The following is a 121,896-nucleotide window of genomic DNA, read 5'->3' as shown; positions in this document are numbered from 1 at the left end:
CTCCTTAGGCATAACACGGACCATGGACTGCGCCTCTGCCCCTGCCACAGCTCTGTGTGTGACACCGGGCCCTGCAGCAGCTGTCCCAGCATCCTGGCATGACCAGTCACCACCTTCAGCACCCAGAGTAAATCTGTGGAATGACCGACCTGCTAAGAAAATAGAGAGCCCATTCCTTTGAAGTTAATGAATTGTGAAAGCCTTTGAAAGCAGAGACTTGTTTATTTACTCACCACAGCTCATGTGGATGAAGCACCCAGTCACCCTGAGCACTGCTAATTTGAATGGAAGATCAAACGTGAGGCTCTGCCCAGTTGGAGGAGTGAGATCTGCCCTGGCATCTTCAATGCCCAATGCAGGGAGAGTCTCGTACAAACCCAGGGCAGTCCATGGGCTGTCAGGTGGGTTTTATGGGGAGAAGCCTCAAATGAGTCACCAGGCTGACAGAGAAATTCAATATCCTGGGTGCAAAGCTCTAGCACCCAGCCTGAGCATTTCACTTCCACACCAAAATTCAGCTGTGATCCCTCCTGCAGACAGCGTCACCCTCCCGTGCCAGGGCTGGCACTGCTGCCTGCGCTGCTGCCTCTTGCTCTCACCCCGAGTTTCAGCCTGAACTGGAGGTCTCTTGCCCAGCACCACATCACAGCCAAGACCTGCACATTCACATGGACGTCGTGCTTGTCACCTCCTCCCTTTCCCTCCCCATGAGAGCAGGGTACAGGGTACTCAGCCTCCTGTCTTTGTGTGGAAACAACCCAGTAACAGAGAAAAGCCCACGAAACAGTCACAGCAGAGCGTCCAGCATTCTGCCCACTGTCATGGGTCTTCTAAACAAATTCACAGCCTTCCACAGTCTATAAATATCAGCCTTTTCAGTGCCACCACTTGGGGATAAACTGTAATGCAATATTCTGTGTGGGTACTCGGACAAAAGGACAGCACCCCACCAGCACCAGCTTTCTGTCACTGCAGTTTTCTGAAGTATAATTGGATTATAATCATGTGTGAGCTCCTAGTCCCTGCTTCTCCTAGGCTGGGGAAGTTTCTTTCTGATCTGAACAAGAGGAATAGGAAGGAAAGAGCAGAGGGAGCGGAGCTGGCTTGAGGGGAGGGGGCAGCTGAGGGCTCTGGCAATGTGGAAAGGACTTTGGTGGATAATGGGGTTTACAATCCCAGTAATTAATCAAGTATATTACGAATGTGACAGTGAGAGGTTGCCAAAATGCCTGCTCACCTCCGTGGTGTGGAAGGACCAGCCAGGGACTGCATGGGGAAGAGGGAAACTGCCAGGCAAGGCTGGCCTTCACCAGCTGTCAGTCACCAGTTTTAGGGTGATGAAGGAAGGAAAGCTGAGAGCCCAGGGCAGCTCATCCACCAGCTCTCCCTGTCCCACAGCCACAGGTGATAGAGGCACGTAGAGGAGGGAGAGCCCTCGCCAAATTAGTGCAAAGGGCTGTGTCTGAGCTTGGACACTTATACCCGATGGCCACTTTAGCTGTGGCCAGCACCATCCCAGGGAGTGTATGCCCACTGCGTCCCTGTCCCCCAGACCGCTCCCTGCAGGTCCCTGGGCACCTGTGGGGTCTGCACCGCCTCCGCCCCACGCCTGGGACCCTCCCGGCCGCTCCCGGCGGGGCGATCTCCGAGCGCGGCCCGTTCCGGCGCGCCCCGGGGCCGCGGGAGCCGCGACGGGCGGGCGCAGCCGCCGGCGGGGCGCGGAGCCCCGCGGGGCCCGCGGAGCGCGGCTCACCCGCGGTTTCCCACCCAGCAGTGACACCTGGCGGGGCGAGCGCGGGCGGACCGGCCCCGGCCCCCGCATCCCGCTGAGCCCCTTCCCCGGACGGGGCGGCCGCGACCGGCGGCTCCGCGCCGCATCCCCGCGGGTGCGGGCGCGGCGGTGGGAGCGGCCCCGGTGCGGGGCGGCGGCGGGGGCAGGAGCCCGGAGGGGGCTGTCCGACGTGCCCCCGGGGAGGCGGGGGTCGGTGCGGCCGGAGCGGCGGCTCCGCGTCTCTGACTCTGCCCAATGAGAGCCCGCAGCACGGCGGGCTCCGGCAATATTTGGCCGCGGCCCCCGCGCTCCCATCCCCAGAGCGCCCTCGCCCTCCGCGCACGGACCTCCATGGCCCGGCCCGGCCCCGCCGCCCGCCCCGCGCCGCTCGGGGGGTGCGGGCCCCGCTGAGCGCCGCAGCCCCGCGGGGAGCCCCCCCGCCGCCCCCGCGGCAGCATGAGCCCGGGCGCGGGGGCCCAGCCGGGGCTCGCTCAGCAGCGCGGAGCCGGCGGACGCGCCGCGGGGCCGTGACGGGCAGCGCCCCGAGGGGAGCGCGGGCAGGACCCCCTTCCCCGGTCATTTCTCCGTCTGGACCCCGCCCCGGAGAGATATGCTCAGCCCAAACCGCCTGGAAGCGTCTCCTGGGATTGCCGTGGCCCCGGGGCGTGCGGAGTGCGGAGCCTTCCCTCGGACGGCGGGCGCGGCCCCCCGGCTTTGCCTTCCCCTCGTCCTCCTCCTGCTTGCCCTGACGCCCCGCGCCGACTCCTCGTGGTGGTGAGTGAGTCCCCGCGACGGCGCCGCCGCCCCGACGATCCCCGGGCCGCGGCGGGCGGGAGCTGCGCGGGGCGCGGCCGCGGGACCGGGATGGAGATGGAGACGGGGATGGAGACAGGGATGAGAACGGGAATGGCGCGGGAACGCGGACAGGGTGGGGACGGGGATGGGGTCGGGGACGGGGAAGCCCGTCTAGGGCACGGAGCCGGCGCCCAGCGCCCGACGTGAGGCCGTGGGAGCCGGCGGGACCGGCCGGGGCCGTGCGGGCTCCCCGCGGCTCCACCTGCGCGGCTCCGGCCGCTCCCGGGCTCCCAGAGCAGAGCGGCCGCCGGTGCGGAGCGGCGGACGCGGAACCGCCCGGGGCCGGTACCGGTACCGAGTCTTGCTCCGCGGCGCCGTCACCGCAGTGGTCGCGGGCACCCCGCTCCCCGAAAACGCCGCCGCTCCTTCCCTGGGGATGCGCCTTGCCGCGGGGGCAGCCGAACCCCACGCGATGTGACACCTGGACAGCCTTCTCTCCCCGCGGCACGCTTTGGGCAGGGGGAGCGGCAGCAGCTTGGACCCCCTGATCCACCCTGACCCTGCCGGAGCTCCCATCCCCGCGGGCTGCGGTGTTGCCTGCACACTTATTTACTTTGCTCCTGGGAAGCGAAGAAAGTTGATGTCCCCCTTCCTTTAGATAATATGAGGCTTTGTAAGAGACAGAAATGACGCCATAACAAAAACCTTCTGGAAATTAGTCTCCTCCTGCCCCGGTTCATGTAACAATGAAAATTCATCTATGCAGAATGACAGTAATTAGGAAAACAAGGATCGAGAAGTTTTCCAAGTGACCCTGTGCTGTTTCAGTAGTTCAGCAATGCTGGAGAAAAAAAATTCTTGGCTGCAGTAAAGTTCTCAGTGTCCCCCACCCAATAAAAGTCCTCCCTAATCTTGTGGAAAACAGTGTTTTCCATGCCAATCTCATCATCATTAACAGATCACGGTGGATGAGGCAAAACTTAATCAAATTCAACCCATCTGCCACTGAAAGAAAACGATAGTTTCTGGAAATTCTCAGCTACCGTGGAGCACTCTGTAAGGGGCCGGGAGCACTTAATAGTCACACAGATAGCACAGGTATTCCTGGTGTTTGAGAGCACGTCTTGGCGTGTGGCAGCCTGGCCGCGCTGGCATCCCTAGAAGAGCGATTCCAGGGTGAGAAGGGCTGGTAGGAAAGCTGTGGGACTAGGAAGGAGTGGGAGCTCAGGGGACAGGCTGTTCAGGCAACTGGTGGCAACCAAGCACAAAAGCAGCTTCTTCAAGAGACCAGAAAATGCTCTGGGGGACGAATGGAAAGTAGAAAGAGCAAGGCTGTTCACAGCCATGCCCAGAGGAACTTTGCCGAAGCCTGGTCAGCTGAAGGGAACGGGAATCACTGGGAGAGAAAATGAGTCACTGCTGGGGAACCTCAGGTTGATACAAGCACTGACCTGGCTTCCCGAGCCAGCTCTGCCCCAGCCCAGCAGGGCAGGTGAAGGCAGGATTGCTTCCGTGGGCAAGGTGAGGTTGCTAAAATGTGAAAAGCTGAGGAAGGAAGGAAGGGACAGTGAAGTAGTTGTATTATTTCCATTATCACAGAGGCTGGAGAAACAGAGGTTCGTTAGAGCTGAGGAGTGGGTGCATGGGATAACATGGCTGGGGAAAAAGGAGGAATGGGGCAGTCACAGCATCATCTGCCCAGAGGTTGGCAGTTCTGGTAACACACGTGGATGCTGCCTGAAGGGTGAAAATTCCTTCTTTAGGAGGAGTGTTAAACCACCTATTTCCCTCGCTGTGGTACCCCACCTCTCCCCCGCGGTCTGCCCTCATTCCAAGTGCGTGTCCCTTCCAGCAAGCGGGAGGAAAACCAGCCACGTTTAAAGCCTCAGTAGCTGTGGCTTGTTTGGGGGAAGCTGGATTTAGCTCCCACAGCAGTTTGTGTTCTCAGCTTGCAGGCCGAGCCCCGGCTGGCAGCTCGAGGGGAGAGGAGAGCAGGGCAGCCCCGGGGAGCTGGGCTGGGCTGGGCTGGGCAGCCCACGCAGCCCCACGGCCACGCTGCAGCCAGGCACCATGCCTTGGACATTTTACCAAGCACTATTGGTCCCAAGGACCTTAAATACATGACATTTAAAACAGAAACAATGAGAAATGGAATATATTAAACTCTTAAGATTCACACTTCCAATTGAACTTTCTCTTCTGGAAAGCGGAACATTCCTAAGAAAAGCTTAAGTTGAACTGAGTGCTGTTGTGCTGGATGTGTCAGTCCTGATAAAATAGCGTGTTTAGATGAAATTCTGTTTTACTGAAAATGCTTTCAACCAGCTGTGGTTTGGAAAAAAAGTTATTCAGTGATTTGCATAGGTTTCCAAGCACATCTTTCACACCACTGATATTACAGTAAATACATTTGGTGGTGCATCATCCTTCCTTATTTTAATTATTACTGCCAAATTCTTCTAGGGATTCACACACAATAAACTTGTGGAACTGGAGGAAATGCTTCTCATTTTCAGAGTCAACTTTTTAAGTAGTTTAATAGGAAAAATTGGGTGTCCTCTGTTCACAGTACATGGAAAGGAAATATCAACCAAATGTTTCTTCTAAACAACTGCAAATTATTAATTTTCAGTGACGTCAGGCATGGCCCAACCGCCTCCGAGAAACGCCAGGAATTGGTGAACTTTGGCATCCAAAGCCGTGGCCGTGGGTGGGTGTGTGTGCGTGTGCACGTGCCCAGGGCACAGGCAGAAGGGACAGGTTGGGGACAGTGTGGTTTTGGCCCGAGCGGGGTGGCCGGGCTGGAGACCGCTGTGACTCACAGTGACGGCGAGGTGGCTGCAGCTGTGGGGAGCAGCACCCTTGCATAAATGCTTCCAACCTCCAAAGTGTTACTTAGCAACAAAATACCAGCTGAGACACAGACAGAAATTAAGAAGGAATGCAACGGGAAAATCCCTAAATCCCGTTTACACTTGCGTGCGCTCGGGTAGGGCGAGCAGCATCGTCTGGGGGATGGCGGCTGGCAGGGCTGTGCCCCGCACGGCCAGAGGCTGTCAGGCCCCAAAAGCGGCCTCCGAAATTCCTTTGGAAAGATTTGGGAGATTAGGCAAATGTTGCTTATAAACATAAACTGTGCAATAAACAAACTTGTTGTAAATAACTAAGTAGAGTTTACTCGCTATTGAGAGCCTGGCGAGCTGTTCTGGTGTGGAAAGCCATTCTAAAATTAAAGGTTTAGTTAAAGTAAAATGTACACAAAGCCCTGCATCTCCCTCTGCATCCCACCCTCACACACACCCACTCTCCTGCAACCCACACAGACCCCCCCCAGCTCCCCAGCACACCAAATCCTTGTTAGCTAACTTGTTTATTGCTAACCACAGCCCTTGGAAACTACAAATATTTAATTTCATTTGGCATTGGAACAGATGGGAGGCATCAGGCTCACAAAGAGATAAAACAAATCTGTGGAAGGAAGAGGATTTCAAGTTTGGGTGTGGGTTGGAGAGCGTGTGGGAACCTGGCAACCACATGGGGCTACCCATGGTGCTGTCAGGATACCGGGGCTCCGAGAGAGCTGCTGCATCCCGGGGTGTGATGCACATGTGGGGATTTTGAGGGATGACCAGTCCAGAATGATGCTACCATCTTGGTCCAGCTGCCTTCCTCGGCCAGGGAAGGAAGAGTGTGTTTATGGGCATGGAAAACATACCACGGGCAAATGAGGAAGCAGGAGTGCCCAAGGCTCCCTCTGTGCCAGAGCAACCCCTGGGCATGGCTCTGGCCAAGGGTTTGGCAAGGACACCCCCACTGCAGATGGGGAAGGAGACATTCCCACCAGAATGGGCTGTTGGCTGTGCTCCCCCCCGTGTTCTTCTCCAGGATTTTCTGTGTATTTCCACTGAGACACCAGTGCTGTCCATGATCCATCCTTGTGCCTATCCAGCAGTGGATGGGCACAAGGAGCGATGGAGAAGTGGAGCCACACACACATGCGGATATAGGATAGAGGAGAGGGAGGCTCATTTGAGCAGGCATCATGCTAAGGTGTGTGGGAGGGGAAATAGCGTAAATAGGAATGTTTGAAATTAAGCCAAGGGAAAGACAGCTGCGTGGAGGAGCTCCCCAGCCCGCCGTGTAACCCTCTGGGGCGCGGGGCACCGCTCCTCCCCTCCGTGCCAGCCTCACCGGGCAGGCCCAGAGCAGCCCCCCGAGGGCTTTGCTTGTAGGGGGCTCGCAGGCTGTGGGGGGCTCCGAGGGCTGCGTGTCCGTGGCTGTGATCCCGGCCTGGGCCGTGGATCAGCCGCTGCCTCCGCCACCAGTGCCGCCGAGCAGCTCATCGCCCTTGCGCTCGTGGCACTGCTGCAGGCACGGGACAGATCCAGAGAATGACAGAATGGGTTGGAAGGGCCCCTAAGGCATCTGGTTCCAGCCCCTTTGCCATGGCCAGGGACAGGGACAAAGTTCCAGGAGTGGAACCTGCCACCTCCAAGGGGAGAGGACGTGCAGCAGTTGGGGCACGGAGATCTCCGGGTGCTCGCCCCGGCTGTCAGTTTGTTGTTGCAGAGCACTTTGCATGGCAATAAAAGCAGGAGGTCAGTGACCAGGAAGTCTTTATCCTGAGGCGCTCCACAGCTCTGGCTGTCCAGGCAGCCATGCTGTGAAAAATAAGTTTTAAAGTAATGTCAGAGTGATGGAGAATGAACCCCGTGGCCTTTGCAGCAGCCCTGGTGTTCTTGGTTAGGGTGGATGGAACAGATGGGTTCTCTCAGTCCCTTTGTGCCGTTATAATAATCCTAACTGTGCTGCTCAGTCCATTTTTCATTAGGGTCACTTTCACCTATGGGAAATCTTTCTCAGAAAGAAATGCAAAAGGAAAAGAAAATCCTTCTGCTCTTCCAAAGTCATTAGCTTTTACTATTACCAAAAATTATTTCAGCAGTGCCATGAGGAGATCTGTGCTGTGCCAGAGCCCATGGAAACACAGCTTCTTCTTGGAGCGGCTCACACCCAACACACAGGATATGCCATGGAAAAGAGAATTGTACATCCAGCTTTGTTACCAAAGTCTGTCTTACCTTCCCACCTTTTAGCAAAGGACTTTGAGATTTGGGGAGAAAAAAAATCGGTTCTTAGGGGTAGAGCATATTTTTGATGAGCAATTGTTTTGTATTCATGCACTAGCAACAACGTCCCTGAGGAGCAGCTTTCACCCAGTGCTGACCGAAGTTTTCAGACCTCAATTTTCAGGTGACTGTTATGCAAGATGCCAACAGCAAAGCCTCCCTCCTCTGCTCCATCTCCCTAGGACCAGAGTGTTTCAGTCCCCCTCACAGAAACTACATGCCAATGTCTGCACGGGCTGCAGGAAAACCACAGGCAGGGGTCTCTGGCCAGGATCTGGAGGTGGACAACTTTAAAAGAGGGATGCACAAGAAAGAGAAAGATGGTGCAGAAAATGAAAAACATGAGTGGCACTGGTAGTGGCTCAGCATTATGATATTAAAAATCATTGAAGTGAGACTAAGGCTCTCAACCTGCAGAGTAGTGGCTGTAAGTGAGGAAATTAGGACTATTAATCACTCAAAGGCGTTAACAATTCCAGCAGGCCAGGATGGCCCTGTTCCCAGTGAGGCTTAATAAAATACTCAGGGTTTGTAATACTAAAATAATATCTCAGATGTTTATAGCACCTTGCAAACCAAAGTGCTTGGCAGTTGGCTTTAAATTGTCTGCCACAGCAGGGAGAGCAGAGGAAGGAAGGTGCAGCATCCTTGGGAAGTATGCAAAGAACTCAAGGAGGTGAAATGCTGCCAGCCATGATGGAATTTGCTCTTTAGCAGGCAAAGAGGCAGGGATGTTGGATTTGATCCTATCTGCACAAGCTGTCTCAAATAGCTGCCTACGGTTTTCCAGCCTCCCTCCAAAATACAGATTTCATGGGGATTCAGTGGGATGGGAAGAGACCAGAAGCCAGGGTAGTTTGGCTCCCAAGCTGATCCTTCAGGACTGCCAAAACTGTTACGGATCAATGGGGAACTGAATCACTCTTCCCAGGGGATGGACTCCAACAGCCTCTGATGCCACCAAGAAGCCAGACCATTTTCTCTTCTCTGCCTCAGAGCTCAGCAGACCTCAGAAACAGAAATTGTCCAGAACCCCGGGAGCAGCTGGGGGTAAAGCTGTGGCAGTGGTTTTAGTTAAGCTTAGCTTCTATTAATCTAATTTAAAACTGTGCCTTCAATGGTATTGGTGCAACCCACAATGGGAATTTATGATGTTTCAAGCAGCTGTTTTAATTCAGAGCACTAAAATGTTGATTTGTCGGAGAATGGCAATTCCAAAGATTTCTCTTTTAAAATTAAGTCATGTTCAAATAGGTTTTCCAATGACTTATGAAATGGTGAAAAATCAAATAATAGCTAAAGCAGTGTCTAGCATAGATTTCATTGGAAACTGAATTAGGGCACTCACTTTGCAGGAACACCTTGGTGTTATGGAAGAGCAACGGGGCAGTTTCTGATTCCATGTAACTTTATGAATTCCCATTAAATTAATTTCTTTCTTCAAAACGTCATTTTCCAAGAGACAGTTCCCAGCTGATATCTCCCAGTGAGCACATGCAGGGAGGAGCTGTTCAGACTGAGCAGAGACACCACACGGGCACAGGAGCTGCGAGGAGCGGGGAGCCAGGAGCAGGACAGCTAGCACAGCCTGCACGCTGCCAAATAAATAGATGCGTCTGCCTCTGATTTGCGTGTTTATCTTAGAAGCAATTTAGGTTTCTCCTTGTTTACAAGAGCCGAAGTCAGCAGGCTCTCCACGAGAAGAACGGCCTGGAAGGCAGCGCCTGACGGTTGTCTCCTGCCGGGCTGTTGGGGCTCGCTCGCTCTGCCCAGCCTCGGGATGCAGCCCCGCAGCCCGCGGGGACAGGCGGCTCGGCCCCGCGGCCTCCAGGAGCACCTGCCCGCGGAGGACGAAGCCTTCATCCCCGGCTGCGAGACGCAGGGAGGAGCGGGTGTCCTGCAGCACGGCCCCTCACACCCGGGCTGGGGAAAACGGGAGCGCACCCGGCTCGGGCTGCACCTGATCGGCAGGAGTGACACTGCACCTGCAGGAGTGACACTGCACCTGCAGGAGTGACACTGCACACCTGCAGGAGTGACACTGCACCTACAGGAGGTGACACTGCACCTGCAGGAGTGACACTGCACACTGGCAGAGGTGGCACTGCACACCGGCAGAGGTGACACTGCACCTGCAGGAGTGACACTGCACCTGCAGGAGTGACACTGCACACCTGCAGGAGTGACACTGCACCTGCAGGAGTGACACTGCACACCGGCAGAGGTGACACTGCACCTGCAGGAGTGACACTGCACCTGCAGGAGAGACACTGCACACCGGCAGGAGTGACACTGCACACCGGCAGGAGTGACACTGCACCTGCAGGAGTGACACTGCACACCGGCAGAGGTGACACTGCACCTGCAGGAGGTGACACTGCACCTGCAGGAGAGACACTGCACACCGGCAGAGGTGACACTGCACCTGCAGGAGAGACACTGCACCTGCAGGAGGTGACACTGCCGCATCACGCAGCCCAGGCTGGCCAGAGGGATGGTGCCAGCCCCTCACCCAAGCTGGGCAAACAGCTCTGCGCCTGGCAAAGGGCGATGCCAGGGCTTCACACACCCTCAGGAGGCGGCAGCATACGGAATTCTGTCGGACAGAATTGTTATCCCCACATGCATTTAATTATCCACTCCCTTCTGCCCTCCTCCCAGCTCCTCCTCACTGCAGGCTATCCGACTCCTGCTTCTGCCTCTCTCCTCCCAGCCCTGAAGTCTAAGCCTGAGTAGCCTCCAGCATCAGGACAAGTTATCTCTCACAGATTTTTCTGAACTCAGGGCATGGGCTTTGTGGGTTTTTTTCAGCTAGAAAAATGCAGATTACCCCAGAGTACAGCACTGCAGAAGTGTGCCACTTCCAGCACAGCTTCATTTGTTTGAAAACAAAGTTCTGATAAGGCAGCTGGGGACTTCTCAGAACATCCATTGTCTTTCCCATTGCAGTGTTTTTAAAATGTCACATATTTTGAGAAATAAAATTGGAAGGGGTGCTTTCATCTATCCAAAACAAATGTTTGGGTTTTTTCCCTCCCAAAACTCTGCTTGGCAGAATTTTCTGATGTTCCTTGTCTTGCTCCATTTCAGAGTAACTGAACTCTACTGGAGCATTTCTCACCAAGTGGAAGCTCTCGTCTTTGCCGAGACAACCACAGCCTTTCCAGGACATGGGAGGAATTTTCCCTTTAGCTGTGTCTTAGATTTCAGTACATAAACTCTGATGGAATTTTGTAGGTGCTGCTGTAAATGTGCGGCCACAGGCAAAGTGAGATGCAGCCACTGACCCCGGCCCTTCTGGGATGCACATGGCGAGCTGCTGCTGCAGCAGTTGGTGCCCTTCGCACTGCTCTCCCTCCACTTTCTCCTGCTGATAATGTTTGCTCTGATCTGGGTATTTGGCAGGAGAATTAAGGAGAAGTAATTAGCTTCCAGTGTGAAAAAGGGAGTGCCTAGTGTTTATCTTGTCTGGAGGGTTTCCCTTGATCTCGGTCTCCCAGGGGATGGTGTCAGTGCTTTATCCATCACTCTCCAGTCGGGAGGCAGCTCCGCTGCCGGCTGCTGTGTCCCAGCCCGCTGCTGTGACTGGAGACCAGCGCCCCAGCCCCAGAAGCTCCCTGGTGAGGTGGCCCATCACAGAACATTTTACCTTTCCCAGCTTCCCCAGCATCACTTTTCTCCAGCAAAAAGGAGCTTTGGCTACTTCTGAACCTCCATCCTGCAACCCGCTGCCTCCAGCATCTCATCACTGCTCTTGCCAGCACAGGCAGGATAAGCCAGCCATCCCCACCCTTGCTGGGCAGAATGGATTCAGGGTTGGGGACCTGACCGTGCTTCCCAAAGGAATTCTGCAGTGCGAGTCGATGTCACCCTGCCATCGTCCAACTGGTGGGATGCTGCTCTGACCTGCCCCCATGGGAAGGAATGGGCTGCTCTCAGAGTCTGGCACGAGCAAGGCAGCAAAACACCAGCAGTCAGCAGTGCCTGGGGAGCTCCTGTTGGCTTTTCTTTCCTAAACAGCTTCTGCTGCTTCCCTGCTCCTCTGCTTCAGGATGAAAGGCTGGTGAGCATGCCTGAGACAATAACGCTCACTGCCCCTTGGGGTCTGGGCTTGCAAAGCCATGGGGAGCTGGGTTTATTATCCTCAGCTCCAGCCCGAGATGACCTTGTGCTTCTGCCAGCATTTAAACAAAATATTTTAAAAGAGGGAGCAGATCCCATTGCTTTCTGTGCTTGCAGGGCTTTCCTGAGCCTGGGAGCTCTCTCTGGGGTGGATAGAACTGAGAGAACATGTCCAGAGACAGACAATGAAATATTGTCCAAGCTTATTGTTTTTTATTATTATTGAAGGAAGGTTTTTGCTTCCAGTCTGGGGGTTATAAAAAGTCTGAATATCACCCAAACCTCATCCCTTCCAGCCAGAATCCCAGCTCCGTGCTCTGTGGCAAAAATCATCCTCAAGCACAAGCAGCCGGAGGGGTGAGCGGGTGGTGCAGGCGGGAGCTGACTGGGATGGAAAATTCCATGTTGCTGCCATTGTCCGGGATGGGGAGAGAGCGCGGGGCAGAGCTCAGGTCCCTCCCCCGTGGCTATGGAAAGCTGCCCATGGGTCAGCCAGGCCCTGCTGCTTGTGCCTTGTCTTTCTGCTCCGGGTTCCTGCTCTTTCCCCACTCTGCAGGGAGAGGAGCAGGATACAGGTGAGACACAGGCAAGATAGGAGCCACAGCATAGTTCTGCCAGTTATGGAGCTTCAGGGCACAAGAGTAAATGTTCAGGAGATGCAGAGAGAGAAATGGACAGCTAGGGGATAGCAGTGTGGCTGAGTGCAGCACCAACCGGTGAAGCTTGCTCCTCTTCCTCCCTCACCTGAGCATGCCACAGGTGTTTGTGCCACGGACATTCCTGATGAATGCAGGCAGGAGAAAGGGCAGAGCCTGCACGAGGCACGCTGGGCTCAGCTGGGCTCCATCCTGCTGTGCTCAGCAGGGCTGGGCGACAGCGCGGGGCTGGGATGTTGGGAAGAGGGTGCGAGGGAGGTTTTGCACATCAGCAAGTTTCTGTGCTGCTGCCCCAGGAGCTGACACAGGCCAGGCTTATGGAGACATCCCATGACCCACAGCACCCAGAGCTGACTGTCTTCTGGGGGAGATGGGCTCCACAGTCCCCCTGCTCCTTCCTGCAGTGATGCACACACTGAGAAGACCTCTGCTTGCTCCTGGCTCATGCATCTCGTGATTATTTCATTAAACAAAAAGACTGTGATGGCTCAGCTGTGCCCTGTCCCTGTGCCCTGCCTGTCTGAACCACAGCCCCAGGCAGGTCTTGACATGTGCCTCACAGCTCACCTGTGCCAAGAGGATGCTGCAAGGGGGCACATTTCTGTGTAGAGACACTTGGGACAGAGCCTGGAGCAGCTCTGACACAGCTAGAAAGGAAAGAGGGAAACTAGACTTCAATATAAGACCCACCAAGCAGAGTGAGGATCTGGAGTCACTTGGTTTGGTCAGCTGGAGAAGAGGAGACTGAGGTCAGACCTAATTGGGGTCTGCAGCTTCCTCCTGAGGGTAGTGGAGAGCAGCTCTGATCTCTGCTCTCGGGGACCAGGGACAGGAACCAAAGCAGTGCCTAGAGCTGTGTCAGGGAGGTTTAGGATATCAGGAAAAGGTTCTTCTCCCAGCAGGTCGTCAGGCACTGAACAGGATCCCCAGTGCCGTGGCCGTGGCCCCAAGGCTGCCAGAGTTCAAGAAGTGTTTAGCCAACACTCTCAGTCACAGGGTGGGATTTTGGAGGTGTCTTGTGCAGGGCCAGGAGTTGATCCTTGTGGGTCCCATCCTGCTCAGGATGGTCAGTGATTCTGTGACTCCCTGTGCAGGCAGGACAGTAACACGGTACCGTTCTCTCTCGCAGGTACATCGGGGCACTGGGCGCCAGGGTGATCTGTGATAACATCCCCGGGCTGGTGAACAAGCAGCGACAGCTCTGCCAGAGGTACCCTGACATCATGCAGTCGGTTGGGGAGGGAGCCAAGGAGTGGATCCGGGAGTGCCAGCACCAATTCCGGCACCACCGCTGGAACTGCAGCACCCTGGACCGTGACCACACTGTCTTCGGCCGGGTCATGCTGCGAAGTAGGTCCTGCCCTGTCCCCTTCCCACCACCATGGAACTTGTCTTCCTGGGGGTCTCTCCTCCCACTGGGCTGCCATGCCCGGTGGCTTGGATTACTCCCTGAGGAGAGCTTTGCCTTTCCTTGTAAATTAATCAAGTAGTAATGGGAGCAGAGCACTGCATTTGGAATAGCTGCACCAGATGAGATGGAGCAGGGGGAGCACTGGGGGAGAAGGGGGAAGGAGGAGACACCTCCGGAGAACAGGCTCTTATGTAAACAGTAATGGGATATATAAATATTTGGAGAGCGGGGTTGGCCAGGACTCAGCAATTCACGTGGGAACTGGCTGCATGGCAAGGGAGGCAAGGCACAGATGCGGCTCCCATCCTTGCTTCAGGCTCTGAGGTGGAGGACCATGGCCACGGGGCAGGTGCCAGCCCTGCACAAAGGACTGGGCATGGCCCTGCCTTGGAGCGACCCTCCCACTCCAGGTGAGGGACAGATACAGCACGAGCAGGGGTGCACCAAGAAATGTACCCAGGGAACAAAGAGGAAAGGCACAATGGGGACAGGGCTGGGGCGGTTCCAGAGCAGGAGCAGCACCACGGGCTCCAGCTGCTCTGGGAGGGCTCTGGGAGCAAACAGAGCCTGGGAGCTGGCACAACCGGCAGAGGCAGCAGCACTGCAGGACAGATGCTGCTGCATCTCATGACGTGCCGGGAGCATCCAGCCATGTGGCCTCTAAATCAAAAGCGGCTGGAAAAGTCTTTCCACTCGCAGCTCGTATGGAGGACACGTGAGTGCCACAGAAGGAGCCGGTGAGTGGGGGGCTTGTTTGAGCTGGCAGGGGGATTGGGCACCTGCCCGTGGGGTGGGCAAGCAGCAGAGCCACAAGCTGGATGCCCGACCCAAGTGGAGGGAAGGGGACTGGAACGCTGAATGCAGCATTCACCTCGCCACGCTGCAGCCCGCCTGCTCAGCCGCTCTGTTCCCAGCACAGCACCTTTTTTCCTGCTTGCATCCTCGCCTGGCAAAGGATGGGGAATGATGAAAGCTCCTCGCCACAGCCCTATCCTGCGAGGCCCAAAGAGAGCTCTGCTGCCTTTGAAGTTGCTTTCAAAGGCTCTTGAAATGAAGACTAACATGGTTTTGATTTGCAGCTTCTTTTACAACATTATAAAAACAGCTGCGAACTTGAAGCAGAGACACAAAATAGCAGGCAGCAAGCTGTGCTGTGCGGGAAGAGCCGAGCCCGGCCGGAGGGACGGGAGTGGCTCTGGCAGAAGGGTGCTGGCTGGTCTTGCCACCTGCGGGCACGTACCCTGATCACTGCAATTACTCTGAAGGGCTGCAGGGCAGCCAAGCTGGACGCTGTGGTCACCAGAGGTTCTAGGCTTGGCTTATCCACATAAGGGATGGTCTGGCTCCCCAGGCCCTGGCTCTTCATGGGCTGCAGGCACTTGGCAGAGCCTGGCACGCTCACTCCCCGTTCCTTTTTCTCTCCCCGTGGCAGGCAGCAGGGAGGCTGCTTTCGTCTACGCCATCTCCTCGGCCGGGGTGGTCTATGCCATCACGCGGGCCTGCAGCCAAGGGGACCTCAAGGTCTGCAGCTGTGACCCGCTCAAGAGGGGCCGCTCCAAGGACGAGCGCGGGGAGTTCGACTGGGGCGGCTGCAGCGACAACATCAACTACGGGATCCGCTTTGCCAAAGCCTTTGTGGATGCCAAGGAGAAGAAAGTGAAGGATGCCCGGGCGCTGATGAACCTGCACAACAACCGCTGCGGGAGGATGGTGAGTGCAGCCCCTGCAGCAGAGCCCCGAGCTCGCCCATCCCACTGGGACCTTCCAGAAGGGACTGGGCAGCCAGAACAGCTTGGAACACCCAGAGGAACGGGACCTTGGGCATCCTTGGAGGGCAGTTCCTGCTGTGGATAAGGCTGGATGCTGCCCCGCCTTCCCAGTCACCTTTGCCTCCCGTCTCCTTGCTGATATTGGCATCGGTGACCTCTGTACACAGCCCCTGTCTCCCATCAGGAGCCCCATCCCACACAGCCTGGGGCTGATAAGCTGCACCAGGAATGAGCAGGCACTGCTGCAGTATCTGATGCCCAGGGTGACCACTGGTCCTTACCCATCTCTCTTCCCACAGGCTGTGAAGCGCTTCCTGAAGCTGGAGTGCAAATGCCACGGGGTCAGCGGCTCCTGCACACTAAGGACTTGTTGGCTGGCTATGTCAGATTTTCGAAAAACAGGGGATTACCTAAGAAGGAAATACAATGGGGCCATCCAGGTGACGATGAATCAGGATGGCACTGGCTTCACAGTGGCCAACAAGAACTTCAGGAAGCCCACAAAAACAGATCTGGTGTATTTTGAGAACTCACCTGATTACTGCGTGATGGACAAGTCAGCAGGTAAAACCTGGAGCTCCAGTCATTACCCAAAAGCATCTATTGTCCCTTCCAGGGACAGGCCAGCAGCTCCCAGCTAGCCCAGCCTGTGAGCTCAGCTCCCCTATCAACCCCAGTCTTTGGAGAAGGGGTTACCCAGACCCAAGAGTCCCCACAGCACCCCACACCTGCACAGGCAGGACTGCGTTTGTCCCCAGGCTTTACACCAAGGCCCCAGACCCCTCAGGCCATCACAGAAGTGGAGTGTATCCTCAGAGCCCATCTTTTGCAGAGGAAAACTCCCTTGAGCAGGCAACAAAGAGCCTGTTCCATGCACAGGCTGCTCCTGGGATGAGAGGAGGGAAGAGCCATCAGGGCTGCTGGACTCCTGCAGTGATCAGTGGTTTCTCAGCCAGGAGCACTCCCAGTTTAGTTTGCAGCAGCCATAGGAGTTCAGCGGGGACCACACGGTCCTGCCATCCTCAGCCTAAGCAGAGAGGGAATTCTGAGCTTTGCCAGCTGCAGAACCTGGCTCGGTGGGCACACACTTTTCTAGGGAGTCCCCAAGGCACAGAGGGAGGGGCTGCAGAGAGCCCATCCCTGTCCCCTACTGCTCTTATGCTCTGGTAGCAGCACACACAAGCTCTAGCAGTGGGTATGGGAAGGGGACCATGCAGATCGTCATAGAAACTCAGAAGGTTTTAGGCTGGAAGAGATGTGAAAGATTATCTCATTCCAACCCTCCCTCATAAGGGACGTAAGAGACACCAAAGCTGCATCCCTGGCTGGGTTTGTGGCATCCCATGTCCACAAAGCACAGCAAGCGCAGGCTTTGAAGGGGTGCCTTTGGAGAGCCCGGTTGCAGCAGTGCTGTGACAGAACAAGGGTATTTCCCTGCTAAAGCAGTCGCACCGAGGTCCCCCCTGCAGATGGAGATGCCCAGTCTCACCGGTTACCCTGCGGGTGGGTGGGACACGAGGGAGGAGAACACCCTGACGCGCTCTGGCTTCCTTCCCCAGGCTCGCTGGGCACGGCTGGCCGGGTGTGCAACAAGGCGTCGCGCGGGACGGACGGCTGCGAGGTGATGTGCTGCGGGCGGGGGTACGACACCACGCGCGTCACCCGCGTCTCCAAGTGCGAGTGCAAGTTCCACTGGTGCTGCGCTGTGCGCTGCAAGGAGTGCGAGGACACTGTGGATGTGCACACGTGCAAAGCACCCAAACGGGCTGAGTGGTTGGACCAGACCTGACCAGGCAGGAGCACTGAGGGAAGAAGCCACTGCCACCCCTCCTTGCAATTTTTTTTAAACCCCTGTGCCCTGAGGGCCACGATGTTCTGGGAGCTGTAGTTCAACTGCATGGCTTTTATTTAATTAATTCTACAAAGCACTAAGGAAAGGACTACAGTTCCCAGGAGGTACTGTGGGCCCTTCAATGTGCTCAGCAAAACTAATCCCTGACCTAGCAGGAGGCTGCGATCCTTGCTTAAACTGTGAACCTACAAATGGTGTGACCAGTAGAGACTCAGAGGACTGACTGTCGGGATGTGATGGCTGAGGAATCCTGTACCTCCCCAGAGAATCTACGTTACGGTAAAGCTTCACCAGCGAAAACACTAGTTCAGAATAATCCACTCCTGCAAAAGCATTCTTGCTTTTTCTTTTTTGCAAGGCCAGAGGAAGGGTGTTGTGAATCTGTAAGACAGTTCCATGATACCTGTATTTACCTTGAGCAGACCTGACACATCACTAACACCACTGAGCAAGAGTCATCTCTGCACGAGGCTTGTCCCTGCGTCCCCAGCACCGGGAACAAGTGGAGCTGTAACTTGGAAATGAACCCTGAAGGACTGCACAGAGACAAAGGCCACCTCTAGATGCTGGTGGACATACAGAGCTTGAGAGAGCAAATGAAACCTGTGAACTTACTGGTAGGTTCTGAAGTCAACGATACAACAGCATCTCTGTACAACTCATGTGTATGTTGTGTATACTGCTTATTATTTTAAGTCAAAATTCATTATAAACCTGTACCAGAAAATTATGTCCTTTGTTTTTTGAATTCCTACACACTCAGTTGGGCACGTCCCCAGAGCAGGAACCAGCCCACAGCATTTCTTTTCCCTGCTGTCTGCAGCTCCTGCTGTCTCAAAGCTTCCTACGGAGTTGAGCATCCAAAGCCCCAGGGGAATCCTTTCTCAGCAGGATCACACTTCAGGACATGTGGATACCCCATCCCCAAAAGTGTTCAAGGCCAGGCTGGACAGGGCAGATTTACTGTGGCATTTGGACTAACATTCGCACAGCCTGTCACGGTCTGTATGCAAGCTTTCCCACCCCTTATTCCTGAAGCCGAGTCATGGAAGACTGCTCCAGCTAGCAGCAGGGGGGTCACTGCTCTGGAATCACAGCCAGTGAGTCAAGGCAGGAGAATGCAATAGTCACATACTGTGTCACTGTTTTATAACTGATGAAAACCCACAGCCAAATTAGCAAAGAAGTCAAGAGGTTGTTAAGAGAAGGGCCCAGCTGATGAGGCTGTGCTGTGATTGCACAACTCAATGCATGCAGAGTAAAAGGAAAATGTTGCTGGCCAGAAACAACCAAAGGGGAAAGATCCCAATGGAGGAACAGGCTCATCGTGGTGGAAGCACCCTTAGTGATGCCATAAGCAAGGGTGTGTTATCTCACTCTCCCTGATGACCAGACTCACTGAAGATCCCACCAAAGAGCACAAAACAGCAGTCGAGGCTGGAAATGAGAATTCCAAGCACATGAGCACCATCCCTGATCATGGTCTTGTCCCTCCAATAAGGGCTGGGGCTTGCAGAGCACACCCTGTCAAGGAGGCTCCAGACAGGGAGGAGGCAGCCAGGAGACAGAGCTGGAAACTGAAGCTGCCTTTACTCTTTATTCACCTTTACTGTAAGATGGGTGAATTCAGAGCACAGGGCACTGAACACAGAAGCTCACTGTGATTGCTATTGTCATCCTGACTGATCTGTTGATATTTTTCCCCAAAGCAGGTGACAACAGTTCATACATCACCTCTGCAGCCATCTTAATTAAATGCAGATTTAACAGCAAATCAGGGCAAGCTTGACACTGCTCAGAAGCTGGTAGAGTATGAATGCTGGAGGAGAGGTTTAGATGGGCTGTGAGGAAAAGATTCTTTCCCCAGAGGGTGATTGGGCACTGAACAGGCTCACCAGGGAATGGCCATGGGCTCTTGGCTGCTGGAGCTCCAGGAGCCCCTGGACAACACTCCTCAGGCATAGGGGGGATTGCAGGGGTGTCCTCTGCATGGCCAGGAGCTGGACTTGATCTTTGCAGGTGCCTTCAGCTCCCGACATTCTGTGATTCCATGAAGCCCAGCTGCCCTCTCCAGGAGCACAGCACAGGTCCCACCTGTGCTGCCCCTGACCTGCACAGCCAGGCCCGTTCGGACACCTCGGCACAGCCTCGCTGGCTCCCACACACACACCCCGAACGTCAGGGCTTGGGAGGTGCTGCTCCCCTCACTGTCTCCCCTCTGAGCAGGGGGAAGGGCAATATTAATTTATGTCTGGCCGAGCCCCATCCATACATTTCCTTTCCCTAAGGGAGTCTGCTCTCATATTTAACCTCTTCATTCTGCTGGCACTGGAGGTGGATGATGCAGTTTGTGGAGAGGTGCAGGCACTTCCCTCTCCCCCTCCTCCTGGAATCTTCTTCTCACTTGTGGTCCTTGGGATTCACCCAACGTTTCTCAGGAAAAAAAGAGAGAAAAATAAAAAAAAAGAGGACCTCCAGACAAGTATGCATTTAATAAGCAGTGAGACAAATAAGCTCCAGTTATCCCAGCAGAATTACAACACCAGAGAACAATTTTCTGCATTCCTCTGAAGGCCTGAAGGAACCCAATTGCCTGCTCTCAGGCTAAATAGGTACCAGACACCAAGTGCTCCATAAGCAAACAGAGCCCCCAAAGTGCAAAAATGAAATAAGTAAAAAGCTTCACATTACATATAAACCAGCCGTTTGCACCTTGTTATTAATGGTCTCAACTATGACCTTTACACCCTGCCTTGCTCAGAGTCATGGATCTATGAGGCTTGGCACCCTCACAACAATTCCAGGATGAGGAGCAGGGAATAAACTTGCCTAGCCAGTGCTGGAGAGATGCAGGAAGGGAACTGGCCTGTGACAAATCTGGATGTAGAACCACCCCAGGGCCACCTCCATATGAATTTGTCCCCATAACCTCAGACCAAGGTGTGTGACAGCATGAAAAGTCCTTTTGCCACATACATATGTGCATAAAAGCTACTAACAGGCATCTATTCCAAATTTCAAAAACTATGTATGGCAAGTATCTGTCAGAGATTACTTCCCAGAACTGTGATGTGATTTATAGCCCACATCAACTAGGCCTGCAATGAACAGACCTTTTACCCTAAAATATTTATTAGTCTGAACTGCCTCACCTCTGCTGTAAGAGTTTTATTATTCTAACAGTGCCAATAGCCAGTGGAAAGGTTTGCTCTAGCACCCACCGTACCATCATGGTACATTTATTCTGAAATGCTCCTACTTCAGTAGCTACATGAAATCAAATAGCCAATAGCATGTAAGCATCAACTTCCAAACACTTCAAGTCAGACAACATTAGGAAGGGTTTCAGTAATGTGTTAAATCACTTTTGTGTCCTCTCTCCAGATGCACATGCAATAAACTCCTGATTCACAAAGATCTTCAGACACTTCTCATTAAAGTCAGTGGTAAGACAGGAAAATTCACACAAGAACTCAGCTGCTTAATTGCTTCACAGACAGTAACTTTAACATGATAACACTTCCCCCTTTCCCACCCTTTCTGTCCTTTTTGGAAAATACTCCTGGAGAAGTCAGAGGTTGGCAGGAAGAAATGCAGCTACATTCTCTTCCTGGACATCCTGATCAAGAACTAACCTGTCATGACACAGTGAGACACTGAGCACCCAAAACTCCCCAACAAACCAAACTCACCCCAAACTCAAACTCTGCCTAAATGATCAAAGAGCCTATAATTACCCTGGTTTACAAATACGCAGATCCAGGTATAGAAATACATGGTGATCTTCAAGATTTTACTTTCACTGGCTACTCTGAATGAACTGAAAAGTTGAGGAGTCTGTTAATGCCACATAAAGCCTTGTGGAAAAGCTATTGCCATCCCAATGGCTGTAAAGTCACCACACTTCTTGTTTCAAAGAAGCTACATCAATATTCATCTTGTCCTGAGGCATAATTGTAATTTTTAATGTATATATACATAAAAATGTATATATATGTATTACTAAGGCATGGGTCAGGTGTAAGTCTCTGCTCCTAAGTGGCAAAGGAACGCTTCCCAAAAACATGGACAATCCTGCTGGAAAATCATAGAGAGCACTCTTTCCTCAAGAATTGCTGGCACTTCTAGAGACAGGAAGATTTTCATTACACAGCCTGCTGCCAGCTCTCCTTTCAGAACAAGCCCACCCCCTTTCTGTTACTGTTATGTCAAGGGAGGACAGTGAGAGAAAGCAGCTCTTGGGATGATACATGGGAGGCAGAGCTTCATTTATAACCCCACACAACTGCTGGAAAAGGTTCAACTTTAAAAAGCATTAGGCTGGTTACCTTATGGGCCCCTGCAGACCATGAAGTGAAATCACATGAACACAACAGGTCTATTAATCACCCCAGTGATTCCAGAGTGAGAAACAGCCCCAATGACCAACTGGGAAGAAAGTTGAGAAAATTACATTCTAGTAGTTAGGTAACTAAAAACACTGGTAATATCTTTCTGGAGGGCTTCCCTTTTGATTCCTTGATGAATTCAAATTCAATCAAACCTGGATTTAAGTCCAGTCAACAGAAATATACAGTGGAGGCAAACAATGGCATTTCTACCCAAGCAAGTATGTTTCCCTTCAGAGTTACAAATAAACTACACTTACATGAGATGCAGAGGTGACTTTCTGCTTCACAGAACTTGGTTTACAAGGTAAAGAAGGATTTGAAAATAAGCAAAAAAAAAATTAATTCTTGATCTTTGACTGATATAGACACTGTTTCAGAGAATACAGTAGGCTACAGCAAGCTTCTTCCATCCAGGATTCAGAATCTGGATAAATTTACACCACCATTGGAAGAAGCCATCAATGTCACAAACATTCACAAAGATAGTGGAGATCAAGCTTGTAAAATCTCCCCAGTTCTTATTGGTAAATATATGTGCTTATCTGCAAAAAGCAAGATGATGGGTTTTCACGTGCCCAGAATTAGCATTTATCCACAAGCCTGTGCTATTTTTATCACGTCCCCTTCTAAGAAGCCTGGGCTGACATAACTCTGCTTCCCCGGTGCCAAGCAGCAGACCTGCATGGGAAAAAGACTTTTGCTCTAATGGAGAGTGGAAATGGAAGTCACACCAATTATCCCAACCACGTGGCTGCCACAGCCATCTTTTCACCTCTGCAGTAAACAAACCCCAGGGCTGGTCTGTATGCAAAGCAAATCCTTTGAAGAGTTTTCCACATCTCAATTCCCTTCAAGTCTTCATAACAACAGTGAAACTACTTTAGACTAACCCTTGAAGGTTCAGGTATCCCAACAGAGTCCCCTGCAGATATCACAACACTTTGGGCAGTTTCAGAAGCCATCCTGTCTTTCAAAACACCTTGTTTTGAAGAATAAAAGATGCACAATTATATCAAAAGAAGTAATGTGAAATAGAGGAGTTTACCATCTCCTTGAGTAATGCAAACTCATAAGAAACAAACCTTTGTTTGCACATTGTAATCTATGTTTAACAGACACTTAAGAAGTCAACAAATTCAATGTGTTAAGTAGCAACCTTTTAATAAAGAAAGCAGAACCATACTTTGCTGTTAACAAATATTTTGAAAAAGGCTTATGAAATTAAATCTAAGCCAAGTATCTGATGCATCTGCAGCTGAGAAGGAAGCATCAGTACTCCAAACACCTGCTCAGTTTGTGTATTCTCCTTTTTTACAGAGGAAGTATGAGCTTCCAGTTGTCCAAGTGATTTAGAGAGCAATAAACTATTGCTCAACAAGACCTATTTTCTTAGATGATTACAGATTAAGGCCAAAGAAGAAATTCACATGTTAAGCACCATCAGCATGGAAGCTGGTCAAGGATATCAGTTTAAAGAGCCCAGATTTCTTCCTTGGTTCCCACCACTGAGGGTTAGCCAACAACCAAGTGAGGCTCGTAAGAATAAAATCAAACTATCATGGAAAATACACTAGCCAGTCACACTAGTCAGCTGATGCCAGGGGCTGGACAGCAGCAGGTCCTCAATGCGTTCAACAGTGAAGATGAAGGCTGAAAGAAGAGTCCCAAAGCACTGGAAGAAACAGAACACAACAATATATCAGCTCAGTTTCCAAACCAACTTCCTTCTGCAGACTCAAGGTATGAGCAAAAACTGCCCTGTGTTTTGCCCTCAGGGCAACAGAATTCCAACCCCTTCACTGCTGATGCCATGAAATAGGCTTGTTGTAAACAAGAGATGTTCATGAAGACAGCCAGAAGGAGCAGCTCCCGCCTCGTGCACTCACCCTGGCGCAGTCCATTCAGCTGGAGGCCAGAACACTGGGAGCACTCACTGGCCACAGCACCCGCAGCACCTGGGCAGAAGCACGAGGGTTAAGATGCCATTCCTCCATACTGCAACTCTTCCAGCTGCTCAGCACTGTGCCTGCAGGGCTGAACAGACTAGGGAGCAGAGGACAGTGGATTTTCAGACATCACAGAACTGTTTAGGTTGGAAGGGACCTTAAAGATCACCTGATTTTTTCAACATTCAGGCATAGATTATTTACAGGTCACCAACTCAAATGGAACAGCCCATCCACCAAGACCAGTCTGTGCTTCCAGACGGGATCCATATTCTAGATGCCATCTAAACAGTTCCAGAAGTAAGATTAGGCTAAAACAAATCGTGAAAACTCCCCTGCACCTTCTCAACCCATCCCCCAGATATTCCACTGGCACTCAGGTTATCCTTGTGCAAACCCTCACTTCATGAGTTAGCAACAACAGGACTCATTTACTTTGAAAGTTTTACTTTGGCCCTCCTGGCTTCTATCATAACCTCAAATATTACATTAAAAAGGCTTTTAAAACATAACATTCACAGCAGTGTAGATGCTTTTCCTTGCAGTGGGCTTCTTCCCTGCCTGTTAGCGTGTGGCACCTTCACATTAAGTGCATGAGTTAAGATGTAGATTAGCAAGGCAAGAAACCTTTGCCCTTGGCATCGACACTCAGCTCTGACAGGAAACTTCAGGCTTTTTTTTCCCTACCAAGTGTAGAACCACTCATTACACATTGGCAGGGAAGTGCACATCTCCAAACTATACACATTTTCTCTTAGATAAGCAAAAGACTCAAGTGTTTATAAATATGAAAAGTTCAGCAGCTGGCTAAAAAGTTAATTCTCCAGTCTCACTTAATGAGCTTTGGGGAAAGTGGTATGGGGATTTGTTCTTAAAGTAAAGCAGAGTGTCACACAAAGCAGGACTTGCCAGACATGGCTCTGCCTTGCCCTATTTTCTGTCCCTAGACAGCTGCCACAGACAAAATGGCAAGGAATCCTCCAACGGGGACCTAGGGAACAGCCAGAATGAAAAATGTTTTCTCCTAATCTCGCAATCATAAAAATTAGCCAATTTTTAATTTAAATCCCATGACTTCTTTCTTTGTTGTGAAAGTATCAAGCAATCCATTTAAACCACTTTGGAACAGGGACTGTCTTAGGATTTTGTCCAATTCCCTGAAAAATAAAGTTGTTTTCAGTAGGATACAGCACGATCACTGCTGCACTATTTTTTCAGTACTGTCTATTCCAGTAACATAAGGTTCTGATGTAAAAGATAGAATTGATCTGCTTGGAATTGTCCAGAGCAGTTGTGGGTGCCCCATGCTGGAAAGTGCCCAAGGCCAGGCTGGACAGGGCTTGGAGCATCCTGGGATAGTGGATGGTGTCCCTGCCCACAGGCAGGAGGAGGAACTGGAGGGGCTTTAAGGTCCCTTCCCACACAAACCATTCCATGACTCTATGAAGGGACATCCACTGTTTTCAGGAACTTTTGAGACCTGTTTACAGTGCCTGCTATCACTCTGTATCACTGGTGTTCTTTGCAGACTTCCTGGTGTCTTTGTATTGCAGAAGGACTGTGCAACTTCACTTTTGCAAGATGATACACATCCACAGAGTCCTCCATCTATGTAATTATTAAAAAATAAAAATTCATACTGAATGAAAAACCAATCAGACCCTTTTGTCTGCAATTTCAACAGAAGTTGTTTTATCTAGCAGCACTTTTCAGCTTGTTCAGACAGTTCAGATTATCGTCATTTGCGTACCTTTCTCCCTTCTGTCACTTACTACGAAGAACTGAAACAGCAGCTACTTCAGAAACAGAGCTGTCTGATGATCAACAACAGTGTGGTTCTCCAAGAGATCAGAAATCTGCATGGAACAAACAGTGAGGCCCCGGGAGCACCTGTGCTGGTCCTGCAGCTCCTGTGGATCCTCTGCCACTGCCTGCTCCACTGCACCAACTCAGTTATCACGGAATCCTAGAATAGTCTAGGTTGAAAGGGACCTTAAAGATCACCTAATTTCAACGCCTTGTCAAGGGCAGGGGCACCTTCCACTGTCTCAGGTTGCTCCAAGCCCCATCCAACCCGGCCTTGGACACTCCAGGGATTCGGCAGCCACAGCTTCCTTGGGCACCTTCACGGGCTCTGACTCTATCAGCTCTAACTCTAGGGCTCTAACTCTATCAGTGAACGCCCAGGGTTCTGCCAGCTCTGGCCCCCAGCACCTGCAGAGCCCCCGAGCCGTGCAAGACACCCGAAATCCCCGTGGCGCCGGCTCCCGGGCGGGGAGCGCGGGGGCAGCAGCGGCTCCCGCGGCCGGTGCCAGCGCTCCGGCCGCTGCTGATGCTGGATCACACTGTATACATTGGAACTAGTAAACGCTTCCTTGTGATTTTTGGCCACTTGGAATATTTTTAGCAATTTGCCAAGCTTTACCCTGTGATTTATTGTGGAGGAAACAAACTCAAGCACTAACAAATGAAAATATGTAAACTCAGACTTTTCAAGTCCATAGAAAGGTATTCAACTTCTTAAACCCCTTCTGAGGCATTTAGTTTGCAGTGGATTCAACTGCTGGAAAAAGAGTTTGATTAAGAAGTAACCGAAATGTAATCTACGGAGTCACTGCTTGGAGATTTACAGTGAAAAATTCCATATACATAATACTTTCCAATTGCCATTCCTAAAACTGTGTTCTAGGTTTCTTGGAAATTCAAGAGTTGGAAATACATTTTGCATTGCTTTTATCTACAACCAAAGCATTCTAGATACACCAGCTAGAACTTTATGATCTGAAATGACTACATTTAATAAGTTAAAGAACAGTAAGATGAAAAATACTTGAAGTAATGAAATACATAGGAAAAATAATTTTAAAAGTCTGAAGTACTGGAATTACTTGAAGATGTAATACTCAATATAACAAATAATAATTGCTTTATTAAGAGTATGCTTGAGCGGAAAGGCTGCTATCATTAAATAGAAGATAATCTTCCATTTCTGTTATGAAAATTCAAGTAGATACTACTACTACTGACCTCCAGAAGACAAGAGAGTATGTACAAAGTATTAGCAGCCATCCAAGCATTATCTGTAGTAAAACTATTGAAGCAAGCTATTAACTAAAACACAGATTCACAGAATGGTTTGGGTTGGAAGGAACCTTTAAAGTCATCTAGTTGCAACACCCCTGTTTGTGAGCAATAAAAACAGAAATGTTACTTTGATGTTGAGTATCATTGTTTCTTACAAGTTTTCTGAATCCCTCTGAAACTACAGGAATTGAATCATGAGCACCATCATCTAATAAGTAAAACGTGGAAGAATTTTTATCATTAGAGTATGATTGAGAATCAACATTAATACTAGCTAAAATAGCAGAATACTGGAAGTCAGTATTTCCTTCTCAGCTGTCAATCTCAAGAGAGTAATACAGAATTCCCTTCTTGCCGGATGATCTCAGTACACATTTCAACTTTTGCTGAAAATAAACTGCCACAGAGAGTGTCAAGAGCCCCTTTGTCTGTGCCTGCTACCACTGATTTGGTTGGGGGAATGCTGTGGCAATGCACACTCTTCTTGATCATCTATCTTTTCTGCTAAACTGACACTATCCACCTTTTCCTAAGGAAAATAAACAAAATAAACACACTGCCAAATGACTAAACCCTGGGAGGTTTTTTCCCCACACTGGGACGTGTCACTGGACATCCCCAACTGCAAAGCCAACTCAATCATACAAAGTCTTTTCTTTTTCTTGGTTCAAGAAACCCAGCAGAGAGAACTTCACCAAGCAATTCTTTGTTAGCATAACATTTGACCTTGTATCTCTTTGGAAATCATACAACTTTGCTAATGCAGCCCTTACAGAATTAATCAAACAAATAGTTAGCCCCTCGTTACCATGAACCCAGCCAATTATGAGCAGCACTGAAATCTGTCACTGGCATGTCCAGCTACATTCTCCAGCATAAAGTTCAACACCACTGTGTGGAAATGAGGCCCCACTCTCCAACCTGCATGACTTGGACACTAGACTGGGCTCACTAGTAAAGCCAACACTTCTAGGAACAAAATCTTCTTAAAAAAGAAAGGCTTTCCTCCTGGGTCTCCATTACCTGTTACATTAAACCAGCCAGGATACAAATGCCTTTTACCCTCCATTTTGACTAGCAAAGCCAGAATGTATGATTCCCTTAAGAGTTCAGAGCTCTCTATTTGCTACTCTGCTCTACTGCACAAGACCCACAGTTTACTAAAAGCCAAACTTACTGCTTGGAGTAGTTTGAGAAGCTGGAGCAGGAAACTGTCTATGCACTTTGTTTCTCAGCTTCCAGAATCCAGAAAAAGATGACAAGGTTACAGAGAGCAAATGCTAACAAATAAGAAAGGGAAAGAAACCCTAAAAAGAGCAGGGCAGAGAGGGAGCAAACAGGCACAGAAGGCACCCACAGGAACAACATATTTAAGACACATTTAAAGCATCACACATTATTACCAATGAATCCAACTTCTATCCTTGCAAATGTACTCAAATGACAGAACTCCATCTAGTAAATGAAACCAGATGAGATATACAACCACTGGCTGAGCTCCTGAAAGGTTAGGTGACAGCTAAACTCAGTTCTGAATCTGGTTTGAAGTCACCAGTTATTTTACCTGTTCTCATCCATTCCATTTACATCATGCTGTGGGTTTTCAGTGCTTGCAGAGACCTGTTTGCCTTTTACTCACTTTGCTTAAAGTCTCCACTCAACAAATTCATTCCCACTGCAGTCGTGTACTTCCACAAGGATAAAAATCCATACTCACCACAGTGCTTTGTGGAAAAATTTCTCTGGTGCTGAAATGCTGCTCTCTAACCGTGACAGAGCAAATGAAAGCCAAGGTATGCAATAGTGAGAGTTAATCCCTTGTCAAAGTAGACATTTTGCCCAAACTTCAACATGTGTTTGTCAGTATCGAGATTCTTATAAAAGCAGAAAAAATAATTTATGCTCCACAAGCACAAGATTAACTAGAGGCTACTTCATCCTGGACCTCAAAATTCCCCAAAACCCACAAGATACCTTAGCAAGCCCCATGACAGAGACAGTACTTACAGCTTTTGCAAAAATGACCATCAGCTCAGGGAACTGGTGAGTAAGGAGGGCCAGCATGGCTGAAAAGGAACACAGGCCTGCTGTGAAATGGATGAAAAAGGGAAGCTCCTTCTGGGGGTAAACGGAGACTTCATGAAATGCTGAAAGGAAAAAAATGAAGAATGTTGACATATGATAATCAAGGACTGCTTTCTGAATTATTTATGGCCTTGTAACTCATTTCTGGGCTTTCAGAAAGAAAGACTCCTGCAGCACATCTTAGGTTCCAGTACTTTAACTTCTTAAAAAATTTTCCACTACATCACATGCTTGTTTTAATTATTAAGAATCTTCGCATATTTTTTTTTCATTATTAGAATTCTCTTCCCAGTCTTCTTTTTCACTTTCATGGGCTTTATTTTTGAAGTATTTAATCAGGCTCAGTTTTTGGTACCTACTTTTCTAACAGGACAGAGGGAACACCTGTAAAGTTCCTAAGCTGCCAAAATCACCTGAACCAACTAAAACAGTTCAGGTGCTTTCAACTCTCTAGAGCTCCAATCCTGTTACCTGAAAGGAACAACACATCTCCACACCCCATAAGAAGCTGAGCAAGTACAAAACAACCAGCACGCTGCATACACATCTATTTCCTAGTACTTCTTGAAGACTTCTGGTTGTAGACTACAGTAAATCTGTTCAGAGCAGCTGACAGAGCAGACCTCAAAGCAAACAGTGCCAGGACGGGGTTATAAATTCTGTACATAGCAGCTCCTTGCAATTTCCAATCTCTGGTAACAAAATCCAAAGCAAGTGATTAGCCAGGCTAGGGGTGGCATGTGGAGCTTTCAGCACTCACAACACTACTGCTGGTCACTCACCGAGGACCTGCTGGGTGAATTTGCAATTACTTATTGGCTCTGGATACCTCCAGCTCTGATTTCTATCTAATGATTTGAGAGGATTTTTATATGAAGGAAAAAAACATTTCTATAGACATAAGTAATTATAATAGGACTGCCCTTCTTGACAAGCTGTTTTTAAAATCTAACAAAAACCTAAAATTATAAATGAGCCCTTTTTTGTAAAATGAGAAAATACAATTGTATTCTTTCTTAAACTGAAGTCTGTGGAGGAAAAGGACACTTTACCCTCCCAGATACTGCTTCTGAATGCTAGCACATTAAAGCACCATTAGAAGAGTAAACCCAGCAAAAGTGTCTTGTGCTCTTGCAACTCATTAATGGCAAAGTGCTCAGGTTTGTTTTGGTTTTAATGATATGATTTTGGAGCGCAATTACATAGAATATTTGGAGATCCATGTCTAACATCCATCAGAGATGTTAATGGTACCCAGAGATTCATCCTATACAGAAACTCACCTCATTTCTAAAACATGGAGCAATATAATTTAGGAAAGTGTTTAAAAATAGGAATTAATTCTTTTTGTAGTAGCTTTTCCTACACTGGGAAATTAAAAACAAATTCAAAATAGGTAAAGACAACTAAAACTAATTCTATATGTTCACAGACATTTGAGAAGCATTACTCATCAGACCAATCCAGGTTCTTTGAATCATTCATTTGGTCAATATTATTTTAAATAGATAATTTTTTAAAAAAAAATTAAGTGTCAAGATTTCTTGAAGCAGTACTGCAATAAAAGAGTTAAGATGATTTTATTTATAGGTAGTTCTATATTTAAAACAAAACAGGAATGCGTGAGTGATCCTGTTGAAATATCTGCATGTGTTGGTGTTTAATTATGCTGGGAAGTCTACAATTTAGGGTTAGTTGCTAACCAAGGAATTCCTTGTGCAATATCCTGCATAAGTGAGAAATGAGTAATTTAAAGCAGTCTGGGGGCAAATTTAAATTACACATTTTAAATATAACTTCAGGCTTTTAAATAGAAACATGTCTGTGCAGTTTTCCTTTCCACAGCTGTGGTCTCTGTAGGGCTGCTCGTGCTTTTGCAGTAGCCCTTTCCAGTCCCAGGGGAATTGAGTTTCTTCAAGATATAGCAGCTCAACCCCATAGGAATTCAATTAAGATGTATAATTAACAGCTCAATTCTAATCTAAATTACTGCTATTTTCCTAAATATCATGAGTACAGGCAGTAATGATACAGTCTATTTGTAGAAAAAAACATGTAGGCTCATCACTGCATAAAGTAACCTTGAAGCAAAGAGCAGCTGGATAAGACTTACTTTTCAATATCAAATGTTAGTATAAATCCATAGAAATACATGTAGAAAAAGTTCCAGGAGGCAGCCAGCAGATAAATACAGACCACTGAATTAATGACAGAAAGCAATACATGTTCTTTGAAGCTACAGATTAACCAAAGATTCTCTGTAAGATCACAGGTTTTACTGGATACCCAATGCAGGACTGGAACCATGGATTGATTCCTTGCTACAACAGCAGTCAAATCCATGAATTCTTTTAAAAGCAATTTTTAATAAATGGTCAACTTTGTTGTTCTCAAGGTTGGCCAGACTCAATCTGAATGTACCGTACACAGATTTCATCTCTGAAGGACTTGGGTTATTACTGCATCAAGCTGACATTTACCACACACACAAGTCAAGTGCTTCAGGATCTGCTGGGAGGGACATCAACAAATAGCTGAGTCCCCTCCACAGGAAGCTCAAACTAAAAAAATCACAGTAAGGTAAATACAGAATACCACAAACTGAATATGTCCTTAGCCTGTGTTTTATTATCATTACTGCTTAGAAACCACTTACTTGGCAACAGTTCTCTATCTGCTGTTTCTGTGCAGCTTGGGTAGGGATAGAAAAGATGTCCTTTCTCTAATGGGTATGGGATCATCCTAAATGCTGCAAAAAGGGTGAGTGACATTAGATCTGTAACTAATCAGGCAAGCAGCTTCTCACAAAGAGAACCAATCACGTTTGAGGGAGGTAAAGCCAGAGATACTAGTCTACTGTACAGAAAAAAATAAAAGGAGATACTTACTGCCTTCCCATGTGCAGTGCAGCAGATTTAGAGCCCCTTCTATCCTCTTCCAGTGCTGGAGGTGAAAAAAAGCATATGCTACTGCCTCACTGTCCCCTCGCTTCAGAATGTGCTCTGGAGGCAGCACTAGGCTTTTCATTTCTAGCAAATACTGAAAGGAAAAATGGAAAGTACACCTGGTTATACAGAATGTTCCAAAACCTTTGATTGTGAAACATAATTGATCATTTTAGGCGTAACTGAACATAGAAGGGGCCAGGGCCAGCTCCTACCACACAGCAGCCAGGCTGCACTAAGTGAGAAATGAAAAGCAGCAAAAAACACTCCTGTGTATATGACTCTTAAATTAGGCTTTCAAACACGCACCAAAAAAAAAAAAAAAATCAAGGAAAAACATACAGCTTCAGTAAGACAAATAAAAATACATTCTTGTGGAACAGACATCAAGTATAATGCTGCAGGTGCAACACCAATTAGGGACGAATTTAGGCTAATAAAAAATCCCAAAGCAACAGTATTTTTGCTCATTACTTCCATCGCTGAAAGTTTCAGTGTAGGTGGCTGAGGACTTGTTAGCTCTGAAGTATGAGCAGCAAACCTGAAAGTGTCAGGGTGCTAACCAAAAGAAGAATAATAAACCAAACCCAGGAAAATCTTTTCATGTGGTCTTACTGGGCTACCACAAAGTATCTTTGATTTCACATTTTTTTCAATTTCAGCCCTCTCCCTCCATCAGCAGAAAATCTGACACTCAGAGAGGTCAAAGAACACAAGGATGAATCATTTCCTATTTCTTTGCAACACAGAACATGCAATTTTTTTAACATACCATGTTTTCTCATGGTACATTAAAAAAGTCAGGTATTCATTTGAACTTAGCTTTTAAAAACAGATGACTACTTTTTACAAGAATGAAAGAATGAAATGACAGTTTCAGCTCTAGTATTTACCTGTGAGCTGTCCTCTCCTACCATATAGTGTCTCATTCAGTAACAGCCAAAGTTAATCCACATCTTTGATCAACGTAGCTGGTAATTCCTTGGAGTGTCCCCCAAAGTGTAAGAATGCAGCTAACTCACTGATTTATTTCAGCAGATGCCACAAACTATAAGATTATTTACTAATCCAGTTTGAGGACTTAACTTTTCCCATTCAGACTCTTCAAGGAATGTAGGAGGGGCTGTGCTCCAGCCAAATAAAGCACATTTGCTGCCTGGCTAGGTTCTTCTCTCAGTGCCTTGGGCCTGCACTCTGGAGGGTAATATTCTTGCTAATCCTCTCTAATCCTCTTCAATTTTTTTTTTTTTTTTTAACACAGTAAAGGATCACTCACACAGCACTGCTGTGGGAAAATGGTTTCAAATATCTGACCCCTGACCCCACTCCTCATGCTCTCCACAGTGCCCTCATTTCCATTATGCTAACTGGGAATATAAACCCAGCAGTGGTGATGAAGCTCCAATGCAAGTATTGCCACAACACACCAATGCTCACTCCAGGCTTTGGGTCTCTCTGAGCCCATGTTACCACATAAACAGGAAAATTCCAGTCTGGCAGGTTTTCACGTCCATGTTGATGCATAAAGCAGGGAAGGTGTCAGTACTGAAGGTCTCTCAGTATTGAACTGAAGGTTTTGAAGACTTCATACACAATAAAAATCTCTATGATATTCAGAAGTTGACTGCAAAAGATTGTTTCATAAAGTACCACAATGCAGTTACAGATTCCTAATTTGAAATGGCTTAAGAGGACCACTTTTCTAGCTGGTTCTGACTTTGCAAACAACCCCCAGCCTTGTAAAAGCAGAACAAAGATAAATAATTTATTTTCCTTCTGCAAAATGTTACAAACAAAGACAATAATTTTCATCCGATGTAAAAACAGGGATTTCCTGCTTTACACACTCATTTTTAGTCTAAGGGATAGAACAGAGTAGAAACTCAAAGATCAGATTTTCTTCCCTCTCTGTGATCCACTGGGCAAGTTGCTTCACTTCTCTGCCCTCATTCACTTGTTTGCTTTGACCATAAACATCTCAGAGTTCTGAACAGCCTGCACCACTAAAATTCTGCTCTGTCATCTAACCAATTGGTGCCTCAAGGCAATCTTGTAATGAAAAAACCCATGAAGAATGGATAGATGCACAATTAGAAGAGAAAATTAAGTTATTGAAAACTGGAATCAGTTTCTGCATTTGTCTGCAGAACTACAGACCATATTTGAACAACAGCCTGTTTGAAATGATCTCTTATTTCTTTAAAAGGGTATATGAGGCTCCAGAAGCAACTGGAGAATACCCAAAGCAAAAGAACTTTTAGATAATGATAATGCATTATAATCTTCTGCCCCTAAAGGCAGAGGCTAAAGAAAAATCTGTCTGAGACTGTCTGAAATGAACTTGCTACGCTCTTGATCAGTCATGCAAACAAGCAGCAATTTCTCCCAGCAATTAGCTTCCTCAGTGCACATTCTATTGGATTGGACAGGCAGACAGAACGGAGCGGCCGGATCATTCCAGCCTCCCCAGCAGCAGCCACTGGGGCTCCAGCATCATTTCCAGAGGATTAGACCCTGCCCTGAGCCAGGCTCCCGTTCAAGGTTCACACTGAGAGCATCACTAGCACAGTACAAAGCAAGGCAAGACTTCCTTTTCACCCAATGCTCTGTGGAATCTGTGTTTTGATGCCAGACATTAAATTGCAGCCTGTGGTGATACAGACTCTTCATCTGTTTACACGTGGATGAAGAAAATAAGTGACTGCAGATCTTTCAATAACCATGGAGCCATGGTTGAAAGCCCAGCAGAATAAGGGGGTTTGGAACACTAGTGTGATTACTATTTGGAGAACTTAATTTGGCTTTAGGGACTTGGAAGCAGGGTCCTGGAATGAGATATCTTTAAGGTCCCTTCCAACACAAACCATTCTGTGATTATTTTATGACTTTAAATATCTACATGTATATTTATTAATGTCCACCCTTATTGAGAGTAAAGGGCCTTCAGCAATACATTACTGGATTTTCCAATGAGTTAGGAAATTTGAAGTTTAAATTTCTGTGCAAAAAGTCCTATTTGAACATCAGTTATTATTTTAAAAAACTCTACCACAAAACATTTATGATATAAATACTAATGCTTTTAACAACTCCATAGCGGGAGTTATAACCAAATTCAAGAAGATGTGGGGCTAGAAAGGTTCCAATAACAAAATGATTTTTCAGAACACATTACAAGTGGTGCAATAGGAAATAAAATACTGTTACCTTAGGAACATGAGGGTTAAATTCCACAGCTCTGTGAATTGCTTCCACAGCATTAATTTCTGCTGTACTAAGTCCTCTCTTTGAGGCAGTTTCTGGGGAGAACCTGAAAGGAAAAACCCACCTTGAACAAAAGTAATAAATAATAAATGCCAACCAGATGTTTATTTGCACTGCAAGTTTAGAGTTCATTAAAAATTGGCTGATTTATCAAGAAAGATAAACAAACCTGTCTGGGAGAAAAATGTTCATGTTAAGTCAGGTATCTTCACTGTTACCCACACCCATATGACACATGAAAATTCATGCTGATCCTGACTTTCAGCTCCCTGTTACAGCATCACCTGCTGGGAGGTGGAGCTGGGCTCAGACCACGGTGAAATGCCAGCATCAACTACAAAAATGTCCTGCACCCACCCCAAAAAAACAAATCCCAGGCAAAACACTGAAAACAGAATTTACACAAAAGCACTTGGTCAATACACTGGCTTGTGAAAAATATCCTCCCCTGTACTAACGTTATGGATGCTTAAAAGTAGTTTTAAATCGTATTATACACACAAATATATATATATATATTTTTTTTTAATACATTCAACTTGCTCTTAGAAATGCAATTGCTACATAATTAGGAATAACCAGGACTGTAAAAAAGACTAAAAAAATTAAATTATCCTTTAATTGAAGCAAAGATTTCTCTACAGATTAGAAGTAATTTTAAAACATAAAGGATCTAGACCTTTTTCCTTCATATTTTACATGAGAACCCAAGATATTGCATTGTTTTCACACATGTCCTTGCTTACCTTTCTGAAACAGCTCTGGCTTTTAGCAGAGCTGCTGTGTAACATATTGCTGCTGATTTGGGAAGACTGATATCTGTGATAAAATAAAATAATTAAGCTGTAAGATTCTAAGGCAATACAAACATTTTAAGCCCACATCCTTTGAGTATGGGAGACAATTAATTTAACATCTGGAACATTTCAGCTGTGATTAGAAACTTTGAATTTCTTTTTTCTGACAGTCACCAGTCAGTCTCAGATTGAAAACTCAAGGTTTTATTTAGGTGATAGTCACCTTTTGTTTCTAAATGTACCAACACACCAAAACTGAATCCAAAGAGAAATGTGCATATAAATACACTTAAGAACAGAATGTATTTCCTGTATTAAGCACAAAGATTTAAAGTAAGCTACTGATCTTCACTTAATTTTGCAACTCAATATTAACACAGTTTTGTACAATACTGAGAGACTGATCAGAAGCTGACCACAAAAATTACATTACAGACAGGTAGATGAATTTTAACAAAAATGCAATTTCCGTTCTTCTGCAGTTCCGTGGGGAAAAATTGTATTAGTTGAAGCTTTGTAGCATAACTGAAGCCAAGTTTGAGCTGACAATTACAGATTGGAAGGTTAGCACTCCACAGTGCAAGTTTACGTTAAAAGCAGACGAAGTCTGGGGTCTAATTCCCAACTACCACGTTGTGTATAGTCAGATGGTTCTTGCTTTTTTTTGTAAATCCCGTCCTGGGCCTGTCCATCACTTGCTACAAGTCTGGCTGTTGTGTCAAGCCAAACACAGGGGTGCTGCAGGGAGTTTGAAGTTTGTACTCATTTTTCCAGATGCTCAGAAAAAAATCAGCAATGCTTTCCTAAGAAAGTGTCACAATTCCTGGTGTTAACAGAAAGAAGCACTTGGCAAAATGTAAATGGTTTTCATAAATTAAAAAGAATCCACCCAGAAGAGGATCAAGGAATGGGAGCAGGGTGCTAGGCTGGCCATGTAAAAGTGGCAGTGGATCTGGGCAAAAATATCATTCATACCTTTGATTCCCTGAGGCAATAAAGAATTGACATAAGAGAGAACTCCACAACTTCTGACAAAACTGTCATAAAATACTGCTATGTCCCTCCATTCCAAAGATGATTTAAGGCCCTACTTTGACAGCAACTTTTTGTATAGTCATGAATTGAGCACTATCCAGGTGGCAAAACTGAGAGTAATAAGTATATACTTTATTAACCTTTATTTAGAGTTACACAATATCCAAAACCTAGTAATTGAGACAGGCAGTGAAAGCAAGCGACACCATTTGATACACACCACTGATCTCTGGCAGCAGCATGCTTGCACACCACTAATCTCTGACAAACCACCTCAGTATTACAGAAGCACAAGACCAAGCCTGGAAGATGACAAAAAGGAAAACTACCTTTTCCAGCTTATTCACATCAGTTACTTACAGGGCTATGTGCTGGCTGAAAAAGGCTGATGAATTTAGGCATATCCAGGGATGTAGAAGAGATTAATTAAAATAATCCTTGAATTGAAGCAAGGATCTCTTTACAGATTAGCAGTAACTTAGAACACAGAAAGTAATTCATATGCAATTTAGTTTGCCCAAATTTGACCTCAGCAGTCAAAAGAACTTGACCTGCACTCCACAAGCACCTATTTGTTAGTGATGAAGGGAATCTGCTCACCTTGCTGAGGTCATGGGTAGACTCCTGCCTGTGGACATACATCCCTCACCCACCTCACTTACACTCTTATTCAAAAACACGCACATTTTCCACCAGGCATCACTTACCATCATACTTGGCTAAAACTGCCTGGACATCTGCATAAGCCTGTAACTCCAGAAGGGCCTCTAGGAGGTTTTCATGGATATTCAGCATACTGAGAAGTGGAAACTCTTTCATCAACTGCAAATCAGTAAAGAGAAATAAATTACATATAGAAATGCAGTTGAATCACTGATATACTTAATAGAAATCAGTAAAATAATCTAGGGCTTTTTAATGTTCTGTTGTCTCAGAGTGTTAGAAACTGGCAGGGAAGCAGCATGAAAAGAAATGCATCATTTCATAAAATCACAGAATGGTTTGGGTTGGAAGCAATCACAGCTCACCTCATTCCAACCCCCTGCCACAGCAGAAGGGCAGGGACATCTCCTACTAGACCAGGTTACACAAAGCCCCATTCAATCATGTGCAAATTCATGGGAAAAGAATTCAATTAGATTAATTATGATGCCTAAAACTGAACTTAAAACCATCACTTAGGAAAATGTGATTGCAAACAGTTGTTACCTCATTTTTTTTTTTACTTTTACTTACATCTCTCATCATTTTTACTGCTTCTCGTATTCTTCCAAGTTTCCTGGCACACATAGCTAGTCTCCTTTTCACATACACCAACACATTGGTGTCTCTTCCTGATTACAAAGACAAAAAAATATTAGTCTATCAGTCTCAATCCTTACCTCTCCTAATTATAATCTTATGTGATTCAAAGTCCTTACTCAGCTGTGCTTCATGCTGGGGGCTCTGGGAATGGCAGTTCTGAGATTTTCTGTAGATCATTTCTCCTGCTTTCAGAGCCTGTTTGAAATATTTCTCAGCATCCACAATAGTTGTTGCTTCTTCTTCAGCCAAGAGGACATATGCAGTAGCACAACTGAAATAAAGAGAAAACCTACTAGTTATCCTGAGAGATGAAGTTTAGTATTTTTATTAAGTGACAGAACTGTTAGAAATGGGCAAGATTCACTTATGTTTAAGATGTAAGCATTGACAGTATTAAAATTCCAAAATACTGACGAGTTCAAAGGGGGAGTGACAGGAAAAAAGAAATCTTTTCCATTTTGCAGAAAAAAATCACACATACATTTCCCATTTGGAGCAAAAGCAAAGGAAAATATGTTAAAGCAAGTTAAATTTTCTCCTTGAAACTGTAAAAATGGTCTGTAATTGTCTGGAAAGGTTTTTCTTTGTTTGGTTTGCTTTTTAAAAACCAAGGGGTTTTGAAACACTTTACACAAAAATAACAAGACAACATAGCAGAGCAGATCACAGCTATAGGTGAAATTCTTTGGTTTATGCTACAGAGTATTTTTAACTCCATTACAAGAGTGACATCTGTGAATTCCAAATACAGTTCTACCGTGATACCATCTCTGAAATACATGATCTTATAGTCTATTAAGACCATTCCATGCCTGAACATAATTTCTCATTTGTTATTGCCACTAACACAGCAATTTAAGAAAAAAAGCTGCACAAAAGATGTTTTTAGTAGAACAGTTCAATATTTCAGGGCAATCTACAGCCCCATGTGCAATTCCCAGTCCGTAGAATCCCCCTTAAACACTCAGAACTTTGCTGTAAGTGAATTACTAGATGAAGAAACTGATAGTGTGCTCAGTATCCTTCCACTTAATCCTTCACACTAGAAATACAGCAACTGAACTTACAAACTTACTCATTGTTCAACTCTAGAGCTTGATATGCTGCTTTAATCCGGGCTTGCGGGTTCCTCTCTCGCCATGCTTTCTGCATAACTGTAGAAAAACCAGGGGAAGGCTGGTGAGGGCCATGGACACCTGTGAAAGCCTGGGAACCAGAGGAGGCAACACTGGCTGCTTGGAGCCAGCTCTAATCAACATTCCCTTCCAGTCTGAAAATTCCTGTTTGCTGTACGATTGTTATAAGGAAGAACAAACAAGTGTTTTCATTTCAGCCTGTTGCTACCACAAGCATCAAAACCTTGCAACAGCTTTATTACACCCCAAATATAGTTTAAGAAAGCAACACCACCAGGAAGATTCCTCACTGCCCATTTCAGAACTCCTACACAGAGCACAGAAACAGCTTACATAACCAGGCAGGTGTACAATTTCTAAAATGCTACAGATTTTTGGAAACATTTCCCAAGAGTTGTTGAAAGCTTGGCAGGAGCAATTGTTAAACACAGATTCTTCCATAGACCTGCAAAGAACTTTCATTTAAGCTTTCAAACAGAACTTCAAAGAAAACAGTGATGGAGTAAGTGGTGTCTTGCACAGGTAGAGTTTTTTACTGAAATATTAAGTTGGCCAGAGCAGCTGTGGCTGCCCCTGGATGTGTCCAAGGCCAGGCTGGACACTGGGGCTCGGAGTACCCTGGGATAGCGGAAGGTGTCCCTATCCACGGGGTGGAGGTGGATGAGCTTTAAGGTCCCTTCCAACCCAAAACATTCTGGGATTCTGTTCCATGATTATTTTTAGACAACTGTCAGATCATAAGGGGTTAACAATTTCTTTTAAAATTTACAAAGCACATTTGAGTGGCATCACAAGGCAAAACCAATTCAAGATATACATTTATCAGCTTATTAGAAAGTGTTCTAGGGAACAAGTAAAAAGGGTGAAATCTATTCAAAAATACCCTTTGAACTACAACTTGAATTCAAAATTATTTCCATGCAGTGACTCTAAACCATTCCCCACCATGCTTCCATTTGGGAAAACTGGAAAACACAAACTGAAAACCAACTTCTAGGAAAACAACACATTCAGAGCTGCCATTTTCTATGCAGGATTATTAACTTTCACACTAAAAACCAGTTCTGAAGGAACTCCAAAACCTTACATTCGTGGAGTTCTATATCTGGCCTATCTCAAGGACGATAAGAAAACTGAAGAATCTATACATGTTTCTTTTGGAACAAAACCTCCTGCTGTCCAGTAAGAATAACGTGGAAAAATATTTGAGTTTTCTTTCGGAAACAAAATATTAGTCTTGGCTCAGCAAGCGAGACAATTCACTCCCTTTTTTGAAATAAAAACACATCTTTCATATCAAACATGTCACAGCCAGCTGACAAGGAACACCTCTGGAATGTGACAATTTGAGAATAATTCACACCCACACTGACAATAACCAGGTAAAGAACATTTTCTGCACTAAACATGTGGAACACAAGGAAAAAATATCTGGAGACTGCACTACTCATCACTAAGGTTTAAATGGGACCACGTTTTGGCTGTTGAGAATATAATCCAGGTTTGCAATATTGTGTTAATTATTTAAAATGTGTGAGAACTTAAAAAATATCAGGACTCTGACAACACTGAAGTTGTAAAGAATGCACAACATAAAACAACATCTTTCCACTAAATTTCACTAAACACTAAATTTCAGGGGGCTGGGAGCAGCCTGGTCTACTGGAAGGTGCCCTTGCCCATGGCAGGGGGTGGAACTGGATGGGCTTTAAGGTCCCTCCCAACCCAAACCACTCTCTGATCCTCTACATCTATTAAACCTCTTTAGTAGTTGAGAAAGGTGACATAAAATATTTGACATGGTAACTTGCACTACTTTCAAGTTCACTCAAAGCACATGCTTGGCCCTGTCCAACACTTCCACACCTTACACAGACACCAGTACCTGTGTCTGAAGGCCGAAGGGCATCCGTGTCACATGTGAAAAAGGTCTGATGATCCTGAGCAGACAAATTCATGTCATAGTAAGTCAGAGGCTCCTTCCCAGTCACCCACATGTACCTAAAACAACAGATTTCAGTAAGAGGCATTCCTAGTAATTAGTAGTGCTGATATCAAGGCGGTATCTGATGTGCCCAGTGCAAAAAATCTGCAATAAAAGACTAAAGCTGCTAATACGAAGTTTCAAGTACTACTGTTCAATAATCTGTGAAGTTCTAAACAATTTGGGAACTGGCTTCCTAGAAAGCAGTTTTCTCATGAATTAACACTAGGAGACTTACAATATAGTTTAATAAAAGAGAATTTAGATTGAGAATCACTGTCTCAACCTCTGAATAAAGCTTTTTTTCCCCTACTTTACTCTCAAAAAGCCCTGATGTTACAGTAATATTTTTGTTCTTAACATTGAAACTGCCAAAGCTTGGCTTGGTGCCTTTTAAACACAGGATTGGGATCAATCACCCCTATAATCTTGCAGGTCTCCAGCTGTCTCCTGACATTACCAGTGCAAGCTCTGTGAAGAAGTCAGATGCATGCCCCCGATTAAATTTAAAAATATGCAGTGAAAAGCAAGATAATTAATACCTGCTATACTCTGCCCCTCTGAAAAGATTGAGAGGATTTCGCCACACTTTGCACTCTGAGGAATAACAAAATAAAAGTATTTTTTAAATTAAAAGCATGGGAAATATTACCTTACACTAAAATGCAGTAATGCAAAAGCAGTTGTGTTTTCAAAAGCTGCTTTAATTTTATTATTATGCAATCATCATCTTCATAAACTTCTACTATTCCATAAATATTTTTGCTCCCCAACATTGCTGAGGTACAAAAGCACAGGGCAGGAAGATTAAGCAATGTATATACACTCATGCAATATTTATCTTGCACATATTTAGAACAGTAAATAACTAAAGTTACTGAAACGGTTTTAGCTAAACATGTAACATTTTCTAAATCATATCATTAACAATGAATGGTTTAGAACAAAAAAACCTTTTTATTTAGTTTATTTTTACCACTACTAACAAAACATTTTGTAAGATGTAGGCTTTGTCCATTTTTTACAAGCACTAATGCAGAGCCAAAGCCATTAAAAGGCACCTCAAAGCTTAAGGAAAGCTGCTGGGACACATCAGGAATCACCTGGCATGTTCTGCCTGCTGGTGTCATTCTCCCCCGCCGAGAAAGCTGCTGGGGCTGGGGGGCTGCTCTCTGCACCCCCAATGAGGGGCCTCAAGTGGCTCACAGAAACCTGCTCAATGAACGATGTGCCGTATTTGCGGAAATGCCACCACTCAAACACCTGTCACAGGAGAAAAAAGCACCAGAAAGTTCCTCAGGTGACACCCTCCCAGCAAACACAAGGGAGGAAGAGTGTTCACAGCGAGTGCATTCCCTTGCAAATGATCAGGGATGGAACTTATCTCCACACAGAGTAACACTAATAATCTAGTTTGGCTTGGCTTGTCATGCAGGATCACTCACAGAACGTGAAAGTGACTGGGAAAAAAACAGCAAAATTTTTGTCAAATGTTATGTTCCTCCCTCTCAAAGTCACTAAGGTAACTCAAGAACCCTGTCAGAAGTACCTGTATAGGGAAACTGTGAACAGAGTAAAAAAAACATTACGTAGTTTTTTCATTTCACAAAAATACTCTAAAAGAATAAAGGATAAAATGGTCCATTAAACTGAGATGTCCTGCTAACCACAAAGAGAGAGGCTAACAAAGACACAAAGCTAAGTTAACAGCAATGAAAGTCACTTAGCAGAAATTCTGGGCCAAAAATATTACCATCTCTTTTTGAAGTTATTTAAAATACTGGCTTATCACAAGCTCTCAAGGACTACACCACACTGTCAGCCCTGGACCAAGCTGGATCCTGTGCTCTCCCCTCTCTGGTGACCAGTGACAGACCCCAGGGGAGCCAGCCAGGGGAGCTAAACCATTCCAGCATTCCTTCTCAGACTCATACAGTCCCAACAAACAACACACACAGCAAAAGAGTTGCAACAATACATCAGAGAAGTTCCTTCCCAGAACAAAGGCACCCTCTAGAGTCTGATATCCATTCCCTTTACCCCTCATAAAGTCATCTGAGAGGTGCTAAAATGGTTTAAGAAAAAGAAAGAAGTTGACTACTTACAAATATCAGTCCAGATATAAAAGATGAAGTTACTGTAAGGGCAAAGTAGAATTTTGGAGTCAAAGTGCTTAAGAACACAGTCACTGTTAAGAGAAACAAAATGAAATACTTAGTAAGTAGAATTGAAAAAGATAAATAGCTTGTCTATTAAAGAATGCCAATTATCATGCAAATACATAGTACACTATAGCCCTAGTAGCTTTATAATGCTACACTGTTAGGGGAATCCTCACCACGTATTATCTTGTTTGTATCTACCTGCGACAGCCAATTTTTATATCCCACTAAAAAAACAATCACTGCACATTTCTAGACAAAGCGTATTATGGTTTCATCCATACAATGGCTGGTGAACCACAAGCCAATTTAATATATTATTTCACTTTAAGGCAGAATCATCTATTCTGATGTAAATTTGTATTCAGTGCTAACATACGTACTCCACAGAGCTCTCCCTCCTGCTATGGAGCGCACAGTGCAGAGAATGCAATTATCTAGTGGTGCTCTGCCCATGGCTTGGACTCGAACTGCACATCACCTGGCACCAGTGCAGGGACAGCAGCGGCCAGGGCAGGGCTGCAGGTGCAGCTGACAGAGCCCAGGCGGGAGCACGCAGCAGCACTGGGACAGCGTGTTGGCTACTTCCAGCTGCCCCAGCACTGCCCGGTCCCCGGCCGTGTCCCTAACCGCGGGGTTAGGTGACAAGCTCAGTGTGCCACCGAGTGAAGGGGGGATGCACAACCTGCCCACAGGCACGGCTGGGACAGACTCACAGAATCAGAATATGGATTACTCTGGAAAAGACCATACCGAGTCCAACCTGTGACCAATGCCCATGATACCAAGAAGACCAGAGCACCGAGTGCCAGGTCCAGCTGCTCCCTGGGTACCACGATGGGTGGGGACTCTACCGCCTCCCTGGGCAGCCTATTCCAAAGCCCGACCACCCCTTTCATGAAGAAATTCCCCGATATCCAACAAGAACGTCCCCTGGCACAGCCGGAGGTTTGCCCTGTCCTGTTCCCTGGAGCAGAGCCCGACCCCCCCGGCTGTCCCCTCCCTTCAGTTGTGCAGAGCCACAAGGTCGCCCTGAGCCGCCTTTGCTCCAGGCTGAGCCCCTTCCCAGCTCCCTCAGGAGTTCTCCAGCCCCTTCCCAGCTCCCTCAGCCGTTCCTGCTGCCCCAAACCCGTCTCTTTCTCTGGACAGACTCCAGCCCCGCGGCGTTCCTCCGGAAAGGGTCGCAGACGGGACACAGCCGTGTCCTGCCCCGGTGCCGCCGGATTCCCGGGACAGCCCGGACACAGCTCGGGACGGCCGGGCCGAGCCTGCCCCGGCCCCACGGGCAGGGTCCACCTCCCCCGCCGCGCCGCCCTCACCGGCCGCCAGCCCGTCCCGGAGGCGCAGCGGCACCCGCAGCACCGCGTACAGGAGCCCGAGCCCGGCGGCCGCGGCCAGCAGCCCGCGGGCCCAGGGCGTCGCAGCCCGCCGCCGCAGCTGCTCCCAGCGCCGGAACGCCGAGGCCGCCCCGGGGCACGGCGGCCCCCGGCCGCTGCCGCCGCTGCCGCCGCTGCCCTCCGCCATCACCGCCGGCCGGGCACGCCGGGACGGGGCGGGACACGCATCGGGGCGGGGCTCCGCCGGCGCGGGCAGCCCGCTCACCGGCCCCATCGCTGCCGCTCCAGGGACAAGCGCGGAGGTAGCGCTCGTCCTCCACACCGCACCGGGAGCCCCGGAGGCCCCGGGGCTCCGCCAGCGCCGTGTTCCCGGCAGCGAAAAGCCTGCCCGTTCCTGTTATGGTGGCAGCACGGCGTCTGCCCTCAGATAACATGTCGGCGGCCGCGCTTCCGGTTACGGCACCCGGCCGTCTCAGCCCACCGGGCACACCGGGACGAGCAGGGCGGGGCTCCTGTGGGCAGCCTGTTCGTCGAGTCCATCACCGCTGCTCCCACACGATGAGCGGGAGCCCAAGCGGCTCTGGAAGACGGCGGCCCTGCCAGCCGGTACGGCGAGAACCCACCCGTTTCTACGATGGCGGCCACGCGGCGTCTGCCCGCAGTTAAGATGGCGCCAGCAGCGCGTACCGCCTGCCTGCCGGCCGGCGTTCCCGGCATGCGCCGCGCGGGGCCGGGCACACAGCTGCCAAGATGGCGGACCTGGAGGAGCGGGTGTCGGACGAGGAGAAGGTAAAGGAAGGGCTGGCCGCCTCCGCTGCGGGCCTGCGCCGCTGTCCCCGGGGAGGCAGTGGGTACGGAGTGCGGGCAAGCTGGCCTGGTGCCGATGTGCCGGCCTGCGAGTGCCTCGGGGCGGGCGGGCTCCCGAGACCACCGGGCCGCCGCCACCCGGCTGAAGGACCGGCCGTTCCTTACCAGCGCAGCACTGTGCCTCCCGATGCCCTCCTTGCCTCCCGATGCCCTCCTTGCCTCCCGATGCCCTCCTTGCCTCCCGATGCCCTCCTTGCCTCCCGATGTCCTTCTTGCCTCGGTGCAGCCGATGCGGCTTGGCCACTCATTGTGCATGAAAATGGACTCAGTCTCAACCTAAAGCAGAGGAGGTTTAGGCTGGACATCAGGAGGAGCTTCTTAACAGAAAGGGCGATTAGCCATTGGAAGGGGCTGCCCAGGGAGGTGCTGGAATCCCCATCCCTGGTCAGGGTCAAGGAAGGACTGGATGTGACGCCTAGTGCCCTGGTTGTGTTGACAAGGTGGGAGTCAGTCACAGCTGGATCGCTTGGTGATCTTGAAGGTCTTTCCCAACTAAAATGATTTTGTGAAAATGTATTTTCTGCGCTGCTTTTCCCAAATCAGCAAAGGAACCAGTGTGTCTGTAAGGTGCTTTGCAACCTCTTCACTTCCTAAGCACCCTCTGAGCGTGTTGTTGCGTTTTCTGCCCACCCCAGCTGCTGCCAGGAACTTTGATGCAGATCCTGAGAATTATACTGGACGGAAAGGACTAAGGTGGAGCAAATAGAGCCGTAATTAGTTTAGGAAAGGGGGAAATGGGCAGTTTGTTCGTTTTGTGTTGGAATGTGGAAAAGTTGCATACTGCAGGTTCTCTTCTAGGTAGTATACTGTTGCTTACACATAGTAGTTTAAAAATGCACTGTTACTCTTCCTTACACATAGAAGTGTTACACTTAGTGTGTGCTTTGCCTCTTAATATTCTGGAGGAGTTGTTCAGGCTCGTGGATCTTCAAGGATCCTACAAGTCCAGCGTTTGCTTTCATTTTTCCCTCAAACTGTGTTTTCAGCTCCATTTCAGTGAAATTATTTGTGAAACAAGCAGGGTTTTAGAGGTGCAATTCACCTATTAGTCAGTATTTTAGGTGATGTTGTCTGAAGTAAGTATTCCAGAGCAGAATTGATATGGCCTTTAGAACATTCAATTTCAAGTAACTCCACGCCCCACACAGGCAGAGAAGGATAACCTTAAAGGAGGATCTGAAAGAGAAACATGCAGCAAAGACTTACTCTAGTATGTGACTATTCAGATGAGTCTAGAACTTTATATATGTTATTTTTTTAAGTTTGAGTTTACCAGTACTTTACAGTAAAGCAAAAAGCCCAAATATGTCAACTGAGCAACAAAATTAAATCCTTCTGTCCTCCAAGCTTCACTGTTTTATTCTCTTTGGGCGTGTTTTAGGTAAGAGATTAATTTCTCAGACAGGTTGGGAGAGCTGGGGGTGTCCAGTCCAGAGAAGAGAAAGCTCCAGGGAGACTTTAGATCCCCTTCCAGCCCCTAAAGGGACTCAGGAGAGCTGGGAGGGACTTGGGACAAGGCCTGCAGTGACAGGACGGGGGGCATGGCTTGCCACTGCCAGAGGGCAGGGCTGGATGGGATTTTGGGCAGGAATCGTTCCCTGGCAGGGTGGGCAGCCCTGGCACAGAGCAGCTGTGGCTGCCCCTGGATCCCTGGAAGTGCCCAAGGCCAGGTTGGACAGGGCTGGGAGCACCTGGGACAGTGGAAAGTGTCCCTGCCATGGTAGGGGGGCGCTGGGTGAGCTTTGAGGTCCCTTCCAACCCAACCAGTCTGGGATTCTGTGATTTTCTCTGAAATCTCCCGTTTTGCTCAAGTTTATTCTGCTGCTGTTTTGCTGGTTTAAGCTAACGGCCGAGCAGCCTCCCTTCCCCTCAGACGCTTTCCCCATTTTAGAAGCAGGAAGTCGATGCTGCAGAGCTGAAGTGACACCTGAAATGGCCCCGGGGGCCAGGAAATGGGGCAGGTTGCAGAAAGTCCTATTTTGGTGTTTCTGCAGAGGAGCATCCTGACACCGCCCTCCAAGCAACCAGCTCTGAAAACCAGCAACCATCCAAGTGCTTGACATTGCAAATTAATTGCTCCCCAGCCTGTTTCCTGCACCCCTGATTTCAATAGTTTGACTGAAATGTTTTGTATTTTATTGCTCTGTGAGAGGCAGGGCAAGGGATAATTATCCAAATGAACAGTTTCCACTTGCAGTTTTGTTCAGAACTGGCTTTGTAATAACATTTGATTGAAGTGCAGAGGCCTTTCTGTGTGGACTTAATTTTGTTCATCCTTCCAAGTGAGAGAACTTGTGGAAGATTGTAAAAATCTCTCACTAAACACTTGGTTTTTTTTTCTGTTTGGTTGTTTTTCCCATAAGGATTTCCTTATGAGAATCCATTGATCTAAACTTCAGCCTACTAGAACAGTGTCCCCTTTTGCAAGGGTTTCATGTTCCACAGCCACATCATCATTGCATAAATTTATACGGTATTAAATTTTATAGAATTTTAGAGGCTTTTCTGCCATATGTTGAAGCACCTTATAAAAGAGAATCTGTTCATCCGGGGAGTTAATTTGCAGGACATCCCAGCATTAGTAGTAGATACTTGAGAGAGCTTTAGCACAGTGATGTTCTGTGCTGTGCTCACAGTTGTATTTGCTCAGAAAAGCACATCATGTCCCTTCAGAAACCTTCCAGCCTTCTGGGGCAGACTCTGAGCAAAGTCCACTGAGGACATAGAGCTGCAGGGTCTCTCTGAACTACTGCCAGCTCCCTTCATCACCATCCAAATTTCTGACAGTGAAATTCAACAATATTGTGGCAGCAATCTGTCCTAATTACAGCTCTTTAAATAGGGAAAGTTTTCAAAGAGTTTAAGAGCTCCATTTTTAGAATTGCTATATACTTACCAACCTCAAACCAGAAGATTAAGAGAAAATGGTTTTATGTCCTGCGTCATATCAATTACACAAGATACTGTCTTTTTAATGTTTTCTTTGTATTGCTTAATTTCTTCAGGCACAAATAATGTATATCTATTTTTCAAAATCATTGCTAATTTGGAAGACAGTCTGTTTTTATCTGAAGCTCAATCCAGTTAAGGCAGAGTTGTTACTTGATCCTGTTGGAATAAGGCAATTACCTTTTGTTTAGAAAAGTGTTTATTTCTTTTTGTGGCTTGCTTTAAATAATTATGTGACAAACAATACAATTAAATTAATTAATTAAAACAGGGAAGACTCTTGAGAGAACTGAGTTATTTCCAGCTCTGGTGATAACTCAGGTGAAGCCGTTACATATGTATACACAGTTCTTTGTTTTGCTGCTCAAAATGAAAAGTAGAAAGTAATCAGAGTTGTAATGAGCAATTCTACAGTCAATTTCAATAAATTTCTTGTTAGACCAGAGAGGCTCATTGGTCAGCTTTGTTAGCTGGAAATGTCAGCTGTCAGAGGAAATGGGACGTTTTTGTTATTCTAAGGGAGAAGTTTAATTTTGTGACATTTCCTTTTTCATTTCTTCCAAGATCTCTCTATTCCATTTGGTCTTGTAAAAGCCATAAAAAATTTTATAATGAAAACCATAAACTCTTACCAATTCCAACAGAACCAATATCTGGACCACCTAAATTCTAACAGTGCAAGACATGTATATTGGATTTCGGAGCACATTGCAGTTTTATTACACTTTTAGAAGAGACGGGGCTGTTCTTTTCCAGATTCAGAGTTTCTGGACATTGAGAGTTGGCTTTTTCAGTTATTGATGCCTTCATCATGACAGTTCCATGTGCCTTCATAGAAACCCAGAATGGTTTGGGTTGAAAGGGACCTTGAAGATCAACCAGTTCCACCCCTTGCCATGGGCAAGGATGCTTTCCACTAGACCAGGTTGCTCCAAGCGCTGTCCAGCCTTGCTTTGAACAGTCTTACAAGACTATTTCTACCTTGACAATGCTTGCCTAGATTTCTCCCTAAAATCTGCCACCTTTTGTCACTTTAGAGTTGGTTTTGTTGATGAATGACTTCAATATGTATGAACTCAGTAAGTTATCTTTTGTCTTTAATTACTTTTCTGCTTCATTGTAGGTGCGTATAGCTGCAAAATTCATCACTCATGCACCCCCTGGAGAGTTCAATGAAGTATTCAATGGTAAGCAATTAAGGGAAAAATGATCTGTGGTGTTTTCTTCACATTTTATCTATTATAAAAATCTAAGGCTGTGTCACACCATACTTCTTTTAAGGGAAAGCATGCAGTCCTTCTGGACTACTTCTGCCTAATGAAATTATTTCATCTTTAATGTTTGCATTTGTACAGTTGAAAATACAGTGCATAAAGAGAAACATTTGATGAAAAAATCCAGTAACACACCTGAACCCTTTCTCCTCCAGATGTCCGGTTATTACTTAACAACGACAATCTTCTCAGGGAAGGAGCAGCACAGTAAGTACTAAGATGTCAAACACAAGTCAGATTTCCATCAGATACCCTTTTGTTTTCTTATAACCCATCATTCTGTGACAAAGAAAACCATTTGATGTATTCAGAGTCATCTTATGTAATGCCTTAGCCCAGCTAACACAATACATAATGAAAGGTGTGGATGATTTCTTTTTAAAGCCCTAAATTTGAATTTGTGCTGTGTAAAACTGACAGGAAGGCATTCGGCCAAAAAGTTTAACGCTGCAGCAGCAGAAATGTCTGATCATGTTGAATCATCTGATTTATAAAGTAAGTGAAGCCTGAAATACTGATTAATCCATAGCCTAAGTTTAGAAAAAGAACTGTCCTCAATAAAAAGTTTTCAAAATTTGTTGTTTACTTTCACATCTTCATCAGAAGGTGCTTAAAAATTACACATACAGGCTTTTGGATGATAAGATATATTTCAAGCTAGGTGACATGTCAGTCAGCAAGTTCGTTTACCTTGCTGCTGTCTAAATCGTAGGTGGGTGTTCCTGTTTTGCCTTGGCTTGCTCACATTTCCCCAGGCTATCTGCTGTTCTACTTTTGAACTCTATTTCCCTGGCCATCACTAAGCTAACCTGCTTTTAGACCTGGGGTTTATAGCTATCTATGGTAAAAGGTATTGGAAAATCTTTAACAGTGCTTGTGTGTATGTTTGCCCATGAAGCTGATGTTTGCTGTAATATAATCACACAGCGTACTTACCCTTGAGCCAGAATAAATGTGCATGTACAGCTAAAGTTCATGTTCCTTTGATCCTCAACAGTGCCTTTGCACAGTACAACATGGACCAGTTCACTCCGGTGAAGATAGAAGGGTACGACGATCAGGTGAGAGGAAACCTTGTACACTTGAGGTTTGTGTTACTGCACTGTGAAAAAGCAATAAAAATGTTTCAGCAGAATGCTGGCTCACAAGTCAACATCACCATCAGCTGACTCACTCATTCTCCTCACAAGGTACCACCCTCCTCCTTCCCCCACATATCACTATGACAAACTTTCTTCTGTAAGAACAAGACATAACCAAGGTATTTTCTTTTAAGTTCTGTGTTGTACTACTTAGTAAATCCAATTCATTGTTCCTTAAAGTTCCATGCTGAAGTCACTGGAATTTTACTTAAGAGTATGAGTGATTAAAGATTACTGTCTATTTAAAGCTCACTTACAAATCCTTATGTTGCTACTTGCCTACAGTTCCTACTGACAATTGATAATAGATTCTTAATAGTTGGTTTGGTTTATTTTCTGCAATTTTAATCCATTCCCAGCTACCCTAAAAAACTTTATCTTTGTTTATACTAAATAATTGATTTGGTGTAGTGATTATACCTAATATTATCCAGTCTATGCCAGCAAAACAAGTTATTTCAGGGGTTTTTAAATTTTTTTTTTAGAACAAACAGCAAGTTGTAGAGAAGCCAGAAAGCATCCTGACCATCTGCTCTGTTCTCTGAGCCAAGCTCTGACCCAGCTTTTCTAGTGTCCCAGATATGTTTATGGGAAATGGGAGGCATATATTAAGAGGGCTATTCATAGAAATAGCTTTGATGAGAAAGTTACAGTACAACCTGCAAAAAAAACCTAAAAACCCCACCCCAATAAAGTCAATATTTGGGAATCCAGAGAATTAAAGTGAAAAATTAAAAAAGAAGGGAATGTGCAATGCTGCTTTGGTGTCTGCTTTAGCTGGCGTATTTTAGAAGTAGTTACATCTATGTACCCTTCTTGCCCAGATGTAAAGCTATTACAAAACATGGAACATGGCAATAAGTGGTAGATTTTGGAGTAAAAGTCTCTCCTTTAGAACAGAGAAGGAAAACAGCTAAAATAACTTTAAAGGCAAAGCAACCTGCTTCTATTGTAAGGATACCCAATTTTAAGCCAAATATATACATTATTATACTTCAGCCTTTTCTGGGATAGAAGTCTAAGTGCAGTATTGCTGTGGAGAGCAGAGAGCTACCTTCAGCCTCACAACAACTACTAATTTAAATTATTACCGAAAAGTCTTGCTTTTCTTTGTGACCTTATAGCTCAATGAAAGAACCTATTGTAACACTGATATGCAAGTCAGGAAAAATGCAAAATAACATATCTATATCAGCCTAAATGTATCATAATTTTAACTTCTATTCCAGGTCTTAATCACAGAACATGGTGATCTGGGCAACGGCAGATTTTTAGACCCAAGGAACAAGCTTTCTTTTAAGTTTGATCACTTAAGGAAAGAAGCAAGTGATCCCCAGCCCGAGGACACAGAATCGGCATTAAAACAGTGGAGAGATGCCTGTGACAGTGCACTGAGAGCCTACGTCAAAGATCATTACCCCAATGGCTTCTGCACTGTTGAGTATCCGGCTTGTTGCCCTGAAAGTGTATAGCTCTGAGTCAGTCAGTCCCAGAGCAGCCTGCAGGGCAGAGCTGTTGGAGTTCTCCATCCTCACTAGCATTTTGGCTAACTTTGGAATGACGAGTTCCAAAGAGGGTGCAACTGTCTTGGTATGCACGCAGAGGTAAAGATGAATTAGACCTTTTCCATAGGCATGACTGCCAAGCACCTTCACACCCATCCATAATAAAATGCCTGCCAGGGGAGGTGTTGGACAATGTAACTTGTGGTGCATGTTCCCAGTGAGGTACCACCACAGCAGCCTGTACCCTGCTGCCAAGAATAAAGATTAAGAATGGCATTCCTTAGCTCTTGGGCCTTTTTAACTCTTTTTCTAAATACAGGTTTATGGTAAATCTATAGATGGACAGCAGACAATTATTGCCTGTATTGAGAGCCACCAGTTTCAGCCCAAAAACTTCTGGTAAGACTATTTCAACACAGTGTGTTTTCTTCCTTTGCCTGGTTCCTCAAACCAACCCATCCTCTAGCTCTGACACGGTCTGAAGGACAGGGAGTTTTGGGCTTCCCAAGTTCTTTTCCTTCTGTAGTCTGTTTTCCTTGCAGCCCCCTTGGCACTTAGCAAAACTCTTCCTGTGACCTCTCCAGAGGAAAGGCATTAGCAGAGCTAATATAGCTAGATACTCTTTTACATCTCTGGAGCTTTTTTGTACCAAATATAGTCAGCTAGGCTGCAGAAATTTAGCTCCATGCCATCTAAAGCACTAAATCCCATGTAGTATTGCTGATAAGACAACATCAGAAAAAACTTGGTTGTTAATTTTGTTCTTTTTGCTGTTAGAGCTTCTTGGAAATAGCTTTTTCATGCTTTGATTGCTTTTAGGAATGGGCGTTGGAGATCAGAATGGAAGTTTACCATCACACCACCAACAGCTCAAGTGGCTGCAGTGCTCAAAATCCAGGTGAGTTATTTATTTTTCCTGGCAGTAACAGGAGAAGCTGCATTGTGCTTCTCTTACACAAATGCATTTGGCTCAGAATGAGATGCTGAAATGCACTAGAGATGAACTTCTCAAGTCAGGATGTTATTAAACTAAACAATTCAAGAAAGTAATTCTTAAATCTAGTATTTCAGGAATAGTCTCAGATCTGGCCTGTAGTTTATTATATAGCATTACCCTATAGGCCTCCACTTTGCTTCACTTTATAGGACTAAAACCTCTACCTTGAGTCTTTTATAATTGCTCTTACCTCAGCTCTAGGTATTTACTAATTAACATAATCTTGAACAGTCTTGACAAAGAATGAAACCTTTTAGAAAATCCATCCTGCTATTAGTCTCTGTGTAAGCAGAGAACACTGGCACAATGATCTGTTGCACCATTTTAGTAGCATTTGGGGGTTCAGGAATTCTGGAGTGAGTGGTCATAATAAAACCTGCAATCTGTCTTTTTGTCCAGGTCCATTACTATGAAGATGGCAACGTCCAGCTGGTTAGTCACAAAGACATTCAGGACTCTGTACAGGTGTCAGTAAGTATGCTAAAAAATCTACATGATAAGCAACTGTTTGCATTCCTTTAACAGCTCATGAAGCATGCACTGCTATGACTGCATTCTCTTGATTTTAAAGTAATTTTAGAGTGAACAGTCAATATTGTGTTTAGAGTCAGGTAGGAATTCCAGATTCACAATTGCTTAAAATTCAGTCATATTAGAAAGTCTCTATTGGAAAGCTTCTCTTGGAAGCTAGGGTTAAAAAGGACAGAATATGCTTTTCTATTTTGCACAAGGGAAAGAAACAGTAAGTGTTGGGGAAAATGAAATAGGAAAGCCTTATAAATATGACTGCCTGGCAAAAGATTTAGAAAATACAGAGATTGAGATGGTAACAAGTTTTGAGATACCAAACCTTAGTTACCAAACAACTAGAAAACAATAGTACAGCCAGGATGAAGGCAATCCCCCCTTCTGCTTGAACAATGCCCTTACCTAGAGGTAGGTCCAAGGGTCAGATGAACTGTTGGATCTCACCCCAATGTGTGGCTCATCCCACACCTGTAACCCTCCCCTGAAGCATCAGGAGTCTGTGACCCCATTGGCCTAAGTCTTGTTCCAGCCCACCTTGAACCCCCTGACAAGGAGTCCCTGAGGAGCCAGACACTCTCTTGGAACTTCTGTTCTCTTGGAATTGCCCCTCTCCTGGAACATCCTCTCCCTCTTGGGATCCTCTCTTATCTCCCCCTACCCCTTGCCTCTCCCTTCCCCCACTCCCTAGGGTCTGCCACAGGTCACATCTGGTGACTCCAAGCAGGGCCTCTCACCCTTTCTAATAAACCAGATATTCTAAGAGCAGCCTTCAGAGATCTCTCGTCTCCGTCCACCCAAACCGTCCTGGAGTCCAGCATCCTCACAAGTAAGAGAGATCTGCCAGTATGGTAGGGGACGCAGCAGCTGCAAAGTGACTCATTTTACATGAAGGTCCAGTTCCTTTTTGCTCACTAGGGTGCAGCTCTGTTCCAGTTTGGAATACAAGCTCTGGCCAGTATGTAGTAAGTGAAGGGAACCCAGACAGCCTCAAGGCACAAGCTGCTGATATTACCTACTTTATCTATACTTACCCTATCATTTGAGAAGAAATCTGTTGTGTAGCTTATGTAAATTGCTCTTAAACATGCAACTTTTTTTTTTCCTTTGCAGAGTGATGTCCAAACTGCTAAGGATTTTATTAAGATCATAGAAAATGCAGAGAACGAGTATCAGGTAAGATCAGTGGTAGTTAAATAGAACAGAATCGTATCAGTCTCCATTTGCAGTTAATGGAAAAATGGAAAACTGACCTCTAATTCTGTTCCTGGCTGAATCTGGTATTGCCTGTAAGAATTACTTAGAAAAGGACAGCAGTATTTGTTTAAAAAAATAGAGTTATAAAGCTGTAAAGTTATAAAGCTGTGTTGTAATTTGCTATCAGTTTTGCTGTATGGTTTTTTTAAAGGGTTACAAATGATACCTGGAACATGCATGGGAGGGGAGTGGGTGTGTCAATCTAGTTTCCTCTGTGACAGTTAAAAATTCTGAGGAGGAAACTTGTGCAACAGCTTTTACATTGTCCCAGCCTCTGTGCAAGGAGACTGGAAAGAGGTAAGTCAGTGAAAGACCTAAGGAGGTGCTGCTACAATACAGGAGAGGTGAATAGAAAGCCTTTGACTTGTATACACACTAATGACTGCATTATTAATTTAGTTAATCGTGTGCATTACACCTTACAGAAGGGAGTTTGTGGCTTTAACACACCAAGTTGAGCTTTCTCATAGTGTTTTATGTGTGCCCTAACCAAATCTGCTTGCCCTTGCAGACAGCAATCAGTGAAAATTACCAGACTATGTCAGACACCACCTTCAAAGCCTTACGCCGGCAGCTGCCCGTCACCCGCACCAAGATTGACTGGAACAAAATCCTCAGCTACAAGATTGGCAAAGAAATGCAGAATGCTTAATGCAGAAAGAAGGAGGTGTATGAAAAATTCATGTGCAAAAAAACAAATATGGTCCTATGCCAAGTAGATGGTTTTTAAACCAGAGAAGATTTTTTAGGGCTTTCAAAGTTAACAGGTTTTCTAGCCTGAAAGGGAACCGTGGAACAAATAGTTGTCTTTGTGTTTTGTGTTTCCTGCCACATAAACTTCCTGTTGTAGCTGCATTTAATAGGTCATTTAAATTCAGCCATTCATGGCTCAGAAATATAGCTGTTTTCAGTCACTGGCTGGAAAACTTCCTAGCTGGAAAAGCCCTATTATTACCCCACGAGAGGGTGCAGAGCGTTTCCTTCACCGGTATCCAGCACTCCAGGTATCCAGTAAGTCTGTTAAACCTGCCAAGAGCTCATGGCGCTGCAAGACAAAGTAAGTGCAAGACAGTGAGTTCTCGTGTGTTCTTATTCCCAGCCTCCACAAAGCAGATGCCTGCAGGCTTAGATTTTGCTGTAGAAAATGAGTTTACAGGATCCTTTACAGAATTCCCTACTGACCCAGCTCTTCCAGGGACGTAACTTTTTTTTAATCTGAAGATTTGAGCCATGTTCTCTAAAAGTGAACATCTTTCTTCTCCCCTCCCTCGTGTATGTACGGTTACCAGACATCTGCATTTTTACAGAACTGCAAGATAAGTCACTGCTGATTCACAAGGGCTGGATGGTGACTAAAAATGCAAATGTCTACAAAATAATAGGTATGTTGTGCTTTAATGCTTTGTGGCAGGTTCATAGATTTGTATCACAGGTGTATGGATGGATAGTGTACAAAATAAATAAACTTGCACCAAAGTGAAATTAAAAATCTTTTCCATTTGTCTCAGTTGTGGACAGTTTCTTGTCATGCTTAGAGGGGATTTCGGAATGAATCTGTTCTGTGTGCTTGCTCTGCATTACTGTTTTCCCACTCTAACATCAAAATTAGCAGTCATAACAGTTTCTCTGGAGGGGAGGACGAAGAGATAGGCATACGCCTTTCTCAGATCTTGGAACATAGATTCACTACAAAGTGAACTCCCTTTGCTTTGTTTGCACTTGGTTATCACTGGGCGCCTTACAGATTCTGTTTTTTAAAGTGGCTCATGTTTTCTTGTTTTTAAATACACAAAGGAAAAACGGTTGGGAAGATTGGGACGGAGTTGTCTGTGAGTTACACTTTAGGTTTTGCACAGTAACACCACAAAATAAGTTTTTATCCTTTGTGAGTTTTATCTAATTAAAATATATTTGTATTTGCTGCTCAGACTGACAATTCACCCCTCAGGCATGCTCTGTATCAATAAGTCTAGTGCAAATACACCAGTCTTTGTTTAAAGCCATTTGTGTCTGTTCTTTCATGGTCTCACTCTTGTTAATTCCTGAAGTCTGGGAAGTGTTGGCATCGCCATCCCTGGAAGTGTTCAAAAATGTGAATGTGGCACTTGAGGACCTGGTTTAGTGGTGAACACGGTGGTGCTGGGTTGATGGTTGGTTTTCAATGATTTCAAAGTTTTTTTCCAACCTTAACAGTTCCGTTATTAAGGCAGGGATGGTATCACTCCAAACCCATGGGTGGTGCTCCCGTCCTAGTATACAGACACAGGACCTGGAGGGCTGAGCTTCCAAACTAAAATAGAAACTATCACAGAGCTTTAATGCAGCTCCTCACCCTGGAAAAAAGGCAGCAAGGAGGTTATTCCACTTACCCTCGGTGTCTTTCTTTAACACCTACTTCATACACTCCAGGTTGTATCCTACATGGGACAAAGCAGGGCTTTTTGGAGGGTTTGCACAGGGCAGACCCATGGACAGTTCAAGAGGCAGCACCCAGGAGAGATGAAAGGTTGTGTGAGCCTCAGGTGCTGTGGGCTGCGGCCCTGGACGCATCCAGGAAATCGCTGTAGTAATTCCAAGAATGTGAAGCCGAAGCAGGGCCCAAGATAAGACTCTGCACACAGCACAGCTTTTATCTGCCTCAAGGCTAGTCTGTCTGCTCCTTGGTTACACTGGAAGCACTCCACCGCCAGCGTTCCAGCCTTAGGAGCGTTTCTATCTCTTCGTCCTTCTCCAAATCTTCAGGTAATCATCCTTCAGACCGACTGGTTCCCCTCTCCCCCTCCAGCCCTCTGAGCCCCGCTGCCGGCCCCCGGTGCGCCCGGGCCAGGTGGGCGGGTCCCGGCTTCTTTTGCTTTCGTTCTCCCTGTGCGACCCAGCCCAGCCCAGCCCAGACCGGTCCAGTCCGGGTCAACCGGGCACTGCTGGATGCGGTACCGGCGCGGCGCGGCGCGGCGCGGCTCAACCATGCCGCGGTGCAGCGTGGCGGAGGGCAGCCTTTGGGGGAATCAGTTCGTGCAGTTCCTGCAGGACACGGGCCGGGAGCAGAGGAGCCTGCGGGAAACGCTGCGGACCATCTACAACCAGGAGTTCCGGGCCAGGTGAGAGCCCTCGGCCAGATCCGGGCGACATCACCTGGGACAGATCCCAGGCCAGCATCCCCAGTGCCTGGCCAGCATCACCGGGGTCTCCAAGCTCGTCTGTCTCACCAAACCCTGCCGGGATGATCCCCAGCTCCGTGGGCCCCCAGCAACTGCCTAGGGATGGCCTTGGACACCCCCTGCCCACCCCGACCTCACCTTGCTGGCACCAATCACACTGGCCCTTATGCAGTGTCACCACTGTGACATTGCACGATCATTGGCAAAGCCAGGGCTCAGTGCACTGGTAGGACTGGGAGGAGGAACCTGGGGAGTCAGTGCTGGGAGAACAGTGGCTGTGCCTTAGCAGAGCCACCACCTGTGCCAGCTCAACTGCATGGACAGGGACTGCATGGCTGTCAGGCCAGGCAGTGGGACAGCTGGGATGGCTGTGGCATAGCTGAGACAACAATGGCACAGCTCGGACTTGCTGGAGCAGCCAGCAGGGATGTGAGGTTTGCACAGGCCAGTGGGAAGCCCAAGTCCTTCTTCCTCTCCTGGAGCAGAGGGGACTTGCTGAGAACTCCCTCACTGCAGCCTCGGTGTCCTACTTCATCTTCTCACTTGCCTCACCTTGGGTTTCTGTGCCCATGGCAGCCAAGCCACACTCCCACAGAAACCCTGTCCCTTGTCTCCACAGGACTGATGCAAAGACACCCAGATTTTCCTGCATCTTGTACGCACTGAAGACAACCCAACAGATTCAGGTGCATGGAGAGGTGGTGAAATTCAAGGTGAGTTCATGCTGGGGCAGTGCCCACCAGGACTGGCTCCTCAGGAGCCCCCTGCAGAATCCTGGGGCCACGCTGGGTCTGGCTGCTCCTTGCAGGTGAAAAGGCGCCTGGTGGTGGCAGACCAGTACCGACGAACCAGAAGGAATGCACAGACATCCGTGTCCACGTCTGCCTCAGGACAGCAGCTCAGCTCCACTCCACAAATGCCCGAGAGCCATGGCAAGCAGTGGTATGACCAGCAGCACCCCACCGTGGCATGTCCCTTGGATCCCCCAGCCCAGCTGGGAAAGCCTGACCCTCCCTCCCCACAGGGCCAAGCGCATTCGTGAGAAGCACGGGGTGGAGATCACCTCAGACTGTGACCAGGGCAACGGGAATATCCGCTTCCCAGTGGTGCCGGGTGAGCCCCGGACAGTCACCATCCTGGTGCAGAACTGTGGAAGCGAGGTGGTGACCCTGCAGCGGTTCCAGCTACACAAGCAGTCACGGGAGCTGTCCTTCACCGATGAGCAGGGGGCAGTGCAGGGCCAGTCCCTGCTGTTACACCCAGGTAGGGCCCCTTCCCATCCCCTTCCCCGTGTCCTGCCCTGCAGAGAGGATGCAGGACCCAATCTCACCACTTCACCCCGCAGGTGGGATGTACCCCATCCAGGTGCGGTGCCTCACCACCTGCAACGGGCACTTCAGTGCTCTGGTGGTCTTCGAGTTCACCAAGGAACCAGGCGAGTCCTTCAGCATCTCACGCTATGTTGCTGCCATTGCTGAGAGCCAGCTGGCCAAGGACCTGGGGCCCTCAGCACCTTTCCAGCCTTACGAGGCCAGCCTCCAAAGCTTTGTCACAGTCATCACTGAGGATGGCATCCCCCCTGACAGGTATGTGATGAAGTCACATGCTGCCATCCCGAGCAGAGGGGCCCAGGCTGTTCTTCAGCCAGGACAAGGTTCGCTCCTTGACTGTCTGGCACCACAGGATCGTGCTTCAACCCTGTGCAGTGACAGTGACACTGGGGCTGGGGGCACTATGTAGTCCCTGAAGCACAACTGTACCCTCCACACAGCTCCCTGAAAAATGAACTGGAGACGGAAATCCCTCTGGGTACCTACAGGTACCCAAAGAGCCTCAAGGACATGATCCTGCTCGGACCCAACACCAGTGCCAGCTCCAGCTGGGCTGCCTTGTGGTGAGTGCCAAGGGCAGAGAGCAATGCTGAGGTGTTCCTTGAGTGCCAAGCTGCCCCTGAGACACAATGACATTGCTGCTGCCCTCAGCTCGCTGCTGGAAGCACCTCTGCAGGCTGAGAACTACCAGCAGAAATTCCAGCTGCTGCTGTACCTGGAGGAGATTCAGATGGAGGTGGACATCCGACGCTACGACATGCGGGATGTGACCATGGTGCAGGAGAGAGCTCTGCTGGTTCTCGATGTGCGTAGGGGGCTGAGGGATAGGAGGGGTGCTGGCACAACACTGGCACTCCCAGAGCGCCTGGCATCACACTGGTCCTTTGGCACAGGTGCCTGGCGTGGCCGAGAACCGCCCGTCCCTGCTGAGAGGGGACCACCTCTTTGCCCACCTGAGCAGCAAGCGGGACCACTCCCCACTCGTCCGGTATAAGGGCTACGTGCACAGCGTGGAACTGGAGAAGGTCAGGCTGGGTTTCTCCTCCAAGTGAGTGATGTCTGGTCCCAGCAGCCTTTCTCACAGATGCCAAAGGCCAGGAGTGGGTTGGAAAGGGCTAGGAGGGCATGAGAGAGTGCCCCGTGCCATGCTCACACCATTCCTTCCCAGGCTGCAGAAGAAGTTTGTGAAAAACCTGAAGTTCGATGTGACCTTCACCTTCAACCGGCTGCCACTGCAGGTGCAGCACCGGGCTGCAGTCCTGGCCGTGCGCCGTGGCTTGTTCAGCCTCCTCTTCCCCTCCACCTCCTGCCACAAGTCCCTCTTCTCGGGCCCCTTCCAGCCCCGGTGAGTGCCCAGTTCTGCAGGGAGGGAGGGCCTGGAGGTGGAGGCGGTGGGGCCCCGGCAGTGCAGCCTCTGCTCCCACAGGTGGTTTAACCGCAAGCTGGAGACCAACGAGGAGCAGTGCAGAGCTGTGACCCACATCGTGACGGGGGTGTCCCGGCCAGCCCCGTACCTCATCTTTGGACCCCCTGGCACTGGCAAGACGGTCACTATGGTGGAGGCCATCAAGCAGGTGAGTGGCCGGTGCCCAAATCCAGCCCTGAGCATTGCTGCCCGTTCTCATCCGTGAGGTTCAATGCCGTCATCTCCTCCTCCCACCCAGGTGTGGACATGCTTCAAGGATGCCCGTATCTTGGCCTGTGCCCCTTCCAACAGCGCTGCAGACCTGCTGTGCCAGTGCCTCATCAAGGACATTGCCCCTCGGAATGTCTACAGGCTCATTGCGAGCTCCAGGAGCTACAGGGAAGTGCCCACTGATATCATGGTAGGTCCCTGCCCCTCCACCCTGAAATCCTGACAGCACATCTGGGCTGGTGTCCCCAGGATGATGGGACCTCACCCAATGCCTGTGCTCCAGCCCTGCTGCAACTGGGACGATGAGCAGAGCAGCTACATGTACCCAAGCAAGGAGAGCCTGAGGCCCTACCGGATTATCATCACCACACTGGTCACAGCAGGAAGGTCAGAGGAGCTGTGATTGTCCCCAGCATCTGTGGCAGGTGGACCCAGGGCTGCCTTGCAGCCAAGCTGTGAAGGCAGTCCCTCTGGGATTCAGCAGGGAGGGGTTGGAGGAGGGCAGGCAGCAGAGGGGGGAAATACCTCCTCTGTGGGAGGATGAGGATGAAGGGTAGGAGAGGAAGGGTGGCCAGGTGGGGCAGGATGCTGAGAACAGCCTCATTCCATCTCTCCTCCAGGCTGGTGTCAGCCAACTTCCCCCCTGGGTTTTTCTCCCACGTCTTCATCGACGAGTGTGGCCATGCGGTAGAGCCGGAGAGCGTGGTCGCCATCGCGGGTGAGTGGTGCCCGGCTGCTGCCTCAAGGACCAGCATCTCTGCACGGCCTGGGGTCCCTCCCATTCCCCACTGAGCTCTCCCTGTTCCCAGGGCTCCTGGCGCCCATGGATGAGGAGACCAACCCCAACGGGGGGCAGCTGGTGCTGGCAGGAGACCCCAAGCAGCTTGGCCCTGTCCTGACCTCACCACTGGCCATCCAGTATGGGCTGGGTGAGTAGGGAGAGGAGCGGGAGTGCTGCAGGCAGCCCCACAGGGGCTCAGTGGCCTTGTGGGGAGCCACAGGATATCACTGGGCACAGGCACCTCGCTGCTGGAGAGGCTGATGCTGCACAACCCCTTGTACGAGAAGTCGAGTGGAGGATACAACCCACAGTTCATCACCAAACTGCTCTGGAACTACAGGTGGGTTCAGGGATAGTGCAGGAAGGGGCTGAGCCAGGCAGGGATTGGAGAGCATGGCGCTCCAGCATCTGTCCCCCAGAACCTCGTGGTGCTCCAGCTGGTGTGGGAGATGGGAATGCACCCACATGGCACCCACCCTGGGCACGGTCCTGCCTCTCCCAGGTCCCACGAGGCCATTCTCAGGATCCCCAACGAGCTCTTCTATGACAATGAGCTGAAGGTGTGCAAGAGCGATGGGCTTGACATCCGGAATGCGTATTGTACCTGGGAGGAGCTTCCCAAAAAAGTGAGGGGCGCAGGAGGGACTGACCCAAGGGGTTCCCTGAGGCACAGGCAGAGCATTGCCAAATGTTCTCCATCCCCAGGGCTTCCCCATCATCTTCCATGGGGTTTGTGGGGAAGATCAGAGAGAAGCCAAGAGTCCCTCATTCTTCAACACGGCCGAAATTGAGGTCCTGGTCCACTACCTCAAGAAGCTGCTGCAGAGCCAGGGCAAGGGAGGCTGCCCCACTGTGTCCCCCAAGGAGATCGGCATCATCTCTCCCTACAGGAAGCAGGTGAGGGACACAGCTCTGCAGGAAGAGCACAGGCACGGACCTGCCAAGGGACAGGGAGCACTGTGATGGATGGGCAGCCCCAGGGCTGGCACAAGGATGGCCCTGTGGTGGCTGAATTTTGCCACATGCCTCCACTCAGGTAGAGAAGATCTGGAAAGCCATCACCTCCCTGGATCCCAATCTGCAGAAGCTGCCGGACATCAGCCAGTTGAAAGTATGTCCTGGGCACGGAGGAGAGAGGAGCACAGGAGGAAGGAGCCCTGACAGCCCCAGCCCAGGGGTGTTTCTGGCCCCTGACCTGTTGTCCCTGCCCCAGGTGGGCTCTGTGGAAGAGTTCCAGGGCCAGGAGCGGCTTGTGATCCTCATCTCCACCGTGCGCAGCTGGAGCACATACCTCCAGTTCGACCAGACCTTCAGGCTGGGCTTCCTCAAGAACCCCAAGGTATCGCCTAGCCCTGAGCAGACCCTTCCTCCCTGGCATCCCCTTCTTCCCTCTGATTCTCACAGGCAGGTGGAGCTGCCCTGGGTGCTCAATGCCACACCAGAGCTGCCTGCACCCACATGGGGCTGCGAGATGATGAGAGGTGTTGCAGCCAGGTAAAGCCCTCTTGCTTGTCCTCTTCAGAGGCTTAACGTGGCCATCACCAGGGCCAAGGCTCTGTTGATCGTGGTGGGTAACCCGACCGTGCTCAGCAAGGACCAGCACTGGTGCAGGTGAGCTGCTGCTGGCCACAGGCAGTGCTCCTGCCCTTTCCTGCTGCCAGCCCCTGGTCCCTGGCCATGCCCACAGAGCAGCGAGGCCGGTGCCACCTCGTGCCCACGCTCCCCTCCCGCTGCACCTGCAGGTTCCTCAGGTACTGCAAGGAACAGGGCGGCTACACCGGGTACCCCTACGAGGACGAGGGCACGGCTGAGGACAGACTGGCCAACGAGCTCTAGACGCTGCAGCTCAGTGTTACGCAGGTGAGCAGAGCTGGGCACTGCCAGAGGGGCCCCGACAGCAGCAGGGTGCCAGGGTTACATGCCAGCACCCTGGGGCAGCAGCACGGCCAAGGTTACAGCTGGGCACTGGAAGGCTGCTCCTGCCCCAAATGCAACAGGTTTTTGCTTAGGGCTTGCATGTCTCCATCTCAAAGTCAGGAGCCAGCTCTGCCATGAGGTTTCTCTGCAGGAAATGCACCTGGGAAGGGAGGAGAAGCCCCACGAAGCTGCATCCCCCTCAGCCTGTCCCAAGCCTGCAGCAGCTCCTGCTTTTTCTGTCTCAGTCCCGGGGTGCTCCATGGATCCCTGTGGAGATGCTGCTGAACCCACTGGACCAGGCGGTGTTGCCAACTTTTGCTGCCAGCCACTAATCCCTCACCAGCATCAGACTGGCACAATCTCCATTTTCATTTTTTTTTTACATGGTTGTGGCAAAACAATTTTTTGTGATTGATCTCACCATTCAGTGAAAGGCTTAAGCCTGGAGACTCTGGCGTCCAAAGAGCTTCACTGGGTGCACAGGAGAGCTCACTGCTGCTGTGATGGGAAACTGGGCAATGCAGGTACCTGGTCTGGGACAGCCTGGCTCAGCTCTCCACCAGGCAGCTGCCTGGCCTGAGAGCTGGCATGGCTGTGCAGGCACTCTATTTCCCTTGAATAAATGTTTAAAGGAAAGCACTGTACTGTTGAGTCCTAGGTGGGCCTTGCTTACACAAACAGGGCTTTAGAGCAGCATCAGGCTCCCTGCAGCCCTGCCCTGACTTGCTCCAGAGGCAGGATGGCTCCAGCAGCGATGCCAGTGCCTATCAGCCAGGGACTGGGTACAGCTGGGAAGCTCCTGCCTGGCCCTTCCCACGTAAACTGCTCCCTGGCTATTTTGCAAGTACAGGGTAGTGAGCCCTGATCCTCCACCAGCAGCTAAAGCAGCAGGGGCTGGGGGTCAGGCAGGTCCTCACCCTGCAGCACAAGGCCCTGAGCCCAGGCAGGGGCCTGGAGCAGTGAGAGGCATAAAGGAGAGCCAGAAGAACACCACACAAGCAAAGTTACACTTACTAAAATACCAGCTTGCATTTATTCTCCCAATTATGCAGTTGGGTTCACTGCTGCCAAGTCTGTGGCCGAGGCAGACTGGAAGGCGGCGATACCAGCAGAGCCGGGCACGCGTCCCGGGAGGGGAGGTGCTGGCAGCAGCTGAGCCCAGCTCTGCTCAGACAGGGCTACAACTGCCCGGGCAAGTCTGTAACGCTGCTGTGTGCTGCCTCCACGGCCAAGGAGAGCAGGCAAAACACACCGAGGGCCTGGCACACCCCACAGGTGAGCTGTGACTGGCACCTCTGCTTCTGTGGCACCTGCCCAGAGCTGGGGAAAGAATGAGCACTGCAGCAATGCCCATGGGAAAGGCCAAACCAGGGAGCTCAGTACAAAACGGGGCGACGCGGGGGGCGACAGCAACACCGCGCCCATGGAGAGCAGCAGGTACCGAAGGCACTTGGCCCCTCGTGGCCCTGGAATGTGGCAGGGACACCCTGTGAGCGTGGGTGGCAGCTCTGGTGCAAAGGGTTCGGGGCAGGTAGTGGCACCAGAAGGGGCTGCTCGGGCTGCCTGCCAGCAGCCCCTCCCTGGGCAGGTGCAGCGGGGCTGCTCACAGCAGCGGGCAGCCTCTGCGCTTCTTGTTCTTGCGGACCTGCAGGCCAGCACGGGTGGCCATCTCGAACACCTCCCGCACCCCCTCCTTCGTCTTGGCCGAGCACTCAAGGTAGCCGAAGGCACCGATCCTGTTGGCCATGTCCCTCCCCTCCTCTGGCTTCACTGGCTCCTAGGAAGCAGTAAAAACAGGGTTTGGAAACATTGCCAGAACGCAACAGCAGCTGCCCTTGGGGCATCCAGCCCTTCCAGCCAGGATCTGGTACGGGCAGAAGTGGCTTGCTGCCAGGGGGACCCAGGGCTGTCCCCACCTGCTTCATCTTGGCCAGCTCCCGCCGCGTGTGCTCATCGTTCCGCAGGTCCTTCTTGTTCCCCACCAGGATGATGGGCACGTTGGGGCAGAAGTGCTTCACCTCTGGCGTCCACTTCTCAGGGATGTTCTCTACAACAAGCACACATGGAATCCTATGAGCTGAGGGGCTGCTACCCCACAGCTTCCTCACAGAATCCAGCCCCAAGCTTTCCCTGTTGGAGCAGGGAGAGCTCGCCCCCACTCCCACCACCTCCGCCCAGCCAGCAAGTTGCCAGCACTGCTCTGAAGTGCACACAAGGTCAGGGGACGAAGGGAAGGCTCTGGCATCCTCGAGGGGCAGCACGAGGGCTTCCCAGACGCCAGGGGGTTCAGTAGCAGCACCGAGCCCTGGGGGACCCCCCGTCCCTACCGAGGCTGTCCGGGCTGTCGATGGAAAAGCACATGAGGATTACATCTGTGTCCGGGTAGGAGAGGGGCCGCAGCCTGTCATAGTCCTCCTGTCCTGCCGTGTCCCACAGGGCCAGCTCAACCTGACAGGGGAGAAGGGCACGGTTTAAGCCAGGAGTGATAGACTTATCTTCCTCAGGTATAGCTCTGCTCTTCCTCAAACTCAAGCTCAGGGTGACCCAGAAATGCTGGAGCCACGGGCTCCTCCATGTGCTGCAGGTGCATCCGAGCACACAGAGCAATCCCAGCAACTGCACTGGCACTGCCAGCGTGGGACACGGAGCGAGGGGACGGGAATAGCCCTCACCTGCTTCCCATCCACCTCTATGTCAGCAATGTAGTTCTCGAACACAGTTGGCACGTAGACCTCGGGGAACTGGTCTTTGCTGAACACAATCAGCAGACACGTCTTTCCGCAGGCACCATCTCCCACAATCACCAGCTTCTTCCTGATGGCTGCCATTGCTGCAGGGACACCAGCACGTGAGCAGGACAGAGCAGCACGGGCAGTTCATGTTCCTGGCCCCCCAAATTCCTGTGCACAGCAGCCTGGGCGATCCCAGACACAAGCATCTGGCACATCCCACCGTGAGAAGCCACTGACAGAAGTTTGCCCAACCCTCTGCCAGAGCCCTCCAGCTCCCACACACCTCAGCTCATGGCCACCACAAGAACCAGCCTGGCCAGAGCCATTTACACCTAGCAGTGCTGCTGTGGCTGGGAGAACCATCCCAGCTGTGCTCAGTGCTCGTGGCTGCACCCAGGGACCTTGTGGGAGCTGAAAAACCACTCTGACTTCCCCAGACATCCAAACCTCCCTGGTTTTGCTGTGCTACCACCCAGGTCCCCAGGACTTTAGACAATCTCAGAGTTCCATGCACATGCTGGGTTTATTTTAAATGATAAATTCTTCAGGGCAGAAACTGTGCTTTGGATTTCACCCCAGCACGCTCACCAGACCCCAAATAATTTGATCAGCAGCTGGAACACACCAAGCCAAGCTCTTGGAGGTCTGGGCAGGCAGGACCTGTGTGCCTGGCACCCACCACCGGGCTGGCCCCATCCCAGCCTGTCTGAAAAAGGAGCTTTTGCCATTGCCAAAAAGGAACCAAGAGAGCCGTCGCTGGCACTGGCAGTGGGAGCAGCTGCCAGTCATCACTCAGCAAACAGGGCTGAAACCCCAGGACAAAGCAGGCGGCTTTTTGCCCCACGGGAAAAGGATGCAGTTCTGCAAGGAAAACTATGCCTTTGCATCCCTCACTTTCAAAAGGGGTTTACAGCTGAGCCTGGGAACCGGCCAGGACAATGCCACAAAATGCCTGGCACAGCATCTGAATGAGGCATGAGAAAATCAGCCACAGTGGGATCACATCCCTCCCCGACCTTGTGACCAAAATCTCTTTTCCATCCCCAGATCCCCAGTCCAAAGAGCCTGTCCTATTCTGTACGTGCCTTCAGCACATCACCAGCCCCCTGTCCCTGCAGAGATCCTGGGAATGACACACGTTGACATGTCAGGGTTTAATCCCTGAAAATTCACACTGCTCTGGGGAAAATTACAGGTGACCAAGAAACCTCTCCTGAAGGCAGGGATGTTCCATGCTCTCTCCCTCAGCCCTATCCCTCTCCAAACCCTCTGCCCAGGCAGCAGGGTGGGAAGGAGCCATTCATGCTGGGAGCCTGGGGAAGGGTCACAGGAAATAACCTCTGGGAAGGACACACACACCAGTGTTGATGCACTGGGCTGCAAGCCCTGGGAATGGATCATGCTGGGATCACTCCAGGATTACTGGGATCACCTTGGGAAGGCCAGAATAGCACAAGCCTGGCCTTTAACCAGGGCACTCATACTGAGCCTTAACAAAGGCCAGGAATCTGTCCCTGCCCAGTGATCCTACCCTTACCCTGTGCCAACAGAAAAGGGAGGAAAAGGGTAAAGCAGGAGTCTGGCTGCATCACAATTAGCTGCAAGTGAAGGATTAAGGAATGAGCCTGAATGGCTGACTCAAATTCCAAAGGCAGGCTGCAGACCTGCTTGTCTCATCCATGTGCCTGGCAGGTCACACAAACCCCGGGAACCACCCCAGCTTTACAAATCACACTGCCCAATGGTTTGGGCAAAAGAGGGAGAGTTTTCACCCATCTCCAGAACAGACCCTGCTGTAGCCATGGGTCTTTGTAGGCTCCAAGCATTTTGGCTCACAAGCTGAGGCAGGAAGGGTTCATGGCTGCTGAGTGCTCTGGAGCTGTTAATAAAAATAGAAAGCTGGCACTTGTAAGGTGAGAAGAGTGAGAATCAAGGGCTGCATCTGGGAGATGGAATGTTCCTCAGCTGGGATCCTTGCTGTCAGGCACACATCCCAGTGGAGCAGAATGTCTACAGGAAGGTGAGCACATTTGTGCAACACTGGAGTCAGAGAAAAAAAGAAAAAGGTGCTCCAAAGGGTCCCTGTTAGGAACCAGAGGCACTTTTTAGGTAGGCAAGTGCTGAGCATGGGGGGAAACAGCTCCTGTCCCTATTCCTCATGTCCTGCTGCTCCTGCCTGCCCAGCTGGACCAGGCCAACCCACAGTCCCACAGAATCATTAAGGCTGGAAAAGACCTCCAAGATGTACAAGTCCAAGCCCTGTTGCAAGCCATCCTTCTCGTCTGACAAAAGGCTCGTCCTCTCTCCAGCAGCATGTCCACAGCACAGAAAATGGAGCGCTCAGGGAGAAAAAAGCCTGTTTACTCAGACACAAAACTTCTCTGCCCACAGCAAAACATGATATGCTACTTTGTGACTCCCTATCTCCAAGAGGAAAGGCAGTTTGGGCTGTGCCAGTATCTAACCCACACCACAGGCGGATGACAACACCTGCAGCCTGAGGAGCAGGAGATGCCCAAGGACACAAACAGCCACTCACAGAGGGACACCAGGATCTGTCCGTGCCCAGGCTGCAGACACTGGACTGAAACCAAAACCAACCAGAGTGGCACTCTGCCCGAATGCTGCCCTGCAGGGGGACAGCAGCTGCCCCAGCGTGAGCACAGTCCCCACGCCCAGAGCTCCTTCCCACGGCCTCCAGTGCCCTCCCTGACCCAGGATGGCTCCGGCCCCAGCAGCTCCCGAGCCCGGCGTGATGCCGAGTGTGACTCAGAGGGCAGAGGCACTGTCCCCACCCAAAATCTCAGCACAATTCATTCCATTACTCAGGAGAGCCATCCAGAAATAGCCCATTACTAATCCAGTGCTGGTGTGCAAAGGCGAGCAGGGCAATGAGGCTGGAAGAGCTGTGAGCCAGAGGAGTCGGCTGGGTGCCCCAGTCCATGCCCTAGACCCAGCAGCTGGCATGGCACCAATACCAGATGCCAGCAGCTCTCTGTTCCAGGAGAAATGAGCTTCTTTGCCAGGGAATGCTCTTTTTGCTCAGCAGGATGGGGCCAGACCCCAGGATGAGGATTCTGATGCAAAGGTCTTTGCAATGTTGCCAGATTATGAGCAGATAAAAAGAGTGGAAAACATGAAGACAATTTGATTAAGACAAACAGGACAATCCCAAGTACAAATGCAGAAGAATTAAGTGGGAGTAGCCCTGAGAGGAAAGACTTGGGGGTGCTGGTGGATGAGAAGCTCAACATGACAGCATTCACTGGCAGCCCAGGAACACCCCTGTGTTGAACACCCCAGGGCTGATCCCCCAGCGTGGGCAGCAAGGGAGGGGGGAATTCTGCCCCTCTGCCCCACTCAGGTGAGACCCCACCTGCAGAGCTGCCTCCAGCCCGGGGGTCCCTGACACAGAGAGCTGCTGGCGCGAGTCCACGGCGTTGGAGCCCCTCTGCTCTGGTGCCAGCCTGGAGAGCTGGGGGTGCTCAGCCTGGAGAAGAGAAGGCTCTTGGGAGACCTCAGACTCCCTTCCAGAAGAAATTATTCCCTGAGAGGATGCTGAGGCCCTGGCACAGGCTGCCCAGAGAAGCTGTGGCTGCCCTATCTTTGGAAGTGCCCAAGGCCAGGTTGGATACGGCTTGGAGCAGCCTGGGACAGTGGAAGGTGTCCCTGCCATGGCTTTAAGGTCCTTTCCAACCCAAACCATTTTGGGATTCTATGATAATCTGAAGACAGCTTCACTACAACTGCCATCAGGCCAAATGATTAAAAGCACACAGTCATCCACAACAGACATGGAAGCTGAGACTTTAAAGTCTGTGAAGTGCCAACCACCCCAAAACACAGCCAGTGCTGCCCAGACCACGCTGGCAATCCAAACTGGCAACTCTTGGGTGTGAGCAGCACTCAAAGGGCCGCGCTGGAAATGCCTCCTGCTCATCCATGGAGAAAACAAAAGGGAGCAGCAGCTGCGTGCCAGCATTTCCCACTGCCCAACCCCACAGGGCTCCCGTGCCATCCCTGCACCTGCTGCTGCAGGCAGGCTGGGCCCACACGGGGATGGCTGTGGGTTTAATCTGTGCCACCACTGCCAGCACCGGCCAAATCCCGAGCAGGCATCTCCTCCAGCTCACCAAAAAGCTGCCACATGACCCCAAATTGCTCTGTTCTACTTTCCAAGCAACTGTTCTAAAGCCATCACCATAAAATCAGCCAGGCTCCAGCGCAGCCCTCGTGTTGCTGGTCTCTCCCAGCTTTGTGCCTCAAACTGTGAAGCTCCTGCTGAGCAGGATATAGGGAATTCCTCTGGCAGCAGGATGTGTCCATCACCCAATGTCTGCTATGGGGACTCGGGAATAGCAGAGAAAGATGTTAATGCTTTGAAGGACTCCAACCAGGGACAGAAATCTTTCAATGAACCTCCTAGGCCAGACTCGACTTCCTAGAGGTAACAGAGGGGTTTTGTTCTAAAGCAGAAATTCCCAAGCACTGCTGAGGGCCCCACCCTGGTCAGACCGGTCACGCCAGGGATCACAGCCCTGGCCAGAGGCACAGCTCTCAACCTGGGCAGGGCTGGGGGGAAAGAGCTGTGCTGGGAGCAGCCCCTTGGCAGGGACACCCCCAACAGGGATATCCCCAGAGCCATGGGGCAGTTCCACTGCAGAAATGGTTTTAGCAGTTTGGACTCACTGGTACAATGATAAAGTAGATAAACTTCCAAATTAAAGCCCCACAGGAATGCCCACTGTGGATAATTTCATTTGCTGAGACACCTAAGCCATGGCCAAGGTAGTACAGGACAAGTGTCTCGGCCACTGCTGCAAACACCAGAGGGACTCTTACTACAGAAACATAGACTTATTAAGGCTGAAAGGCAGAAAAAGTTTCCAAAAAGGGCTGGAAGCAAACAGCAATGGTAAGGGGAAATGCAATGTGCCGGGCAGAGCGTGGGCTCCTGGGAGGATCGCAGCTCAAAACCATCCAAGTGGCGCTGGCTTTGGCAAAGCAGCATCTATAATTTCACACTCATCCACCCCCTGGGCTGGACGAGCTGCACAGTTTGTGCAGTGCAGACCATCCCTCAGCCCTCAGCCCTCAGCCCTCAGTCCTCAGCCCTCACCCTCAGCCCTCGCCCAGGCCAACAGCCATCACCGACACCCCGGGCTGACCCCTGCCCACCCACATCCCCCACTGCTCCCAGCCTCCCGGCTCGCCTGCCAAAACCACCCAGCTCCAAGGAAAATGTCCGTATTTACCACTGAGAGAGCTGACTGAAACCTTCCTCAGACCTCTAGACCGGCTATATCCGAACAAGGGATTGTCAAAATAGGAGCTCAACCCAGTGCTCAAGTTTAGACCTTACCCATCTTTTTTGGAGACATTCTTTGGGCACAACCAGGCAGGCTGGGCTTAACGCACACTCCAGTGGCAAAGGGCAACTGTCCAGACCCAGACCTGGAGCAGAGTGTCCAGGCTGGCTCGTTTTCATTGCTAAATCCCATAAAAAACATCCACAAGCAAAACAGAGAAAGGAACTTGGAACAGAAGAATTTGAAAGCCTAAATAAAGCTCAAACCACAAGTGTTTGAGCATTGAGGCAAAAGCTGCCTGCCCTTACCTCCTTTTCCAAAGGACATCATGCCATGTTCTTATTTTACCTCCTGCAGTAGTGACAGCCTTCCCAGCCTCACGGTAGCGCAAGTGTCTTGCTGGAAGCTCCAAATAACACGCCACAATCTCAGCAGATGCCTGTACTTGTGCAACACCTGCCTGCCTCAGCGCCGATCAATGTTTGCTAATACACTTCCTTACTTTTCATGTCAATATGCCTCTCCAGTGCAAACGGCAAGTTGGGAGGTGAGCCTGGTTAAACGCTCCCGATAACCTGTTGGAAGACAGTGACTTGGCTTATTTTCCACTTAGACATTTCCCCAGAGAAGCTGCAGCTGTCAGGAACCTGGATGCAAGTGAAAGTCCACAAAATCTCACGCAGTAGCTACCTGAGTTGAGCAGCTGGACATAAACTGAAACCGTTTGGACACCAAAAGCACTTGGCAAAATAGAAACAAAATGCAATTGGTTCCCATGACACACAAGCCAGGCAATCCACCACCTCCAGTCTCCAGGTTTCCCTGGAACACTTTCCCAGGGGTGCTGGCCTGGGGGGCTCAGCCAGGCCCTTGCTCCCAGCCCACCCCACACAGATGGAAGCCAGGGATCACACTCCCATTCCCCCAGGGTGCTGAGAGGCTGGGACTGGGTTTCGGGAGGTTGGCGGCCATGGAGAGACTTGGCTGCCAGACTGCTAGCACTGGAAAAGGCCACGCAGTCATGCTTTTGGAATGCTCCCCTGCTCCTAGGACATTACACAATTATTTCCCCTCCCCACAAACCCCCCTAACATAAATGTTTAAGAATGAGCTCAGCAGCAAGGAAAGGGAACTTTTTTCCCTCTTTCTGAAGAAAACACGGAGTGGCCACTCCATGAGCAAGGCTGTACATGGGGATACTGCTGGAGGGGGGGTTGTGGGGAGGGATGTGGGATGGGGCAGCAGCCCCCAGGCTCCCATCCGAGGTCAGACACTGCCTGGGAGACAACTGCAAGTTGGGACCCACAGCCCAAGGCCACCCTCAAGGAATGACAACCTGCAGTAACTGAGGCACAGCTGACCCATCCCTCACCACAGCCATGGACCCCCAGCCCACCCTGTCCTGCTGCACCCCACCCAGCAGCCCTGCTGGCCACCCACCCTGTGCCCCATTGCCCCACGCCTGCACTGACCCCACAGCCCAGTAACCCCACCTTTGAGCCCACACCTTACCAGAGTCAGTGACCCCACATCCCACTGCTAGACCCAGATCTCAATCCCTCCAAACCCTAGGAGTAAACCCCGATCCCAGTTCCCCCAAACCCTACCAGTATCCACAAAGCCCTGTTTCTCCAGACTCCACCAGTAACTTAAACCCCATCAATCCAGACCTCAGTTCCCCAGACCGCAGCTCTGGCCCCACTCCCAGCAGCGCCCCCTCCCCAGCAGTGTCCCCACTCCGCAGCTGCCCCGAGCCCCGGCAGTGCCCCCGCCGCGCTCGGCTCCCGCACCCGCACCTCTCTCCGCCGCTCCGTCCCGCTCCGTCCCGCTCCGTCCCGCTCCGTCCCGCTCCGTCCCGCTCCGTCCCGGCCGCGCCGCGCGGCCCCGGGCACCGCCCCGGCCGGGGCCGCCCTCGGCGGGCGGAGCGGGGCTGAGCCGAGCCGAGCGGGGCTGAGCCGAACGGGGCTGAGCCGAGCGGGGCTGAACCGAGCCGAGCGGGGCTGAGCCGAGCTGTGTGGGGCTGAACCGAACCGAGCCGAGCCGTGCGGGGCTGCGCGGAGCTGAGCGGGGCTGAGCCGAGCCGAGCCGTGCGGGGCTGTGCCGAGCCGAGCCGAGCGGGGCTGAGCCGAGCCGTGCGGGGCTGAGACGAGCCGAGCGGGGCTGTGCAGAGCCGAGCCGAGCGGGGCTGAGCCGAGCCGTGCGGGGCTGCGCGGGGCTGAGCCGAGCGGGGCTGTGCAGAGCCGAGCCGAGCGGGGCTGAGCCGAGCCGTGCGGGGCTGAGCCGAGCCGAGCGGAGCTGTGCAGAGCCGAGCCGAGCGGGGCCGAGCCGAGCCGAGCGGGGCTGTGCAGAGCCGAGCCGAGCCGAGCCGAGCGGGGCTGAGCCGAGCCGTGCGGGCCTGAGCCGAGCCGAGCCGAGCGGGGCTGTGCTGAGCCGTGCGGGGCTGCGCGGGGCTGAGCCGAGCCGAGCGGAGCTGTGCAGAGCCGAGCCGAGCCGAGCCGTTTCCAGCGCTGCGCCCGCCCGGCTCCGGGACACGCCGAGCCGCCGGCGTTTCCCCGCGGAGCCCGTGGGAGTTTCACCGGGTCATTTCCCGAGGCCAAGTGGGGAGAGGCTGAGCTGCGGCCCCGCGGCAGGTGAGAGCAGCAGCCAGGCCACTTGCCGCTGTGACAGAGGTGGCTGAGGGCCGTGCCTTGTCCCCAGGTCCCCCCAGGGCCGCTGGCACAGCGGGGCTGTGCCCTGCCGTGCCTCCCTGCATTGAGGTGACCCCAGTGCCCTGGTGGGCCGCCGGTTCCCCGTGCCCACCGCTGGCTCTCCCCCCAGGACATCCAGCTGCGGGGCAGAGTTCCCGTCCTTCAGCCAGGGAAAGGCAGCCCCAGGAGCCTGGCCCAGACCCAGGCTCATAAACCGCTGCTATTTTAAGGACTTGCAGACTATTTTTCTTTATTTATCGAGCCCCAGGCCAGGAGTTGGTTCCAAAGGAAATGTTTCCTTAGTAAAAAAGGGAACCACAGAGGAAGCTTTAAATGCAGCAGCCACTGCCTCGTTGTCTTATCCAACAGCCAGGCAGTGACCTGGAAAAGCAGAGCCAGTTCTCAGCCACAGCGTAAAAAGGAATGTGCCAGGGGAACGGGGCTGTGCAAACAAGTGTGAAGAGAGCATCAGGAGTATCAGGGGTACCAGGTGGCCGTCAGAGGGATGTGGGGATGTTTCCAGCAGGCAGCCCACCCTCGAGGCAGAAGTAGCTGCTGCTTGAGTGGCTGAACTCCCCGAGAGGGATAGTCACATTCCTCAGAGCCACAGCCTGCCCCACTCCCTCCCCCGAAGACAGGAAAACCATGAGTCTTTCCTCCCTCCCTGTTCCCACCAGACTGGCCATTGCTGCTGCCTCCCAGCCACACCCAGGGGTCCAAATCCCCGGCAGCACACCAGCGGCTCCCACTGCCCACGGGTGCTGGATGGGTGCTGCAAGGCTCTGACCAGCGCCAAGGGCAGATGGACAGCAGCACACATGGCTCTGTGCAGGCCTGTTTGCCTGCCTACTTCAATTAATCAGAGCTAATTGGCTTTTTGGTAAGTCTTCTTTGCAGGAGCTCTGCAAAGAAAGACTTTGAAGTAGGACTGTGAGTGGCAAAATCTTTATTTAAACACAGAGTGCTACACAAGGACAGGCTCCCGGCCCCAGCACCACTCCCTTCAGCATGGATGCCAACAGGTTCAAATACCCTCCATAACTTTCACTTTCCATTGTGTGCACCCAGTTTATTTACATCTCACTGGTTACAGGACAAAAACAACATTCACTAGAGGTGACACTTGACAAAAGCTGGCTGCAGCCAGTGACAGGATACGAACTACTGGTGCCACAAGAGCCCTTCCCAGACAAGGAACCATGGCCCAGCTCTCCCCATCCCCACACTGCCAGGATGGGACAATCCCTCACAGTTTAGGACTCTGCAGAGGTCTGGGAAATGGATGCTCCAGGTTAGTGATGTGTGTGATACAAAAATACAGTGCAAAGATCAACTGCTCAGCTCCCCTCTGCACCAGTTCTGAGATCATTGAGGAAAACACAGGAGCTGTCTTTCCCTGCCTTGGTCACACCAAGCTGCTTTTACTGTGGGTTCCCAGCCCTGGGCTAAGCAGATCCAGTGCAGTTAAGCTGTTAAGCTCACCTGAATAGGGCTGTTCTGTGTGAGGCTGCTAACTCAGAACCACTCCAAAATATAGACATACATTCATAGACTCTCCACACCAAGAAAGGATTTAGACATTTTCCAGCTCAGCTCTCCAGTTAACAAAGAACTAGCTCCAGAAGCACTGCAGCGATCCAAGACATGAGGAAGATGGGGGTACAACCTGTGGCACAACCAGTGCTGGTGCAATTGCTTATCCCTCCTCAGGGGTCTGGTGCATGGCAGAGCTTGGTCACTGCTCCAATCTCCAAGACTGGAGACTGAGCCAAAGTCCATGACAGAATGAAGGTGTGAGGGGCTGAAAATTTGGAGCACAAGGCTGGGATGGCCATTGTGGAGCCACAACTGGACTTGTGCCAGCTCCATTGCCCAGCTGCCTGTGACTTTACTCCCAGTCACATCTCATCTGAGCCCCAGCTCCCACCTCCAGCAGCAGCTTCGGTGTCACTGGCCAGAGCATCACGGGGCAGGAGATGGGTGGTGACTGCAGCAGGTATGAGCGCACAGCAGCCCCGTGGCTGTCACACAGGGCTGCAGTCAGCATAGGCATGGCAAGAAGCAAAGGACATGAGGAGCCAAGGAGCCTTCAGGCTTTTCACAGCATTGAGAAAGTTGCAGCATAAAAACATCCCTCAGCCCCAGTGCTCACACTCTATCCAAGGCCTCTCCATCTCCACCTGGGACTGGGATGCAAGCAGGCGGAGGGGGATGCCCTGGACAGGAGCACAGACTGAAGCTCCAGGTTTCTTACTCTCCTTGCAGTCGGCTCAAAACACAAGTGCTTAGAGGAGGCAGCCTCAGTGTCCCACTCCAGTGTCTCCATCCAGGCAAGGAGAGCCCCGCTGCCCCAGGCTCATTCAGCATCACGTGTAGTTGCCGGGGCCGCCCAGGGGGATCACAAAAACAGAGATGTCATCGCCAGAGCCCAGCTTGTCATTGGCAAGCCGCCAGCCACGCTCCTTCAGCACCCCCCGTGACCGCACCACCAGCTCCTGGGCCACCATGGTGTACCTGGAGGCACAGCAGAGCACGGCTCAGCAGTGACTCCACACCCCCGGAGGCAGCATCCGGGCAAGAGGGAAGAAGCTAGAGCAGCTAGAGCTGCAGGAAAGGGTCCCTTGGAGAGATCCAGGTTCAGATGTGCACATCCAGGGGAGCAATGCACTCTGTGGAGCCCAGAGGGCTGCATGGCCACAACACTGCTCTGAGGAGCCAGGCCAAGGGGAGGTGGTGGAGCACCCGACACGCCTGTCCCCCTGCCCACTTGCAGCTCACCTGCACGGGTCGTTGGGCTCATAGCTCGTCAGCACCTCCATCACCACAGCAGCCACCTCCTTGTCATTGGTGACATCCCAGAGCCCGTCGGTGCCCAGCACCAGAACATCGTCAGGGCAGTGCTCATACTGCGTGAGGTCATAAACCCTGACCTGGGAGGCAACAGCAAGAGGCAAGGGTGAGAGGCAAGGAGGCTCCTGCTGCCCTGGCCATATCGTGGATCTGGTCCTGCCGAGTGGCTCTGACCACTGCAGGGACCCCTGGGTGCGCAGCAGCTGGCAGCCAGGCTTACCTCTGGGAAGCAGGACAGGAAAGGCTTGATGTGGATGTTGGAGCTGAACACCTTGAGGTCGTGGTCTCCCAGGCCTCTTGTGACCCCAATTGTGGCCATCATCCGAGCCTGGAGAATGGTGGAATCAAAAGAGGACTTTAAGCAGCTTTATCTCCAGTTCTATTCCCAGCTGAGAATTGGTGACGACAGCACTACCAAAAATGGGCTGAAATCCCCCAAAACAGTGACAGCAGGCAGGAAACAATGCCTGCCAAGCTTCTGCCACAGCACTTTACCTTTTTGCCTTCCCCAAAGATAAGTGGAAACTTCAGGTCATCCTCTTCTATCTTTTTGTAAGCCCTGGTTAAAATACGCCAGAGACAAGGTGTCAGCAGGTGAAGCTTCCAGCACCTCTGCTGACCACTTAGGGCCGGGGTCCCCAGTGTGCCAGAGCCCCCTGCCCCATGGGATGGGATGCCAGAGATGAGCAGCCACCCCAGACGGACCCCAGTGCTGCCAGCAGGTTTTGGGTTACCAGCCATTCATGTTCTGGTCCCTGTAGAGCATCTTCTTGCCCAGCTCCTTGGGCTGGATCCTGCGGGGGAACTCCAGGTGGGTGAACTCCTTCCCCAGCAGCTCGGGCCTCAGCAATGCCTGCAGGAAGGAGTGCTGCCTCAGCCACGGGGCTGGGAGAGCAGGATCTGTGGAGCCAGCCCTGCCCAGATCAGGATCCACCGTCCACCGGGATTTCGGCTACAGCATTCCGTGGTGGGATAACCTCAGCTGCTCTGGAGCCACTTGAATAGGTGCTGGTAAAGCAGCTTCAAACCAGCCACATGTGCTAAGCCAGAGGGGAAACTGGAGCTGAGGACAGCCATGCCAGCACTCAGCAAGAAGGTGAAGCTTTTGCATAGAGAGTTTTGGGAAATAAAGGTCTCCAAAAGGGATCAATCAAACCCCAAAAATATCCAAGAGAAGCTGGAATTTACTCAGAAGGAGTCGTAGCTGCAAACCTCCCAGGATCCCAGGCTCAGTGCAGGGCATGGCACTCACCCAAAGAAAAGAGTGATGGGTCTTTTCTGAAGCTGTGTCCCAGCTGTGACCATGACAAGGGACAAGCAGCAGCACAGAGCCCTACCCAGGGCAGCCCCAAGCCCTCATGGAAGACAGTGTGGAGGGGACCGGGAACAGGGAGTGCTGGAAAATGCTGTCAGGGAAAGAAAAGCAGGAAGAGAAGAGGAGATCCCTTGGGAAGATGGGATGGCAGGGGGTTGGAGCAGAGGCATGGAGACCCCCAGCCCACTCTGGGGAAGCCCTGACCCCAGCCTCAGCACCATGTGGCAGAGCAGCATGTGCCTGTGCCCAGCCCCTTGCAGCCAGCTGAGGAGGATTCTGATCACAGCAGTTTCCTCCTCTGGGTCATTCAAAAATAGATTCAAGAAAAAACACCTCCGTGTTTTTCCAAGTACATTGCAAGCCAGGAAATTTCATCCAGCAAGACCTTCTCCAACACAAACTCCTCCTTCCCTGTGCTGCCCTCAGAGAGGTCTTTATAACCTTTAAGAGTCTCTCTGGGTGGCACCAGGAGGTCCATCCCGGAGCGGGACATGGAGCTGCCAGAACAAAAGACAGAAACGTTGGCACACATCAGCTGCCACTCTCCGGGGAGCAGCCAGGGAAGAAAGTAGGGCTCGGCAGGAGCACTGCAGCTCCTCTGACACTGAAAGGGAGCACAGTGGATGGAGGGAGCCAAGCTGCACTCCCCCAGGTCACAGCAGCCCATGCTCCCTGTTCCCTGGGCAGCAACAGGACAAGATGGACCTAACTGGCTCCATGCAAACATACCAACCCAGCCCCATGCCAAAAGCCTGGGCTCTCCATGTCACAGCTCTGCCAGGCTCACCGTCACAGACCCTCACACTGAGCCACAGCAAACCAGGCCTCTGCCAGCCACAAGACGCCCCTGTGCCAGCTCCCTGCATCCCAGTGCCTCTCCCCATCCCAGGAAGCAGTCTGGGATGGACAAGTGCCAACAGCAGGTCCCAGCCGCGGGGCTGCCCTTGGGTCCAGAACCCCACCATGGCAGCAGTCCAGCAGGCAGCACAGGGGACTGGGAAGAGGCCAGGAGGTGTTTCAGCAGGAATGAGGTTAGAAGAAAGGTCTTTCTTACTAAAAACTGCAGTCTCTGCCTCTCTGTCTCTGGAGTAAACTCCCTGGACATTGGAATGATTTCCCCATTACGGATGATAATGGCCCTGCAATGAAACATGGAAGGATGAGATTAGAGAGAAGGAGACTTGGCAGAGGAGCTGCGCCTGGCTCTCCAGGGCTGATTCCCAGGAGTGGTGCATCCCCTTCCCTCTGCTGCCCACCCTTTTCCCAGCCTGAGGTAGGGGCTGCTTCCTGGATTCACTGCTCCCCCTGGGCAGTGGGGCAGGAAGGAAGGGGAAATGGGAAAGCATGGGGCAGAGGGGAATGAAGCAGACCAAATCAAAGGACAGAATATGGTTAGAAAAAGAGTAGCAAAAAGGCTCCCTTTAGGGGGAACCTGCACACAGCAGGGGCAGAAATTGCCTGCAGCAGAATTACATGTGCCCATCCCACAACAGCACTGTGACTTGCTGCTGGGTCTGCTGTTACAGTTTAATGTCTCAAGAAAACATAAAGGTCTGATTATGAGATGTTTCTGGATGTCATGGTAGGCCCAAGGATCTCCAACACTGTGAGTCAGCTGTGAGTCTGCTCCAACAATGTAAGGCCAGCTGAGTTCAGCTTGGCAGTGGCTGTTGCGCAGAGGCACAGTTACAACCTCAGGACTCTGCACTCTGTGCATGCTGACATCCTGCCTGGCCCGTGCCTGGCTGCTGCTGACATGGAGGGGCACCTGCACCCAAAACAAGGGATCTCCTTCTTTGTCCCAGAGCCGGAAGCACATCCAGCCTCAGACAACAGACCAGAGCCTGTATTTGCTGGTCTGACATTGCTGAGGACAAGGTAACCTGCGGTAAATACCCAGAGCAACTGGAGCTGCCCCATTCTTGGAAATGTTCAAAGCCGGGTCAAACAGGGCTTGGGACAACCTGGGCTAGTGGAAGGTGTCTGCAAATGACAGGGGGTCAAAGATGAGCTTTAACGTCCTTTCCTACCCAAACCATTCTTTGATCCCATGATAAATACAAGGCAGTTCAAACCAGCTTCACCTGCAGGGTCACCTTAAATGGAAGGTGGACCTGCCCTTCTTTGCAGTGTGGGCACAGGTACAGAAATGTAACACAGGTGTAGTTACATTAGCCCACCCCTGGAAATATCTACAGCAATTACAGTTCTTGGGCTCCAAGCTCCCACTGCACATAGATTCGTGTCCTTCTCCTGAAACAGGTCTCTGGTATGAAGTGTACTCTAAAATTACTTTTTGCACATTTTTGAAAGCTTTGCTGAGTGCAACTTTCACTCTCCAACCTGCAGCCCAGGCCTGTGCCAGCAGCAGGGGCCAGGGTATCCAGAGCCATCTGAGAAGCAGAGAGGATGTTAGGAAAGAAGGGAGCACATCCCAGACTTTGGGAGGCAGTTCTACAGCCCTGTGTGTGTACCTGGCAAACACAGAGATCACAGCAGAGTACATTGTTCCCGAGGCATGGAGCAGGCAGGGGATGACTCTGCCCAGCTCTGCCACCTTCACCCTCCCCTCGACAGGGCTGGAGCTGGGCGTTCCTCACCAGCCATACTCTGGCAACACCACTCGACTGGGGTGTCCCCAGTCACTGAGCAAAAGCCGAGGGCTGCCCTGTGGGGCTGTACCTGCTGTCACCAGCGTTGGCCACGTAGAACTTGCCCATGAGGTAGATGGCAGCCAGGGCGCAGCACCCCCCAGCCAGGTGCTGGGACACCCGCTCCCGCTCGATCTGGTCGTCCTGGGGAGACAGAGAGGTTGCAGGGTAGGTGGGCCACCCCAAGTAGCACCTGGCTGCTCCGGCAGCACCTCAGCTCCAGGTGGGAAGCAGAGACCAGCCAGGGTACCTTTCCCCACACAGCCACAGAGTAGCTGTAGGGCTTGAGGGGCCAGGGGTCCTGTGGGGCATCCAGGGATGTGGCTTCACTGGGGCAGGAAAGAGCAAGGCAGGAGGGGAGCAGGTGGGCCTCCTGGAACAACGTGCAGCGAAGCCCCCTGCAGCACACAGCCTGGAGCCCAAAGCTCTGCGTTCTGAAAGCTCAAAATGCAGAACATCACAGAGCCCCCTCTGAGATCATGCTTGGACCCCTCCCTGTGGTCCCCTCCCTGCTCAGAGCTGCCTTTTATCAGTGGGGTCAAGCTGATACAGACACAGACAGCAAAGAGGTGCTCTCAGGGGATGCCCTAGATGATTTCACAGGCAGAGAATCCTCACCATGTGCTTAAAGGCATTCTCAATGGCACCAATCACCAGGCTCTCGTGGGACACAGCTTTCTCCAGGTGAAACCGTGGCACAGCATCGTTCAGGACCTCCCCACGGTCCTCTGCATAGGACATCTGGTTTGGATCTGCAGAACCAGTCTGTGCCTCGCATGGGAGGCAGATGGGAGGTGGGGAGGGGTCCTGCAGGATCTCCACGAGGTCCCGGAGCTGCTCACAGATGTGCAGGTGGAGCCTCTCGGATGCCATGACAGCAGCCCCGCTGCCTGCATGGCCATCAAACAAGGCCCAGTAGTGGAAATAAAAACCTTTCCTGCCCTGCAGGGAGAAGAGGGAAGGTTAAATGAGCCTGCAAGGAAGCAGATGGCATGGGGAATTCAGAGCAGCTGGGCTACCAGCTGAGGACAGTGACACGAGTCTCACGGGTCTCAGTGCAGGCAGCAGCAATGTGGGCAGCTGACCAAGGGTGTCTGGACATAGCTGATCCCTGGCTGGAGCCCAGCCCTGTGTCAGACACCTCGTGCCTCCAGCAGCCTCCTCTGCAGCCCAGCAGGGCACGTGGGCCACTGGTGTCCCTGGGCCAGCCCTGGTGTAGTCACATGGAGATGTAGGATGGCAGGAGCAGGAGAGAGAAGCACCATGAACGGAGGGAATCCCCAGTGTGCACACACTGCCATGTGTCCCATCTCATGCCCTGCTGCTGGCCATCCTCCCTGTTGTGTCCCTACTTGTGACCCACCACGGCTCTCACCCCATCCAACTCCTCGCTGTCTTCCCTGGATGACAGCCAGCCCCTTGGGCTGGGCCTCTGCTCCACAAACACCACCTCACAGCATGCCTGGTCCTCATTGTGCTGGCTCTTCCCTGCATTTATCACCCTGCCAGGAGGAAAAAAGGTGTAAAGGCCCTTTCTTTCACATCATGCTCCAGCAAATGCCATCCCACAGCATCTCTCCCCCCATACCCCCTCCCCTCCACTCATGCCCCCATGTCCCCAGAGATGCCAGGGATGGTCTGCACAATGCTCCTATCCTGTCCCAGGTGTCTCAGACCAGTTGTATGGGTTGATCTGGGGCCAGGAGCAGCATTGAGTCCCACCCACAGCTGGGTCCAGGGGGGAGCAGCTGTCCACACACCTACCAGGGGAGGTGACCAGAAATAAACTGGGTTTGCTGAAGGTCCCTAGCACTGCCCCAGGCAGAATAATTGCCTCAAAACCTGTATCAGCCTCAGATATACCCCCCTGGGACACACAGAGAGAGCCACATCTCACCGATGTCCCATCACCTCTTCGGGGGCGCAGAGGGCTCAGGGAAGGAGGGGAGAAGGTGATGATGATGAAACTGGCAGAACTTTTGCAAAAAGATTCACACTGACTTTTCCCAGCCTGTGCTAACAACAGCAGATTTCAGGTCTAGATTGCAGAACCTGCTCACAGGATGAAGCTGTAAACACAGCAGGGTGATTTTAATTTGGGCAGACTTCCAAACTGGTTTGCAGAAGAACTCTTGGGATACCAAAAAGGGGATTTTTTTTTTTTTTTTTTCATTCTGGGTACTCCTACCCCACTACCTCCAAGGGGAAATCAACATCTCATACAACTCTCTAGGATATCGGGAAGATCAGCCTGAGGAAGGGATGCGGGAGTGGGCTGACAGTAAATAGCAGCAAAAGCCTTCAAAGACTGACCTTCCCGCCCGCTTTCAGTTAGGGCTGAAACTCGCAGCTAGTGAAAGAAGACGACAATCAGGTCCTTGAAGGGGAAGTCTCAAGTAGTCTCACTCCCAAGAAATCCCCCGGTCCCTGCTCCCCAAGCATCCTGCTAGAGGCGCCGCAGCTCCCTCGCCCTCGGTACCCCTCGGTGACAGCGGGTGTTGTGCAGAAAGCGCAGAACAAAGCGGACACAAGAGCCTAAACCCGCGGGGTCGGGGAGAGCCCAGCCCCTCGCTGGTGCTCCCCCATCAGGGGCACCCACAGCGCCCGCTCCTCGCTGCTGCTGCTGGAAAAGGGACAGGCGCAGCTCACCGCCCGCCGCGACCCACTTTCGTGCCCACGGCTGCAGCGCCGAGCGGTGCCGTCCTGCCCTCCCCGGCTGCAACCCGGCTCCCGGCCCCGCTCACTCTGCGTATCCCGTGCTCCAGGGCAGGCGGCGGCGCCCGTCGCGGGGGCTCTGCACCGCCCGCCCCGTGTGGTCGTCGGCGCGGCGCAGCTCCTCGGGAGTCAGCTGCAGGAAGGCCGGCCGGCAGAACGCGGCTGGCGGCGGCGATCCCCGCCCGGCCCCGGCTCCTGCCCCGCCGCCCCGGGCTTCTGCGGGGGGCTGCGCGCCCAGCCCCGCCGCCAGCTGCGCCACGGCAGCGCGCACCCGCAGCAGCATCCCGAGCCGAGCCGAGCCGAGCCGAGCCGAGCCGAGCCGAGCCGAGCCGAGCCGAGCGGGCCGGGCCGGGCCGAGCCGAGCCGAGCCGAGCCGAGCCGAGCCGAGCCGAGCCGAGCCGAGCCGAGCCGAGCCGAGCGGGCCGGGCCGAGCCGAGCCGAGCGGGCCGAGCGGGCCGAGCCGAGCCGAGCCGAGCCGAGCCGAGCCGAGCCGAGCCGAACCGAACCGAACCGAACCGAGCCGAGCGGGCCGAGCCGAGCCGAGCCGAGCCGAGCCGAGCCGAGCCGAGCCGAGCCGAGCGGGCCGAGCCGAGCCGAGCCGAGCCGAGCCGAGCCGAGCCGAGCCGGCCGAGCCGAGCCGAGCGGGCCGAGCCGAGCCGAGCCGAGCCGAGCCGAGCCCGCCGCCCCGCCCCGCTCCCCCCCGCCGCGGTACGGGGGGGAAGCAGGCGCAGCAGCTCAGCGCCGCAGCGCGTACGCGCATCTCCCGCAGCCGGCGGAGAACGAGCCCTGCCGGGTAATGAAAGTCCCGTCGTCATTCCGCAGCCGGCGGAGAACGAGCCCTGCCGGGTGATGAACCCCCCCGCCGGTATCCCGCAGGCGGGTGCAGGTGGAGGTCGAGATCTCCCGGCGAGGGACGTGCTCTGCCAGCCGGGAGCCCCGGGACACGAACCATCCCAGCGCAGAAAATGCTCTGGAAAAGTCTTTTCCCGGCTGGAGGTGGGGCTGCGGGGGAACAGGCTGGCCCTGTCCACGCGTTTTGCCGACAGGTAAGTTTACTAACTGGATCGTCCCAAGATTCCGCCACCTGCTCCGGGACAAAATCCCCGCCCAGCGCCGGGCGCTTTGTCGCCCCTGTCGCGCTCATCAGCCCACGCGCGGCCATTCCGGGCTAATAATCTATTAATAACCCGCAGCCTGCGGAGGAGCAGGGACGTACCGTGAGAGGGCTGAAAGCCGAACCTCTCCCTCCTTTTCACCCAGGATGCTGCGCTCCAGCGTGAGCAGGATGCGGATTGAGCTGATGCAGAACAACACATCCTCCCTGGCTGGGAGGGGAAGAGTCGACAGCGTAAAAACCATCGCTTGCACAGCGTGACCTTAGCACGTCCCTGCCTCGGCTCCTGTGACAGAAAAAAAACCCAAAAAACAAAACAAAAAAACAAACAAACAAACAAACAAAAAACCCCAAAAAAACCAACAAAAACCCCCCAAAAACCAAAAAACATAATACTTGGCTACTGTAAAGCAAAATTGGATTTGAGTCTGTTTCTTAAAATTCGTGAACTCGTGTGCCCCAGTGCCTCAGTTTCACAGAGGAACCACCAATTCCTGTGAACACGGGGCTTTTGCATTGTAGCGTTGTAACTGGCAAGCAGAAGCAGAACTGAGAGCCCTCCAGGCTTTAGCCAACTTCAGAGATCTTCAAACTGTAGCAGATTATTAGGATCACAGTACAGAAGTGACTCAGTGGTACCTGTATTCCCACCTTCTAATCCCAAGATTTAAGGTCTCCAGTACACTTCAAAGCTCTTTCAGTACCCTTCAGGACCTGGTCTAGTGGGCAGCATCCCTGCCCATGGTGGAGGGTTGGAACTAGGTTATCTTTAAGGTTCCTTCTGGTGGCGTTGGAAATACTGATCTTTAAGGCCCCTTCCAAACCAACCCTTCCAGCCTGAGGCCAACATCCCTCTAGTTCTTCTCCATGGGTCATTCATGGACATTCCTGGGTCCTCTCCTCACAGTGTCCTTGTACAGATGCTGGCCACGCATGGGGTGCTCTTAGATATTCTGAGTGCAATATCATCATGTTATTAAAGCTGAAAACCACTGGATTCTCCAACGAATGTGTCTCCCCGCTGTAAGACTGCCAATCTGCCCTGTACTGCTGAGTCACCAGCAGGCTTTCCTTGGAAAGAAGGAATTGGCAGTTTCCAGACTGACTTCTGTGACCCTCTTGATATTTGTTGTTTCCGTTATGTTGAGCACAGCATGGAAAGAATGGTCTGACAAATAAACATGTTTCTGCAGGAATGCTCCCTGAAACAATGCAGTGTTAAAGACTGTTTTCCAAGAAAGAGGGCTCCATTTCCCCTTTTCATCCTGCCAGACAGATCCATGTAAAGTTTTCTCCTTATCTTCAAGGCTGAAGTTCCTCCCTTCACAAGGTTGCCTGGCACAGGGCCTGGGAATGCAGATGTTGTAGACTGAGTCAGACTAACGCCAATAAACAGCCACTTTGGATGCCAGCAGCTCTGCCCTTCACTCTTCCCATCCCTCTGGGAGTCTGGCCTGGCATGCTCATGCTTTCCCTGTCTCCCCATCCTGCCCAAAGTCACCCCTGAGCATGGGGGTGTCAGGTACTTACCTTCCCTGGGCACAGCTTCAGGTGAATCCAGCATGTTGCCATGATAAACAGTGATTTAAAAATCAGTAACACAGGAATTAGTCTTAAATTATGCTATTTTCGTTAATTTATCATGCAAGTGCTTAGCATTGAAAAAGCCTTTCTAAGATCCATCTTTCATCTATGTTGCTGAGCCCCAGAGGAGGTAGGATGGAGCCAGGGACATTTCTTTGTGAAAGAATGACATGTTGGTTGCATTTAAGCCAGAACAGAAGTAAATAAAACATCTAAATCATAAAAATACCAGAGGATGTTTTAAAACAGGCTCTTTGCAGCACTGCATTAGCTGATTGTAGACCCTGACTATGTAATGAGTAATATATTAATTTATAATTAGCATGGTACAGTGAAGCTCAGCAAATAGCTCTGTGCACTCTGGATAATTCATCAACAGAAGGAGTGGTTCTTAATGGTTTCCAAGGTTTGTATGTCCCTTGTAATTGGGAAGTTCAGCATTTATTGTTATTTCTTTGAAGGGATAATTTGATTGCAACCACACATCTTTATTCCCTGTCTGTTTCTGTTGGAGTGCAGAGAAGGCTTTGGAGCGCTGCTCCTCTGGGTATGTCTGTGACCTCTCTGCAGGTGAGTACATCAGTGTTTTGCAGAGCAGATGACCTGGATTTGGTACAGATTCTCAGAGGGTTTTACCCTTTTCCTCCTGCAAAGGGGAGGGGGGAAAGGGGCACATTAACCTCCTTGGGTCACTTAGCTTTTCCCCTCCGCGGCTTCAAAGTCTTCCATACAATTTTCATATCTCCCAAGGGGTCTTCATTCACAATTCTGCTCTCAAAATCTTCATGAGCCTCCTGGTCTCATTGAATATTACCTGACAGTAGAAATACAGAAGAAGAATAAATGTATAACAGTAACACTCACTGGAATTTATGGAGCCTTTGGGGGACTTTTCAATTTGGAAGCTCAGACCCACATTCCAGAGGATGCAGGGAGCAGGACTTCCCCCTGCTTTTGCAGCAGTGCCCAGGCTTCCCAGAGATCCTCTCCCTGGACTGCTGTTTTGACAGGCTGGGAATCTACTGAAATTCCCTGTTGTCAGCAAAACTTTTTGAAAAGGGAACAAAATCCTTGGAGGCAGGTACTTGGTGCTGAGGCAGCCTGGAGGCACTGGGGCCTCATCAGATGAAGGAAATAAATAAACTTGAATCTTAATTCAGTGATCCACTGAAAATAGGGTGTGATATATCTTCCCCAGGAATAAAATGTCAGGAGCTCTGCTTTTTGCAGCTTTAATAAAATAATTTGTACCTTTCTGCCTATTAGCAGCTGCAGATAAGTTGATTGCACTGAGCGTTTGAAGCCTGCTGACATGTCCATCTGCCTTTTCATAACCATTTGCCCCTAACCTTTTTTGTACCTCAAGCCCTAATCCATGAGTTTTCTCTCTGAAAAAGAAAAAAAAAGCTGGTTGCTGACCTGGAAGGTACAGAAGGATTCCAGGCATGTGATGGATTTCTTACACGGGAGCCAGATTTATCACTAAGGATACATCAGGAAATGTTTCTAGGGTTTTCTTGGGCAGTTCCTTTGCTTTCCAAACTTGGCTTGTTGTGGAAACTGGAAACTTGGGTCCCTCCATGCAGTAAAGTACTGGGCTCCTTGAGGAATCACAGCCAGGGAAGAGAGCAAGGCTGAAGGCTGCTGCTGGACACTTAATAAGAAGTCAGGATGATGATGATGATAAGGAATTTCTGTGTTTACTTCCAGTTTTACTGAAGTCTTAATTCCTCCCTTGCATTTAAATGCTGTGATCTGGAAAGCAACAAGTTTATATTTCTGCATCATTACATCAATAAAGAGCAGGAGTTTTGTAGTCTTCCTTATTAAATAATCTGGCCTAATTTAATTGGAATTTGTCTGGTGTGGAAAATAGCTCTGATTTAATTTTCTCTTGATCGTTCCACTAAAACTTTGTGATCTGAAAGTAGTATGTTTGTATTTATTTATCACAGCACTAGAGACCTGCATTGGCAGGCTCTCGATCAAATTACCTGATGAATATAAACAGCAGATTTAATTTAGTTTCAGATTGATTTTTGTCATTATTATTAAAGCCCTCTGATCTGAAGAATAGGATACTTGTATTTGGGTTAATCTTGTAGAGCTTTTCCTTTGTCTTTTGAGTAACAAAGTCTAACTAATTGCAATTTAACATATGGCAATTTTGACTCTATAAAGGGGGGAAAGGAACTCAATTTCCTAGGACAAAATAGCAAAGTAACCTAATCTTGTCAGGGCTGGGGTACTCTCCCTGGATACCTGTGTGCATTTTTGGGGATGTGGGTCCCCCAGGAGCTGGTGGGTCACTGCAGGGCATCTGCCTTGCCATCTGTCTGGGCCCTGAGGAAGCTACCAGTGGTCCCAATGTGGCACTTGGCAGGGACTCCCAGCAGTGCCCTTTCCAAGGGCTGGATTCTGGGGAAGGGAGAGAGCATGCATAAAGGCTTTGGGATCCCACGGAAAGCAAACGGCTGGGAGATTTGCAAACTGCCCACATGTGAGTTGTCTGAAGGGCTGCTGTTCACCTGTAACTCAGCTTGGTCTTGCAAATATTTCCATGCTTCCAACTGAGCTGTGGGTTGGAAGGTCCAGGAGTAAGCAGTGAGCTGTGTTCAGAAACCAAAGGCTTTCATCGATGTGCAAATAGGTTTGAGCAAAGAAAAATGAGTGCATGGAACTTCAGCCTCTCATCTCACCTGTGCTGAGGTTGCAGGTCTAATTCCTGGAAACAATTGTGAATATTCAACCTTTGTTCTTGCTATTTGTTGGTGTTTTAAAGTCTGTTGCTGCCTGTTGTGAGAAGAGCCATGAAAGCTCTGCCCTGGGGGCACCAGCGGGGGTTTTCTGGACAAGCCTGGAGCCGCTTGGGGCTTAGGAACTGGCCCAGGTTGGTGTTGTGGTCCCAGGTGTTGGAATCGCCTGTGTCAGGGAGAGGCTCCTGCAGAGCCCCATCCAGGCTGGTGACGCTATTTCAGTTCCAGGAAAGCTGTTTTGGTGGTTTAACACCAAAGACAGGCTCACGTTTTGAGGAGAAGAGGGCTGCAGGAATGGATCCATCCGTCTGTCTGTCCATCCCCACACCATCCAGCACCCCTCTGTGCTCGCCGATCCATCACACCTTTTTTGGCAGGAAAAATTAGTTTTTGGGTAAATTAGTTCTGACCAGACTCACTTTGAGGAGGAGAATGCCAGGGCCAGCAATCAGTCTGGCTGTCCGTCCATCCCGCACCATTCCGTATCCCTCGGAGCTCGCGGGGCCATCACCCCCTCTTTGTTTTCTGGAGGGTCGGGCGGGAGGGAAAGGGGTTGTGTGCGTGAATAATTTTCCCGGTAAATCCTCTCTGGCTGTTCCTCCTCCCCGACAGCCTTGACGGGCACCGGGGCTGACCGGGGCGGGGCAGCGCCCTCGCGGGCGGGGCGGCGGCGGCGGCTCGGTGCGCAGCCGGCGCCGGTGCCAGCCCGGCATCGCGGGGCCGGTCCCGGGACGGCGGCAGCGGCCGGCGCCGGTGCCAGCCCGACAGCGCCGGGCCGGTCCCGGGACGGCGGCAGCAGGCGGCGCCGGTGCCAGCCCGACAGCGCCGGGCCGGTCCCGGGACGGCGGCGGCTCGGTGCGCAGCCGGCGCCGGTGCCAGCCCGGCATCGCGGGGCCGGTCCCGGGACGGCGGCAGCGGCCGGCGCCGGTGCCAGCCTGACAGCGCCGGGCCGGTCCCGGGACGGCGGCAGCGGCCGGCGCCGGTGCCAGCCCGGCATCGCGGGGCCGGTCCCGGGACGGCGGCAGCGGCCGGCGCCGGTGCCAGCCTGACAGCGCCGGGCCGGTCCCGGGACGGCGGCAGCAGGCGGCGCTGCGCCCCTTCGCGCCGGCAGCGGGTCCGCCGGGCTCCGCTCGGCTCCGCGCCCGCCGCCCCCGCCCGGCCCCGCGCCGCCGCCGCCGCCGCCCGGCGATGCCCGCGGCCCCCGGCGGCTGCGGCCCGCGGAGGCGGCGCTGACCCGGCGGAGCGGAGCGGCCCCCGGCCATGGGCAGCGTCGGGCCCCGCCCGCACCGAGGCCACCGGCAGGTACGTGCGGAAAGTTTGGCGGGGGGATGGAGGCGGCAGCCCCGGGGCGGCTCCCGCCGCGGTGCCGAGCGCCGGCCCGGCGCCGCTCCGAGGGGACGCTGAGTCCCGACGAGGGCCGGGGAGCCGCCGGGATCGGCGTGCCAGCGGGCGCAGGCGGCCCCGGGATGCCGGTCCAGGGCTCCGCCGCGGGTCCGGCGCTCCCGGCTCTGCCCGACCGCCGTGTGTCGCTTCCCGGTCCCCTGCCGCCCGCCGGGGCTCCCCGGTGCCGGTGAGGGGCTCGGGAGGGCCCCTGCAGTGACTGTAACGGGGCCGGCTCTGCCCTGCTCCCCGTTACCGGTGACTCCGACAGCAGCGGCGGCCGCGGTCCCTGCGGGCTGTGGGGATACTCGGAGCCGGTGGGGCCCTGGCCGGCCACCAGCTCCGGGAGTAGACTCATCACGGATGCTGTTTTGCCAGCACTGCGAAGCTATTCGCCTTTCTGGGAGGCAAAGCACTGCTGGAGAGATCCCAGATTCTGCAGCCAAGGATGCTCCTTTACTCTGGAAGGGGCCATAGATCCCAACTGCAGCTGCCTTCAGCACAAGCTGTCCCTGTGGCCAAAGCCGTGAGCAGGACAGGATGGGACGGGGGACTTTAATCTTTCTTTGGTTCCTCTCTCTCTGCTGAAGCTCCTCCAGCCAGGATGGGTTTGCCTCTGGGCAGCACCAGGCTGGAGCAGGGCAGTGGCACTGAGAGCCAGCTCCCTCACGGGGAGGCTCAAGGGGCACAGGATGGGCATGGTCAGATGGCCCCATCACCACGAGTATGGGCTCAGTGGTTCAGAGGAGAGCGTGAGCTGTGCCAGTCCCATTGGAGTCATGAGTTTGTCCATGCTGTGGGTGCCAAGGCAGGGAAGCAGGAGTCTCCTCCTCCTGCTCATCAGCCATCCCTTTTGAGCAGGGAGAGGCTTGGGGGCCTGTTCATTAGCCCCGTTAGCACTGTGGGACACTGGGCTGTGCTCCAGCAAACTGCTGACCCTGGCTGGAGGGGCACAATTCCACATGTGGCTTTAATGGAGGAGGAGAAAAACGTCTGTGAAAATTGACTGGCAGAGTGGTCCTGTGACAGGCAGAGTGGTCGTTGTCCGGGAGCTGTTCCTGTAGTGTGTCTGTGCTGGAGAACCTCGATGAAGCTCCATGTGGATGATGGTCCATGCCCACAAGTGCCTACACTGAGGGATGTGGACCCTCACAGAGGAACCATCGTCTCTTGACACACTGGTTGCAACTGAGACTGATAGTCTGAGATATTGGGGAATTTGACAGTTCTTTCAGGTCTCAGCTCAGACCCAAAAGGCAAAAGCAGCTAAAAAATGTTAGTGAAAAAATCCACAAAATTCCAAACAGCACACAACAGAATGGAGAATACCAAGATTTTCAATGAAAATTAAGTGTTTTGACGTGCCAGAACACCACTATTCATTTCACTGACATTCCAGGCTGAAAAATCTCAAGTGAGACCAAACATTTGTAGTTGTAATCTCACGACACTGGAGGATGATAACTGTCAAAATAGCAATTTCTGTAGAGCTGTGTTTTCTAATGGGAGTTTGGGCATGAGTGGGAGCTCTGCCAGCATGGAGCACCTTGTCCTCCTGCTCCCCTGAGCCACATGTGCTCTCCTGGCCACCAGCACGATTCCTGCTCAGCTCAGTGGCTTCCCTTCCCAGTGTAACATGGACAGTGTGGATTGCATTATTGATAACACAGTAATTTATTTATGCTTCCTTGGCTATAGCAAACAGCTCAGCCTTTCTGAGCTAAATAGACTTTGCACTGGGAGCATGTTGCTGTCCTCTGTGGGATGGAGCAGCCAGTGGAGTGCTTGGTTTTTGGTCCAGCTGAGAGGTTTAGGAATGTCTCCTGGAAACTCAAATGGCCTGGAGGGTCCCATGGGCATGAACTGGGGATGGGCACCTCCAGAAGGACTCTGGTGTGTGCTGTGGGGCTCAGGCCTGGTGCCTGGGAGCTGGGCTGTGCTCCCTGCATGAAGCAGGAGCTGGAGCTGGAGCAGCAGCCAAGAAACCAGGGTCTCCTGGTGAGGACCTGGCTGCTCTGCTGGAAGGCACATGAGAGGTTTGTTGGCACTGGGGACTCACTGTTGCAAAAATTGCACCAGCATTGTGTCTGCTGTCCTCACATCTGGGCTGCTAGATGTGCCCCATCATGGGGCAAGACAGCTGCTGGCTTGTCCAGCTGGGACACGGCTCCTGCGTGGCGCAGCGTGGCTGGGCAGGGTGGCCCCAGGTGTGGGCACTCCCTGCTGGATGCAGTGCTGTGGCACTCACTGCCTCTGGATTCAGGTGAAGGCTCTGAGAGAGCTGTTTGCTTTGTCACTAAGCAAATAGTGCATGCTTTGAGCTGACATCAGTATTTACACAGTGGGCTGTCACGTCTCCAAAGGGACTCCAGCAGTACCAGCTGTTGTATGATCCCCCTCTGAGAAGACTCATGCAGAGCATATTCTGCCAGAACATCAGAGATCACCTAAATACGGGTTTACAGGAGAGATTCTTACAGCCCAGTCACATCACCTCGAGGAGCAATGGTTTTCTTGCACATTGAGCCATACTGGATTCTTTCTGGCAATGGAGGGGCTGGGGCAGGAGCAGCCCCTCATTACCCAGTGGGCAGGGATGGAGCCAGGACAGCAAGTGGGATGCTGCCAGCCTCTCTTCAGTCTGCTCCTGGCCAAGCTGGCCATCCCACAGCATTAATTAGAAGTATTTCCTTACCTCTAAATTCTTTTTAGCATAAAATAGCTGGTTTTGTCAATATACCTTTGGTTTCTTCCTGCACAAATGTCAACACTTTTGATGACATTTTCTGATTTTTGTTTTCCAGATGGGAGAATCAAAGTGCAAAATATCACTTTAAATCACCAATTTGGAACGAAGCATTTTTCATTTTGAAATGCCAGTTTAAAACAGGAAAATTCATTTTTAAATGCTTCCAAATAAGAAATGTCCTTTTTACCTCTTCAAATAACTTCATTTTGATTAAAAATGCCAGTATATTGTGTTCTTGCTCTTCATTAGAGGAGTCTGTGGTTTCACTGTCTCATGGTCCAGAGCAGATAGAAATTTCAAACGTGGTTGAAAATTGAAGATTTCTTCTCTGAGAGGTGTGGGTTTGTCCTGTGCACTGCTGGAATTCTGCACTGCCCATGGAGAGGACTGTGGGTGCAAGTTTGTCACAGGGCAGGGTACCCCGGCAGCTGCTGCTGGCCCTGGCAGCACTGCCCAAGCTCAGTGTCACCACCACTTGTCTTTGTGGTGTCTTGTTAGTCAGTTATGATCCAGCACTAACATTTTATGGGGGACACAGTTGTTTGCTGGACCTGGTTGGACTCCAGCAGGTGATAATGGAGGCTGGGAGGTCACCACGTCACTTGGCTGACGCCAAGCAGTGACAGCGCTGTTGCTGCCGCTGCCTGCGGAGCGCCGGAGCTGTTCCCGTCTGAAGGGCTGTGGCTGTAAATAGTGAAGAGAGCATATTTAAAGAACTCAGCAGTAAAACACAAAACCCTTTGGGACTTACATTTTTCTCTAGGGGCTTTAGATGATGTAAAACTTGGCTTCTTCCCAGCATGTGCTGCATGGAGTGGGAGTGGTACGAGTGTGGTGCCAAGAGTGATTCTCGGTGTGTCCAGGGGTAGCTGATACAGTTTTTAGTGTGTGGTTGCATGAATTTGGCATCAGTGCTGGAAGGAGGAGCGGCCCCAGAAGAAGGTGATGCGCTGGGAGAGCAGACTGCAGGTCCTGGCTCTGCCAGGGGCTCTGTGCATCCCACGGGCAATCAGCTGCCCTGTTCCTCAGCTTCCTGTGGGGTCCTGGCCTCGGGACATCCAGCAGGATCAGCCCATCCTCCTGTTTGTCAGCAGGTGGGTCACAAATGCCAGTCCTTGGGCATCACTGCAAGGGACCTCGGTGACGCAAGGACAATAACAGCACATAACCACGCACGGAAAAGGCAAAACCTGAAATGACTTGCTGCTTATCTACTCTGGCTCTTCCCACACACACTGGCTATGCATTTAGTGTTTATCATCTGCTTTAATAACCTACTATAAAGGACCTGTCTTTGTGCTCTCAGCTCTCAGTAAAAATCAGGAGCAGCTCTGCAGGTCCTACTGTTCAAAGGGGTGAGCAGGGTTATGCCCTGAGCTCCTGGAGAAGTTTCAGTGATGCAATGGACACAGGCTCATGGACCTGAGTTTGTGTCCTGAAGTGGGGCTGGTGAAACTCCCAGGTGTCCCCAACCACTCCCAGAGACACAGTGGCTCACACTGATGGCAGATATGACTGTCCATGTTCTTCTTTCTCCTTTCAGATGTGCTAATGTCTGCTCCTTGCAAAGACCTGACCCACCTGAGGTTGGCAGATGCACAGATGTGACCGTGAATCACCAGTAAAAGGTAACCATCACTCACCTCTACTCCTGCTGGTGGGATCTCTTTCTGTCCTGCTGAGATGGCCTATGCTGCTGATGAAGTCTGAGGTCATCTGAGGGTGGTGGGTGAATCCCTTCATCTCCCAGGGCCATGTCCCCACAGCCAGACACCCCAGTCCTCACAACGTTCAGGAGTCATACCACTGCGTGCAGGAACATTGGTGAGTAGATCTGCACCTCCCAGCCCTCCTCAGTCCCTGTTCCTGCACATATCTCTTCTTGTTTTCGGTAGAATGAGTGAGAGAGATATACAGAGCCTGAGCAAATGGGTTTTCGTGCTCAGTCTCTGCCTTACCACGCTGTGGGGACGACTGACGCTGGCCTCCACGCATCATCACAGAAGCCATTCAGGTAGGGGAGCAAGATCCTTGCTGTATGTGTCACACGCTTGTGCAATCATCTGGGTCCCCATGATAATGGTAGTGCTTTGGGCTCTTCATGGGATGCCTGAGGTGGGGGTTACATGGGGATGAGCTACTTGGTGAAGTTCTGTCTCACATTTCTTGGTGGGGGAGGAGGAGTTTCAGGCTGTGGTGCACACCAGCAGCAGGTGGGCATCTCCACTCCACTTATTAGAAATAAAAATTTGTTTTGCCCTGGTTGCAAAAATCATCTAGGTAGATAGAACAAGTGTAAAGTAATGTAGAACTGAAAGTCTTGGTGGAAAATATCATTGTGGCTCTGAGATGTTCATTTGTTATTCCCAGCTGTGAATTTGAAATTTCCTCTCCGAGTGTTGGAATGCTGCTTTGTGGCATGGATGTGATTTTTGGAGGGGTTATGTGAACCCATGGTTGAAGTTTGTGTCTGGAGAAGAGAAGCACCTGAGAAGCTGTGCTCAGCCCTTTGTGCCCATCCTCCCTCACACAGCAGCCTGATGGGCCAGTGGGGGGACCTGGTGGTCCAGGGCTGGGGGCTTCTTGGAGCATGGTGGGAGGACATATGGGGAGGTGGATGCTGGTGGTACTGGTGGTACTGGTGTTCTGGTGGTATTGAAGTTACTGACAGAGCTGTGTACCTGGCAGCACAGGTGAACACTTGGATCCCAGGGCATCTCCTGTCTGCTTCATATGCCTCTGCTTGGAAGGGGCACACGGGGTAATTTGAAGCCATTCTCACTCTCGACTGACCCCACACCTGACCCTGTCCTATTTCTGTCATTTTTCCCTGACAGTTAAAGCAGTTCTAATCCTGTAATCCCCACCCACATTGTTTAAAACCAAAACACATCTTCTGGAGTGACTCCCTCACCCAATCAGTCAGTAGCTACCTGCCCTTCCCTTCTCCTCACCCTGGATACCCCATCAGGTTGGACAGGGCTCTGAGCAGCCTGGTCTAGTGGAAGGTGGCCCTGGTAATGGCACGGAGTGGAGCAAGATGAGCTTTAAGCTTCTTTTCAACCTAAACCATTCTGTGATTCTAACTGGGAGAAAACTCTTCACTTTTTTTTTCTGGGATGACTTTTCAGCACTGAATCAGGTTTACCTGGGATATGGGCACTGCTGGCAGCTTAAGTGCTCACCCAACCTGCCCAATCCCAGTGCCAGAGAGCCCTGCTCCTCCCTGGTATCCATCTGTAGGGAGCTGCTTCTTTGGGGAAGAGTCACCCCTGGGATTAATAAAGCAGCAACACACTGAGCTTTGAAGTGCAGATGCCCAGGTGTACTGGTAGCTGTGAATTATGTATAAATCACACTTGTCCATGAGCAGCCAGGCTCGTGGATTTGTGTGCTAGCAGGCCCAGAGTCAGGGATTTTTTGCTCTCACAGACTTATCCACAGCAGACCAAATGCTGTGGTTTTTATTCAGGAAAATTTGAGCCACAGAAAAGAGGGCAGACCACGAGCAAACACGTAAAAGTTTGACCCTGCTCTATGTCTTTGTGAACAGTTTCTCTTTGCCCATCCTGCTTTCCTTATATTGTAAGAACTTCCTGTGACTGCCTCATCTCTTGGGCTGGGTTTCCATGGTCTCAAAACAAGAATTCTTTGTGTACCTGCTGAGTTCATGGGCTTTATCCTCCTGTTGTCTGCCGTGTTGTTGTTGCATTTGGGACAGTTTTCAGTGAGGTTATGTTTGAAACATAATGCTGCATTCTCAGTGGCAGTGACATTTGTTTCTAAGGAAGCTGCAGTTCTGTTTCTATGTGGAGTTGAACAGGGATAACTGTGTCACTGGTGCTTGAGACCCTCAGAGTCAGAGATGCTGAGGGACAGATACATCCAGAGCTTTCATCCCATTAAAGAATTGTGTTTATTCACAGGTGGAACCACCTAAAAATTATCCATAGCAGAGGAAGGTCTTTAATTGTGACCTCAAACTTAAACATTTCTTGAAAAGAGAGTCCATATGCAAACCCTCTGTTGTCCAGGGACACATCTGACTGTGACAACCAGGACTGATAATAGAATTACAGAATATCTCGAGTTGGAAGAGGTCCCCAAGGATCGTTAAGTCCAGCTCCTGGCCCTGCACACAAATCAGAACATGTGCCTGAGATTCCTTGTGCCCACCCAGCACATGGAGATGCTGCTTTGTCCAAGCAAAGCACTGCTTCCTGCAGAATGTGGTTGGATTTAAAGAGCCTCATGAATCAAGCCCAGTCACTTGGAAACAGAATAGGAGACTCCTTGGTGAAGAATGATTCACCAGCAGTTTAATCCCCTTTGTAACAGAGTGAGGTCTTCGTGATGAACAAGGCTGGAATGTCTGGGTCCAGCTCCCACAAAGGTGGCCCCAGCACCTTCTAAAGCTGATAATCAAAGGGCCGTCTTTGCCTTTATGCTCATCACTCAACCTGAAGCAGAAGTAAAAAGGCATTTAAGTCAGCTGGGATTTTTTTCTTTTGGGAAATGAAGTTCTCTGGGCATTGCCTGGCACTTAGATGCATCCAGCTTCTCTTCATTTTGTAGCTCTCCACCAGCAAGCAGTATTTTACACTGAACATGTGGAGTGGTGCCCACGCTCCCTGAGACACTCAAATGTGTCATTTCAGGTTATGCCATAAAAATCCCATGTTCTGCTGCTCATTTAAAGGTCAGTCAGAGTAGGACAGCATTTTTATTTTATTTTTGCAGGCAGGATTCAAAAGCCTTTTGCTCTTACAATCCTTCATGGTTCCACGAGATAAGCTGTGTCTTTTAAAAAAGGGTTCCAGCGGGGAAATACCAGTTAAATGGGAGGGAGAAGCATGCCAGAAGCTCTGGAACTTATCCCAGGCTCTTGGGAGGTTTCCTGCTGTCGGTGTTAAACACACCATCCATCTGATATGCATTTTGTTCCAAGTTCCCTGCTGCTCAGCAAAAGGAGAAGCAGCTGCAGGGAGCTCTGGAGCCCGTTGCTCGCACTGCACGTGGGCTCAGCCTCTCTGCTCGCACTTCCCAGGCATGGGATGTGAAAACCCCGCGTGGCAGGGAGTCTCTCGTGTGGCAGGGAGCCTCTCGTGTGGCACGGAGCCTCTCGTGTGGCACGGAGCCTCTCACGCTGCTGTCCTGCTGGTGTCCCTCGGTGTGGGGATGCTCATCTCCTCTGCAGTGAGGAAGCAGCAGTGTCTCCTGCTGACATCCTGGAAATCACTGTATCTGAGGCAGAGGGGTTTCTTTGCTCTCAGTTACATCTCCCCAAGCTCCTGTGCTCACGTGAATGCTGGGGGCTGGCGTAGTTCATGTTCCCTGTGGGCCAGGGGTGGGAAAACAAATGAATCTGGTGTGTAGGAGCTGAGGTGCATTTTGCCAGCTGGGATGGCCCTTACCTGGCTGTCCATGGGCACGTCACCTCCGCTCAGATGCCATGGCCCGAGAAGGGGATGCACTGTGTCCTGCTGCCAGGGCTGGGGCTGGTACCTGGAGGGGGCAAATTTCCAGTGGCATCGTGTCCTAGGGCAGGGTGCCGGATGGTCAGAGGCCAGTGCAATGGGAAATGGTTTTGAACTGGAAGGAGACAAGATTTGATTAGATGTTCAGAAGAAATTCTTCTCTGTGAGGGTGGTGGCATAGACTGCCCTTGAACGCATTCCTGGAAGTGCTCAAGGCCAGGCTGGATGGGGTTTGGAGTAACCTAGTTGAGTGGAAGATGTCCCTGCCCATGGCAGGGTGTGGAATAAGATGTTTCTTAAGCTCCTTTCCAACCCTAACCAGTTTCTGATTCTACAGTTCCAAGACCTTCAGGGAAATGGAAGTATTTTGTGGCCTGAGAGGAAGATGGTTCCTGGGGCTGCGTGCTGCTTCTTCAGCTCTGTCATCAGTAGGGCCCTTGCTGTGAGGCTGTGTGTGCCCCAGGGGGGCTGCTGGGTTGTGCCAAGGGCTGTGGGGCTGTGCCAGGGCTGTGGGGCTGTGCCAGGGGCTGTGGGGCTGTGCCAGGGGCTGTGGGGCTGTGCCAGGAGCTGTGGGGCTGTGCCAGGGCTGTGGGGCTGTGCCAGGGCTGTGGGGCTGTGCCAGGGGCTGTGGGGCTGTGCCAGGGCTGTGGGGTACCTGCCCCACACAGGCAGCTCTTCCTGGGCAGGGACTCTGAGGCTGCAGTGCCCCACACTCAGGTAGCTGCAGTAAGGCAGAGGGAGTCAAACTTCTCTTTATCTCTGAGCTGCACCTTTCCGAGCAAATTAAAAGGGCTTTGACACGTTAGCAAACTGCTATTGCATGGTTGTAATGACCGATTTCTCAGTTCTGCCTGACTCTCCCTCGGCTGAACCTTTTAAAATTAGCTGAAAATGAGCAGCCGAAGAGCAGGACTGCAAGGGAGCTGAGGGGTTGCCTGGGCAGCCCTCCCGGGAAGAGCTCTGCTAATGAAGCTTTTCTGAAAATGAATCAAACCTGTAACTACCTGTGAACACTGAGACTTGAGGGTGGAAAATTCCCTGGTGAGGTGCACGGGTTGGAAGAGTGACTCCTTGTGGTCCTGGACCACAGTGTGATAGGAATGTGGGCTCATAGGCAGCCAAAGCCAAGGATCTCTACTTCTTTCTCAGATTATTTGAAAAATCCCATGAAGCATAAAGAAAGGGGAAAACAGTCATGTTTGTTCTGAAAAGAGTTGCTTTCTTTTTAGCTTTCACCGAAGTCTACCATTTCTGTATACATAAAGAATGGAATTCATTATTAAAGCTGAATTACTATGGCATTTCAAAGAGAAGATAAAATCTGTGGCCAGAGATATTATTACGAAATATTCCATATAATAATTGTGTGATTATTATGGACAGAAATGAAAGTAAGTGTTCATTAAAAGAAAATGACCATGAAATAGCAGTAAATGAAGTAAATTAAAGAGATGGTGATTGCATAACCCGTCCTGCCCGTGTGCGGTGGTGCAGGCACAGGGATGTGAGGGCAATTAGGAGTAAGAGCTCAGATATAAGAGATGTGCAGCAGGCACCACACTTTTCCTTGCAGGTGAGCTGGGAAGATGCTGGGCCCAGACACCTGTATGCCACCAGCAGCCCCGGGCGTGATTCCAGAGGCCAGGACAGCGCTGCACATACTGGGCTCTCCTGGTGCCTTGGTCACAGCTCACCCCAGCAGGGCTGCCCAGGGCGGTGGGCAGGAGATGGGCTGAGCTCTCTGAGATGTCCTGGTGGCTGTTTCTCTTCCAGTGCACGTAGAGCCAGGCACATGCGAAGTCATCGCAGCTCACCGGTGCTGCAATAAGAACAAGATCGAGGAGCGCTCCCAGACGGTGAAATGCTCCTGTTTCCCAGGACAGGTGGCAGGGACAACACGAGCGGCTCCCTCCTGCGTGGACGGTGAGTACCCCATGGTGCAGCCCCTTCCTTTTCAATCCCCGACCTCATCTTCACCTTTAAACAGGTGTGGGGTTTCCATGTCCCTGGCATTAACAGAGGAGACCTGCCCTGGCATCCTGCAGCAGAGCAGTGGGAAAGCGGGCACATTCAGGGGACACTCTCATTGGAGACTCACTCAGTTGGTGGCTGTCATACTCCACTCTGTGCAGCCCTGGGCTGTGTGCTGTGGGGGAGTTACTGGGGTCACTGTGCTGGGGTCAGGTCTGCAGCACCGATCCCTGGCACGTCTCCTCACCCTGCTGCCACAGCTGGAAGCAGGAATATGATTCCAGCCATGCAGCATTTTTGCCTGTGAGGAGCACCAATCATACAAACGGTATGTTTTATTGAATGCCATCATCTGCCATGACCAAAGAGCCATCAGGAGCACTGCCAGCCCCTGCCAGCATGGATTTGTTTGACAGCCAGTGCCCTGTGACTGAAGTTCTGTGCAACACCAAGTAATGCCAGAATAAATTACCAGGGAAGGCTCTTGTTGTTCCCAGCTGCTCAGGTCATATTGTTCCCAAAGAGAGCCCACTCTGGTTGCCCAAACTGGAGCCATGAATCACACGACCCTATTAGGGCAGAGTGGTAGGAGACAATCACTTTGCTCTGTAAGTGGAGCCTGAAACAGGTTCTTGAACAGCACTGCTCTCCCTAGGAGCAAGGACACTGGTCTTTTTTTCCTTGGATAGTGAGAGAAAACAGGGTGTTCTGGAGGCAGGTGGAGCAGTTGGGTCAGGTGAGGCCAGGAAGGTGACAAGCAGCTCCTTGTCCAGGGCTGAGCTGTGAGCTGTGCTGGAGAGAGGGGCTGCATCTCCCGGTGTCACCCAAAGGTGGGCAGAGCTGGTCCTCATAGCCTGTGCTGCAGCCTGGCCGCTGATCCCCTCCTCTCCCCCAGCCTCCATCGTGCTGCAGAAGTGGTGGTGCCAGATGGAGCCGTGTCTCGACGGGGAGGAATGCAAAGTGCTGCCTGACCTCTCGGGATGGAGCTGCAGCAGTGGCAACAAAGTGAAGACGACCAAGGTACCTCCCTGTCAGGTGATGGGAGGAGCCCAGGTGTGCCTTCCACAGCCTGGACAAGCAAGCAAAAGTCAGGAGAGCACCCACAGTTCTGTGGGGAAGGAGAGAGCTGCAGATCCTTCAGGGCACACACTGATAATGACTCACCGAAGCAGAGCAGAGGGTCTGGGCTGTGCACTTGTCACTGGTGCTGGAGGGGCTGGCAGGCATACCACAGCCCTGAGTGGATCCCAGAGCTTTTCCCATTGATCATTCTTGCTAGAAGGTTTGGTGTTGGATGGCTCAACCCTGAGCAGACATCCTAGGTGTGTCTGTGTAACATCCCAGGGCTCCCAGAGTGTCCAGGTTGCCCCAGCACCACCCGCTGCTCCGGGGCCACACGTTGCCCTTCCCAACCCAGTGGCACAGCCCTGAATCTGTCCCTGTTCCCCATCTGAGGCAGTCATTTGTGACAGAGCACTACACAATTATTATTTTCATGGCTTGCTGAATGCCCCAAAGAACAAGGTGTAATTAAAATTTTATCAAACTCATTAGCAATTACATATATGCCATAGTTAATCAGTTGCATAATTTTGTAATCATTGTTCGTAGTGTTGAGTGTAATTATTCCTTATGCTTTCATTTTCCTCGCCCCACATCCCCCATCATAAAATTTTTGTATTAAGCAATGTCAGGATTTTTTTCATTGCTGCTATTACTTTTGTGCACAGAAAGCACTTTCATGCTGAAGTGTTTTTATGGATATCCAAAAAGGTTCCTTCATCCCTGAGCACCCATCACTGACCAGAAGCTACAGCATTACATTGAGCTAGTTGTCTTTTTCCCCTTTTAGTGTTGTTTGATTGGTTTCCCCCAGCAACTAACTTAGCACAAAGCCTCTACTCTGGCTTTGCTGTCTTGAATTCTCACTGAGATCGTTCCCATCTGGAATGGGAGTAGGACTCAGGAGCTTCTGCGCTCCTGCCTCATCCAGCAGACCCCTCCATGGCCAACCTCCTTTTGGGTGCCATGTCCTCCTTAGGGAGCTGGCAGTTTGGGAACACAGATCTGTATTTTCAAAAGGACTTCTAGTAACTTTGGATGACTTTAGTGACTTTGGAATGGCGCCAAAGGGCTGGATTTGCATCTCAGTGCCCTATGCCCTCAGTGGGAGCTGCAGCCGGAGCACAAAAATCACAAACCATCCTTAAGGTGACATTTGGAATGGCCACTCCATTAAATGAAAGTAAAGAGCCAATCTTATTTGCACCTCTTGAGGCTGTTTGCTGATAATTCATGGATGGGGAATCAGCTGGGATCAGCATCGGATAATTTCTCCTCTCCTCCACAGGTCACTCGATAGCCTCCGTGCAGCGTGGCACTGGCTGAGCAGCCTTGCTGTGGGTCCTGGTGCTCCCGTGAGCAGCAGGATGTGGCGCAGTGCCTGCAGAGGTGGGATGCTCCAGGGCCACCACGCTGCACCCGTCAGTAGGACTGTGACAGCTGCTGGATCAAAGCATCTGCTGCACCCCAGCTTCCCTGGAGGCTGCAGGCAGGGATCCCAGTGCAGCTGCCAGAATCCCATCACTCCACAGTTTCCTCCTTTTCTGTGGACACATTCACCAACCAAGAAATGGGCTTGTTTTCTAATCCTCCTAAATAAAATACTCCCACTGTATAAGGGTTGACAATGCAGAGACTGACAGGCAGCAGGCCTCCAAAATGGGCTTTAATCTGAATAGCTGAAATCCTTGCTGTGAGTCGCCTTTCCCTATCTCCCAAGATGCTGAATCCAAGTTGCAGTCAGGAACTCTGCCCTCGGAGTCTGAGCTTTCCCTGCCCCACCACCTTCCTGCTATGACCACATGCAGCAGATGTGACAGCGTAGTCAGAGGGTTGCCTGACACCCTGTTGACTCCCAGGGATGGTGAGACGTCTCCATGGTGCATGCTGCTGGTTTCTTCTTTCTCAGTAATTGCATTAATCAGGTTGCAATTTTAATGTTTTCCACTGTGCAGATCCCAGGCACTAAGTTTCTGCTTGTTTTTGCAATTGAATTTCAGACTTGTGTGAGGCGATCTCTCTGTCTGCAGCTTTGGGGTGTCTGGGGCATCAGACAGAGCCTCAGACCAAGCTAGATTTTGTTGTAGTAATCCAAAATAAAGAAAAATGTACCACCTCCTGGCCCTGAGCTCATGACCTTCTCCAGGACACACCATTTCCTGTGGTGCAGCCACTCAGGATGGGGGAGAATGAGCTCTGTGCCCCCGATGTCAGAGTGCTTGGGACCCTGGGGCTGTGGGACCAACACCTCCAGCCCTGCTCTGGGACTGCTCTGGAGCACTGCAGGGGATGTGCTGGTGCAGGAGGGGCTGGAGATGGTGTCAGGACCATGGCAGTGAGGGGGTCACTGGTGTTTGCTGACACCTGCCTCTTGCCCTGGCTCCCAGCACAGGACTCATTACTGAGACGTTTTTGTAATGGGGTATGTAATACCTTCTCCAGATGTGATGTAAATACCAGACTGTGAAATAATAAATTCATTTTAATCTCTGCAAAAGATCTTTTCACTCAGCAGCAAAGGGAGGCTCTGGGAGTGCTTCTCATGCTGCTGAATCCGAGGTGAAGGGGCTGGGGACTCTGCCCGGGCCATTCCAGTCCCAACCAGCTTGTGCAATGATGGCTTTGGAGGAGAGCCTGTTGTTGCCTGCAAAGGCTGAGTGGCTCATAGTGGTCCTAAAGAAAAGTGCATTTATTTCTACAAGATGCTTTGCTGGGAGCTTCTCTTATCCTGTTGCTTCACCTTTATGTGGCAGCTCCCACTGCTGCAGTGCCACGTCCCCAAAGATGCTACCCCTACCAAAGGCCAGACTGTGATTTTAAGGTTCCCACTTGGATCCTGTGCCCTCTGAGAAACTAGACTGTCGAATACAGAGTGGGAATCTGTAATTTGCAGTAGGAAACACCGGGCTGTAGATGGGAACATCCCTGCATGGCTGAGCATTTTCATAGCTGGCTCATAATGTGAAGGATCCACTCTGCAGAAGTGGTGAGCTTGACACCTACATTGATATAAAAACATTTTATTGTCTGCATAATAGGCACCCTTGAAGCTTATTTTTCCCTTACAGCAGCCCACAGTTTAGTGAGGAAATAGCCCCTTGGTGTCTCTGCTGAGTGCTGACCTCGCTGCTGTCACACCATCGGAGTACACAAATACTGCAAATCGCTGCTCCTCTCCTGGCAGGTTTCCAAGGAAAACGCTGCAGCCTGCAGGACTGTGGTGCTACCTCTGGCTCCTGGGCAGCCAGGGAGGATGCCACTGCCACAACTTCTGGTCCTCTGCCGTTCTTCCACTCACTGTATTTTCAATGCTTTCCTTGGCCGAGCAGACAAACAGTCCTAGCAGGAGCAATAAATTGAGGAAGAGGGTGATGGGAACATCTCCGGGCTGAGACAAGGACTTTGATGCCCTGTCTCTTCACTGCCTCAGTGGGACAGTGCCACCTGCATGGTCCCCGGTGGCCTCGGACACCCTGACCCCTTCTCTCTGCACGTGACACGCTGTGGTCGCTGAAGGACAAATCCACCCCTGCAGCTGCATCAGCAGCTCGGGCACCCCAAGCTCTCATGTCAGGGTCCCAGATCCACCCTGCCAAGTCCCCATCTTGAAGGGGAAATCTTGTGCCAGGTTCCATCTCGGCACATCTGTGCAGCTTGCAGAGACAAGATTTGAAGTTGCCCAAGGGGTGATTAGTCAGAGGAAACTGTCACAGTGAACGTACATCTCCCTGGATATTATAATTACACCCCATTCAATTAGTCTTCTGGAAAAAAAGTCTTTTGTATTAAGATTTGGTGGAGAATTATTAGAGAGTGAATTAAAAGACAAGGATTTCATTTTACCTACAAATACTACAAGCATAATGCATAAAATACCCTCAAATTACAAGCTGACTAAATGTAAAGCTCTGCTAGGAGGTGAAATGAAAAGTAAAATGAAACCCTTTGAGCAGTACAAGGTGCAGTATTATCAAAGAAATAAGATGGAAACATAATTAACCACCCAGCATTATGCTGAAAGATGGCAAATTGAAATGGGAGACAAAATTAGGTGGAATTGCAGAACAAGCTCATTTATTTCTGCTTTATAAATCAGTGCTACCTGTCAGCAGTGATGCCAAGCTATTCCACAATAGGAGCTTTCCAAGGGAGGCTGTTCACAGGGACCTCACCTTGTCCACGTTGGGGCTGCTGTGCTCTCCTGGGTGGTGAGCTCTGTGTCACTGTGGGAGCAGGTGATGCCTCCAAGGGTCACATCCTTGGTGCCCTTTTCCTTCACCCAGCCATGGTGCTTTCAGGTCACATCTGGTCTATCCTCTTCCCCAAAAGCTGTCTCCCTTTCCCTGGTGCTCTGCTGCTCTTTGCTCTCGCCTTGTGACTTTTGCAAATGCTGCTCCTATGACATCTCACAGACAACCTACCATCAGTGGCCTCTTGCACTGGTGAGTTGAAGTCCAATTTAGGGCTGGAGGAGCATTTTCTGTGCTAAATTTCCTCCTCTCAGGCTTAATTGGCTCCTGTTCCCTATAACCTCTGCCCCCTTCACTCTCCTGCTGTTGTTCTGCTTGCTCCTCTCTGCCCATTTGCTTTATTGCTACTTTTTAATGAATTCAAACAAGAAAAGAATTGTTTTTTCCAGAAGTAGAAAGACTTTTGTTAGAATCATCTCAGCTATGCAAAACCATTCCTGTGCATCTCTCGTGCTGTGCTCAGGAATGGAGACACCTGGAACTGGCTTATCAGATGAGAAGCAGAATCTCTCATCCAGCTTACAGGATTCACAGAGGTGAGAGGTGCATGTGGCTGTTCTGGCACTCATATATTTGGACGTGAGCATGTGGGTCATGTTTTTTCCTAATTTGCCAATACCTTTCACTAAGAAACTACTCTTTTTTTTCCCCTCTGGCTTATTTGTAAGTAGATATATCCCTGTTTTGGGGATGTGAACCAAATGGCTTCAGCTTCCAGACATGCTGCCCCATCCCTGCCACCCTCAGGACAGAAGAAACAGCAGCCACAGCCCCCACCACCAGGATGTGGGGACAAGTGGCCATAGGGACAGGGGGCAATGGGCACCCTCCCCATTGCCTTGCATGCCATGGGCTCCATTAGAATCACTAAGATAAAAGGGCAACAGCACAGTCTTTTTTCTGGTTAATGCACTGTGGTAGGGCTGTTGGAAGCATTAGACAGCTCTTCCAAAAATGCATCCTGATGTTATATTCAAATGTGCATTTGTGAAGATGTTCTTAAGGGAATGAATAAAAGATTCATTTAGATGCTACTGTGCAATGAAGGCAGTCGGGGCAGAAACCATGCTGCTTGCTCAGGGCAGAGCTGGCCTCGCTGCAGGCAGCCTGACTCCTGATCCCTGGGGATCACAGAATATCCTGAGCTGGAAGGGGCCCACAAGGATCATTGCTCCAGTTCCTGGCCCTGCACAGGACATCCCCAGGAACCCCACCATTTTTCTGGTGTGGATGAGAGATGCTGGCCCTTGCTGCCAGCTGCCTGGGAGACCCCAGCCCTCTGCAGAGGCTCTGGTGCACTCCTCCATGCAGAGCCCATGGATACATTCAGCCCTAGAGCTGTCACTGCTGAACAGGATGCTGAGACACTGGCACAGGTTGCCCAGAGAAGCTGTCTCCCACAACCCTGGAATTGTTCTAGGCCATGTTGGATGGGCCTTGAAGCAATCTGGTCTGGTAGAAGGTGTCCTTGCCCATGACAGGGCTGGAACAAGGTGATCTTTAAGGTTCCTTCAATCCAAACCATTCCACGGTTCTACAATTCTGCTGCATATTTTCTTCTGCCCAGGGTCAGTCCAGCTGTGCCACACTGAGGCACATGGCATAGGACAGCCTAGGGAGAGCTGCAGAGGTGGCACTGCACCAGAGAGCAGTGCCCATGTTCCATCTGGCTGCAATCAAAACCCCTGAGTCCCAAAAATGCCTAAGTCCCATCCCAAGCTGGCAGGAAAAATCCAGAGTCCCAAGCACCACCTCCACATCTGGGTCCCTGCATGCTTGGCAAAGCCACATCATAGAATCATAGAATCACAGAATCACAGAGAAATATGAGGGGATGCACGGACAGGGGTTCATCCTGGGCAGACTCTGCTTACTACCTGGATCAGGGATTAAATAGAGGCTCATTTTTATAAAGGGATTTCTAGCCTTATTTTTCTCCTGGAGGAGCTGCAGTGACCACAGCATAAAAAGAGCCATTGGCTGGGGCAGAGCAGAGAGGGAGGATGCAATTTAATTTGTGCATTTCCCAGCTTGTTAATCCCCTGATTTACTGCTGGTATTTGATTTCTGTAGCATTGCTTTATAATAAAGGGATTAGCCTGGACCACAGGTCTGTTCTGATGCTCATCTACTAGGGATTAGAGAGAAATTTTGCAGTTAGTTCATGGGTCAAATAGGTAGAAATGAAAATATGTGTATGGTTTAGTTGACATTTGCAGGAGCATTCAGTCTGTGATCCAGCACTGACTCTCCTGACCCATTCAGCATCCCCTGCTTCCTCTCTCATGGGGGCCCTGATCCTCTGCTTCCTGTCTCAGAGGGGTCCCAGTCCCCTGCTCCCCGTGACAGGATAGTTTCAATCCCCTCTCATCTGTCTCATGGGCATCTCAGTGCCCTGTTCCCAGTCTCACAAGGGTCCCAATCCTCTGCAGTTTGGCCCAGAGCCCCAGAGCCAGGAGCCTCAGCATCTCTCCCTAGTCAGAGTGATGGATGGTGGCAACCAGCAGTGCCTCCAGCTGCCAGTGCTGGGCATGGTCAGAAGTACCTTGGGCAGTGTGTAAAATCCCTGTTAATTGTAATTTGATTTTTTCCTGTGCATGTCTGTGGCACCAGAGGTTAATATATTACCAGGCTGACCTGGATACCAGCAACTCAGACATCCCTAATAAATGCCTGCTAACTGAAAATACAGACAAATCAGCACATGCTCCATTTCCTTCTAATGGTGTGCTTTTCTCTGCTCTCAGCTTCCCCATGTGAGTCAGGAGCCAGTGCCCCTGGAGTCCTGTGCGGTAGGACTGGCTACCTCCCTCGTGTGCCTTCTCTGCAATGCTCCCAGCCCAGCCTGGGCCCCTGAGCCATCAGGAGTGAGATCCTGCAGGCAGAGAGATGCAAAATTGATTTATTGGTAACATGATACAGTGCACAGAGCCAGGATTAAGTAATGATCCAACTAAGCACTCCTGGATGTATTCATATTAGTGAGCTCTAAGTCAATCAATTATTTAAATATAATAATACTTAAATACACAGGGAATCCTGTGATTATTACAGGGGCTGAGACCACGTTAATTAACAGCAATAATAAATATTGTGGATACTCAGTTCTGGAAGGACTTTTTTCTGTGAGTTGTGAAAACTGTGCAGGAACTGCAAGGCTGGGAGGACATGAATATGGATCAATGGGATTATTGCATACACCAGCACCACAGGAAAAAATTAGTGTTTAAAATTTCCCACAAAGACAAAATGTAAAATACAAAAACTTTTACAATCAGTCATAATAATAAAGTTTTGATTAGAGAGCCAGGATCATGCATAAGTTACTGAATACACCCTCCAGGCTAAACAGTGTGTTGAATCCATGAATTCAGTTGAGAACATTTTGGCTTTGAAGAGAATTTTGGCTTTGCGGTGGACTCAGGGCTGCCCGATCCATCCAGCATGAGAGGCACCACAGGACTGAGTGCTGGCTCTGGATGCACAAAATTAACTGGCCAGACTTGGAGGAGGACAAAGAGAATGAGGACGAGCCAGTGACTGCCTGGTGAGGGGTGTCTTTCTGAAACATCCTCCGCTGGTACATGCATGACCATGCTGAGGACAGCAGTTTTCTTTCAGGGTTTTCTTACATAGCAGGGAAATAAGAATATAAATTATTTAAGCGGGTGGAAGATAATTAACTCTAAATAATCTGGGTTCTGCCCAGGTTATAGCTCTGCAACAGCATTAATCTCACTGACTACTTAATATTACTAACACAGTTTTCAGTGAGTTCAACAATGTGTTCAGTGAACCCAACATTGAGCAATAATGTAAAGCAATTGATTCTGAGTTGGAAAGCCTTGTGGTACTGCAAATCTGACCATTTTATTAATCAAGTTATCACTTTTATGGCATTGAAGCAGCAACTCAGTCTCACGGGTAAAAATTTTCATTGCAATGATGGGTTATTCTGGGGTTGCATTAGAGGGTGTTCTTTCAGGATCATTAGGAAGAATTTAGACTAACAGGATCTCTGGTAAACAGTTATTTAAATTATGGGGTGAGCATTGAGGTTGAAATCCTGGTTTTGATTGAGGAGTTGCAGTTTTGTCTGGCTCTGAGGTGAACCATCCCACCAGAGGGCTTGGGCAGGATTCCATCCAGGAGTCTGGCTGGGAACACAGGCACTAGACACGGCTTTCCATCCCTCTCAAGGTGCTTCTGCTCATGCCTTGGCCTCTGTTTGGGGCATGTGGCCTGGAAGGCTCTTCTGTGCATCGTGACCCATCGCTGTGAGCTGCAGCTCCCACTGGGACTGGGCTGGAGACGTGCCCAAGGAGGGAAAATAGGACTGAATCCACTCCCCTGTAAACACCAACCAACATTTCTGAAGCCACCAGACAAGTGTCTGTTATCTTCCAGTCATTCTGCAAGTCACAGGAACCTAGGGAAATGAAAAGGTGAGAACACATTATTGATTAATTACTTAGTCATCTCCAAATGGTTATTGAGCCCAGCCTCGACTTAGGCAAGTTACTCCTCAATTTTTGTGACTGATACACAATTTGATTAATGGGGTTTTACAGTGCCCCTGTCAGAGGGTGACACACTGTCTGATTCCAGTGCCTGGCAAAAGGCAATGGTGTCATGTTCTCCATATCCGGTGGCATTTGCAAATGGTCAGCCGGGACATAATCAAGCAATGTGATATTTTGTTAGAAAGAACAGTGGGTTAATAAATTGAGCTGAAGGCAGAATATCAGCATTATCTGATCAGACTGAGACTGATCACTGTGGGCTGGTGCCCTTGCCATGCAGGGTGTCTGAACACTGAACCCCCACTGTCAGAGTCAGGAGATTGACACTGGCTGATGGCAAGGAGACCTCCGAGCTTTGCCCACCCATTTGTCTGCCCTGCAGAGCCCTGGTACAGGGACAGCCCTGGGCAGAAACTCTTCCCACTTCAGCCTTTCTCAGAACTGATACCACTCCTGGGAAAAGGCAGGAATGTGCTCTGGGCTTTGGTCAATATTTGATTAATATTTGGTTTGGCTTTTCCACCTTCACTTTGAATCAGAAACCCTGCACAGCAGAGCCCAAGAAGTGCAAGCAGAGCAAACCTCTCATTTCCACAATAAAATGTTTTTTTAAATCCTGTGCAAGAAATAGGAAGATTAATGACCTGTGGCTACAGTGCCTGGAAATCCTCATCTGCAGCATCCTTCACTTTATCTTTAAATCCTCAAGAGCAGCACCTGTGGAGCAGGATGGTGGGGCAGGGGGGGACAGGCTGTCTCTCTAACAAATAGTGCTGGGGATAACAAGGGAGTGTTGGATGCTGCAGAAGGCCGTTCTTGTAGACCAGAAGGCAAGTGGCCTCATAAAGAAGGATTTCACACTATTTAAGCGATAAAATCCCCACTGGCTGCTGCGGGAAAGCGTGCCATGGAAAAATTGTGACGTGACAATAGTGACTGTCAGGCACCATCCCCATAAAGACTCATAGTGAAGGGAAAAGCCAGATGAGCCAGGGTCATTACGGTTCCTCACAGACATTAATTACATCCCTGCCTTGCACAGGGACTTGGAAATGTGCCACCAGATGCTGGGAATGAAAGAGAACTAATCTGCCTCCCTGGGACTGGGAGGGGAGCACTGAGGACTGCCTGGTGCCCCCATCCCTGCCTCTGTCATCCAGCCCAGCCCCTCCTGCCCTGGGCTGCTGCTCCCTGACTCCCAGCACTGGGGGAATGGGCAGGGGTGGGTGCTGGGGGTCCCATCACTGGTGCTTAGGCAGGTGGGTCTGTGTCTGCCCGGACACAGCTGATGATGGATGCCACAGTTGCCACTTCCAAACCAATATTCCTAGAAATGTCCATCACTCATACCCCACACAGTGATTCTTCTCTCTCCACAATAATCAATAATTTCCTTTTTAAACAAACTGGCTTTTTCTCCCTTGAGTACCATTCCCCGAAGTTCCCCTCAGTGCTCCACGTACGTTACATGCTTAACAAGTGTCATGCTCTGTGCTTTTCCTGCAGAGTCCATGTGCAGGGGGCTTTTCCTGCTGTTTGTGCTCAGCACAGGGCTGCAGATGTGGTGCTGCTGTGGCCACTCACTCCAGTGTGAGCTGTTTCTGCACCTTCATCTCTCCTGTTAGCACCTATTTCCATCTGAGACCTCATCTGGAAAGCTGGTTCCTGGAGCAAAGAATCTAGGACTCTTAAATGCAGCAAGGCTATTAATTAATATTTTAACTGCTTTGCTGGAATAAATTCAGCTTTAATTAAATAAAATTAAACCAGTGGCCTGGTGCAAAATGAGCACATGGATGGAGCTTATGTCATATTGTAGTGTCCCAGTGGTGAGTTTCTAAAGGGAATATGCATTTCAGGCAGAGCTCTGGCTGTCAGATGGTTTTCTCTGTATCACTTCCAAATGCAGTACAGATGTCTTGGAGCCAGGAGCTAGAGATGTGCCACCAGATGTTGGGAATTAAAGAGAACAAGCAAATCTGTGTCTTGAAAAAGAAGCCACTGTTATTTGGGATGGGGCCATGGGACTTGACATGAGGTTTCCTCTTCTATTAATCAGTATTTGTGTTGGATTTAATTAGTTTTGATTGCAGTTTACAGATGTAAATGTGTCTCTCATGGCATCTCCCTCACCTCCTGGGAATATGAAATGAGTGTTTAGTGTAAAAGCATTGGAGCGATGCACAGGAAGGAAAACAAACAGAAGAGTTTCATGTACATCCTCAGAGTTTCTGGTGATCTCCACCTCAGTCTGTGGTACTCAACAGAAAAGGGAGAAGACCCCCAAAAAGTGAAGGGCAAGGAGAAAGGAACCCCATCTTGGTGCTCCTAGGAAGCAGTGTCTGATGCTCTGAGGAAGGGTCCAAGGATGTCCCTGTGCTAGTGTGAAGTCTGCAGGAGCTGTGCACAAGTTGTGCTCCACAGGAGGAGTCACAGCTGTACAGGAGGAACGTGTCCTGGCAGTGATCCTGAGGACTCCTGGCATTAAGCTGTGAGGTCTCTTATGGCTGTCAGCTGAAGAAAGAATTCCTTGCCAGGAGGTTAATGTGCTTGATTCACCACCCCACCAGCCCCCAGCTCCACAGGAATATGATCTTCCTTATTAGTGTTTGCCATTTTATTTTTAATTAAGGTCACCCAGTGGGCCTGTAAATGACATCTTAATTAATAGCCTGCAATATCTGCTGGCACCAGTCAGGCTTACTGAGGATACCTCAGGAGGAGAGTGAGAATGGAAACATGAGGCACACCTGGAGCTCTTCCTCTGCAAGAAGATGCTGGTGCTGACTCCAGAGTGCTCCTGTGTGTGACAGGAGCATCACGGCTCTGCCCGTGGGTGCTGCATGTCCCCAAGGAAGGAGCTGCTTGGCATTGGCATCCCAGATTTACACTTTGACATTTACTCCCAAGCCACAGGACAGAGCAGGGGCCACCTCACCAGCCCGTAAATCGGGATGCATGTGATCTAACAACCTGCCTGTGACTCAGCGATGTACTCAGAGCCATCTCTTGTGATTTACAACTCATCTTGGTGGCTTATTTCGAGTCAGTCAAGTTCAGAGACAGCCTATAACTCAGACTCATCACACATTCATCAGTGACACAGGACTTGGATAACTTGAGGATAACTTCAGAATTAATTGCATTACTTATGAAGTTGCTGACATGACTAATCAATTGCCACATGGCAAATAAATCAGCAAGACACCTGAGAAATTAATCATCTTTTTTTTTCAGTTAGAAACTTCAGATGCCTTATAAATCAGACATTGTAATAGTTTGTTTTACATCAAACCCATACTTGGAAAATGGCCTTTTGGGGAGAATATATATTTATGGAATATCTGTCCTGAACTGGTTAAAGGAGTTAAAGAAATTGCAAGGGAGTGGTTGAAGAGTTTCTTTTGCAATCATTCTGTGTGCAAGCAATGAACTAAGATCGTGCTGCAGTCGTGGCTCGGTGGTTGGGGTCAGTGCAGGGCGTGGTGCTGTGTCAGGAGCAGAGGTGTGAGCCATCCCCTCTATCCCCACAGTCTCCACCATCCCCATCCCAGGGCTGAGCTCCTGCTTTACCCCGTGCTCTCAGCCTGAGCTGGGAAGGTGGGCATGGAGCTGACCTTCAGATCAGTCAGGTTGGGTGAGGCTTGCAGCAGAAGGTGTCCCTGCCCAGGGCAGGGGATGGAACCAGATGAGTTTTAAGGTCTCTTCCAACCTAAACTGTTCTGGGATTCTGTGATGCTTCCCAGGCTGCCCACAAAACATCCTTTCTCTGGAGCTCAGCGGTGCTGCTGTCACCCTGTCAGCCTCCTGCTCACCAAGAGTAGCAGATCTGCTCTTAATGATAATAATCAATACATTCAATGAAGAATCAGATCTTATTTAATGTGGAATTCACTTAGAGTCTGACACGTCTACATTTATTAAAGCAGTTCTTGTACATTGACTTGGTACTGAGTGATTCCTTGAGATGCATTTTAGTGGGGATTTAAAATCACAACAAGATAGACATTTTCTATATCCTGCATTTAAACTGCTACAAATGCAATGTGTTCTTATCAGTAGATGTCCCTTTAGAATACAGAATAACCCCATTTTTGTTCTATATATAAAATATATGGAAGAGATTATTCAGGACATATTTAAGGGATTTTTTTTAAATGAATCTGTAGGTAATTTACCATAAATTACAGATGGAAACATAAAATCTAATCAAACTAATTGTATAAGCAAAGCTATATGTGCAGGAGTTCAACTCCTGGGAAAAAAAAATTGGAGATTAATTGAATATGTAAAATAGATTTTAAAAGTATTTCCTTAAGAAACTCAGCCTGCACAAAGTGCTATCATTAATAGAATGGGGAAAATTGCCAGTAAATATTTATATTAGCAGCTTTAGATAGAAAACCAAAACTCCAGGCAGAAGATCTAAGGTTTCCTACCAGATGCAACTCTGAGACTTGCTGGTTTCTTGCTGCTCTCCCCGTGGATTGGGATTTTTTTGGGTGACAGCCTGGCTTTATGTGGAGGGATACCCTGGAATCCAGGGGCAGCACTTTTCCAGAAATATCCTTCAAAGACCTTTGCTCACAAGAACTTGTTACCCTAACTGGAGGCCTTAAACTTCCTGTGTGAAAGGCTCAGTGAGTGGTCATTGCCTCCTTTTTCCAAAGCCCTTTGGAATCCCCAGCTGAGAAACACTAGGAAACTGCTGCTGCTGCTGCTGCTGCTGCTGCTGCTGCTGCTGCTGCTGCCACTGCCCAAGCCTGGTTCAAGCCCCTGGGGGATTAACCCACCTGGAACTGGTGGGATGCAGACTCAACTGCTCCGCTCTTGCTGCTGATCCAAGAGCTGGCATGTAGCCCATGCCTGCACAGCGATTGGACACAGTCATGGAACAGGAAGAGGTGGAAGAGGATGTGTAATTTTGCTAGTTTTAGAATCATAGGATCATAGAATGGTTTGGCTTGGAAAGGACATTAAAGATCTTCATAGCAGATTATGAAAACAGTTTTTAACCTACTGGTAAAGGAACCAATATTGGTGCCAATAGGCAAAAAAACATCCCTGGCTTTACCCTCTCTTGTATCCTCTCTTTCTTGCCTCATCTGTAGCTGGAATTGATTAATGAGATGCAAGTATTGACAGCAAACTTCAGCTCCTGAGTTTCCCGGGTGCTGGCATGAGATCATTGGCTGCTGAGTCCCATTTTCTGCAGCCAAGGCAGAGTGCCTGTCCCCAGCCACAAGAAACAGCTTGGCTTTCTGAGGGGTGGAATAAAGCTCTGATGAGAACTTAAAAAGCCCTTGCAGCCTGACTCTGTAGTGATGTGCTACTCAGTTTCTAAGGGAACAGGCTGCGCGGGCTGATTGGAAGCCCACATGTAGGAGAGGCAAGAGGAGTGAGTGGGGCTGCGGATGCAGAGATTAATTGGTGTGAGTCAGGCTGGGCTTTTGTATCATTTGCAGCCATTCCAAAAGGTGCCTGGGCACTGGAGTTGGAATGCAGTGAGGAGGTGTTCACAGGAGAACAATCTCATCACTTGTAGAAATTATTAGCGCCCACTCAAAAAAAAAAAAAAAAAAGAAGGAAATGGGTGGTGTATTTTTGTCCACTAGTTTCTAAATCACCTTTAACTTAGAATCATGGAATTATTAATGTTGGAAAAGTCCCCTAGGGTCATTGAGTCCAGCATTAACCCAGCACTGCCTAGTACACCACTAAATCACGTCCCTCAACATCGCATCTACATGTTTTTTGAACACTTTCAGGAATGGTGATTCCACCACTTCCATGGTCAGCCTGTTCCAATGCTTTACCATCCTTCCAGCAAAAAAATTTTCCCTGTTATCCAATCTAAACCTCACTCGTAAAGGTCACTGCTCAGACATAAGGAGCACCTGCTGCTGGTGGGAAGGCAAGAGGCTGTTCCTTCCCTTGCCCCTGCTCGGCTTGGTCTCACCAGTATTGGTCACAGGTTAAAAATGGATTTTCTTTCCATTTGAGAGATTATTGCCAGCTATGGAAAGGAACAAAAGAAGCCATAGAATTGCCAAGCCTCAATCCTGACAGTGTATCACATACCACAAACCACCAGTCTCGCCCAAAAATGACCCCTGAGCTAAAAACCTCCTTTCTGTCAGCTTGGAGCTTGGACATACCTCAGCCCCATGTTGGGCAGATGCTGGCATGTACCCTTTAGGAAGGCAAAACTGCTGCCAGACTCCATGTCCAGGACCCTCCCAGCAGCTTTGGCATGTTTGGATGCATTTTTCAGGATGGTGCATGAGCTGGGAGAGCAGTGGAATAATTGGAAAGCATGTATAATATGTTCCACTTCAGCCATTTAGAAATAATGAGTAGAGCTACATGCTTGCTTGAAAAAAAACCCACATTTGGAAATGAAAAATTAGATGCAAAGCTGAAAGATAAAGTCTGTTGTAAGCACTTGTAAGAAAGAGTTTAAGAAAAGGATTTAAAGGGATTAGTTGAGCCTCTGAGACACAGAAGCTCCGTCAGTAAATCTGATTATCAGTTCTGCATGGCACTCAGTGATTTAATGCACCAAAAGGCTGATGCTGGAAATAAGGCAGATTTGGAGAGGCAGGCTCCCATTCTGCTCTGGTGGTGGAGGCTGAAGGCCACATGTGGCCAGCACTGAATGGGGTGATGACTCCAAAATTCTCTTCATGGAGTGGGGACTCCATGGGATCAGGGCATGGTGCTCCCCTCCTGCCCACAGGAGGACGTGTTATGCTGCCAGGTCCTGGACAAGAAACGGAACCAGCATTATCATCAAATCCTGGAATGGCCTGCAATAGATGGGCTCCTAAAGCTCACCCAGCTCTACCCCCTGCCATGGGCAGAGACACTTCCCACTATCCCAGGTTTCTCCAAGCCCTGTCCAACCTGGCCTTGGACACTTCCAGAGCTGAGGCATTAGCCAGCAGACAGATGAGGTTTTCATCCTCTTCCTAATGAATGATGCTCAATGCAAATCAGGAGCTGTTACTCATGTGCCAGTGGCTGTTGAATTATTCATTGGTGAGAAAATCACCAGGGACCAGGCAAAGGAAAGTGCAATAAGCAGTTAACTGCTTTCATCGGTGCTGCCTGCCTCTTGTTAATCCACTTCCATGTAATCAGTAATTTTTCCAAGGGATGCATTTGGCTCCAGGAGGAAGCACACTGCAAAGGCCACACTATGCACAGGGTTCCTTCTGCTGGTGTTTTATAGAGAGTGAAAAAAGATTTTTGTTTGTCACTGTCTGTCTTTTTTTGGTTCTTTGGTTTGGTTTTTTGGTGGTGGTGGTGGTGGTGGTTGTAGTTTTGGTTTTGATTTTGATTTTGTTGGTTTTTGGTGAATTTTTAGGATTATTTTTACAATTTTCTGGCTTCTCCCCATGCCGAGCAGTGCAGTCCCATTCAGCAGAGGATGTGCATCAGCTTCCTCAGCATTCCCTGGAAGTTCTCTCCATTCTGACCCTGCTACAAAGCAGACCCTGGCGCTGCCCAGGTCATCATCTCCTTGCAGCCTGCAGGGCTTAGACATTCCTGTCCCACTCCAGCAAGGCCTTAGGTGACATGCCAGCTTTAGGTGGCACATCTGCTCCAGGCACTGGCGCTGCTTTGTGCCCAGAGCTCAGAGCTGGAGGACGCCCGGGACGCTCAGTCCTGTCCTACCATCAGCACCGCTCCCTGCAAGCCTTTGTGGAAACTCTTCAAACCTTAGGTGCTGGAGAAGTAGAGTGGATTTCTTCCCACTGTTCTTGGAAGGGGTTTACAGCCTAGACCCATCCTGCTACAAGCTCAGAAACCATTTTGTTATTTCCAGCCTAAATTTATTCCTCAGTTCATACCTCATTATGCCCTGTTTACAGCATTCTTCACCAGCCCCTCTCCGTGGGGACACCTGGCAGAGAAGTTCAGCTGCACATTGGGACATTTCCAAGGCTGAAGCCCAGACAGACCCTCCCTGGGGTGCCCCAGTCCCTCCTGCCCACCACTGCAGCTCCCTCCTGCAGCAGCAGCGCCATGGCCTCACTGGCATCCCCGTCCCACGGGGTCCCTTCTGCTCAGCCAGCCCTGGGACCCCTCACTCCTGGAAGGTGAGATGGACCCTTGGGTTCAGGCTGATCCATAGAAGCTCATCCCATTGGGGTTTCCAGTCACTGCATGTTTTATTTATTTCCTTTCCACAAAGATAAAACCTTCTAATGAGCTGGTTAAACACTGAAAACAGTTTTCATTAAATTTGCATACAAAAATTGGTTGCAATTACAACAATTAACTTGCCAGGGAAATTGGGTGTGTGGAGAGGATAAAAATGCTCCTGCAAAAAAAGGACCGAAAATTCACACTTACTGAAATAATCTCCTTTAATTTCTCACTTTGACTTCAGACATGTATTTTAATGTGTGCTTTACACCCCAAGGGTTTAGCTCACTTGTTGAATGATGTCACATATGCACATGCTTGCACATACTTGTTGGACAAAAATAATTGGTGTTTCAGGAATTGTCTCAAGTCTCTGTTTTTGACAATTGTGTTTCTGACCCTTTAACTTCTGCTTTACCCTTTGGTGAGGACTACCAATGCTTGCTGGATAGCTGAAACCTCTTGGAGAGCTGAAATACTCCTGAAGCACTTAATTATGAGAAAACAGAATGATTCTTTTTATTTAGGCTCTAGAAAGAAAGAAGAAAATGAATCAAAGCTCTTGTGATTTTTAGCATAAAGAACTTTTGCATTCATGAGGAGCACAACTTATATCTCAAACTAGGTCGGTTTTGACAGTGATGTTTTGCAGAGAAGCAAACATTGCTGGGTATCTCAGGCATCAACACTCTCAGAACAAGGGCAGAGGAACAAATGTTCAGAATTCTGTTTGTGCTCTTTACAGTTTTGTATATTTTATATGTCCTAATGTGGTATGAAAGAAAATAATCCAAAGTGGTGTAGTAAATGGAAAGAGAGGAGGCAGGAGGGGGTAAATAGATGGATTTTTCTTGGCCTATTGACACAAGGGAGAGCCACTACCACAGAATTCCAGAATAGTTTGGGTTGGAATGAACCTTAAAGCTCATCTCATCCCACCCCCTGCCATGGCAGGGACACCTTCCACAAGCCCAGGATGCTCCAAGCCCTGTCCAGCCTGGCCTTGGGCACTTGCAAGGATAGGGCAGCCACAGCTGCTCTGGGCAGCCTGTGCCAAGGCCTCACCACCTTCACTTGCAAGAATTTCTTCCTAGTAGCTAATCTAAACCTACTCCCTGTCAATGTGAACCTATCCCTCTTGTCCTCTTGGTTCCTTTACTTATTAATTAAAAACTGGCTTCATCATCTGCTATTCAGATGAATAAAAGGATTCCTCCACTTCCATCTCTGCCTCACTTTCCTTATAAGCTCTAGAATTTGAGTTAATTTTATCCAAGCAAGCAGCCTTTGTTTGTGATTTATACAGAGGTCTTTGCTGGGGAGAGCCATGATCTGATGTGCATCACAGTTTCCCTCAATCAGTTTTATGGAGCAGGAATATCCCAGACAAGAATAAATTAAATGGATAACAATTACATTTATGCCTCTAATTTAATTATTTGAGGTTATAGAGGCATCCACCCGCTTTGCTCCTTTTCTTGCTCCCTGACACCAGCAAACACTCACACAGGCTTTCTCCAGCCCATGTGTCTGGGGGCTCCCAGACAAGGAGTGGGCAAAGTCTGCAGCAAAAAGGGATGGATCTTAACTCCATGATGTATTCATGTACCAACTCCCTGCTGCTGGAAGCAAGAATACTGCCTGAAAGGCTGTGCCATCTCCTGGTTTGGTTAATAAGGGGAAGCTAATGAAATAAAAGCCACTAAAAGAGTATGCAGAGAGGCAGTGCTGTCAAGGAGGATGGGGTTGCTCAGACCCTCCCTGCAGAGAGGGAGGGGGCATTTGTTTGGTGGTCACAGACCAGGCAGGACTGATGCTGCTGCTCTGTGCAGCCCTGTTCCAGAGCAGCCCATCTGTGTTTTGAAGCCTCTTGCTCACAGACTAGCCTCAACGCAATGAAACTGTACTTAGAAGTTACATTTCATTCACAACAACTGTAGCCTAAAATGCAAATGAGCTTCAGTTCCTTTTCATTTTGCATCTTTAACAGCATTTATTCTGTCACTGGCAGATTTATGGCATTTGGCTGCAGGTTTTAATTGCTGTTTGCATGCACAGCAGTGCCACAGCCAAGCACTAAATGTGTGTTTCCATTTTACATCCAAATCCAAGCCACTGCACAAAAATTCTCAGTGTGTGTATTTTCATATCAGCTCCATCATAATTTGCTCTTAGAGCTGCTGAGGAGAAGGGATGAAGTATATTTGTTTCATTTTGAACTCTTTGTAAAACACCCAGTGAAGCAGAAAAGAAATCAATCCCGCAGCAGAGGCCACACAGGACGCAGGGTCTCTGTGTGACT

General features: G+C 50.1%; 7 protein-coding genes across 20 annotated transcripts; 4 read left to right on the top strand and 3 right to left on the bottom strand.

Moving 5' to 3' along the window:
• The first annotated feature begins 2,199 nt into the window (after window positions 1–2,199).
• On the top strand, window positions 2,200–18,232 carry WNT2B (Wnt family member 2B). Its single transcript, XM_021539490.3, has 5 exons — window positions 2,200–2,545; window positions 13,603–13,823; window positions 15,317–15,594; window positions 15,953–16,217; window positions 17,213–18,232. Exons 1-5 carry the CDS (start codon window positions 2,382–2,384, stop codon window positions 17,440–17,442), a joined length of 1,158 nt encoding a protein of 385 aa, XP_021395165.1. The 5' UTR covers window positions 2,200–2,381; the 3' UTR covers window positions 17,443–18,232.
• Window positions 18,233–19,978: 1,746 nt separating this feature from the next.
• ST7L (suppression of tumorigenicity 7 like) lies at window positions 19,979–46,164 on the bottom strand. 5 transcript variants are annotated; one of them, XM_021539504.3, is made up of 16 exons: window positions 44,959–45,188; window positions 43,583–43,665; window positions 42,581–42,740; window positions 42,020–42,074; window positions 41,379–41,494; window positions 39,433–39,511; window positions 38,474–38,628; window positions 38,289–38,386; window positions 37,760–37,874; window positions 35,967–36,039; window positions 35,164–35,266; window positions 31,900–32,050; window positions 31,668–31,760; window positions 28,934–29,073; window positions 23,783–23,851; window positions 19,979–23,568 (listed from the first exon to the last, which is right to left on the bottom strand). In XM_021539504.3, the coding sequence occupies exons 1-15, from the start codon at window positions 45,161–45,163 to the stop codon at window positions 23,798–23,800; spliced, it is 1,680 nt and encodes a 559-aa protein (XP_021395179.1). In that variant the 5' UTR covers window positions 45,164–45,188; the 3' UTR covers window positions 19,979–23,568; window positions 23,783–23,797. The 5 variants fall into 5 exon arrangements, with proteins under 5 accessions (XP_021395179.1, XP_085417168.1, XP_077645219.2 ...); XM_085561042.1 differs by lacking the exons at window positions 19,979–23,568; window positions 23,783–23,851; window positions 44,959–45,188 and adding an exon at window positions 45,242–45,425 and having other exon boundaries at window positions 26,515–29,073; XM_077789093.2 differs by lacking the exons at window positions 19,979–23,568; window positions 23,783–23,851 and having other exon boundaries at window positions 26,515–29,073.
• On the top strand, window positions 45,713–56,999 carry CAPZA1 (capping actin protein of muscle Z-line subunit alpha 1). The gene is made up of 10 exons (XM_021539505.3): window positions 45,713–45,765; window positions 49,916–49,979; window positions 50,222–50,273; window positions 51,064–51,127; window positions 52,438–52,644; window positions 53,033–53,112; window positions 53,533–53,611; window positions 54,110–54,181; window positions 55,349–55,411; window positions 56,004–56,999. The coding sequence occupies exons 1-10, from the start codon at window positions 45,727–45,729 to the stop codon at window positions 56,142–56,144; spliced, it is 861 nt and encodes a 286-aa protein (XP_021395180.1). The 5' UTR covers window positions 45,713–45,726; the 3' UTR covers window positions 56,145–56,999.
• Window positions 57,000–57,641: 642 nt separating this feature from the next.
• MOV10 (Mov10 RNA helicase) lies at window positions 57,642–64,951 on the top strand. Its single transcript, XM_021539477.3, has 22 exons — window positions 57,642–58,590; window positions 59,270–59,363; window positions 59,459–59,592; window positions 59,675–59,913; window positions 59,996–60,236; window positions 60,422–60,544; window positions 60,633–60,786; window positions 60,875–61,029; window positions 61,150–61,326; window positions 61,408–61,555; window positions 61,646–61,807; window positions 61,901–62,004; window positions 62,238–62,335; window positions 62,427–62,546; window positions 62,636–62,738; window positions 62,901–63,024; window positions 63,104–63,295; window positions 63,435–63,509; window positions 63,612–63,737; window positions 63,921–64,009; window positions 64,141–64,258; window positions 64,467–64,951. Exons 1-21 carry the CDS (start codon window positions 58,418–58,420, stop codon window positions 64,232–64,234), a joined length of 2,925 nt encoding a protein of 974 aa, XP_021395152.3. The 5' UTR covers window positions 57,642–58,417; the 3' UTR covers window positions 64,235–64,258; window positions 64,467–64,951.
• A 368-nt stretch (window positions 64,952–65,319) lies between these two features.
• RHOC (ras homolog family member C) lies at window positions 65,320–74,203 on the bottom strand. Of its 4 annotated transcripts, XM_085561054.1 has the most exons (7): window positions 74,153–74,203; window positions 72,665–72,931; window positions 72,410–72,537; window positions 66,988–67,145; window positions 66,643–66,763; window positions 66,232–66,362; window positions 65,320–66,092 (listed from the first exon to the last, which is right to left on the bottom strand). In XM_085561054.1, the coding sequence occupies exons 3-7, from the start codon at window positions 72,426–72,428 to the stop codon at window positions 65,919–65,921; spliced, it is 603 nt and encodes a 200-aa protein (XP_085417180.1). In that variant the 5' UTR covers window positions 72,429–72,537; window positions 72,665–72,931; window positions 74,153–74,203; the 3' UTR covers window positions 65,320–65,918. The 4 variants fall into 4 exon arrangements, with proteins under 4 accessions (XP_085417180.1, XP_085417179.1, XP_085417181.1 ...); XM_085561053.1 differs by lacking the exon at window positions 72,410–72,537; XM_085561055.1 differs by lacking the exon at window positions 72,410–72,537 and having other exon boundaries at window positions 72,705–72,931.
• Window positions 74,204–76,091: 1,888 nt separating this feature from the next.
• PPM1J (protein phosphatase, Mg2+/Mn2+ dependent 1J) lies at window positions 76,092–84,888 on the bottom strand. Of its 2 annotated transcripts, XM_085561044.1 has the most exons (11): window positions 84,604–84,735; window positions 83,757–84,209; window positions 83,235–83,361; window positions 82,478–82,801; window positions 81,891–82,003; window positions 80,263–80,347; window positions 78,628–78,746; window positions 78,389–78,452; window positions 78,114–78,221; window positions 77,822–77,973; window positions 76,092–77,557 (listed from the first exon to the last, which is right to left on the bottom strand). In XM_085561044.1, exons 2-11 carry the CDS (start codon window positions 83,765–83,767, stop codon window positions 77,410–77,412), a joined length of 1,251 nt encoding a protein of 416 aa, XP_085417170.1. In that variant the 5' UTR covers window positions 83,768–84,209; window positions 84,604–84,735; the 3' UTR covers window positions 76,092–77,409. The 2 variants fall into 2 exon arrangements, with proteins under 2 accessions (XP_085417170.1, XP_021395153.1); XM_021539478.3 differs by lacking the exon at window positions 83,757–84,209 and having other exon boundaries at window positions 84,604–84,888.
• Window positions 84,889–91,196: 6,308 nt separating this feature from the next.
• Window positions 91,197–104,783, top strand: TAFA3 (TAFA chemokine like family member 3). Of its 6 annotated transcripts, none has more exons than XM_021539511.3 (7): window positions 91,197–91,330; window positions 95,701–95,785; window positions 95,924–95,981; window positions 96,053–96,171; window positions 101,408–101,557; window positions 102,501–102,625; window positions 103,956–104,783. In XM_021539511.3, exons 4-7 carry the CDS (start codon window positions 96,054–96,056, stop codon window positions 103,965–103,967), a joined length of 405 nt encoding a protein of 134 aa, XP_021395186.1. In that variant the 5' UTR covers window positions 91,197–91,330; window positions 95,701–95,785; window positions 95,924–95,981; window position 96,053; the 3' UTR covers window positions 103,968–104,783. The 6 variants fall into 6 exon arrangements, with proteins under 6 accessions (XP_021395186.1, XP_077645222.1, XP_021395183.1 ...); XM_077789096.2 differs by having other exon boundaries at window positions 95,908–95,981; XM_021539508.3 differs by lacking the exon at window positions 95,924–95,981.
• The last annotated feature ends 17,113 nt before the right edge of the window (window positions 104,784–121,896 follow it).

This window comes from Lonchura striata, chromosome 26 (genome assembly GCF_050655825.1).
Source record: "Lonchura striata isolate lonStrDom1 chromosome 26, ASM5065582v1, whole genome shotgun sequence".
Classification (NCBI taxonomy): Eukaryota; Metazoa; Chordata; class Aves; order Passeriformes; family Estrildidae; genus Lonchura; species Lonchura striata.
The sequence above is the reverse complement of the archived record's forward strand: the minus strand, read 5'-3'. Positions and strand labels throughout refer to the sequence as shown.

Bases quoted from the DNA above. Each gene is read 5' to 3' on its own strand.
- WNT2B (XM_021539490.3), top strand. From the start codon at position 2,382: ATGCTCAGCCCAAACCGCCTGGAAGCGTCTCCTGGGATTGCCGTGGCC. The intron at 2,546-13,602 runs GTGAGTGAGTCC...TCTCTCTCGCAG, and splicing joins CGCGCCGACTCCTCGTGGTG to GTACATCGGGGCACTGGGCG. The intron at 13,824-15,316 runs GTAGGTCCTGCC...TCCCCGTGGCAG, and splicing joins CGGCCGGGTCATGCTGCGAA to GCAGCAGGGAGGCTGCTTTC.
- CAPZA1 (XM_021539505.3), top strand. From the start codon at position 45,727: ATGGCGGACCTGGAGGAGCGGGTGTCGGACGAGGAGAAG. The intron at 54,182-55,348 runs GTAAGTATGCTA...TTTCCTTTGCAG, and splicing joins AGGACTCTGTACAGGTGTCA to AGTGATGTCCAAACTGCTAA. The intron at 55,412-56,003 runs GTAAGATCAGTG...TTGCCCTTGCAG, and splicing joins ATGCAGAGAACGAGTATCAG to ACAGCAATCAGTGAAAATTA.
- ST7L (XM_085561041.1), bottom strand. From the start codon at position 46,098: ATGCACAATGAGTGGCCAAGCCGCATCGGCTGCACCGAGGCAAGAAGG. The intron at 42,075-42,580 runs GTGATTCCTGAT...GTTATTCCTCAG, and splicing joins CAGCAGGCAGAACATGCCAG to AGTGCAAAGTGTGGCGAAAT. The intron at 38,629-39,432 runs GTAAGTTTGTAA...TCTTTATTTCAG, and splicing joins GCTCTAGAGTTGAACAATGA to TTGTGCTACTGCATATGTCC.
- MOV10 (XM_021539477.3), top strand. From the start codon at position 58,418: ATGCGGTACCGGCGCGGCGCGGCGCGGCGCGGCTCAACCATGCCGCGG. The intron at 61,808-61,900 runs GTAGGTCCCTGC...CCTGTGCTCCAG, and splicing joins AAGTGCCCACTGATATCATG to CCCTGCTGCAACTGGGACGA. The intron at 63,738-63,920 runs GTATCGCCTAGC...TGTCCTCTTCAG, and splicing joins GCTTCCTCAAGAACCCCAAG to AGGCTTAACGTGGCCATCAC.
- RHOC (XM_085561053.1), bottom strand. From the start codon at position 72,686: ATGATGTCCTTTGGAAAAGGAG. The intron at 66,363-66,642 runs GTAGGGACGGGG...TGCTTGTTGTAG, and splicing joins CGACAGCCCGGACAGCCTCG to AGAACATCCCTGAGAAGTGG. The intron at 66,093-66,231 runs GTGGGGACAGCC...ACTGCTTCCTAG, and splicing joins AGCTGGCCAAGATGAAGCAG to GAGCCAGTGAAGCCAGAGGA.
- PPM1J (XM_021539478.3), bottom strand. From the start codon at position 84,857: ATGCTGCTGCGGGTGCGCGCTGCCGTGGCGCAGCTGGCGGCGGGGCTG. The intron at 80,348-81,890 runs GTACAGCCCCAC...GTTTCATTGCAG, and splicing joins GCCAACGCTGGTGACAGCAG to GGCCATTATCATCCGTAATG. The intron at 77,558-77,821 runs GTGAGCTGCAAG...CTGTGCCTCCAG, and splicing joins GAGCCCAACGACCCGTGCAG to GTACACCATGGTGGCCCAGG.
- TAFA3 (XM_021539508.3), top strand. From the start codon at position 96,054: ATGAGTGAGAGAGATATACAGAGCCTGAGCAAATGGGTTTTCGTGCTC. The intron at 96,172-101,407 runs GTAGGGGAGCAA...TTTCTCTTCCAG, and splicing joins TCATCACAGAAGCCATTCAG to TGCACGTAGAGCCAGGCACA. The intron at 101,558-102,500 runs GTGAGTACCCCA...CCTCTCCCCCAG, and splicing joins GGCTCCCTCCTGCGTGGACG to CCTCCATCGTGCTGCAGAAG.